Source organism: Scleropages formosus, chromosome 23, assembly GCF_900964775.1.
Source record: "Scleropages formosus chromosome 23, fSclFor1.1, whole genome shotgun sequence".
Taxonomy (NCBI): Eukaryota; Metazoa; Chordata; class Actinopteri; order Osteoglossiformes; family Osteoglossidae; genus Scleropages; species Scleropages formosus.
In genome coordinates, this window is record NC_041828.1 from 9,921,227 (window position 1) to 10,043,122 (window position 121,896).

The 121,896-nt window shown below is 46.8% G+C and overlaps 1 protein-coding gene across 6 annotated transcripts; it reads left to right on the forward strand.

Annotated features, from left to right (window-relative positions):
- The first annotated feature begins 4,320 nt into the window (after positions 1 to 4,320).
- Positions 4,321 to 120,876, forward strand: LOC108933319 (plectin-like). Of its 6 annotated transcripts, XM_029248179.1 has the most exons (35): positions 4,321 to 4,377; positions 8,395 to 8,590; positions 76,465 to 76,526; positions 83,924 to 83,938; positions 84,978 to 85,067; positions 86,649 to 86,726; positions 87,074 to 87,166; positions 90,876 to 91,042; positions 93,586 to 93,701; positions 93,852 to 93,958; positions 95,098 to 95,217; positions 95,629 to 95,724; positions 95,820 to 95,947; positions 98,094 to 98,187; positions 98,617 to 98,771; positions 98,939 to 99,260; positions 99,836 to 99,913; positions 100,029 to 100,190; positions 100,869 to 100,973; positions 101,067 to 101,162; positions 101,257 to 101,382; positions 101,519 to 101,671; positions 101,940 to 102,094; positions 102,187 to 102,313; positions 103,486 to 103,669; positions 104,023 to 104,043; positions 104,835 to 104,992; positions 106,032 to 106,210; positions 106,380 to 106,518; positions 107,334 to 107,690; positions 107,889 to 107,972; positions 108,289 to 108,393; positions 108,544 to 108,642; positions 110,663 to 114,016; positions 114,349 to 120,876. In XM_029248179.1, the coding sequence occupies exons 2-35, from the start codon at positions 8,401 to 8,403 to the stop codon at positions 120,667 to 120,669; spliced, it is 13,836 nt and encodes a 4,611-aa protein (XP_029104012.1). In that variant the 5' UTR covers positions 4,321 to 4,377; positions 8,395 to 8,400; the 3' UTR covers positions 120,670 to 120,876. The 6 variants fall into 6 exon arrangements, with proteins under 6 accessions (XP_029104012.1, XP_029104013.1, XP_029104014.1 ...); XM_029248180.1 differs by lacking the exon at positions 83,924 to 83,938; XM_029248182.1 differs by lacking the exons at positions 4,321 to 4,377; positions 8,395 to 8,590 and adding an exon at positions 66,018 to 66,439.
- The last annotated feature ends 1,020 nt before the right edge of the window (positions 120,877 to 121,896 follow it).

The window sequence follows — 121,896 nt, forward strand, 5'->3', positions numbered from 1 at the left end:
GGAGAAAAACACACGCTGAAGGACCCGCTTTGTCCGCCTGCTCTGGTCAGGAAACGGAGGCCCGTTTCCTCTCTGGAAAGAGTCACACGCACAATGATGGAGTGTGTGAGCGGGACTCCCGACGAGCACTTTACTGGTTTTCATTCACTGGCTGGCGGAGCTTTGCGCCCTTTGCTCCGTGATCTTCCGGCCCATGAATCCCTCTACTAGTCAGTCGCTCATGCAGTAGGTGTCTCCGCGAATCGATGGTGCGTGTGCCGTCTCAGCGGTGTGTGTCTACATTTATGCATTTTGCGGATGCTCACACTTTAAACCAAAGCTGTTGAGTGTCGGAGGGAAATGGGTCCGAGCGATGTGTTCGCAGAGGCTTCCTGAATACTGGAAAGGATCCAGCAGTTGTGAGGGACAGAGGGAGTATTTCCCACTATATTTGGGAGGGGGGACTTTTCCTATGAGCACACGCACTGACGTAAGAATCGCTGTAAATGTTCTTTTTCACTGATGCTCTCCCCGTGCTCCGGTTTCAGAAGAAAAAGAAGCCGAAGGAAAAGGGCAACGCTACGCCCGTCTCGTGTGATGCAACCACCCAAGTGGTGGCGCCCCCTACAGAAGGGGAGGCGTCAGCTGCTGTAAAGGCAAGGAACAGGAAACCACCGAAGACGGGCAGAGCATCCGAACCCGTGATCGCTGCACACAAACCCGAGGTAAGGCTGTTGTCCCACACCGGGCAGCGCGTGCAGAGCTCTGCCTGAAAACAGCACACAAATATTATTTCATATACTGTAATTTCAGAGGGAGTCACAGTGGTGCAGTGGGTTGACTGGGTCCTGCTCTCTGGTGGGTCTGGGGTTCGAGTCCTGCTTGAGGTACCTTGTGATGGACTGCCATCCCGTCCTGGGTGTGTCCCCTTCCCCCCAAGCCATGCGCCCTGTGTTGCCGGGTTAGGCTCCGGCTTCCTGCGACCCCACGTGGGACGAGCGGCTTCAGACAGTGTGTGTGTGTGTGCGCGTAATTTCAGATTACAAGGGTGTTCTTGAATGAATTTCCTTGCCTTCTGTTTTCTTTCTCAGATGGCTGAATTGAATTTTCCCCTTACTGATTCGTGACAGTTTGTCGGCGCTGAGCTATTACGGCGAGTGTGCGGTGCGTCCAGGTTGGCCGGGGCTCCTCATAATTAAAGATCTCTACGGGGGATGAAGAGACCGCTGCCAGATATGTGCTTAATGATGTGGGGAGACTGCGGCGTGTTTTTGTTTACTCCACATATGGGCAGTACTAGCGGACAGATATAGAGCTGTATGAAATCGGATCGGCGTGTTTGGCCTCCTCCGCGTACTTCTGCAAACATATCTTTATCCTCCATGCCAACGATAGCCCTGGAGTCCCACAAGCGCACGCCGCTTTGGTCTTCGATTCCTTTCGCTCGGTACAGCTAATCCCTCTCCCCACTTTTGCTTTCCCGCTTCGATTGCCTAATATAGGTTACTTCGGCGTCCCTCGGAGCCGGAGAAACATCGCTTTAAATTTCACGCCCCGGCGGCCGTCCTCTTTACCGTATCATACTGGGTTACCGTGTAATGGGTGGGGAAATGCAAATAATCGGAATATACTGTAATCTCATCGACGTTGTTTGAACGGACAGTTGACTTCTTAGAGGTGAAATACCAGGAAAGTTGGCGTTCATTACTGGAGACAATTGAAAATGTTCTGTGGGAAAATGTAGGTATGGTAACTAAAGGTGTGATGTTGTGCAGAAACTGTTTGTGTGAAGCTTGCGGGGGGTAACTGGGACTCCGCACCGCTTTTACTGGAAAGGCGTCGCATTTCCATGGGTCTCCAAGTTATTGCGGCCAACATTGTGCTGCTGGCGCCGGTGAACCCTGAGTGAATAGGCCAACTCCCCCCCCCCCCCATACCCATGCCCATGCCCCCCACTGCAGCCAAAGGAGACTAACAGAGCAGAACAACCCAGCAACAAAACAGACCCTGAGAGAGAGAGGTGTTACATAAGGAGTTTACGAGGCAAAAATCCCTCATCCACTGGAACTATGATGTCCAGAAGCCTCTTTAAAAAGCACCAACATATTGTGATGTAAATGCTCTGTGATTAAAACACGGAGTACAGTATTTCACGAGTGTAAATTGCATTGTTTTCTTAATGGGCTTGGACCGTTTCCATTCAGTTTGTTCTATTGTGGCCATTGTTTGACCCCCCCCCGGCTGCTGCAGCACTTCTGTTTGCCGTCCAATTTACCGTTCGGTGTACAGCGTTCTTGGCCTAATGCAGTTGCCATGGTTGCACCTCTCTGTTCACGGATGCACTGCTCTCCTCCTTTGGTTTATTACCTTGCTGTACGGAGTTCCATGACCAAGCTGAAGAGTAGAAAGTTCATGAAAAATAGATGTGTGTGTCAGGATGCTGTGTGTGTGTGGAGTTTCCTCACTGATGCTGGAAGTGACCAGTGGGGTAGAATGTATGTCCATCACTTCTATCACGCCTTTGACACGAATAGGATTGAGGACTTGCAGAAATTGCACTTCAGGGTGCGTATGTGTCACGCGTAGCACATTTAAATGGCGTGGCTCTGCTTCGACGGGCGAGCGGGCGCCACCTCTCGTCCTCCGCGTGACCCCTCTGCCAAGCGATGCTCCAACACCGGCATCACAAACCGAACGTACATGTTAATATAACAAAGGACTTAGACGTCAAGTCTTCCATCACCCTACCTCTTCCAAGGGAAGAATCAGTTTTACATTCGGTCGTGGCCCTGTTCGCGTGGCTTTTTGCCCAGGGGCCATGACACGAATAGAGGAAATCTTTTTCAGGGAAAAGAAAACGTCCAGGAAATGAAGACATCATATAGGGGGCTGGTCCCTCATCCATTGCAGGTGGATTTGTTAACCAATTTAATACACAAAAGCAGTTATGATTAAAACTTACACAGCACTCCATTTCTTTTCATGTGGGTTTACAGAACTTTATTATGATACAAAGACATTAAAAGTGTAAAAGCATGATATTTGGGTACACAGGTGAGTATGAAGTTACTGGTCCACTGCATGTCTCACTTTCCTAAAAGGAATAGGAAAAAAACTGAGGTTACGTCTTACATCTGGACCCGTGAATAGTTGTAACAAACAGTCTTCAAAGAGCTACATGTCAGTATATTGTTTAGCAAGACACAAATCATTTCTTTCCAACCCCCCGATTTTACCCATACCCCCCCGGGCGCTCAAACCTAAGCTCAGGTACAGCACTCAAGTCACAAACGTGATACTTCTGGCAACATGCAAATCCATTGTGCTTCACCATCCAGTACTTATGGCAGCTCCATAACACACACACACACACACACACACACACACAGTCGGCTATCACACAGCAAGGCATGCTGGGAGAGCAGCCATCGCCCCACATACCACCAGCTACTGTAACTACCGTAGGCTGCGTCTTTGACACATGGACCATGCTCCTCCCTCGCATCCCTCACGCTGCACACCTTTCCCAGGTGGAACTGCGCTCGGCTCTCTTCATTATCCACACGGGATATTTGCTGAGATACTGCTGTTCTGGAACTTGGCCAGCAGGTGGCACGGTGCTTGAAACCGCCTCCAGTTCCTAGTTTGAATCCTCACCTGCTGTAGCGCCCTTGATCAAGGCGTTTACCTTGAATTGATACAGGGAGAATTATCCCCATGTAAAAATCACTTGGTGTTCCATCCTAACACTATATATCACCTTAGATTGTTGCATCAGCCAAATATAAATAAGGTTGGAGAAATGCAACTTAATACATTTACTGTATTCATTTAGCTTTTCTCCAAAGCAACTGACAATGTTAAGGTCACCATTATTACATACTTACAAAGCCATTCAGCTGGGTAATTCTAGGGTAAGTACCTTGCTCAAGCCCTACTACGGACGGAGGTGGGGATCGATCCTGCAACCTTTTGGGCTCAAGGCAGGAGCTCTAAGCACTACACTACCAGCTGTCCCCCTATATAGTGATGATGATAAGGCGGTGCATCCATTATGCACATCCACACTATGTAGTACCCCAGTGTTTACTATGCTATTCAATCAATGTACTGTGTGGGCCGATAACGCACCGTAGACACGTGACCGAGCTTCACGCTGCCGGCCGGTGAGCGATGCGATGGAGACCCAGGGCTCTGCGCATCGGGCCGTCCGCCACAGCGCTCCCCCCCCTCCCCCGCAGGAGTGGCAGGCTGCGGTACGAACCCCCCCCCGCTACCCTACACCCCACCCGCCGGACCCGCGTGCCGCTGACGTGCCTCTCACTGGGGCTCACGGGCTCTGCCGCGCGCGCGTCTCTGCTCGGAGCAACGCTAATACGGGTGCGGGGCGTCACGCGGGTAAGTGCTCCGTGCGCGCGACCATCCATCCAGTGCAGGTTTCACACGGGAGGCTCGCGGCAGGTGTGTGACTCGCGCGAGCACAGCAGCAGGGAGGGGAGGTTCGGTCTCCATCGGCGCCGGCCGTCGTCACCGCACGGACTTTCGCACACCCGCGCGAACGCACTGCTGTGACTTCACCGGCGGGTAACGGTGTGTGTGTGTGTGTATCAGCGAGAAGCTGAGACTGAGAGAGGTGTTGAGCTCGCCGGTTGTCCACGCGCACGGTCGGTGTGCGAGTGCACGAGCCGGGCGTGTGAGACCCCGCAGTGCGGTGTGACGTGTGTGACTCACCGGGAAACGCGTTAAAACCGAAGGTGTTAATAACGATTGAAATCAAATGATGAGTCAGTGAAATCATCGTCGCCTTTTCCGACACGTCAACCGTATCCTCGCGCTGCAGCCGCAATAAGGTCACGTTCACGGTTCAGGTAGAGAAGTGGACCAGGACTCTGTGTGTGTGCGCGCGCGTCTGCTGCTCAGGACTCGGTTTTCATCTGCAGACCGACCTGCTGTGTGTGTGTGTGTGTGTGTCTTCAAGCTGTCTCTGTGCTTTGCGGTCGCGTGTGTGCGCGCGCGAGCGCGGAGAGGTGTTTTTACAACGATTGTCTCGCGCCTCAGCAGCTGTGTGTGTGTGTGTGTGTGTGTGTGTGTGTGTGTGTGTGTGTGTGTGGACGCAGTTCCGTACAGGAGGAGTGCGAATCAGTGCCAAGTCTGTGCGTCACCGCTCAGTCACCTCGCTTCACCTCACCTGCTGCGTGTGTTTCGTGTGACAAACCCTGGCTGGTCGCCTTTGCCTGGCCTGCCTGTGCTCTTCAACGCGGTACATATTAATCAGTGCTGTGCTGTACTATACTATACTATACTATAGTATAGCTACTGCTGCTCCTAATTTCCGCACATGATTTTACTCTTTTCTTCCCCGCACCGTGTTTCTGCCCAGCAGGTGAGTGACGGTCTGTGCCGGATACGTCACGTGTCGGCGCGCGGCTTCCTTTCGTAGCCGAGCGCTCGGAGAGGCAAGCCACCGTGCCATGCCCGTGGGCGAGGGTACGGGATGCGGCACGAGGTTCGAGGGACCGGGCAGCCGCAGGTCGAGCGGGTCCACGAGTCCGATGGTCTGACAGATGGTGACGCCGGGTTACGAATCGCCGCAGGCGGCGTCGTGCCTGGACGCCTGGGCCTGGGGTCCCGGCCAGAGGACGAGGGGTTACATTTATGAAAGAAATCAAGCCCTCACCCTCTTTGTTTTGTAGGAAGAAAAATATGTTGAATATCGAATCCTCAGGGTGTTCTTTTGCAAGACTCGTCTCTTACTTCAGAAGTGAAGTGGCGCATTTTGATTTTCCTGTTTATAATTTGACATTCATGATTCCGCAGTTTTAAGATCCCGTTTGCCGACGTACGTATTAATTTTGATAATTCACGGGAGGAATACTACGGCAAGGGCCTCCCGTGGGTCTCAAGCTGATAACTGTGTGGCTTTCAGTTACTTTCTCACACTTGTGTAACAGAACCAGGCCCACGGTCCTTCGCAACAGCCTTGTCCTGACGTGGTGTATGTTGCAATGCGAGAAATTACGAGGCACCCCCCCCTCCACTCCTCAGCTGCAGGGTACGGGGATTGAAATATTATCTTGGTGACAGTAGCGCGGCTATTTTTGTCCCGCTGCTCCGTTTTCACTGGGGTGAAACGGTGCTCGATTGCTCTGGGAAAGACAGATCTGCGGTTCTTTTGGGGTGCACCGGGGAGGTGCGGTTCTCTTGCGGTGCACCGGGAACCAACTCCTGCGGGCTGAGGCCGGGATCTGAGCTCACGTTGGCACCGCACTTTCCGGCTCTTCTTGAGCGGGTGACACGGACGTAGGACGCTTCTCTCCGGTTTGTCCCATACGGGTGTTTCCCACGTGGACTCGCTTTGAGCCGGTACTGCCTGTGCTAAACTCACCTTTAAGGGCATTTTGGCTCGCGCTCCTCCATATCGAACCCTGTCATACTTGGCTTGGAAGCCTCCAAACTCCGTAACTCCCGTGATTTGATGGTGTCAGTTCTAGAGCGCTGAGCAGCTGAGCCAGAGCAGGCTGCGGGGGATTCTGGGAGACGTGCGACTTTACGCAGTGACGTCTAAAGGCCGAAATGAAGGAAGAGCCAAAGTGTGCGTGCATACGTCAGTGCTGACGGCTTCCCTTTGTTCGCCTTAAGCGTCGCTTTAAACTCTCGCGGGTTGCTCGGCAACGCAGCTGTAATTGCGTTAAACTTGGTCACCGTTCCGATAACGAATAAAGATAATTTAGTATTAGAACCCATCCGTTCATCTGATGTTATCACTGAGAGAGCAGACACACCGTTATTGTGCTAGACATTCTCATCGCACTGTATTGTCTTAGAGGCACACAAATGCATTGTCTGAACCGCTTGTCCCATACGGGGTCGTGGGGAGCCGGAGCCTAACCCAGCAACTCGGGGCGTAAGGCCGGAGGGAGAGGGGACGCACCCAGGACGGGGCGCCAGTCCGTCGCAAGGCACCCCGAGCGGGACTCGAACCCCAGACCCACCGGAGAGTAGGACCCGGTCCAACCCACTGCACCACCACACCCCCCTGTCTTAGAGGCAACGTTTATTTATTTTTATTTTATTTTTATATCTATTTTACATCTGTCTTTCCGCTGCTTTTGTGTTCTGTAAATGTCCATGTGCTTTTTAAAAAGTATCTTCTCGGATCGTTACGCTGAGGATGATATAATTAGACATCCGCTTAATTTCTGGAGGAATTTCCCATCCAGCTTTGATGTGATATTACAATTAAATATAATCAACCAAAGTGCATTTTTTTCGAGAGAATATATTTAAACTGGTTTTTCAAACACCACCGTTATGAGGCTCGTGTAGATGGATTCACAAAACAAATTTGTGTTCTACTCAACAGCGTTTCCTACTGAACACTTTAAAAAATATTCATGAATACACAAGATTGTTATAAAGGCTAAATCTCTGCATTAATTTTAAAAATAGTTTAAATAACAGCGGCTTAATAATTGTTGGACACGATGTATTTATCTTTGTGACCTGAGAAATCTTTCATGTGATGAGTCCGAAGAAGAACGCATTTCGTTCTGCCTGGACGCAGTTTTCTGCAGTTTGAGACACTGAAGGATTTATGACCTTTCTTTGACCTTTAAATGTGTGTTTGCGTACAAATAAAAATGGGTATTGGAGCGGGAGCTTGCGTGAAACCCAAGGATCACCGAGGTGTCGAAAGAACACAGCCGTGCTCTATCTGCGCAGGTTCCTCGTGCTCTGCAGGGCTCTGTGGTTCCGGGCAATTTTAAGCGCAGCCCGCGAGGGCCCAGGTGCGTGGCGAACGCGTTCGCAGAGAGCCGTGTGGCGCGGCGTGGCGCGGCGTGGCGCTAATGAAAAGTCACACGGCTTGCTGTTTGGGGGGTGGGGGGTGCTTCGTCTCCCGTGTCTGTGTTGTCACGAAGCGTCGCCGTGGGCTTTGCAGCTCTGCGTTGCGGCTCAGGTGCGCGGATCGCGGCAAATGCGAAGTCGTCCCCGACCGCCTATTTTACCTCGGTCTGTGAAGCGCATCTGTCCTTCTGACGAGGATTTTAACTCCGCTCTACAGACTTCATCTGCAGTCGCGTTTATGCATTTCTCAGTTTTCTGCGGACCGACGGGCGTCTCCGATTAATCCTAAGCGCATCGTCGAAGAGCTTTGTAGAAAAACACGTGATTATCAAAGCATGCTTTGTCTACCCTGATGCCAGCGTTTGCTGGTACACATCACTCCAGTAACTGTCTCAGGTAGAGTGAGATTAAAAGAGCAAATGCATCGGTAATGGCAGCAGATTGTGTTGGACTTGATGGGCAGTGGGTCCCCCCCTCCTTCAAAATTTTCACATCCCGTGTTTGGCCCACCGTGGTCGAGCACTGGTACTCAACACTTTTATCTTCTGTTTTGTTTTTTTTTTTCTCCAGCAGACCATGGCGGAGCAGAAGGAGAGGAAGAAAGGAGGGCCGGGCCTGGGGGAGAGCCCCGTCGAGCGGGGCGGTCCACCGTGCCCCGGGGACACCCTGCCCTGGAACCTGGCCAAGCACCAGAGGGTCAAGCGCTCGAAGTCGGCCACGGGGGACGTGCTGGACCCGGCTGAGAGGGCGGTGGTCCGCATCGCAGGTGAGCCGAGCGGCGCTGGCGGACCGCGTGCGCAGTCGCTCGCGGTCGCGTGTTTGTCCGGGCTTTACCTAAGCCTCACGGTTCACGTTTCCGTCTGCTTCTGAAGGGGTAGAGATGGGTGGCAGTGGTCAGGTGGAAAGGACTCCAGCTTCAGGCACGGCTCTGATCTCGCATCTGCGCGCCGCTCGGGGCTCACGTTTGGACAGAAGCCTGCGATATGAGTAGTGACGTGACACCAAAGTCAAATCTGAGCTGCTCACTGTTGGTTCAGGCATCCACACACACACACACACACACTTTCAGAACCGCTTGTCCCATACAGGGTCGCGGGGAACCGGAGCCTAACCCGGCAACTCAGGGCGTAAGGCCGGAGGGGGAGGGGACACACCCAGGACGGGACGCCAGTCCGTCGCAGGGCACCCCAAGCGGGACTCAAACCCCAGACCCACCGGAGAGCAGGACTGCGATCCAACCCACTGCGCCACCGCACCCCCTGGTTCAGGCATCCATAACCCAATTATTGGCACGTGGGCGTACGTTCATCTGCGAATCGTTTGAGAAATTCGTATTTTATAGTTCAACATGGATTGATGAAGACTTGCCTCATCTTCTCAGCACATTGACTCATTTACATTGATTTATTTAGCAGATGCTTTTCTCCAAAGCGACTTCCAATGAACTCTATGTAGTGTTACCAGCCCACACACCTTATTCACCACGGTGACTTACACTACCAGATACACTACTTACACTGGGTCACTCATCCATACATCATTTAGCTGACACTTTTCTCCAAAGCTACTTACAATTATTTACCTATTTATACAGATGGGTAATTTTACTGGAGCATTTTAGGGTAAGTACCTTGCTGAAGGGTAATACAGCCATTGGTGGGAATTGAACCTGCGACCTTTGGAGCTGACCACTATGCGACCAGCTGCCTCGTAGAGTGTTTGAGACCCGTAGAGCAAGTTGTAAGTTACCGTAACTGTGCAACATGTATGATATACACGAGTGATAAAGGGTTCAGTAGTAACACGTACTGAAGTGTTTCCAGTTAAAGTGGAAACGCCGCAAAATGACTCTGTTTAACATCTCGCTGTCGTTTTTACCGGAAAGGTCACGTTTAACGAGAGGACTTAGCTCGGTTTCTTTGGAGGTTCCGTGAAAATCTCTCCTATAGCACGGGCTTGAGGATGTCGGGTGCGAGAGGCGTACGCCCTGCGACAATGGGATGGAACCGTCAGGATGGAGGCATACGGTCAAAAGTTTGAGCACGCTTGCTGATAACTGCGTTGTTTTCGCAAAGCAATCGGTCGAGAGCGCTGAGCTGTGATTAAGTTTCAGGTGACGGGTGTTCCCAGGGTCGTGAGACACTTGTCGGTCGCTCGGCTTTCGCTCTTCAGCGGAGCTCGTCTCATACGGGTGCTGCCCATGCGGACTCATCCTTTTCACCGGTTCTGTAGCGCTCGCTCTCTATGAACAGAGCGCCCCGGTAACACGCTTGCTGTCTTTGCAGCTCAAACAGTGTGTTCTCTGTCCCTGGTCCACTTTTCTCAGAGGGAAATCGGACATCGCCTTTGTTTCAGCCAACTGGAACGTGCCGAATATTTGGCAGCGTCCCTCAAGCTGTCCTGTTCCATGCGTCGGCCAACAAGCGGGACGCTGTGTTTCGATTTGTGTCGGTGGGATTCCCTCGGCCCGGCGGAAGGTGTTTCCCCGCAGCGGAGACAGTCGTCAGGATTAATGCTGGATATTTTCCTTGCAGTGTGTTGCTAATGTTTGAAGGTAATGGTAGGCAAATGCCAGCGATGAGATGGATGTGTAGTGCTGTCCTGAGTAGAACCTCGAAGTCTTTTGTGGGGCTTTCCTTAGCAGTCACAGCAGCGCTGCTCCGCTGTGTTATTTCGGCGTAATGTCCGCGCAACGGTGTCTCGTGTGTCAGATACTCGTTTTAACGACTACGATGTACTGCGCTCTATTCCCTTTGGAAGCTCGGAAGTCGCAGTAACGCTCGTGCTCCCAGCAGGGACAGCTAGTAGTGTAGTAGTTGGAGCTGCTGCCTTTGGACCCAAAGGTCACAGGTTCGAATCACACCCCCAAATGTAGTACTCTCGAGCAAGGTACTTACCTGAAATCGCTCCAGTAAAAATTACTCAGCTGCACAAATGGGTAAATAATTCTAAGTAGCTTAACATCGCAGGTCGCTTTGGAGAAAAGCGTCAGATAAATGAAGGAATGCGAATTAAGCTGCTCGATGGAAGCGGCTATTGCGCGTCTCCGGTTTTGGCATCAGGGGAAGGGAGAATAGTGATCGGTCACTGTTTGAGGTGGTGGCAGAATGGCAGAAAGTGCAGTGGAGTTGTGGGTGATGGTGTCAGCGTTCTCCGTACAGTCTGGGATCGAGGACTGCTGCTGTCACTCATTACAAGAGCCCCGTGAAGTTGGACCCCCTTCAAACATCAGAAATTGAGAAAATCTTACGTTCCATTAGCGCTACATTTATGCCGTTCGAACCTCGGTTCTATCCCTGTTACTTTTGGAGACAGTGGAGGTTGTTTACGCTGGAAGTGACGTCACCAGCCCCCCTACGGTGCCGCAGATGCTCGAATTCGGGCTCGTTCACTAGTGCCACGTTTGTGCTGACTTCTGCCATTCGAACCGTGGTTCCATCTCCTTTAGTTCTTAAACATTAAGGGATATATTACACGTGACATCGCTGCGGTATTTCAGGTATTACTGATTATGACACGTTATTTCTGGCGATATTCATAACACGTACATTATGATTCGCAGTCCGTTTCATACTGCTCTACTGCCTTTTACCTGTTCCGCTTTACTCACTGGTCCGTGTTGTGGTGGAACACGATGGAAAAACTGCTGCTGTTCGATGAACAGTATTGATTCACCCAGGTCGACACGACGAGTGGGGAAAAAACAACTGTTAACGTTCAGGGTCTTTTTTCTTTTTTTTTTTTTTAAATGAACAACATAACTCAAAACATATACAAATTTACCGCAATGTTTCCAGCGTGCCGTGTACGCCACACGTGCGGTGTTCTGTGCAACAATGTCGACTGGACAGAAAACACGGAGAAATAAATGAAGGCGTTAAGAGCTGCCTTTTGGTTCAAGGCTATGGAAACCACGGGCAGGGAAGTAATAATTTTCGGTTCACAACGCCGAGTTAAACTGTTCCTCCCAGCGTCTCCTCAACATCGGCCACTTAGTCACTCAGCTCGTTGGAACAATATGGCTAATAATGAGATGTTTAATCTGACTCCCTTTAGATACCGTAGCTGTTTGCATAACCGAGCGCCGATGTTGCGTTGCGCTCCATTTGTGTCACTATCGCTGTCCCGCAATGCGTGGGGTGTGTTGTTTAAACAGGTTAATGGCTGTGGAGCTCTTGTACGTGGCTGGTGTTTGAGCAGATGTGAAGCTGCATCACATTCCGGTGCCCTTAGGGTCAGGGGTGAGGATGCTGAAAGCGGCAGCCTTTTTCTGGCAGCATTTGTCTTCTGGTGAAACTGTTCCTCTGCTTACTCGTCGAAGGAGGTGTGTGAGCTCTGTTAGGGCTGCTGTGTGTGTGTGTGTGTGTGTGTGTGTGTGTGTGTGTGTGTGTGTGTGTGGGGTGGGGGGAAAAGCGGGAGGCCAAAGTGTGGTTGCGTTCACCATTCAACCCTTCTGCAAAGACTTGAGGACTCTGAGGTTGCAGACTGGCACCGTCACTAGTTAGTGTGTGTGTGTGTGTGTGTGTGTGTGTGTGTGTGTGTGTGTGTGTGTGTGTGTGTGTGGTGGCGGCGGGTGAAATAGTGTGTGCGTCAGCAAAATGCAGATGAGAGCGGAACGGATTTCTTTTCCTTCAAAGGGAGAGTTTGGGTACGGTCAGTAAAGGGCTGTGCAGACTACGTTCAGCTTAGCCCACCCTTGACGTAGACGTCTACTGCTCCGGAAAACGAGGGACACGTCTTGGTAGGAATAAAAGCCATTTAGATCCGAGGGAGTTCGGATGGGGCTCGGTGAAACCAGCAGCCTTGGGTGAAACAATACTGCGGTAATAGTCTGCAGTGACTGTAATTTTTGTTCTTATTCCTTTAGGTACTCAGTGATTTACCCATTCATACAGGTGGGCTATTTTTACTGTATCTATCAGGGTAATTACCTTGTTCGATGATACTTTAGCTAGAGGTGGCGTTTGAACCCAAGTCCTTTGATTGCAGGCCATCAGCACAGCCTTCCTGTGAGTAGGGGAACGTGGTCTTCCGTTTCCCACAAGTCTTCACCTGCTGTGACCCCACGGATTGGGAATCCCGGCACGAAGAAAGTACCGTTCTGTTTTTAGCGAAGGATCTAGAATATAGAATATTCTGTTTCAATAGGATAAAAATGCATATTTACTTGCAAAGCTGCAGTCAAAAGAGGGAATGGCTGCTCTGTGTGTTTGTGCTTAACGTGTAGTGGTGACCTCTGTTTTGGGCACAGATGTGCAATAGGAGAAGGGTGGCTCTCAGTGGGTGTCCTGCAGGAAACTCGGTGACCTTTGACTCAAGCTGTTACCACTGCCCTCTTTGCATGGGGGGGGGGGGTGCGTGCGCTGTAGACCCAAGGGTGTGTAATGGTTCCCGTCAAGAGGTGTGTGCGTGCGTTAATGACTCGCCTACGGGATGCCGAGACATGTGGAATGCCAGGCGTTTGACCTCTGAACACTGATAAGGGTAGTCGAGGCAGCGTGACCCCACAGGACACGACCCAGCATTCCATTGCAACCCTTCTGATTTATAGCGTTCTTGTAGGAAGGCTTCGGGGATCCCACGTTAGCACGCAGAGTCCAGTTGTTTCCATCACCTCTTTCTCCCACAGATGTCCCTGGGGATGCACCGGCTTTATTATCAGTTAGCCTTGCAGAACCTGGAGGAACAGAGACCTGGAACTGTTCGATGGCACACGTGTAGTGATGCATTAAACAGTTAAAATTGTGTAATGGTCACTCAGTATTTTATGAGTCCCAAATAGTGGTAACTGATGCTGGTCTTAGTGAAAGGGCCTGATTTTATTAATTTTTTTGATATAGGAGATAAAACAGATCCTGCTAAGTCTGTCAGTGTAAAATAAAAATTAATAAAGCCCTGCAGATGTAAACCTTTTCACTTCAGCTAGCTGACATTAAGATATCCAATTATTTGTTTCTTGTGTACTAATAGTCCCATTTTAGGGAGGCCAATAATTATCAGAGACCATAACATCAAGCTTCATGAATTACTCTGAGTGAAGCAAAGTATTATGAGGATATCGAACTGCAAAGCAGGCCGAGGGAAGCAGAATATCAATTCTGGCAACTGCAACTGCAGAAATGGCCGTTTCCAGCAATGGCATGTTTGGAAAGAAAGGTTTAAAAAAAAAAAAAACTGTACAGAAAGTTGAATGTGTGTGATGTGTGTCGATGGCCAGAGGTCAGTAAAACCCTGAGTGATGCTGCTGTCAAACTGCTGACCACAGCGCTTGCTTAATTCTCACGCATGCAGTACCTATGGCCCCCAGCAGGTGGCAGAGAGCCAAGAATACACACACACACACACACACACACACACACACACACACACACACACACAAAAAATGCGTACAACTGCTTGTCCCGAGCGGGGTTGCGGCGAACCGGAGCCTGACCCGGCAACGCAGCAGGGCGCAAGGCCGAAGGGGGAGAGGACCCACCCCGGACGGGACGCCGGTTCGCCGCAAGGCACCCCGAGCAGGTCTCGAACCCCAGACCCACCACAGAGCAGGCCCCGGCCAAACCCGCTGCGCCCCCGCCGGAACTTAACTCTTTATGGTCATTATTGTTTATTCATTTAACTGATGCTTTTCTCCAAAGCAACTTGCAACGTTAGGCTACTTACAATTATTTACCCTTTTATACAGCTGGGTAATTTTACTGGTGCAGTTTAGGGTAAGTGTCTTGCTTGAGGGTAATACAGCTGGAGGTGGGATTCGAACCTGCCACCTTTGGGTCGAAAGGCGGCCGATCTAACTGCTGTTTCATAATTCGTGATTGTTTATTCATTTGTCTTGCGCTTCTCTAAAGCTGCCGACATTTAATTACCTCTTCATGCAGCCAGGTTATTTTTACTGTCGCGTTTCGGAGTAAGTGTGTTTATCAACCCTGCAGCAGCAGGAGCGTGGATTTGAACCCACATCCTTTAATTATGAGGATACAGCTCAGTCCACTATGTTACCTGCTGCCCACATATTTTCATACATATTTCCCTATTTTATGAAAGTATACATTTCAAGGGATGCTTCTGCTGCAGCTTGTCTTCCAAAGTCTTTAGTTTTTGTAATGTCAAAATATTCAATAACTTTTATCCACACTTGTTTTGTTTTGAAAGCTGTGACCTTCTGATGAAGAGCGAAATGCCAGCACGGTGGTGTAATGTTTGCTGTTGAACTCCCTAACACATGCTGTGTAATTTTCCTCCTTTTTGTGGACGCACACGAGTGTTTCACCATTTTTTTTTTTTTTTTCCCCCCACACGGCTTATCAGTTAACATCATATTTATATGTTACTTTGATGGGAGGAGCAGGAGCCCCTGAATGGGGTGGTTTGGTGTTGACATGACAGGTCGGTTGGGGTATTTTGGGTAGCAGGAGGACGACATCTTGCGGAACGGCGTATGTGCGGTCCGGCGGGGTACCTGGGTGCCTCCGGCACGACGCGGCTGGACTTGAACCGGACTCGTCGGCCCATCCTTGAACCCCTGGCCACAGATAAATGCTCATCTGTTAGAAACGGCCTTCTTTTAAGAAAGTGACATAAACTTGTTTGCATGGCTGACCAATAAGTGTTGGGCCTAAAAACACATTTATCCCTTTTTTTTTTTTTTTTGTAATTCCTTTTCCAGCACATTAATGTTCCAAAATATTTCTTCTAAAAAGAGTTGTCTGAAATACTATGATTTATTCTCCCTAACAAAGATTATCTATAAATGCTCATTTTGACAAGCCATTCTTTATTATGAACTGGTATGAATCTACTGTAGTTCCTCCAAGATTCTGCAAGTACTGCGTTCTCATGAGTGACAGTACCGAATACTCGGTTCTGGCCGCAGGCCGCTGCGAGAGTTCATCTTCGCGAGCCTGTTGCTCAACACGTCGTCTGAAGATATTTTCAGCTCTTCGCAGATGTGAAAGAAGGAATTCTTTGGGGGATTTGCCTCGATTTTGTGTTCCCAGGTGAGGAATGCTGTCGGGGGGCCGGTCCGCAGCAGTGCGTTGCGAGTTTAGTGGCCGTGCAGACGGTAGGGGGTCTTTGTATGAGCGCACCTTCGTTCGGACAGTCGGTTGCAACATTTGAGCCCGTTTGCAGCCTGGAGCAACGCGTTGTTTAACGTGAGCGTAGGTCGTGCGTTACCCTGCCCGGCACCACCTTCTTCGCCCTGTCTTCGGGCCGCGAACGAAACCGAGGCGAAGGGCAGATCTTCTCACGGTCCGCGCTCGGCCGGATTACGTTCTTCCTGCTCCCGCAGGCGTGGAAGGGGTCTGGCAGGGAAGGAATGTGCTGTTAAGGGATGTCAGGGTTGTGTTTTGGCACAGACCCGGTGCTTAGCTGTTTCTCCAGCGCATGGAAACCAGTGTAGCCTGACTGAAGGGGGGGGGGGGTTTGTCACATATCCTGCATCTGCTTTTGCGTTCCTTTCCTCCGGGTACTTTGCGTTAAATACTCCAACATGCTGATCCTCAGCTCCATCACATATGTTTTGCTCCGAGAAAAGAGCGCTACCTTGGGAGGCCGGGTTGGGTTTGATTTTTCTCACTAAACAGCTTGCATTCCCCGGGTAGGCATGGTACATCCACGTGGCACTGTAAGGTGAAACGGTGAGATTCTGGGAATGGTCCCGAGCAGCGCTGTGCTGCAGCGTCCTGACGATGGATGAGCCTGATGGATTGGGACTGCTGACGTGGTTGAATTCGTTTGCCTGCAGAGTGCCTTTGTTCTTTTCAATTCACATATTTCCTGCAATTTATTTCTTAATTTGCTGCTTGAACGGAGGGGGGTGCGGTGGCGCAGCCGGTTTGCTCTCCGGTGGGTCTGGGGTTCGAGTCCCGCTTGGGGTGCCTTGCGACAGACTGGCCTCCCGTCCAGGGTGTGTCCCCTCCCCCTCCGGCCTTGTACCCACTGTTGCCGGGTTAGGCTCCGGTTCGCCGCGACCCCGCTCGGGACAAGCGGTTTCGGTCAACGTGTGTGTGTGTGTGTGTGTTTGAATGGATTTCCAAATTGAGGAGTCGGTCCTGCTTGCTTGTTTGTCCATCTGGACCACACATTAGTTCAGGCTCGGTTCCCAAGCAGCTCTTCAAAGCAGACAGCTTGAGTGTTTGTCCCCAGGAAGGTACAGCTGATAACATCAGTGTGTGTGTGTGTGTGTGTGTGTGTGTCAGGCCACGCTGCATGAAATCGGTGTGGCAGGAAAAGTGAGGGTGTGTGCAGCCCTCTCCCCCGGCACTCGATGCCGCGCCTGCGTCTTTAAGAGGCGGGACCAGCTCGCGTGCTGGTATTTCTGCGGCCAAGGAGGGGCGTGGTGATGCGCCGGATCGGAATCGGGCGCCTTTGGGGGGAGCACTCTGAGAGAGGGTGGCGAGAGGCACACACTGCCCTGCGGGACGGAGGCTGCTGCGCTCGGGGGCTAACGCTGATCTTACACGGAGGAGGGAAGAGGACGGAAAGCCGGGGTCCCATGGCTGCATACCGGCCCGAGGAGCAGGACTTTGTGCAGGCGTACGAGAACGTCAGGGAGAAGTATAAAGGTAAAGAGCACGCCACAAACGCGGCTCATGGTACCGATGATGCCTGGCAGACAAAGTGTTAACGAGTGGGCGGATGCCCCCCGGTGCTTTTAGACCCGGCTTACTGTGGTTACTCGGTGTGGTACCTCGCCGCTGACTGGCGCACACGTGATGTGCCACCGTGACACACGCTTTGCTATATTAACGTGCGCTCTCGGTTCTCGTAGGAACGCGACTGTGAACGCGCCGCGGCACCTGCGTAAAACCACGGTACGCGTGTGACCGCAACAAGGATTGGACCCGAGTAGATGTGGGCCAAGGGGTTCTGGATTTTTCTTTGGACTCCATGCCAATACCGATAAGTGTCATGCATTTACTGAGTCTGTCTGGCCACTTAGCCTCTCATTTGCATCCTTGTTCTCCCACTGTCCTAAAACAAAAGTCTGGGCCTTTTCACAATGGACTTTTATCATACGAACAGCATCACTCACCGTATCAGCATGGTACGGTAAAGTACACTTTTCTTATTGACCCTATTGTCCTGCTGTGTCAACTGCAGTACCGTCGTGTCGTTTTAAACCGCCGATGTTATTTAAAGCAAAGGCTTCATGCGCTCAGACCAGTGGTTTTATGCCATAAACTCGTAACTTTATTTTTCAGTTGCAGTTTTCTTCTACATGCATGTGCTCATGCATTAGACACCCTCCTTCACCTCCATGGAACCGGATTGGATGTGCGGATCCCCAGAGAGCGCTCACCAAGAGTTACACCACACCCTGCTACACGCCACGGGTCATGCGCTCAGAGTTTTCCCTGGAAGTCAACACACTTTTTATTACACTTGGCTTTTATTAATGCCCGTGAGGTTGTATTGGGAGGGGGGGGGGGGTTGTGTGTAAGTTTAACGTCCACACGGTTGGGTCAAATCGAGGAGGGCTGAAACGCGCACGACCAGTTTTTGCCGGAGTTCACGTTTTGGTTGCTGACGCTCTCCTACTCGGTCCTCTGAAGAAACTGGAGTGAGGGGAACTTCTAAAAATACTGGCCCAATTTGCAGGCCAGGCTGCAGGTTTGAGTCGAGCCATGGGTAGCGGAGAGGAACGAGGGCCAGCATTTCTCACCCGGTCTATGTTCTCGACTACAACGGGGCACTCGGACCTGCTGTTGGTGTGGCGGCACGGAGAGGGACGAGGGGCTCTTCTCGCTCGGGGCTCCAGCGGAAGAGATCTGCCAGCCACATGTGTAGATCCCACAGAGCGGTGGGTAGGCTGTTCTGAGGTGGGCGTGGCATGTGGTGCAGGGGGTGGAGCTTGTCCCCCCCATCAATTAGCATTAGTCACCCAGCATGCTCTTTAATTTGTCCCACCAAGGCTGATTGCTCTGCCCTGTGGTGTATTCCGCTGCCCTGGTCTCTGTGTTACGGTGGGCAGCAATATTGCAGTATTGCTCCGCTGAATGAATTATGAAGCTCATACTGTGCAGTGCTACCCTGCGATGGACTGGATCCCATCCTGGTTGTACCGCACCTCGGCCTTGTGCCCTGTGTGATTCTGGAAAGAGAAAGATGGATACCGCACAATGCAGGCGGTCATGCTGAGGCTGTTCACTGGGCAGCTGTCCGTTATGGCACGGTGGCGCAGCTGGTGCCTCTCACATCCTCCGCTGTGGGTTCAGATTTGCCTTTGAATCCGGCTCACTCCGTACACTGTTGCACGTTCTCCATATTAGGTGCTCTGGTTTCCTCTCACACTCCAAAGATGCATTTAAAGCGCATTGCTGTCTCTGGACTTTGTGTGTATGATAGAGTGAATGAATGGGTGTATGTGATTGCCCTGTGACGGACTGGCGACACCCCTTGCCTCCAAGGTAGACTCTGGACCACCACGAATCTGCATTGGACAAGCAGTTATTTATAATAATGGACGGCTGCTGTGATTGTGTAATTGTTCCATGATTTTTTTTTTTATTTCTTCCTTCCTGATTTTGAATGAAAATAATCCAGCTTTTCCGTGTGTTTTGTCTGCTTTTTATTTAAAAAAAAAAAAAAAATAATAAAAAAAGACAAAAAAACCATTTAGTAAAGATCTCCGTCTGAAAATTTCAGAACAAATATCAAAGACAACATGAATCGTCAGTGGCCGTTGTCTGGCCAGCGATCATTAAGTGCACACAAGATTCTGCACTTGTTTTACACCTCTCATATCCCGTCTGCTGGGAACTTAGATGATTTACTGGGTTAGCAGATGTGTTTGTATAAACACTTTATCTACGTGTTTTTATCACCACCCACTATATACAGTGCTCAAGCCATTCTGGGGCGGTACAGTGGTGCAGTTCCTGAGCTCTGGGTTAAAACATAGGTTTAAATCTAACTCGGTTTGTGTGCAGTTTTCGTGGTATCCGCATATTTGTGAGAGTTTCCTCCATGTGCTCTGGTTTCCTCCCACAGTCCGAAGACATGTTTCAGGGAGACTGGTGACTCTGAATTGCTTAGGCTGTGCTTGTATGTGAGTGAATGAGAGTGTATGTTTGGAGTGAGATGGACTTGTGTCCCATCCAGGATGTACTCCATCTCCAGGGAGGTTCCCTATGCTTCCGGGACACACGCTGTTCCACCATGACCCTGCGGTGGACGAGCAGTTACTGGTGATGGATGGATGCACGGATGAAGCTTTGCCGGTGAAGTTTTTATAACCAAGAGAATAACAGGACAGTCCCTGCCAGGTGCCCTAAACCTGTTATTCAGCAGGAAGTCTTCAACAACTTGCCTCTACTTTGGGAAGCCAGTGTATAGTTATACGAGTGCCTGCGTGCGTCTAGTCGGCGAGTCCGACTGCAGTTCGGCGCTTCCTTGGCGCCCATTGACTCACGGTGTGTCACTGGAGGACGTGACCGCTTGTAGCTGTGGTCGGGGACTGCCCAAAGACAGAGGAAGTATTAGAGCTTCTTCTTGAGATGATACCCATATAGTTATAGTGCCAGTGCACATAACTGCTTAAAATACCCAACGCAAATACTGTATAGTCTTGAGCTGTCAGTTATACTAAAGTTGCCCGAGACTTGACTGTCGGACCAAGCGTAATACACGTCTCATTTAATCTTCGTGTCGTATACGCGAATGCATTAAGCCCGAATCAATAATAGCATTTGTTAAGCTGAGATGGTCCTCACTTGTAGATATCAAATATCTGCTTGACATCTGCACGTCCTGTAGAGAATGAACAGATCTCAAGCGTTATTAACCATTATTTAGCTGATGACTTTGCTCAGACTCAAAGCGACTGATGTTAATTTCACATACTCGGCTGCAAACGGTTATTCTCCGTTTTATGTGGAGTTGGGTGATTTTTTGCTAACCCAACTCTGTGTGAATACTTTGACCAAGGGAGCTAAAATTGAAGTCAAAGCGATGACTTCAACTGCTACGCCACCTGCTGCTCGCCGTTTTTCCTGCGCCGGTAAACAAAGTTTCGTCAGCGCCGGATTGCACAGCTGTCTCCGCGGGCAGAGCCTCAACTGCAAAGACGAGCGCCGGCCTTCCGGAAATGTCAAGGTCCACTTGCCTGGTGAATCACTGCACTCTTTTGGTCCTGGTGACTGCTGCAGAAACCCTCCAGGCGTGCTCTCCCGCACTTCGGAGCCCTTCCTCTGGGCTCTGGTTTCGTGCAACTTAACCTTGCCCCTTTAAAATAGAAACTTGTTCAAAGTCTCACACACACACACACACACACACACGCGCGGTGGGTCAGTAAGATTGGCTTTGTGCTGAGCTTTACACCTCTACGCAGTGCAGATAGAGCGATGTGCTTGCGTAGACATGAAAGAAAAGTCATTAGCTGTGAAATGCCAGGGATTTACAATAATTACAATAGTCTACTTCTGAAAATCCAAATTATGCCGGAGCTTTTCCCACATTTAATATCTGTATTTCCTGAAAGGTATAATCTAAATTCTTATTAGACTGTGGATTCAGATCACAAAAAACGGCATATAATACGTATAAATCAGTGTAATTTCCAATATGTGTGTGTAGAATTTAATGTAAAAGTTTCTATGACTGGTCAGTGAATTGGTGTATAAATTTAAAGGGCTGAGTGTATAAATTGGTGTATAAATTTAAAGGGACATGTCAGTAATGGGTTATTGAAATACTCTAGTGGGCTTCACACGGATTTGCCATGAAAATTTGGAGCTGATGCCAAGTTCTCAGGGAGCACCGAGGAACAGTTTTGGAACAATATGTTTTTTTTTTTTTTTTGATGAAAAGTACAAGAGGAGTGACAATTTTGGCCCCGCATTTGATGTTGGAAATTTGATATTACCGTTGGCTCGGGCCTCGCGCTTTGACATGTACTGTGTTGTTGTGGGTGAAGAGCTGCACTTGAAAATCCATCAGAAAAATGTGCGTCTGACTTTAATATTAAACACAGCAGCACTATTATTGGCTTTGAACTTTCTTGAACTGTCTTAAAGAAACATAAGAAGACTTTTTTTTTTTTTTTTTTTTCACGGAATACCGTAGCGTTTCCAGGGAGGAGGGCGCGGACTCATGCGGTGAGCCTTTGAGAGCCGCTCCTAGGCGGAATACGAGCGCGCCGTACGTCCACTCGCCTGGGACAGATTATCCGCAGCATCTGGTGGATGCTAATTGGGGGAGGCGGTAGGGGCGAGGGGTGCAAGAACATTAAAGGGCCTCACAGATGTTATGGCGTTTTCCATCAAATGTCTTTGTGCTCACTGGACTTTAAAACCTGCTGTTTCGCTTTACTAGTCCTGTACTGTACTTCACCAGTGCGGGGTTTCGCCTCCGCCAAATGTTTCTCGGTAGCATCTGGGGATTGCTTCTTAAATATCTGTTTCAGGAGATCTGAGTGCCGCCGAGAGGAAGTTTGTTGACAGTCAAAAGATATTTTTGACTTATGAAGATTTAAGCTGCAGATGACCTACTTCCACTATGGGGAAAAATCACATCCCTAATACCAACAAACAGTTTACTTGGTCTCTCATGATAATCTGTGTGTGCTACTTCTGCTTATGATTAATAGCTAAGTGTGGGGAACAGCTGGTGGTGTAGTGGCTAGAGCTGCTGCCTTTGTACCCAAAGGTCGCAGGTTTGAATCCCATCTCTGGCTGTAGTACCCTTGAACAAGGTACTTAATTACTTCCAGTAAAATTACCCAGCTGTATGGATGGGTCAACAGTTGTAGGTATCTTAACACTGCAAGTTGCTTTGGAGAAAAGTGTCAGGTAAATGAATAAACGTGAATGGTTGCAGGCTGACATCTAGTAGAATGAAACTTAATTCACCTTGATAAAGTCCCGTGGAGTCAATGTGCTTGAAGGGACTGATTCCGAGCGGTGGTGAGGACGAGCAGCGCACTTTTCAGGAGAAGGAGGGAGTCGGGTTTTGTAGATGCTCTAGGTCACGTGGACTCTCGCACTCCATGGTCATTGTTGCATCGTTCGGGACTGTGATGTGCAAAGCTGTGAGTGAATGTTGCGAGATCTCAACTCTCCATGCTGCTACATCAACTCTCATAGCAGCGGGACTGCAGTGCTGCGTCATCCATCATCATGAGACCCGAGCTGGAAAGTCACTCCTTGTGCGCTGAATTGCTTTGCAGTTCCAGTTTTCCACAGCTGTTGGTGGGAGGTGATGAATACTTGGTAAAGATGGAAGGTACCGGAAAGTTCTGTGGACAGCAGGTAACATAATGGTCTGAGCTGTTGCCTTCCAGTTGAAGGACCCTGGTTTGAACCCCCAGTGGACACTACTGCACAATCGACATTGCCAGCGCTGATAGCACTGCATTGTGTCGAAAGTCCTCCCGAATGCGGGTCGTCTCTACCATCCTGGGAACGTCTTCTCGGCTGATTTCTTATTCAAGCAGTCGTCACCCGAGGCAGCCGTTAACATCTGGACCATTTATGTTGAACTTTTGCCGTTTTTCGCACAAAACTTTCCTCCTCTTCTCTCTCCGTTTTTATTATAATGGACCTAGAGATGCGTCAGACCTTCGACACTCTTCTCTCAACCCCGGTATGATGTATGGGCAAATCACTTGTTCCTGGGATACATACTAATATTTTGCAGCTCCGCTCATTGGGTCTATGAGGCCACTTCCAATAGACAAAGTTAGAGCTTCTTGATCAGAACTTGGAGTTTTTGTCCAAAGTTTGCCATTTTTGTTTTCCTTTCTTCATGGTTTATATTTTCAGTGTGATTGTGAGTAATGGGTTGATCTGAGACAGTCCAACTTCACCAAGGTGTGCATTGGTTTGCTTGTACACTTGCTAAGTATTAGTCTTTTTTTTTTTTTTTAAGTCAATGCCACTGGTGATAAATACAGCTGTGCAGCCTGTCCCTGCCTGTGCTGTAACCGTACCTGAGCAACGGAACTGCAGGTCGACAGCCGACACGCAGCCCTCCAGGCCCTCCTCAGGAAAAGGTCCCAGGATGTTCTTTGTTGTTTTGTCGATTGGGTTCAGTTGTATCCGGGTTCGTTGCATTTTATCGTATTTGTTCACGTTGTACTTAGCAGTACGAATATTGAAGCGGGACTCTGGGAATGGCCAACAGTGTGGCCTATTAGTACACGTACGTGTGTGTGTGTGTGTGTGTGTGTGTGTGTGTGTGTGTGTGTGTGTGTGGGGGGGGGGATGATGGGCTCCAGCAGGCCTCCCGGGATCTCCCGGTGCCACCTACTGCCTTCTTCACTGTTTATTCTCCCTCTGTCAGTGACGCACGCTGACCCTCCGCTGGACACCCAAACCCACTTTTCAGACAGTAAGCGGGTCAGTAAAGTCTCCGAAAGTTCGTTGTCGGGCCTCTGCCGAGGAAATGAACGCGGCCCCAGGGGCGAGGCGTTCGTTGCGGAAGCGGTGGGGGTACGTGTCGAGGCGCGCGAGAGCGGGAGGACAATGCGAGAAACTTGCTTTTGTCATACGAGATGGTGGCGTAGTGCTTGGATCTACTGTCTTTGGATGCAAAGGTTGCAGGTTCAAATCTCACCTCCAGCTGCAGTGCCCTTGAGCAAGGTACTTACCCTGAGTTGCTCCAGTAAAATTACCCTGCTGTGTAAATGGGTAAATAATACTAAGGAGCTTAATATCGTAAGTTGCTTTGGAGAAACGCGCCAGCTAAGTGACTAAATATAAATGAGATTCCCGTCCCTGAGACGGACGAGCGTTTTTCGTCCCGCCATCCCCGCTGACTAACCCGGACGGCAAAGCTGACGACGGCAATCCGGCAACCGGGGACGGGAACGCGCTCGGCGGAGCTTATACCCAGCAGTGACAGACGCGTGTGCTGTGCCACTCTGCCCGATTTAAATGAGCGTAAATGAGTGTCCAATTTAAACGTGCGCGAGTGTGAGTGAGAGAGAAATCCCCGAGAGCGAAGAGGGATTCCTAGTCATAAATAGACACTGTTGCTCAGTGCTGTTGCTTTTAGCGCTCAGTTCCTTTGTGTTATTTGAATTGCTTTCTGTTCTCTTTGAGACTGTTATTTTTAAACCAAATGCCTACACCTGAGGGGCACGGTGGTGCAGCGGGTTTGACCGGGTCCGCTCTCTGGTGGGTTTGGGGTTCGGGTCCCACTTGGGGTGCCTTGCGATGGACTGGCATCCCGTCCTGGGTGTCCACCCCCCCCCCCCCCAGCCTTATACTAGGCTCCGGCTCCCAGCGACCCCGTATGGGACAAGCGGTTTCAGATGGTGTGTGTGTGTGTGTGTGTGTGTGTGTGTGTGTGTGTGTGTGTGTGTGTGTGTGTGTGTGTGTGTGTGATGCCTACACCTGCTCATCTGTACCAGTGAAATGGAGATGAGATTAAAACCCAGTCCCAAAGGGCACCAGTTAATTTACACTCTGTTTTGTTGAGCAGTGTAACAGATTAAGGTAAACAACCCTAATTGTGTTGTTTGTGTGGAGGAGGCTGTGGAGAACCTCGCTATAAGTTACATGCCGCATTTTGGAGGCACGGAGAACGGTACTTCCGTGAACCTGGGTCTGGCGGTGCCAGGGCTGTCATAACAGGCCAGCGGGCGCACGCAGGGTGGAGGTCCGGATGAGGGCCATCACCTGAGGGCTGACAACCACACCCACCTGTCCCTGGGGGCCAAACCTGTGAGCAGATGAGCGACGCGGTCCTGGGGAGAGGGGCCTAATACTAATAAGTTTGACAAGCAATTTCATGAGCTCTTAGGGAGGTTAAACAGAAAAAAATACAATAAACTGACAGTAGGTCCCCCCCCCCGATTTCATTCTATTCTCCTCCAAAATTTAACGTCGCGGTGACTAGGATCGGTCATGCTGAACGTTGGCCTTATTTCCCAGGGACTAGCGATCTAATTCATTTAGACCTCGAGCTGGAAAGAATATGGTCTCCGAGTTTGTGTTTTATATTAAATAAGGAAATCGGAAATGTCCTTCCCCCTCATGGATGTGCTTGTGTACGCAGCCTTCCCAAAAGGGCAGTAAAAACAGCGAAGAGCTTCCCTTTGGTTCTCTACTTCACATTTTGAAGAACCAATGTGCTGACCACTTACCGGATGGGTGGTTCGATAATACCCCCCCCCCCCCGGTGGTGTCTGCCTCAACAAAGAAGCGATAATGCAAGCGAACATTCTCCGGGGTTTTGCTTGAAAAAGGAAAAAAAAAAAAAAAAAAAAGCAGAGCGAGAAGATGCTTTCACTGTTACTGCTTTGTTCTCCCACTATCTGATTGATACTCACCTCCAGAAGAAAAACAGGTGCTCCGATAAGCCACTCCACCACTCAAGCTTTCTTCTGGTCAGATCTGTTAAGGCCTCTTTTTATATCCTTTGCTTGTGTGATAGCATATGCGTTTAATAAGCTTAAGCCACCCCCGACCCAACCTCCTGTAGAAACCCCATTCAATGTGGAAACCCACCTTCCATTCCTCGTAAACGGTGCTGGTTGCAACCCCTAGCTCAAGCTGCAACTCTGGGTCTTTGGCACGTGTTACTAATAAATAATGTCAGCGTTTCCAGATTTTCTAGTATTTTTGTACCATCGCACAAGGAAGGTACAGTGCACCTCGTTTTGGAAACTGCCGCCTACAGTATAGACTTTATTCACTTATTATAGAGACTTCGTAACACACGTGGAGTAACACACCTCTTTATAAACAGAGATTTACGTGGAGTTCAGGATAGGAGTCTCTTACTAATATTACTCTTAATGCTACTCTTACTGGGGGGCACGGTGGCGTAGCAGCTTTGGCCAGGGCCTGCTCTCCGGTGGGTCTGGGGTTCGAGTCCCGCTTGGGGTGCCTTGCGATGGACTGGCGTCCCATCCTGGGTGTGTCCCCTCCCCCTCCGACCTTGCGCCCTGTGTTGCCGGGTTAGGGTCCGGCTCGCCGCAACCCCGCTTGGTACTAGCGTCCTCGGCCTGTGTGTGTATATGTGTGTATATGTGCGCGTGCGCGCTGCTCTAGTACTGTTCTCTTACTGCAAACTGCTTTAGTCAAGAAGTTCTCCTGGGGTATAGATCACTTTCCCAGTCAATCTGTAAAACTTTTATAGCACAGCTTCACGAGCATGTTGTGACAGCACTTTAAACTGACTGATGACGTTTAATTGAAGAAGAGGGGGCAGCAGGTGGCGCAGTGGTTACAGCAGTCTCTGTGAACCTGAATGACCCTGGTTTGAACGCTCACTCCTGCTGCAGCACCTCGAGTCACTGCGGTAATCATTCCCTAGCAGTGTAAAAGGGTAAAATACTGATCTATCATTGTAAGGCTCTTGCAGAAAGGCATCGGCTAAATGAATCAATAATAATAAAGGGGTCAAGTGTTGTATTTAAGTCCCAAGTCCAGTTGTTACACTGCTACGCACGCGTTTCTTTTAGTTCAGTGACAGCGTATTAATTAAATTTTCCTCCTGTCAGCAGACCCCACGTAAAAGTGTGCTTGTATTTCCGAGTCGTGTGTGTGTGTAGGTGGAATTGCAGACGGCCGTGCTGCGAGACGCTGGTCTCACGGAGGCAGGTGTAGAAACTGGAGGATGAGTGTGTGATGGATGGCTGTGGGTTCTGGAGGTCTGCTGTTCCGGATCGTCTCTGTCCGTTGAGGTCGATACGGATCTTCAGCGATCTGCATGTTGCAGGAAGGAGTTTCCCTTTTTTTTTTACACTGTTTTAATCCAAATAGTGGAGACCAGTGGTCCAAGGATGGTGGGATGATTTAGATCTACTCTAAATTTTGTGCTCCGTTTGAGAGCGACTTTGAAAGGAAGCTGATGAGACTTTTCCTTCCGTAAGGGGTAGAGAAGAACTGCACATACTGGGCCAACCCCTGTGCCTCACACTCTGCACGCAGTTGAAGTACCCTCCCCATACCCTTCTTCTCTGCCCCCAGGTAAGTAGGAGTGGGAGAGCTGGCAGGGGGCCGCAGTCACGCCGCCAAGGAGGATGCCCGTTCCTGCAGGGTCTCACGATGTCCCCCACCCACACATATTTGGATGAGATCAATATGACCCACCGGGATCTGGAAGGTGTTCTCCTGGTGACGAGCTCAACAGCTGCACATAGCATCATGCTGGACGCAGATACCTGTGCAGCGCTCCGCCCGCGACCCCTCCAACGTGGCTGGTTTCGCCGTGGAATTTACGGCTGTCGATGGGTGATCTCAAAACCTCGGCGTTGTCAAAACCTTCAGCCTAAGACCTCCTGTGGTTTAATTGCCGAGGAATGCGCTAAAAGGTTTACGGCCGCACAGTTGCGCAACGTAATCCAATTTCCAGTAACCAACTCCTTCATTAATCTGGGTTTAAGAAATCTCTGGCTGGCTTGTGCAGGGAGATGTTGTCCGGCATGTGGAACCGGACCTACCTGTTGTTCTGATCCAGTGCCCTTCGTCATGGAAAAACCAGACTCGTGCTTTATCTGAGTTCTCATTCTCTTGTATAACCCCACGAACCAAATATCCGAATTTGACCCTCTTGAAATAAGGGCCTATAGTAATACTGATGTACTGCAGATTACTGTTTGGATGGACATATGGGGTGCGTTGCCCTGTCGGGGTTCCAGAGAAACAGGCCTGCTCTGATTTTCCCCTTGTGGAAACGGACCCATGGGCCCCCCGCACGTCCTCCTTCCCGTCAGCAACGGGGGGAATGTGCCACGGGCAGCTTTCCTGTAAGCTGGCAGATTTGATGGGAGATTTGTGGCTCGGTGACCTCAGAGATGTGGAATGCCTGTCAGGGCTTTCAGGAATTGGACGGCTGCGGTTCGTGGCCTGGGCTCCTGATGGATACAACAAGACGTCCATCCAAACTGCGTGGCATGCTTTACCGTCCCCCGGAGCGGTGATTTATGGATATTCCCATGACAATATGATCATTCTTTAGCTGAGGCCCCATATTTGTAGCCCCGAGAAATTTCAAAGCCGTGTGCTTGAGGAATCACGTGAAAGGTTGTAGAATCATCAGTTGTGAAGCAGAAATACGATGGCTGACTGTAGGATTTTTTTTAAATATTTTTTTTTTTTTTTTTCTTTCTTTTTAGAGGTTTTGTTCTCCTGGATTAAACCGCACAAGATGTGGCCGCACCCTGACGATGCTTCCAACAAGAGAAGCGAAAACGTTGACGCGGTTTAATCCAGAAGAGCAAAACCTCCAGGCAGTTGACACCAACCGCTGAAGCCTACAGATTTAGATTTCCCCCCCCCGCCCTTCCTTTCTTCACTGGAAAAATGGCTGATTTAGGGATCTGGGGAAGTAAAAACCACTATGCATGTTTGCATCCATCAGTAGATATACTGTGTTTTGTCAAAGTTTCCTTTTTGTATTATATCTGTGCAATGTGGTCGCGTTCGTTTTTAATGAAATAATAGTATATATGAAAAAACAAAACATCGACGGCAGTTGAGAGGTCCAAGCCTCTATTTAAAAAAAAAAAATGTGTACGGAAGACATGCCTTCTTTGTTTTTCACTATTTATTAGCCCCTCGATCCCTCTCCCTCTTCCCCGCCGATCCTAAAAGCTCCACTGCTCCGGTGCCAGTTTTGACAAGGAGGCAGAATGGAAAAATCTGCATGTGAAAACACACGGGCCGGGAAAGAGCGCTCAATTCAGCTTGGTTTTGTGAGAACAGGCGAGCGGATAACAGCAAGGTTTTTATTTTTGAAACGCAGGCTGGAGCCAGTTTGGAAGAGTATCTTGTACAAGCCCACTTGAGGAAGACCTTCTCTTCATTTGTGCAACTTCTGAAATTAGTGTCAAGCTGGAGTCATTCCGTAAAATTGGGAAACTCGTCGCTTGGATTCCGCCGCACTTCTCGCTGTCAGTAGGCCGTCCTTGCAAAAAGTCGACGCGTATTTCGTAACGAAACGGTTGCCCAAAACACGGGTCCTTTGAAGTCAAGGTTTTGCTGCTTCGTGCCCTCGTGAACCATGTACACGCCCCATATCTCAGTGTGCACCGCCGTGCCATCAAATTATTCCAGAAGGGAGCGATGTCAGCACTACGAGTGTTGAGCAATACCGTATAACTTCTGTTTTGAAATAAACAGCCGGAGGACATGTTTCCAGTTTGAGAAATCAGTTGTAAGTCAGAAGGAGCTCAACTAGAACTGTCATCAGTCTTCAGTAACCGCTTGTCCTGACTAGGGTCTACAGTGCTCACGTTTAATGTTACATTTAAATTTATTAATTTAGCTGAAGCTTTTTTCCAAAGCTAATTAGAACTATTTGTATAGCTGAAAATTTTTACTGGAGCAATTTAAGGTTTGTTGCTCTAGGGTACTAGAGCTGGAGAGGGGAATCGAACCTATGACCTTCGGGTCTAAGGGCAGCTGTTCTAACCACTATGCTACGAACTGTTTTGATTAAATAACAAAGCTCGAATTGCACACAGACTAGCGGGCTGAGAAATATTTATTGAATTAAATGTTTTATTGTCTGGTTCTGTATGGTTTTTTTTCCCCAGTTTTATTTAAAGATGTGTAACTGACCGAGTTGTCTCAATATTTGTGAGAAAACCCATGTGATTTTAGTTTTAAATAACTGCTTGAGACGACGAAAGTTTCTTTTCAGTCCATTTGATTTGCACAAAACAACTTGCCCGAGTAATTTCAATGGCCACCCAGATTGATGTATTAGTTAATACACTTTAAAATAGGAAACGGACTCATTCATCCTTGTGGGTTCTTTTTGATCTCGGCATTAAGTTCTTTCCAACTCAGCACACGTGAAGTAACTTAATATTAATTTAGCTTATGCAGTGTCTATAATGCCATGTACTGATCCTCTTAAAGGGGGTGTGGTGGTACAGCAGGTTTGGCCTGTGCCTACTCTCTGGTGGGTCTGGGGGTTCGAGTCCCGCTTGGGGTGCCCTGTGACGGACTGGCGTCCCGTCCTGGGTGTGTCCCCTCCACCCCGTGCTGCTGGGTTAGGCTCCAGCTTGCCGCGACCCCGCTTGGTTCAAGCGGTTTCAGACAATGTGTGTATGTGTGTGATCCTGTTAAGGAGTGTCGTAAAAAACCGAATTGTTTGTACGGATGATTATCTGCATTTCCTCTATAGCCTCTGTCATGATTCAGAGGATCGCGCTCCATAATCTTAGATAATGTTGGTCTCTGCCTTGTCTTGTCATGTTGGTCTTTGTTTACATTTTAGAATTTAGAAAAATGGAGCCCACTGAAAAATTTCAGTCTTAAGTGTACGTGCCTCTGTGTAGGCATGTGGGAAGAAACCGTGTACTTGCACGTGGACAAATGGAAAAACATTTATGATGAGTTCATTTGTGATTATTGGGATTAGAACAAGCAGCTGGTATTATTGCATGTCAGTTTAAACCATTTTAATTTCATTCCAAAGTGACTTACAGTGTTACATTACTTACAGTGATTTACCAGTATATACAGCTGGGTAATTTTTACTGGACTAATTCAGAGTAAGTACCTTGATCAAGGGTACTATGGCAGACACTCGCACTGACATATTACATTTAAAGAGCTGAATTTTAATTTTGGTTGTTGAAGTTGTTGACACTATTCAGAAAATAAAAGCTACAGTAATAAAGTAGCGGATTTTAAGCCATTTATACCCTTTAACCCGCACGAAGGATCATTCTTCCAGTTGTGCCTGTCTATGGACTCCTTATAATTGTCCAAACAGATTTGTTCCTGACCAACCTGATTACGTTTATTCATTTAGCTGATGCTTTTCTCCAAAGTGACTTACAATGTTAAGTTACTTACAGTTATTTACCCATTTATACAGCCGTCTAATTTTACTGGCACAATTTAGGGTAGGAACCTTGCTCAAGGGTACTACAGCGGGAAAGGGGATTTGAACCTGCAACCTTTGGGTGTAAAGACATCTGTTCTAACCGCCACATTACCAGCTGCCTCCTAAAAGGTGAGTTTTAAAGAATAAAAGTTAGGAACCTTCTTCATTACCAGCTCTTTCACCATAAGGCTGTACTTGAGCTCCAGGCCCAGGTCGTTTCAAGATCTGCAGGAAGCTCGTGTTGGATTGACTGGGATGGCGGGGTATGCTGGGGAGCAGGGGGGGGACTCTGGACTTTTTTTGGCCCTTTCATTCTCTCAGTTCTGCATTCACAGCAAATGTAAAGCAGAGAGAGTTGGGGGGAGGGAGCGAGCCAGCGAGTGAGCGAGCGAGGTGGGTGGGTGGGTGGGGGGGGGCATTCGAACACAGCAGCCAACCAGCTGGCTATAGCACTGCGGAGCCCGTGAGCCGTAAACAGAGGGAGCGTTCTAGAGCTGATCATCACCCGCAGAAGCGGACGGAGGCGGTGGAGGAGACGGGATCCCGGCGGAGCATGGACACAGCGCGGTCCATACAGAATGAGATCACATCCCTCAAAGGTACCCTTCGGTTCACCTTCGGCTGCCGTCTCGCAGCTTCTTTTTCGTTTCTCAGGCTGCATCTTTTTAGGAGTCGTGCACTGCAGCGCGTCGGATGTGTCATGCCGGCTTGTGACAGGAAGTTCAGGCAAACGTCCGGGTGATCGCTGTACGGGAGGGGGGTACTGTATGAGTGCTGCAAGGAGGAGAAGCTTTCGTTTTGGTGTAACGTGTGCCAGAGAGGTGCCGTTGTGGGGGAGGAGGGCGGGGAGGAGTTGCAGATATCCATCAGCGTGGTGTCACGGCTGCGCCACTCCTCAGTGCCACCGCCGGCGATGGGGAAGCTACAGCATGCAGAGTGCTGCATCGCCGCGGCAACGTAAGCCCTGCCTCGCGCTCTTCCCCCTCGCCCTGCCCATGTGCTGCAGCAACCGCGCTCGTACTCTTTTTTTTTTTTTTTTTTTTTTTTTTTCTTCCCCCCGTGCTGAGGGATATCGCAGACTGGGTTGGATAACCTTGCGGAACGGCCTGACCCCCAGCTCGGTCATCGTTACTTAACGTGCTGCAGTGTCCCCAGAGGTGCCCTACCTCTCGCTCGGCACGCAGACGTGTCGGGGAAATGGCCTCATGCATTATTCAGGTGGCCACGTTATTTTGGAAGCTTCTTTCCTGTGAAAGAGTACATGCAGAACGGTAAATGATTAATTTATAAATGCGGCAGGCTTTTTGCACTTTTTCTACCTTTACATTTAGTCGTTTCTCTGCGAAGTCATCTGCTGCTCGGAGTAAAACATGCATTGAACAGCCCTACGTGGGTAGCTGCCTATAGAACTGAGAGTCAGATGATTACAGATGATATGATGCAAATATATGGAACGGTCAGGAGATGAGGGGTGAAGCGGGTCCGAAAAAAATCAGAGTGGTTGATATCCTTCTTGAATGCTGAATGGGATACAGCAGTTCTGAGGGACAGAGAAAGCATCTTCCATCACAAGAAATAAAAGAACTGAGGTCCTACAGACCTGCTCAATTTTAATTGTATTTTTTTTAGCATGTCTGAGGAACTCGGTAGTACTTTACTCTCTGGAAAATGTTTATTCTGGTTCATTCCGCACTCTCGTTTATTCATTTAGCTCGCGCTTTTCTCCAAAGTGTGAGCTTACAATGTTGGTCTACCTACAATGATTTACCCATTTATACATCTGGATACATCTGGGTAATTTTACTGGAGCAGTTTAGGTTAAGTGCCTTGCTCAAGGGTGCAAACCTGCAACCTTAGCATACAAAGGTAGCAGCTCCAACCGCTAAGCTTCCAGCCGCCGCATATCGGCGTCAATATGCACAAATTATCGGTGTGTGTGCAGAGAGCCAAGTGTCTCGTAAATATCAGTCCCGCAGTGCTTCCGATGTTCCCTATCAACATGTGCAGTAGTGCGGTCCGGTACTGCAGCCTTCCTGTACAAACGTTTAAAAAAAAAAAAGAAAAAAAGTACAACTTCAGTCGCTGAGTGGAAACAAACCTGTAAAATTCAGTTTAGGAAAAGGAGTAACTACAGGTGTTCCCCTTTGTGTGTGGAGATCTTGCGAGCCCTCCAACTCAAACCGTGCAGAATGCATCGTGATCGATACTAGAAAATGGATTTGTCAAATAACGTGACCTCCCGGCACTAATTGGTCGTGTATGAAAATAGGGGTGAAAGTTACCACCTGGGTGTGAGAGCTAATCCCAGGCACCATGCAGCCAGGGGCAGGTAATCTGCTGGTGGGTAGTGAACCTACATTGTCCCGATGGGCTGTTTCCCCACTGGTGGAGGGTTCAGATGGCAGTGCTCAGCCTGAAAAAGGAGAACAAGACCTCTATCTGCTTAAAGAAATTTTTTTTTTTGGCAATGATCTAGTAGCAAATAATGGAGCCATTCAGGATACGCGCGGCGTACGGACGTTACGGATGATCCCGAGCTCTCCCTGAACTGATGCTCGTCCCAGAACACGCAGCCAATGTTTTTATTCCCTTTTTTCGAATTAAATTTCTCTCTTCGAAGGACGGCTCGCTGCGTCTGCTTATGACGTCTATGAATGACGATTATGAACTTCTGAATTTAATGCGAAGATGATGGTGCTGCTGTTTACGGGAAAATAACCGCTTATTCCAGGTTTATTCTTGTGAGGCGGTGTGGGAACTTTAGCGTGATCCTTCCCGTGGCCCTGTGGTGGATGGCTCCTAAGAGTGGGGTTGTTTTCTCACGAAGAGTGCAGTCGCTGTAAACCAAGGGGAAGGTTCATAACCTGAGTGATATGGGGGAAAATACACAGCTGTGGGGCACACTTGTTTCGACAAGCAGTCAGGTGGAAAAAGAGGGCAATCGAGAAGTGCAGCGAGAGCTAAATCATCTCCTTCTGTGAATTTGTCGCTCTTCACTAGGAGTGTACCTCTTGATCCGAGAACTTTTTTTTTTTTTTTTTTTTGCTTTATTTGCACCTGCTTTTCCTGTCTGGCTGTAAAGCTGTGCTTCTCCTGTTCGGGTGCTCCCTGCAATGCGGCAGGGGGGACACCGTCTGTACAGTGGACACCTGCTATACGCAGTCCACTCAGGCTGCCTGTTCCATAGGGCCCAGGGAGGTGAACTTCGGGATACTGCACTCTGTGTAGTAAAACTATAAGTACGCCCAGAGAGAGGGTACTGCTTTTTCTGAGAAAAAATGTTCTTTGTTTTATCACATAGGTGAAAGTGAATTCAAACAGTTCCTAAGGCACCGGGTGGCGTAGTGGTTAGAGCATCAGCTTTCAGTCGGAAGGTTTCTCGGTTTCTCGAACCTTCCTCCTGTAGTACCCTTCCGTCGTCAAGCTGTAGGGGAGAGCTGCTACTGTAGTGGTTAGAGCTCCTTCCTTCAGACCCAACGGTTGCAGGTTCAGATCCCACTTCCAGCTGTAATGCTATTGAGCAAGCTACTTACCCTAAATTGCTCCAGTAAAAAATTACCCAGCTGTATGAATGGGTAAATAATTGTAGACACCCTAGCATTATAAGTTGCTTGGGAATAAAGCATCTGCTAAATGAATAAATGTAAGGAACTTACCCTGAATTGATACCGTAAGAATACCTTGCGGTGTAAATGGGTAAATCACTGTAAAGTCAATGAACTCGTATGGTAAGATGGCAAAGACGGTGGTGTCAGACAAATTGAGCTGTTCAACAGCTGCGTCAAACACGAACGCTACCAGCGGAAGCAGTTTGCCTGCTCCCGTCTGCTCTCCAGAAGATGTGGACAAACATCTGGCTTGTTGGAGCCAGAATGCTTCTGGAAAGTGCAGATGCTGCCAGGTAGGAGCGGTTAAAGGAAAGGGCTGATGTGCAAGTTTGTACCGTGTTACAGAGGAACCGCAAAAAAATGCTGGCAGCGCAGCCTAGAAATGTCCTCTGCCCCCATCCTCTTCTGCCTTAACACTGGCTTCCGCTCAAAAAGAACATTCGCGTGAACCCGATCGCGAACCCACTCGGTGCCGCTTGACGTTGTACTTTTGTCTAGATGAGGAGCATCTCCCAGGATGGCGGGGGCGGGGGCGGGGGGATGTTCCCGTGCTCTTTCTGCTCGGTCATCGACTTGGACCTGATCCTGATTTTCACAGAGCCTCTTTACCTCAGTGTAATCTTATGGTATGATGTCACTTCCTGCTCTTTTGATCAGTGACTTAAGAAGGACAAGGACCTGAGGTCAAGCAGGACAGTGGATGCTCACAGCAAGAGACCCCCCCCCCCCATAAAGACATATCGCTGTGCCAGAGACACAACAGCTGATTAATTCCTCCCCACGTTGCTTGTTTCCTGCACACTGACAGCTCTGTGAGAGTAACGCTGTGGTCATACGCTCTTCTCCGTTTTTCCTTTTTCCAGGAAAGGGTATTTAATCTTTTTCTTCGTTCCGCACGGAGCCAGTTTACGGTTTGTGAACCGGCTCCTCTTGCCAGGATGCTGGCAGGACCTCCTGCGGATTTGTCGGATACCTGCAGGTTGCTTGGCACCAGCGGCGAGCCAACCCCCTCCTCTGCTGACTGACGTCACCGCACGTGACCCGTAAGGTCCGAGGCCCGAGTTATTTTCACTCTTATTTCTATTCCTATTCTATTGCTGACTCTTTCGTCCGAGGTGACTTTCAGTGGTAGATAAACGAATTATCTGGGATCGTTCACCCTTTTATACAGCGGAGAAAATGCAACGCGCTCAATGACTCGGACAAGTGCGCAAAAGTCAATGCAGAGTCTCCGATTTACCTGAAAGAATGTTTTTGGCCTCGGGGGGGGCGGAGGCCACGCGGACAGAACATGCAAGCGCCGCACAGACTGCGCTGGATTTTTAAACCCCTGCCTTGTAGTTTTGAGGCACCAGCGCTACCTGCTGTGCCCACGTTCTTTTACTGGGGTTTCCCCATGAAAGTGTGTGGGCGGAGTGCACGGTGTCGGACAACTGAGCGTGATGCGGAACTGTGGAGTACATAGTGAAGTAAAAATATTAACGGTACCCCCCCCAATAAAATGTACCGTAGTGGCTAATTGTAGGAGTGTCTTTAGTGGCAGTGGAGTGGGCCACTGTGAGCATTTCCATGGAAACCGGAGGTGCTGGAATTCAAAGCCCGGAGTAGCTTGGACCAGTGTCCAGGCTGCCCTTTTCTTCTCGTTTACTGCAGAATCATTTGAGGTCTTGCACTGAGGGTGGTGAATAACAAACGGTCTATGAAAATACCAGACATTGCTGCTAAGCCATTATGCTATAATGAAAGACACTTGAATATGCTTTAAATATACATTTATTTAGATTGTAGCTCTGCTGGGTAGAGTTGGTGTCTAACAGATCGTGGGTTTGTGGCTTTGGACATGGGTTGGAATTGGATCAGTCTTTGTGGAGTTTGCGTGTTCTCACCATAGTCCATATTTGTGTGGGTTCCCTTCGGGTTCTCTGGTTTCCTCTCACCGTCCAAAGTCATTCTTTCGGTAGATTGTTGACTCTGAACAGACCTTAGCATGAGTGTGTGTGTGATGCTTTGTGATGGACTGGTGTCCTATTCAGGGTCTACTCTGCCTCATGGCCCTTGCTTCCAGGACAGGGTCTGAAATGCTACCACCCTGCAGTGGATAAGCTGTTATTGATCATGGATGGATGGATGGAAGGGTGGCTCCGAATATATTCTCTGCTGGTTTAGCATGATCACCAGAAGCTTGGCTTATGGTACTTAATGTGGTCAGTCTGCTGTGTTATTCAGGGTACTCCAGTGAGTCACTTCTTGGGGGGCAGTTTGGACACTGTTCTTCACCAGTGAAAGTGCACCAGTGGATTGCGTGCCGCCCCTGTGGGCGATGAAGACCCAGGGCTGCAGATTCACCGCACCACGGAGGCTATAGAAAGAGATACTGACGCAGCCCGCTGAAGCCACACCGGTCTCTCCCACTGTCGCTGCTGCTTCTCACGCTCAGCGAGGCCCCCCCAGAGGGCAGCATGGGCTTTGTTCCGTGCCCGTTTTCCCAGCATTCCCTCGTGAAAACACTGTATTGGTCACATGATGGGGATGGGTGTTGTACCCCCTAAGGTGTACATGCAGGTGATGGAGCCCCAGGATTTAGGAGTATGGTTCTGTAATCCTGGTGCGGTTTTTAATGCAAAACAGGAATTTTGCCAGATTTAAGAAGAAAAATCTGAAAGAAAGCACTGCTTGAGTTGTATTTGATTTGTAGAAACCATCTGAATGTTTTCAATGCACATAACCAAGAAGCAGATGGCGGAAACTGCGTGAATGAATAATCAGCCGTGGCATCAAAACAATTTTTACATGTCGGGCGTTTTTTCTGCTTAGGATTTTTTTTTTTTTCTCTCAATAAATAACTTAAAGAGGTTTTGTGATTTCATGAAAAGCTGAGAATACGCTGGTCTTTGTAACCACAAATAATTTGATACGTGGTTTTACAATGTTGATGACTTCCCCCCTTTTTAAGTATCCATGTAATATGTAATGAATCAGTATTATCATAAATGGTGTGTGTCTTTATATGCATTGCACGGTATACACTGTAAATACTGTAAGTGAACTGGATCATCCTGTTGCGGTGTGAAATCTGAGACTAACTCCACCTTCAATATCTGTACCTTACCAATAAATTAGGGTGATATTTTCAAAGGTAGTGTGCTGTACCACGGTTGTGTGTGTTTCCTGAGAATTGAGTTCAGCAGTTGGGATGAAAACACAGCTGCTGTTAAACGGGCGACGGTCTGTTTGGCTTCTGTCCTGTCCGTTACCCCGTCTTCAACTCGATGAAAGAGCACAGTGAAGCCGCCCGCTGCCTTGCGAGTTAAACTTTCCTCATCCGATTATCCGAGGAGTCCTTTCCCAGGAGTAATTGCTTGATGAATTGAGTCTCCCATCTTAAATTCCTTTCAGTTCAAGCATTTACACTTACATTTGGCTGAAGCTTCCCCCCCCCCAAGCTACTTAGAATAATTTATCTATCTGGGTAAAGCACCTTGTTTTTGAGCACATTAGAGGGGGATTCAATCCTGCAACCTGTGGCTCCGAAGGCGGTAGCTCTAACCGCTAGTCTACGAGCTGTCCGAACAAATGGGAGTTACAATACGCTCGCTGTAGGAGTGTATCAAGGAGTGAGAATTGAAGTTTAGTGCAGAGCAGGTTATTTCAAGGGGTTTTGGTTGTGGATCGTTTCACATCAGGGCTCATGATAGGGAAACTGTGCTTTTCTTTTTTTTCTGACCACCAGAAGATGGTGCTCTTACAAAAGCGATTTTAGGCCCCATTCTTCTTTCGTGATTATTGTAAATTAAGGACCGTTTTTCTTAGTAACTCTTTGTAATGTGACTTGGTTCATCTTCCGTTATTTTAACTTCTTTTGTTTGCCTTTGATAACCTGTTTAAAATTCATTTCCTGTGTTAAGTCTGAAATTTTCTGTACGAACTTTAGGATATTTATTTGGATGTTTAATTTCCTACAGGATTAATGTTCATCTGTGTGCACATTCAGATTTTTTTTGCTCTTTTTAAGATTCATTCGAATAGTTTACTGATTTTTTTACAGCGCTTTCCTTCGAGATTTACAGAGCTTTACCCTGAAGTTGGAGCAACTGAGTGAAAACGATAATGTGGAGAGATGTGATGCAATAAAATATAACACAAAATTGTCGTCTTCCCTTGTTTTTGTCCCTTCCAGGTAAGTCGCTGTTCCCGTCCCACTGTTTGGTGTCGTATGGGAGGTCCCTCGAGGGTCAGCCGTAGCGCACGAGGACCACGGAGAGGAACGGAACGTCATAGAGGAGCCTTGCCGGTTCACGTAAAAACGAGCCATTTTTCTGGTGCCTGTAAAATGAGGGAAATGAGCTGAAAGTGAGTTCTGTTGCTGTGCTGAGACACACACCCTGCCAGCCCCATGTGCTCACTGACGCACGCTGCCGCTCAATAACGGCCTTGCGCTCTCCGTTTATGATGGGACAGGCTCCTTATAAAGACGTGTCATTTTGTATGCTCTCAGAATCAGTGCAGTATCTTGTGAACTTTTTGTGTGGCAAACATATTTCTGGTGTGGCTTTTGGAATTGTTGGAATTCCACTCATAGGGGATAAAAGAAAAGAGACAAAAAAAGCATCTTAAGAATTCTGATCTTGTCTGCCTAATTGTATAAAACATCCCTTCTTACACATTTCTGCGCTGACTGAGAAATGCATGCCCACAGCATGGCTGGACTTGCCCTCCAGACTGAATCTGTCACTGTGGAATGTCCCTCTTCCTCCTGTCACGGTCGGTTTAGGCATCGGTTCAGCTTTCACCCTTTTCCTCTTAAGCCGAATCGCTCTTTCATGGAACAAAGCAGTTGTGTGGAGGCACTTCTGTCCTCATACTTTCATATAATGTTATATGTTCCAAAGGTGATAGACGCACTACTGCATAGCACATGAAACAATTTCAACCAGCTGCAGGATTTAAAAAAAAAAAAAAAAAAAAAAAACCATATATATGTATATACATGTTTGTATATATCGTAGCTTTGTCTTTGTGAGCACATTTAAGAATACTTACATTTTGAATGAACAATTTTAAGAATCCATACATTTTTATGAATCCTTTGTAGATTTGATCCGTGACCACTACGGAAAAGCAGTATATTTGGAACACAAAGCCATTTATGGCCACGCAATGAAGTTGCAAATGGTAAATGTAAACAGCCGAAGGTGGATACCGCAATTAACGTGGAGATTGCAGCAGGACCCAAATTGTGCATCGACTGTACTGTGTTTCTGTGTACTCCTTCAGTAAACGTTACAAAGGGTTCACCGGTTTGTTTTCGACTCATCTGACACACCGCTTCTGACCGAAGGTGTTCCCAGTTGAAGAAGAGTACGTCTTTGGGAAGGTCTGTATTATGAGCTGGACACCATTGCTGGGCTTTCTCCGTTCCCATGTACTGCAGCTGGATCACCAAAGTGCGTTGTGGGTGTGTTACACTTAGTGTGTGTCCTTCCACCTCTGTAAGTGAGGAAAGTCTTATACTTTGTTTGCACTGCTTTCAAACTGCTGTGAGAGCTGGAGCTGTTTTTGCAAAGGAATAAATTTTAGTTTTATTTTAGGTATCCCAGTCCTTTTTGGAGCAGCTCCAGGCAGGGCTTTGAGTCATTCAGAGTAGTTTCTGTTGGTCGTCAGATGATGGTCGGCCTCAAACTCGGGTAGCGTGCCGACGTGGTGAGATCTGTACGCCGCGTTTGCATCCACGACGGCTCTTGGTTCATAGTTGATCAAGTCTGGATCGTGTGAGGCGTGCAGCCCAGAACAAGGAAACAAACGGGCAAACAAAGACAGGCCAGACAAAACCCAACTTGGCACATTCTTCCCTATTCCTTTTTATAGGGTGGGTAACTTTTTTAAATTCTGCACTGGTTAGTCTGTGCCAGGTTTCATTTTCACTAACTTAATATACACCATTGCATGTTTCAGAAGTTTTTCAGGGTCCCTGCTGCTCAAAGGGACAGCAGAAGAGCAACACTGTGCTTTGAACACCTGGTACTGCAGAGTAAACGGAGGCTGGCATCGACCGAGAAATAGGCTTGGCCTTCCTGCGAATTCAGACCCTGCTGAGCTATTTAAAGCACAAATGGTTAAACGCACTTTAATAGCCCGATATCATCTCATTAGTTTGCTTGGTGATCATAACCATGTGGCCCTTTGAAGTGTAGACGGGAATGAAAGAGGGAGTGACATGTTCTCATCCAGCTTCTCTTCTTCTGCGGACCAGCCAAACCAAATTCCGCCTTACGCCTCATGGTCAAACAGGAGCTTTCTCATGGCCCACATGGCATGTGGAGTCAAGGGGGAATCGAGCGCCGCCCTTCAGCTTCAGATGCGACGGAAGGACATTTGCAACATTAAACAAGATTCCTTCCATCTTAATGTCATCAGTGTATATGATTTTTTTTTTTTTTATTTCCTTCCATGTTCCTCGTAAAGATACAGAAGTAATGTTAGGCATGGTGCTATTTTAAAGCTTCAGGGTTTTGAAACAATGAAATTATACTTTATGTCCAGATGAAGTTGGCTGGGGTTCTACAGGAAGCGTTTGGTGCATTGTGCTGCTGCTTGTTGTTCGGGTCTTGCAGGTTATTATGGTACCTCGGTACACTGGCAGGAAACGATCCTTTGAAAGTTTACTCTTGTGCAGTTGCTGGGGTAACGGCTGTGTTTTTAACCACTGGACGGGCCGGGCTTGTTAATCACGTTGCCGTGGCAACGCTGAATTCGTTGGGACCGCACCCTCCCCTCAGGTCTGATCTCTGAGTCACTTCCCATGCGTTCTCCAGTTGGCGTGCGTGGCGCCTGATGCTGCGGTTTTGGGTAATTCTATCGCAGGCTTTTCGGTCCTGTTTCGCTATTGCCTTCCTCCTTCCTCCCGTTTCTATGGAGAGGTTGCTGTTGCCTTGTTTTTGTAGTTTGTCTAATATCATAACCATACTGTAATCACATCTAAATGGGGGCATTTCCTGCCGTGAATCACTTGTGTGTGACTTGCCCACAGCGCTGCCGCAGCAGCAGTACAGCTTCCTCTTTGCCACGTGCTGATGGCACCAAGTCTGCTGATAACATCTTGCTCACATTTGCAATGCCAGGTTTACAATGATGTGCCTTCAACAGTTGCTGCAAGGATGTCAGGACATGTTCATGAACATCAGGTGACGCTTACAGTGGTTCTTTAAGTGGATCAGACTTAGGAAATATACCTGTGTGGTGCGGGTCATGAACAGCAGTCTGCAACAGGTCACGTTGTAGTAATTATAGCATCTGAGCGTGATGGATAGGCACTGGAATCCTGATGTCATAACACCCATCTTCTACTACAGTAATTACATTCCTTGGCATGATAAATTCAAGTTGCCCTCAGGGATATGGAGTAAATTCCTGCCGTAGCTTTCAGTCTTTAAGTTTGTGACTCATGAGGGTTACGATGGGAGTTGTGTCACCTGGCCGTGTGTTAGTGAACTATGAACCTGTGTCTTTGACCTTAAGAAGTTCAGGCTCTTGTTTGCTGGTCAGGCTTTGCGTCTCACTGTCATCTTGTGCATGTTGCCATTACTACGGCAATGCGCTCCATCAAAAGTGTAGCAATGTTGTTCGAAACATCTTGGAAAAACGTGTAGGCGGTTCTTTGTCCACAAAGCATAGATTTCGGCATAGATTAATTATGATGAAGCCATGAGAAAATCTGCATCTGCTCTTGGGTTTCTGTTTAACCATTGATATCCTCCACACAAATACCCTTGGGATAACAATGCAGCATACCTCGTTCATAGAAACCCCATTTTGATCTCCTGCGTGGAGCACTTACACCTTTTACGCAATAGAACAACACGTATGGAAGTGTGTGGTGATATTTGTCATTATGAGGAGATAGTTGGATCCCTTTGAATGTGTGTGAGGTTACCCAAGGTGCGCTATGTGTACTGGCAGTCTCTACTCTAGGTAGCTGCTCACGATCCTTTCAGAATGTGCTCCTCTCCCAGGAGCCACAACAGCAGTGTGTGATCAGTCTGAGTGGAGCTGAGGTGTAGAACCATTACATAAAGAGTGGAAACTGTAATGTTTGAGATCAACAGCTCACTTTTGTCATTCTGAGCCCAGCGGTGATGGGAGCTTCAGCTATGGGGCTGATCACTTTGGCCAGATGACATAACCACCTTGTTTGTAAACATTTTGGTCTGAGAGCAAACAAGATCATACAAACACAGTACGAGTCCAGTACGAAGCTGAGCAAATCCTGTGGTCTAGCCGATATGATGATATGACGTCAACTTAATGCAAGGACCATTAATGCATCGGTAGGTTTTAATTTGCGGTCTATGCACCAGTCATCCACAATTTAATATGCAGCATGTAAAGCTCAGAAAAATGCGTTTGCTTGTTGAGTTCTTGACTTTGTATTTTAGGTTAAGGACACGTTCAATGTCATTGTTTTGTGTCTGCAAAGTTGATGGTCCGGACATGAATACATCTGGCAGATAATACATGTACATCAATACCTTTAATGGGTGCTTGTAGGTCTGCCTGTTGAGGCCTGTTGTAATTCATTGAGACTCATACTTCTGGTGTTCAGTTACTCTGACGGGTGACACGTTGGACGTGGTTGTCGTTGTGTGGGTGCTGTAAACATGGTATTTCCATGATGTAGCAGAGTGTTTCTCATTGTCTTGGGGCAGGACAGGGGCCTCCGCAATGTCAAGGTTTTTCAGACCTACTTCATATTACATAAATCCCAGCCTGTCTAGGTCTGGGATTTACTAAAATTATACCCCAAATTCATTTTCCCACATGAACACCCAGGTCCTGTGTTAAAGCTAAATGTCCATTGCATGTCTGTATCTGTGTGTTCTTGCAGACTTACCATTTTTTGCATGTCTGTTGAAGGCTTTCATTTTTCTCTACTTCTTCATATAGTGTTTCAGTCCTCCTGTTTCCAGCTGCAATAATCCTAGGCTCTGTCTCACTTGGAAGCCAGTTGCATGTCGTAAATTAGACCACATAAACCTAGAGCGCAGCAGAAAGATGGACTCCGCAGTTGGCTGAGGAGAAGCATAAACAGCCCATTATTTGCAAGACGCTGTGAATGGGCTCCTTTCAGAGTGCAACAACAACTGGATTACTGATGTCTGGCACCTTTTTTGCACTCATCCCATTTTCTCCTGCTGTCTGTCTTACTCCATGGCAATGCATTTGGTATATACTTGAGTTGCTTTTGGTGGCTGACTAAGGTTGTTGAGTAGATGATGGCTTCTAGAGTGAAGACTACTGAATAGAGCCAATGAGAAGAGCTGTTAGATGTATGGTTGGCACTGCGAACTTCACATGAGTCAGTTGGAGCTGGCTTTTTTGGCAGGAAATCAAACGAGGCCGTGACCACCGGGGTCATGGCATGAGCAGCAGATGCCTCGCTCCCCGTGCAGAAAGCCAGACGTTCTCGTTCCCACAGTCCTCAAACCAGACCCCTTTCCCCGGTACTTTTGTGCACAGAATGGTGTGAACTTCCTGTGTTTGTATCCCGCATCATCTTCTTTCTGTAAATATATTAAATATGTCCCAGGGAGTCTTTAAATAAAAAAAATCCAGTCTTGATATTTGAACAGTGTAAGTATGGTTAAAGTGCTTCCAAGGGGTTTTAGTTTTCATAAGCTGTGGGGTGTTTGTTCCTTCCCATGACTTGTGGACTTACTCTCTGAAAAGTTAAAGGGAGGAGGAAACTATCTCGTGCACGTTCCCATATTTTCCAGTGTCCACTGATGTTCTTGAGCCAGCTGCACCGAGCAAGCTGCAGGGGGCAGTGTGAGTCGCCCTGTGGCACCCAGATTTTGCCCAGGCAGGGGTTCTGTACAACATGGTCCACTGTGCTGTGCACCAGATGCTTGAGGTGGTCAGTCACCATTTCCCCCCCCGCCCCCCAAACTTGAGTGTTTTATAAAATGTATATAGGAAAATTAAAAAAAAAAAAAAAAAAAAAAAACTCTTACCATTTCCTCTCCAGGTGTTACTTATTTATAGCCCATAGCCCTACAATGGGCAACATATGACTTCACGTTTCTTTCCATACTGGCCGACTCGGTCCATGACTCATGGAGTTCAGAACACCAGTCTGATTTTCCTTCTGCTTACAGGGTATAAATTGTTTTTTGGGTGTCCCATTTAAAGAATAAGAAAACTGATCACCATTGTAGTCTGTTTTAATCCAAGTGCGTATTTAGCTGTTTACCATGTTGTGTGAAATATGTAACATTTTCCGAGTGGTAAAAAGTTATTGCTGGACAGGACAATGAAAAAATGGACATAAAAAACTTTACCGACTTTAGATCATTATTATGTTGATTTAATTTGTGTTTATTTCTCATTTAAGATGGTAATAAAAAGAGCCTTCTTTTCTGTTTGTGTAATGGACGAGGGAGGGACATTTGGTAGGTAATGAGACATCTCTAGATTGTTTACACCTCCAGAGGTTTGCCGCCTTGCTGGTGTGGTCGGTACGAGCTGACTCCGAGGTGCTAATTTACACTGCAGTGTGCACTGATCCAACGAAAAAAGGCACATGGTGTATATTGCTGGTTCTTGCTCTCAGCCTTTTTCTTCTCCAACATGTTCAGGGTTCAGGCAATCCAGCACGGCCGGAAAGCTCACGTGTTGCCAGATCAGTTGTCCCTACAGACCCGATGCCCTGCCACGCCATCCAGATGGTCCCGTCATTATCGGCGTGCCCCTTATATGGTTTGACCTTTGTGACAGTGCCCTTCAATTTGCGCTTTTGAGCACAAGAACTCCTCGAAGGTGTGGTGTCGTTCCCATCGGTACTGGACACTCCCCCCTGGACACAAACTCCCATTTGGCACAGCACTGGAAAGAAATGAAAACCATTGCCCCACTTGGGAAAGCTGAACTTCTCCCCAAGGTGTAATCCCTCTCATGTGTTGCTACATATGCATTTCAGCCAAAGTTTGCACATCTGCTACAAATATAATTGTGAGTATTGTCATCATGGAATGATGCGTAAAACCCATATGAATGCTAATGTGAACTAAATCTGAACTAAATTGTTCTACTCAATAAATGTGGATAAACATGATCTTTTCATGAAGGTTACTCATATCAAGAGCATCAGCAGGCAGCAGGTAGTGTAGTTTTTAGAGCCTCGGCCTTTGCGTTCAGAGGTCGCAGATTCGAATCCCACCTCCTGTTGTAAAACCCTTCAGTGAGGCGCTCTCCTTAAAATGCTCCGGTAAAAATTAAGCAGCTGTGTAAATGAGTAAATTATGGTGAGTAGGTCGATGGTGTAAGTCGCTTTGGAGAAAAGCATCAGCTGAATGGATGAATGTAAGTGTCATGTGCTTTAAGACTGCAGAGCTCTTTTCAGTCACACACATAGATGACACATGTTGCATGGGGACTGTAGCAATCGCATTGCTGCAATAAATTGTTTAATTGTCATTAAAATGATGTAAGGGTTTGTTTTTTCCGTAACTATGGATTCTCTCTCGCATAACTCGATTGCCCCTAACATGATTTTCTCATAACTCCAGATTATCTCTATGTAACCAGGAGTCATGGCTCTTGTATGAGGATGTGGATCCTTTCAGGAGGGCAATAACGAGGGTGCCGCTTTTCCGCCTCGGTCCTCCACGGGCCCTGCGGACAGGTGCTGGAGATTAAGGCTCGGAGCGAAAGGGGAGCCTGTTTTCGTCAGCCTTTACGCTGGGGGGACAACTGGGATCCGTTGCTGAGCCATCAGAACTGCTTCTTCTGGCAGCGCATCTGTGCTCCTCCAGCAAGGCCTTGGAGATATCAAGATATTTATGGAATGCATGCTGACATTTGGAGCCCAATTGTGGGGTCTTAAGGACGTGTTTGTAGGCGTTTCATTTTAATGAGTATTCCCCTTGAAATCGCTGGGAAAGAGTTGTTTCAAAGGCTACAAGAGACGTTCCAGCACGAGGCCTTTACAGTGCATTGAAAGTCCACAACCGGATGTTTTTTCCCCGTTTTGTCGATTACAAGTTGAATGTACAGAGAAAAGAAAATAGTTGTTACCCCATTACCACTAGCAACGGGAGGAGGAGAACAAATTCATCACACTTGTACTTAAAATACAGCGCGTTGTACGGGCAGCCGTGCGCCCCACGGCCAGTGACCCGGACCACCTGCACCTGGAAAAATCATAACCTCCCCTGTCTGCAAAAATGTAGACTTCTTTCCAGATAGCACTCTCGGGTTACTTGGTGCATCTGCATAAAAAACTCAGTGTCTCATATAGTTAACTCATGGAAGTGTGATAGTGAAGTTATGGTATGTGAGCATGTTCTCCCTACGTTCACGTGAGTTTCCTCCCACTGTCCAGAGATGTGTTTCGGGTTAACTATCGATTCTAAGTTGCCTTAACCGTGTGAATGTGTAAGTGTGTGTGTGTTACATTGCTCCGCTGTCTAAATATTTGAATGATTGTAAGGAGCTTATTGCATTGTATCTAGTGGTACAAGTCACCTTGGACCAAGATATCAGCTAAATATTGGTTCAAGATATAAAACTGTGAGTAACTGTAACTGGGTTTATATTATGTAAATATCTCAGACTGCTTTTCTTCAGATCATTTCCCATCTGGACTGCATGTTCTTGGTGCTTTCGCCGAATAAAGAGAAAAACTTCAGGGTTTTTGGACTGAAATGGGACTTACGGTACGAGTTAAAACCTCGAGTCCCTCGGATGCTTGTGGAGCACATCATCGCGGCGCTGCTGCTGTCTGATCTTCCAGCCTGTGTGTCCAGGGGGTGATGGACCACTGCACATTGTAAACACCTCTTTCTGCTCCCGGTATGTGGCTAATCTTACGGGCCACAGTTCCCGGTTCTCTGCATACTTTGGAGTTGGCTGCCAGCCGGCGTCCCGGAATAAGGCCTAACAAACCCGTCTCGATCGCAGTCCAGAACGAAGCGCTGATTGGAGGGGCTGCGGTGAGCACACGGAGCCACTCTGATAATTGATATACACAGCCTTTGTTCATAATCGGTGCATAAATTGTTGTATCTGGCTGGGTCTGCTGCCAGAGTTTTGATGCCAGTTCCTCATAATGAGTGGGAAAGTTAACCGGCTGCTCTCCAGTCGGGAGCCTACGGCCAAAGGTTCGGTTTCCTCCTGGATGGGGGCGACGGAGTTGCTGAGACGGTGTGTGTGTGAGAGAGAGAGAGAGAGAGAGATTCTCCATGTGATTTCTTCAAGCCAGCTTGAACTTCCACAAGATAACGCCATAACTTCAGGTGGTTTCCTTTTGTTCGGAAAAGCAGACATTAGGGGAAAAAAAAGTGGTGCTAATGCGAAAAGTACCGATGCTTTACGCCGCACTTTAAAGTCACATGTGAATCATACTTGTGCTTGCTATTTTTGCTCTGTAGCTCTTGCCTCAGGTAGGAATTTTGCTTAAGTGATGTTTTTGGGAAGTAACAACAAGAGCTCCAAGCACTTTGGAAACATTCCCAGTGTTATACACACCACTCCTTTCACATTACTCAGTCTGAACTGGTCTCAGCAGGAGAACACACTATTTTTTGTGTGTGCGTGTGTGCAGTGGGTTTGGCATGTGCTTGCTCTCCGGTGGGTCTGGGGTTCGAGTCCCGCTTGGGGTGCCTTGCGACGGACTGGCGTCCCATCCTGGGTGTGTCCCCTCCCCCTCCGGCCTTATGCCCTGAGTTGCCGGGTTAGGCTCCGGTTTGCCGCAACCCCGTATGGGACAAGTGGTTTCAGACTCTGTGTGTGAGATTAGATTTCAATAGGGTAACAACTTTTTACTGCATGGCATTTTGTATGTTCAGCCCTGTGGATCAGTATTATTTTACCTGCTATTATAAGCCATGGATTTTCCCTTTTCACATAACACACTATGTACTTAAATAGTTTTGCTTACAGTGCCTTGCATTTTATGCTAGCTGTACATGTCATTTTCAACCCACTGCCATCTTTAAACATCATAATTAGATTTAACGTTTTGATGAATATGCCAAACGTGCAACTAATAACTAAATTGTGAACTGAGGAGTTTGTCAGGGACCTAGACATTTACACCATGGTAATAGTAAGTGAAGGGTGTTTATATTATAATAATTTCCTGCTTTGGAGTTGCGTTTACGTTCCCTTGACTTAAAAGAATATGATAAATAAATACCCAACCTGATAATTTATTCTAGAGAAATCAGAATTTCAGTTGTTTATATTTTCACCTTTATTTTCACATTTTATTTTTGGTGTAATTATATAATTTAAGCATTGCTTATAACTTATGTAAGTTGCTTAGTGTATAAATCTAACATTGTAAGCTGCTTTGGAGAAAGACATCAACTCAATAATATTAATTATGGTTTTATTGCAGTAGCAAAATAAATAAATAGATAATAAACGAGAAGTATCAGGTCTTTGGCAGACCGAGCTGCTCCACACTCTCCGAGGGACAAAGACAGGGGTGTTATTTCTGGAACAGAGGAGATGGGAGGGGGTTGGAGATAGCGGGAGCCTATATATGTCACTACGTGAGAAGTACAGGAACAGGGCTGGATCTCTGGAAAGGCCAGCAGACAGCAGTTGGACCGGACTCCACGCGTGAAGATTGCCTCCTGTTGCATTGTTTCCCTTGTGAGACCAGCCCACTTTTGCCCCTTTAAGTGAGAATCAGTGAGTCTCACTGCAGTCATCCAGTGCACTGACTCCGCGTGCTCTGACTGTGTAGAGGTGTGATGGCCGTGTTCTTTCTGCTTCTCTCTCTCTCTCTCTCTCTCTCTCTCTCGCTCGCTGTCTAGCACGTGCCGACGTGCTCATTCATTTACCCTGCTACTCCCCCTTCCTCTTGTAGGGTTTTATTTTTTTGTCAGGCTATTTCTCCCTTGGCTGGTGGAACTGCAGGAGCTCTGTGCAGTGCTCTAGCTCACACGCTATCATCTTTTCAGTTGTTACCTGCTATGTTTCAAACTTTTCTTTTAGTTTCAAATGCTAATTATTGTTAGAGTCCGAGCGCAAAGGAGAGTTTATCTTTGTCGACTTTAGGGTACGCGATTGCTGGTCCAGTCTCTGGGCTTTGCCGACGTAGGGTCTTTCAGCAGTTGGTTCTCTCGTTTAGCTTTAATATTCGCCAGGTTGTGAAGCATTGCAAGGACAATGGTTGCTGGAATGGTCATGCCTCTTGAGGAGCTTAGGATGATTTATGAGCTGCTGTTTCGAGATGGCGTCCTGGTGGCCAAGAAGGATAAGCGCCCCCAAAGCAAACATCCTGAGATAAAGGGGGTCACCAACCTTCAGGTGATGAGGGCCATGGGCTCCTTGAAATCCAGAGGCTACGTGAGGGAGACCTTTGCCTGGAGACATTTCTACTGGTACCTCACCAACGCGGGAATCGTGTACCTACGCGATTACCTTCGACTACCCCCGGAGATTGTCCCATCGTCCTTGCAGAGGATTCGTCGACCGGCTTCCACATTGGATGTCACACGCAGAGTGGCACAAGTGCAAGTTCTGGAAGGCATGACATCTTATGCTCCTAAGTCAGTCGGAAGGGGACATGGCAAAAACCAGGAGTTGGTCATGGACCGACAGGCCTACCGCCATAGAAGGATGGAAGCAGCAGGGGAAGAACTGCAAGCTGAAAGCACTCTGAAGGCTAGAGGTCCTCTGACATCTGCTAATCTGTTTACATTTAAATCATCAAGGGGAATGTTTGCCCAGGAGCAGCCTTTCCAGAAAAGTGGACAGGGGAGTTTTCAAGAAGTGAAGGTCACTGGGAAAAGGACATCACCTAAGGTTCATACAGCTTCTGAGCCCTTCGCTGATAGTGAAAATGCCAGTCACAGCTCAGCCCTAATTTCAGAAGAGAAGACCGTTACTGAAATCCATAAAAGGGGCCACAAAGTGGACGTGGAAGCCTTTCAGATACGAGAAAACATTTTATTGCAAGAAAAAGAAGAGTGTAAACCAGCCATTGTGAAACCACTACACACTGTGGTGCAACTAGATCCTCCAGTTACAATCTCAGTCAAACAGGTTCCTGTGATGACTGAGAGGTCTGTTTTCTGTCATGTTATGGAAGGAAAGCCTGATGCTGAAGCTGTTGCCCAGGAGACCATGAAAGCTTCATCAGAAGTCTACCTTGTTGAACCAGATGTGGAAACATCATTTAAGAATAAAAATGCTTCCAAAAATGGAGGGGAAGCCATACTTAAAGGATTTGAAAAAGAGAAGGTACCTACAACAACATCACCATTGTCTGCATCAGCTGCAGACTCCAGTGTACTAGTTGAGAAGAAGGTCATCCAGGTAGCAGTTGTTTCAGCTAAAGGAAATATAGAAGCAAAAGTAACACCCCCAATACTGACAGTGCTGTCCATGGAAATGGAGAAGATAAGAGAAAAGACCAATGTAAGTGTGACCGAGGAAGATTATAAAGAACTAATTGCACCTGCATATGATCAAGGAGAAGCAGCTGCAGGTACAAAGGAGGTTGATGGTGAAAAGTTGGTGGAGGCTTCTGAACAGGCAGAGATCGTGACAACTTCAGAAAAACAATCACTGACACCAGTGGTTGGAATGAATCTGAAGGCATTCAAATCAGTTATCAAGGTGTCAACAGACCCTGAGGCTATTAGCCAAGTGGAGCAAGAACTTACAAGGGACATAAATGAAATGTGCACCTCAACTGAAATGATGAATGAGACTAAAATAGTATACACTGAAGCTAAATTGACTGAGAAATCTTCTGAACCATCTTCTACACCATCTTCTGCAGATGTTAAGGTACAAAAGTCAAATATGACAGAGGTGGCAGAGCATGAGGTTCCCACAAATGTGTGGCCAGTTCTTGAAAAGCCTTGTGCAGCTACTGTAAAGAAAGTGACAAATGTGACTTCTGTGCCGGTCTTACGAAGGTTTGATGTGGACCAGGAAATGGCACCTTCAGAAGCCTTAGTAGGTCCAACAGGAGTGTGGATTGCAGAGATGCCAGAGAAAGAACAAGAAGAGGTTCATGAAGAACAGTCTCCACCTGAAGCTTCTGAAGGACCTTCAAAAACCATCCTGTGGCTTCGATCTGAAAAACAACAGGAGGTCACTCGCAGTTTGGAGGAGCTTCTGGTCACAGATGCGTCAACATTCAGAAATACTATGGGGGCAGAAGAAACAATTGTTGTCAAATATATCAGTGCATCAAGAGCAATGCTAAAATCTTGTGAGAAGGTGCCGAAGCATCATCCTTTTGGAGCTACAATGGAAGACTCTCGAGACACTGTCCGTCAGGACTCCAGTATTGAGGAGGCTTGGTTTTCTAAAACAGAGGAACATGAGGAGGAGGCTGTGGAAGGACCTTGGCCAGACTTTAAAGAAGGTTTGAACTCATTCCAATTTCACTTCTCTCTCCCTATTCTGCATTCGTGATGTCAGTGCTTTTGTTGGGTCTCTCTGGCAGGCTTCGGTTAGGTTGCGGTAATGCGTCATTTCGTTCTTGTTAATCTGCATTTCACAATTCAGTACTAATAGTTTGGTATGGTAAGTATGTGTCTAATGCCTGAGTGCTCATCTTGTCTACTCTGCATGTTGCCTCAACTGATCTACTTTGTCTGAAACACCCTGAGCTCTTTCCAAATATTTAGCCAAAAATGCTTGATAATTTAGCTTTTGTACTCACTTCAGATTTTCTTTTAATAATATTTTCATTAATAATTACAGCAGCATTTATTACCCTTATTAATTTAATAATAATTATTATTATTATTATTTTTCTGTTCCTTTTCTCCAAAACAACTTAGTCTGAGGTTTGTGCACTAAGCTACTTAGTGATTTCCCATTTATACAACACTTTATACTGTGTCAATACAAAGTACCTTACTCAAGGGTCCTACACTAGAGGGTGTGATTTGAATCTGAGTCTTTCAATGCAAGCTGATTCGCGAAGTTTGTAAAACATATTTTGCATAAGTTCAGTCGAACCGTCCTTGTAATGCTGCATGTTGTTTTATTTGCAATCCTTGATAGAAGACATGGGATGCTCTGGGAGGCCATGTAGTCCTGCTCCCTTTGCATTACAGAAGCTATGCTCAAATATGGAGTGGAGTAATTCATATTCCCAGTCTCAGGCTCCCTGACCCTGCCAGCAATGACTCAAGCCTGCAGTAATGTACATACGTGGCAAATATTTACGGAGGCGCGTTTCTCTCTGGCATTTCTCCTCTTTTGTTAGCGGCGAGTGCGAAGAGGCCGAGGTGCGCGTGAGGAAATGAATGAGTCCACTGTCTTGGTCTTTCTCAGGATTTTGTGCTGTGAGCTAGAAGTCTTGTGCTTGACTCTGTTCCTGTACGTTGTCAGATTATAGTAATTTCACGGTTTAACCCTTTCTGGGTCTCATACTACACCTTTCTCTTGAAAGTAGTTATAATTTCAGTTATATCAACTCTCTCTCTCTCTCACACACACACACACACACACACACACACACACACACAGAGTCTGAAACTGCTTGTCCCAAGTGGGGTCGCAGCGAACCAGTGCCTAACCTGGCAACACAGGGCATAGGGCTGGAGGGGGAGGGGGAGGGGGAGGGGACACACCCAGGATGGGATGCCAGTCTGTCGGAAGGCACCTGAAGCAGGGCTCAATCCCCAGATTCACCAGAGCGCGGGTCCCGGCTGAACCCGCTGCGCCACCGCACACCCCCCCCATATCGACTCAGTTAAATTCATATTGAAGAATGTATTTATTCTAAGAAAGTATTATGATAATGTATGTACATTGACAATGTATTCCCCTCTCACTTGAATAATAGCAAAGATTTTAGAGTGCATTTCTCAGATATTAAATGGCTGCTATTTTTGGACTGAATTATAACATGAGTAACAAAGATAGGGAACATCAGCTGAATACATACACAGAGCAACATGACGATGTCAACCACTTTATCAGTATACTGTATATTGTAACCAGTTATGCAAGTGATCCCTTGTCTAGGACAGAGGTGCAGAACAGCAGGGCTATGATGCAAATCTAAGGTTGTCATGTCAGGGAAAAGAGCTAAACTCATGAGATTGTGGTTCTTTTTAAAGTACAAATGCAAAAGGTAGAAAAATATACACACACACCCACACATTTTCAGAACCACTTGTCCCATACGGGGTCACGGGGGAACCGGAGCCCACCCGGCAACACAGGGCATAAGGCCGGAGGGGAGGGGACACACCCAGGACAGGACGCCAGTCCGTCGCAAGGCACCCCAAGCGGGACTCGAACCCCAGACCCACCGCAGAGCAGGACCCGGTCCAACCCACTGCGCCACCGCACCCCCAGGTGGAAAAATAGTCCACCAAAAACCCAACATGCGATAATCTGTTGTCCACTTGCTCGCCCTATTACTCCTCCTTGTCATCCCAGCTGCTGTAAATATTTTTACCAATGGACATTTACTTGGAGGGAACTGGTCTGCATGAATTTGGAGAAGTGGCACCGGACTGGTGTTTACTAAACTGTCTGCCAAGTCCTGCCCATCCCAGAGCCGTAGTTGTGCCGCTAACCAGCTCTCATGTCTCCGACACTTTTGTTGTACAATAAAACTGTCCACTCTCAAAAACTGCTCTCTCACTTCTCTAGCAGTTTGAGGCAAATATTTAGCGAGTCTTTTTTCCTCTTATCTTCTTGTCCCCATAATCAGATTTTTTTTTTCCAGAAACAACGTCTGTGGTTAACTGCTGAAGTAACAGATACGTTTCTTTTTTTGCAGCCTTGGTTAATGATACTGCAGTGTCACTTGTGTTACCCAAAAATAATTCTGTATCGGCCCTAAGAAACACGAGCCTACTGAGGCTGACAGTTTTCTGTAGAAGCACCCAGCTGAGAATGATGAAAAATAAATGCATTCATAAATACTTTTATTATAAAGAGATACCGCTTTGAACCACTAATTTGTGTGTCATCCATCCACAGCTGCTCTTTGCACGGTGCCAAATGTGGGGCACTCACTGCTGCCACCTGCTGAATAATGTGCTGCAAATATTCAGGTCTTTAAAATTATCATTAAAAAAAGTATTTGAGAGCAATGTACCTTTCCTGAAATCGCTGCGGTAGAATTATTCAGCTGCATAAATGGGTAAATAAGTGTAAGTTGCTTTGAAGAAAGGTGTCAGATAATTGTAAATAAATATGTTCGTCAGCTTTGGGGTGGGCAGCACGGTGGCACAGTGAGTAGTGCTGCTGTCTCACAGCTCCTGGGTGGTGTGAGAGAACATGGGTTTGATCCCCGCTCAGTCTGTGTGGAGTTTGCATGTTCTCCGTGTGTGTGTGTGTGTGTGTGTGTGTGTGTGTGTGTGTGGGTTTCCTCTTGGTGCTCTGGTTTCCTCCCACAGTCCAAAGACATGCTGTTCAGGTTCCCCCATAGTGTGTGAGTGTCCCAGAGAAAGTGTGCTCCACTGATGTATGGATGGGTGACCCAGTGTAAGTAGCGTATCTAGCAGTGTAAGTCACCGTGGTGAATAAGGTGTGTGGGCTGGTAATGCTACATAGAGTTCAGTTGCTGGTGGAAAAATGTTATTTGGTTAGTGTTTCATTAGCACAGGTGTTGCACTGTTACCCAGTGGATCAGTTTTTCATATATAATTTTTACAGGTATGTATAAGCTAGAACAGAATATAGAACTAATACATACAGTATATACAGTACATATATATTTTTCTGCCAGTTATAATTAACTTGTCACGGGGCGCGGTGGCGCAGTGGGTTGGACCGGGTCCTGCTCTCCAGTGGGTCTGGGGTTCGAGTCCCGCTTGGGGTGCCTTGCGGTGGACTGGCCTCCCATCCTGGGTGTGTCCCCTCCCCCTCCGGCCTTACGCCCTGTGTTTCTGGGTAGGCTCCGGTTCCCCGCGACCCCGTATGGGACAAGCGGTTCTGAAAGTGTGTGTGTGTGTGTGTGTGTGTGTGATTAACTTGTTACTGTGCATTTAGAAACACAAACTGGCAATCAGTCTAGTTTTAATTTTATTCTCATATCTATATGTTCATTGGTTTAGAATGCGCGTACGCACACACACAAGGACCAGGCATACACAATTTTTCCTTAAAAAACTGTAACCGGAGCCCTATAAATGATGACATGTGGCTCTTATTAAGGAATGGTTTTACTTTAAAATTTAACTAGAATGTACCCACTGTTTATCCATTTGCATACGTGGAAATGACTAAGCTGAGTGGGAGAGTCTGAGCTGAATCAACTTCCACATTAATATTTTCCTTCCTTTCCCCCAGGAATAAGAGAAGTCTGGTCATATGTACAGTATATGCTCAGCGGAAAGCATTTGATCCACATGTTCTCCGTGTGAACCTAATTTATGACAGAGGACACAAGAAAACAACAGCACTGAATAAAGTTCCCAGCTGTTAATTACACAGTGAGAGTGCTAGATTTTTATAGTAGACATTAAGAGTCTGCTTAAAACTGTTATGGATACTGGTGGTAGATCTTTCATGGAAGATTTGATTCATCAGGTCCAAGGTAGGAGCTTTACATCTCACATAAAATATACATGGATTTGATGATCATACAGAAAATTGTATGCTGCACATATACATGTTGCCACATGATGGAAATCACATGCATAACAGCAATAATGGGTTAATTATGTTTATGATGTTACATTTGAATGGACTGCAGTGAAAGTGAAATTTTTTTCCACTGTGATCTTAATTTATTAGAAATGTCATACTTTCAGTGAATAATGAATGCTTTTTACTGTGCTGATTTGTAAGAACATTTATGCTTTAGTGTCTTTCAGTTCGCAAAATTGTCACACAGTTTTGCATGTTACCTTTTATTTGGTGGCCTCTGCCTGGGACAGCTATTGTGAGCAGAGTTCCCATTTACATAAATGACACACAGTATTTTTAACTTTCTCATTTTTTCCTTACCCAATGAATAATAAACAGCACAAAATTTAAAAAAAGTAAAGTACAGTAGAACTGACTTTCTAAAATAACTTAATATTTTGCTGAAGCATGCCAGCTGCAGCAATGTGTTTCGTTTGTAATTTTTACAAGCTCGCTGTAAAGCAAATGCTTTTCCTTCTGTATATCTGCACCACATTGAATTTGGAGGGCCAAAAAAGTTTAAGGTTGGAAAACAAAGGTGTGTATTATGAGGACTAGAAATAGGATCTTTAAAGCCTGTTGTAAATCTTGCTTCAACAGCTGAGCATGAAACAGGAGACTGGAGCTGTTTGTGTCCTCCAGGCTCCGACAGCTAAAACATCTGAAGGGCAAACTGAAAAATTGCGATGGGCCCAAGGACTGAGCCCTGCAAGGGTCTTACCGGTGTGTGTATCTGTGTGTGTTTCTCACTTGAAAGGTTGTGTAAGAGTATCACAGAGTTGCATGATTAAGGCAAGTGTTTTTTTTTTCTGGAATGCTTCTTCTCCCCCCCCCCCCCGAGTCTGCATTGTCTCGGAGCAGATAGGTAGGATGCCAGTAATAACTTGATCGTATTCATGATTCCTTGCAATGAGGAAGAGTTGGCATGTGCTGAGGTTTCTGCTTTCAAGCATACTGATGAATGAATGAGTTGCCACACTAAAACGGCTGTCCGGAACAGTTCACCGTTTGTTCAGAGCTCTTGGTACCGTTTTGAACCAAGTTGCCTTATTTCCTGCAGACGTGCAGTAATGCCTTCATTTACTTAAACCAATGAGCGGTGTTTTCGATGTTGCTTTACATTTTTAATAAGTCAAAGAGAGTTCGGATGGAAGAAATAAACGGTGAATTTTAGAAAAACTACGAGCCCTTAAATATTACATTACATTTATTCATTTAGTTGATGCTTTTCTCCAAAGCGACTTAGTGTTACTCTGCTTAGCATAATTTACCCGTTTGTACAGCTGAATAATTTTACTGGAGCAATTTTTGGGTTAGTTCCTTGCTCAAGGGCGCTACAGCTGGAGGTGGGATTCGAACCTGCAGCGACTCTAACCGCTACGCTACCCGCTGCCCCTATTCTTAGCAATATTAGCCATCAGTTTAACATGTGGAGATGGTTGAAGTGGTCAAAGTCAGATGGTGATGCATATTTAACCGTGCAGTGTTGTGCAAAATGCCTGTCTATCCCAAACTTCAAAATTGGAGGCCTTTATACACGGATTTTGCAGAAACAGAGGGAGCTTTGTAAAAGAGGCTCGCAGCTCCGGCCCCTCTTTCCGAACTGGCCTTTTTTATTTGCCGAAAATAAATGCGACCACTCGTGTTTAGATGGTCTAGCTGGCCCACGGGATTCTTAAGAGCCATGTCAGAAACCGCCGCTGGAGATACAGTATTTCCACTGTGGGGAAAAGCGCTCGATTTTTACGCTCCGAGTCGCTGTTCTTTTTCTTTTTTTTTTTTTTCAAGTTTCCTCTTATTTTTTTCTTGTTTTTTTCCTCTTCCTCCCTACACCCTTCTGGTTCTAATCAGCGTACGGTGTCCTTATTTGAGCTGAGCAGCATTAACCGTGTCAGTGATTTGATTGAAGGGACACTCACTGTGCCATGGAGCTCTGCTGTTGCTTGTGCTTTGGCGAGTCTCACGGTAGGTCACCGATCGCTTCCTTGTGGCACGCGGGCACTGGGGGGCAGCCGGTCAGGGGCCGTGTTGAAATACCGCCGGTTTCTGAAGGAACCTGGTCTCGGGGGTGGTCCCCAGGCATCATTTACGAAGGAAGGCCGGTTCCCCCCCGGTGGTCGAACCCGTCTCTCCCGAAGGGGAGGGAGAATGAAGGCCGCGGTTCGTTTGACTTTACTCTGCAGCAATTACAGTGCTCAAATAACAGGACGATGCATCGTACAAAAAAACTGCATGTCATGGTTTTTGGCAAACTTTCAGTTAATGATTCCAGACACATCTTGATGCTTCAGAGACTTTATTGCATTTGTGGATAAAGGGCAAAAAGTACAGTACGTGTCAACCTCAGTACGTATTTGTCTAAATGATGCTTTGTTTTTGACATGTTAAAAAGACTGGTGTCCAGCTGCTGTAGGTTTACTGCACTGATCTCATCTGATCTGAACAGTGGTTGTCCACCCAGAAAAGGCACAGTATGCATGAGATGATACTCAATGCGTCGCCCTTCTTGTAACACCGTGAGCACCCTTCTCTGTGTCTTCGTATTTACTTTACGCTAATGTCTAGTTGATAATTATAGTTGTACCCACCATTATTCCGCCGTCATTTTCTTTTTGGGCAGCATGGTGGGGCAGCAGGTAGCGCCGGAGCCTCACGGCTCCTGGACTGTGGGTTTGGGCGTGGATTTGAAGCCGGCTGTCTGTGGAATTGTACGTCTTCCCAGTGTTCATTTCCTCTGGGTGCTCTGGTTTCCTCCCACAGTCCAAAGACAAGTATTTCAGGTGGATGAATGACTCAAAACTGTGTGTGTGTGTGTGTGTGTGTGTGTGATTGCTCTGTTTTATAAATGAGTTTATTGCAGTGTATCTAGCACTGTAAGTCTCCTTGGAGAAAGGTGTATTTATAGGAGTAATACATGAAGTTCATGCTGTAAGTAGTAGTAAAAAAAAAAAAAAAAAAAACCAGTATACTATGCCAGCTGTATTCCCACCCCCGTTAATGTGTCTTGAGCAACACTCAATTTCAGGGCCTTATCTACTTTTTTTGTGCTTGCTGCATGACAGTATGAGGAAGTATTTTATATGTAATTGCATATTCACAGAGATGTTACATGTAAAAAGAAGCAGATCCATATTAGTACTGTGTACTGTAACCTGTGTGTGTGTGGCGAATATAATTTAGGAGCTTTTGCCTGTTCTGTTTGTTTACTGTTTGCATGGTGACATTAGGTGCTGCGGTATCAAAGGTTGTCCCTTGAGTAGTTTTCTCAAATAAAGCACACCGGTGTGTGCGTGTGTGAGTACATAAAGCCAGCAAACACGGAGTGTATTGTCACGTGCAATGCAGAGTGCTAAGGTCAGTACAAGGCTGTCATAGAGAGCTGTGTGCTTTATTTCTTCCAGATGGAGGCTTTTTAAAAAAAAAATAAATAAAAAAGGGGGGGGTGGGACCCGTTGAGGCGCAGAAGAGGCTGTGTGAGCTGCAGTAGGACTGCGATCATCTCCCAAAGTGCAAGTCGGAGGAGAGGAGAGTGTGCTTAAAGATGTCCAAAGAAATGCAGTGAGGAGAAGGTATAGAGACAGATGAGTGCTGTGGGGGGGCTGGGAGGGGTATGTGCCAAGCGGCAGAATTTATAGAGAGCACAGAAGGCAACATCCGGTCTCGTGAAAAAATGTGTTCGGTGTCAAAAGAGTCCTGTCTGGAAGCTCGTCTGTGGAAAGCCTTAGTAATAAGGTACTACGGTAACGTATTACAGTAACAGTATAATCTCGCTGCAGGGATGGGTCACTGCATTGCATACGCGATGCAGCAAAGTGCCTCGTGCATTATTAATGTTGCTCACGTAAGCTGAAGGCTGGAGGGCACGCTGGCGTGCACGGTGCGAGGACGTACCGGGGTCCGAGCGCGGCGGAGACGAGGAGCCGAGCGAGGAGCGCGGGGAAGTTGGGAAACGAAAGAAGGAAGGCAGGGCGGGCGGCAGCAGCGCTTCGGGAGGAGGGACGGAAGGAGGGAGGGAACTCGGCGCGGCTCTCTTGCGAGTGAATCAGCAGGGCGGGGGGAGGACGACGCACTCGACACCGCCTGCTGCCGACCCTTGTTCTCGTAGCGACGGGAAGGTTTGTCCTCCTTTATCGAAGGCCCTGAGCAGCACCACACCCCCGTGACCCCATCCCCCCGCGCCCCGCCCCACCTCCCACCTGTTATCGGTGTGTGGCCGGCACGTCCCGCCGCCGCCGCCGCTCAGTCCCGATGCCTGCGACTCCCTTAGGAAACGTGTTCCCCACCTTGGTGGTTCTGGGACACATTGTCACGCTGGTGGCTGTGTGGCGCTGGAGGAGACGCAGGAGCCGGATCTGCGAAGGTAAGGAGGCTCCATTTCCCGTGGTGAAATGTTTGCGTGGACAGCAGCACTTACCTTAGAGGCTCCGCTGGCACTGGAGTGTAGAGCAGTGTAGTCTCTCTCTCTCTCTCTCTCTCTCTCGTTCTCTCTCTCTCTCCCTCCCCCCTTCACTGGAGTCCCTGCTTCACCTCTCTTTCCCTCCCTCCCTCTCTCTCTCTCTCTCTCTCTCTCTCTCCCCCTCTCTCTCTTTCCGGTGCAGACCCATGTGGTCTTAACTCTTGCCATGCTGGTTTAAATAGACTGACCCGATGATCTCCTGCAAACATCACGTTCCTGCTCTTAGCTTCTCGCCATGTGGGGTGGAAGCCTTCGGTAAACACTGCGGATATGAGAAGGACCTGCGTTCTGGACTCTCCTGGGCGCAGCACTTTACTTTTTTCCATAACTGTGTTGCGAGCACTGCTGCAAATTTTTGCCGACAGCTTATTGTGCCCCTTGTGTATGTGGATTAGGTGGATTTTTTTTTTGCCGCTTTAGCGGAAATATGTGATTATAGAAATGAACAGTTGAGACATGGTGATTAGATTTATTATCAGCAGGGAACAGTAGATGTTTTTCTTGGACGGGTTATTCAGCGATGGAGGTGACCTTCTCCACAGCTACACTGTTTTACTCCCCCTGTGCCGTGCGTTGCCGAATCCGCGTGTCCCTTACTGCTTACAGTAAGTGTGGGCTGGCGTGCGAAGGTCCTGCCCAAGTGGTGTCTCGCGAATCTTTGCCAACTTTTTAGGTTGCGGCTGACATGTCAGGTGGTGCAGACATTCGCATTCTGACCAGACAGGAAGGAAGGGTTCTCTTTTACCTCTTTCAAGTTCTGCCTGTCGGTAATCCAGACACGCAACTCTGCCTTTAGGTGCGATGCAAAGGAAGGCGGTGAGAACAATAACAGGACCTGAAATACGAATAACAAAACACATTTAAAGCAGTGCTATTAGGAAATAGCTCTAGTCATCCTTCTTCAGGAACTGAATCTAACCCACGTCTGCTGACGATTACCATGTTTCCTCGGAGGGCGGTATATGTGTTATGGTAACTAGAGTAAAAAAAGATCAATATGTAAAAACCATTATTAGACATGAAAGTGGAAGAGCAGGTGAACAGGTTTGGAAAGTACCACGTGTACCAGTCGGTTACTCGGAGAGCTGCTCTTTGAACTGATGTTTACTGTTGCTCTAGGGTACCACACCCAGCGGGTGGTTCTCTCCATGGTAATGGGACCTCTATTGAACAAAAGTGCGAAGTGGGCTCATTCGACTGGTAAATGTACCGACCAGCCCTGTAGCGCAGAATAAGGCCGAGGGTGTGTGAGCCTTTCTGTAATTTAGCTCCACTTTATTTCTTTTGCCCCCGCAGTGTTAATTTTAAAAACAAGAAAAAATGATGCGTGACATGCACGGTCCTCCGCACGTTTATTTAGTGTCTCGAGGCAGCTCCAGCGGTGGTGATCGCGCGTGCCTGTGTGTTAGCGATGGAGAGAAATGTTTAGGGTTAGTGATGGTTTCGTGAGCGCTGGCGGATTAACGTGGAGATCCCAAAGCTCTTAGATCACGCCGACCGCTGCATTCAGTACACAAAGTACAGAGCAGATGGACGCGGGAGGAGGGAGGGGGACTCTGTCCCATGTGGACCATAACAGTATTGTCATTTCAAAAACAAAAAGTTCTCCCAAACACTCGCTCGTGCTGTAAGGCACTAAAGCCATAATACGAACACACGTTTACGTGGAAAAATGCATACGTTTATCACTCGTCCACGTAAATATAGAGTTAAGCTGTAGGTTGTTTATTGTTCAGTGAAACAGGTTTCTGAAATATATACGGCATCAGAGTAAATTTAGTGTTTAGCCGGTGCCTGGGAAACCCGTTTAAAGACACGTTCCGCGGGGCCGTATGGGTCCGGATCGTTATTTTCTCTCGGAAAACAGGCGTCTTACATGCCTCGGTTGTGAGCAGTTTATTCTTTGACGAGGCCTTTGGGTGGAGGTCCCACAATACTGTCTCGTTTTATGGTGTTTCTAGGCAACGGAAGTTGTTTACGCAGAGGAGCTGACCTCTCCGAAATCTCAGTTACGTATAGAACACTGGAAACCAGATATACAGTATAAAATATGTCCTTTTGCTAATTATTATACTTTGAATGACTTATTTTAGCCTTAAGATGGACTGCTGGTGCTTGCTTGCTGTTCCTCTTGTATTTTAGGGTGCGTTATTTATGTTCCATGGGTAGACCATGAGAAGCGGAACGTTTGCTCGGCATGTCTGCTATCGCATTGCGGGTTCCGGTTACTGGAAGTCCTGAATGGTATGCAGAAGATCCGGTGCCGTCCTGAGTAGAGCTCACGCTCCGTGGGTCGAAGATCTGCTCCGTGCATCAGTGCCATTATGGAAAGCGGCTCGTTCTGTTCGGAGAACGCTGCCCGAAAACCACCGAGCCTTACATGGTTTACAAATACTGGATGGAGTACAGCGAATTTTACTGTGGAGTACAGTTTAAACTGCACATGGTTTAGGATGTGTTTTAGCAAATGAAAGTAGATCTAGCACTAATAACACATCCAAACCACATTGGTCTCTGTGAAGGATTACCACTGGTGCTCTAGATACTTGAGGAACCAGTACATGGGTGTGGTTGATGGACGAAGGTACGGCCCTGGAACGAGCGAAACGCCTTTAAATACCTTGCGCGTTCTCAGTCCTGGGCTGGAGGCCAGTTGTGTGGCACCACATGTCTCCAGAAAAACAGGCTGGGTTTCCTCTGCGAGTTGCCGGTCACCAGTCTCCTAAAATCTCTTTCCCTCCGGTTCGTGACTCAACTTTTCTGCCAAGCTGCCGCCTTCTTTTATTCTCATTCCAGAGTATGCATGTAATTATTTATCTGTGCGAGTTTTCGGAAAATCTCAAAACACGGCTTGGTACGCACAGTTAAATTATACTGTGCTTCGCTGTGAGTTACTCTGACCCCCCCCACACAGCTGTATCAGTTGTATTGGCTGCTATTGAAGTCTGCTGAATGAGGAAAGTAAAGACAAGTTAGTTAGTTCTTGACTTCATCCATTATTTCCAGTGCCTTGGATAAACGAGAAAATTGCACAATTTGCAAAGTATACGGTGAATACTTTAAATTCTTTAATAAAACATATATTTTATATTAATTCATGTACCCCTCCCTGCCGTGTTCTTGTTGCAGTAGAGCTTGCAGTGTTTTGGCTTGGTAATTTTAACGTAATCGTACATATTCTAAAACCAGTTACTAAAGCGCCGAGAACGTTCATGCTTTTTCCGAGCAGCTGCGCGTGGGATTCGTGCAGATATTTCCTGTGTGTTCGGAATATATGAAACTGGACCTTTGAGCTTGACACAAAGACCATGCAAGCAAAGCAATGTCCTGTAAACCTCCTGCTACAAGTGGTCCATCCAAGAAATGGGAAGGAGACAACTAACTCATTTATATTTACTAATTTAGCAGATGGTTTTCTCCACTTAGTTATTTACCCATTTATTCAGCTGGGTAGTATTAATGGATCAATTCGGGGTAAGTACCATGCTCAGGCTATAACAGCTGGAGGAGAGACTTGAACCTGCAACCTTTGGGTCCAAAGGCAGTAGTTTTAACAACTGTGCTAGGAGCTGTTCATTTAGCAGTTTTTTTTTTTTTTTCTCCGAAGTGACTTAAATGTGCAGAAAAAATAGAACGCGTGCATCGCCTCGAGAAAGAGACGCTTGGATACACAGACACGTAGTACAGCCAATTTTGACACATGATTGCACCATATGATATGAACGAGTGCACATGATACACGAGTGGCTACATAAACTTAGGGTTACCCACTATTCACCAATTTCTCATCTTTTGTCATCAGTTCAATCGTAGTGTCATTTTTTGCCCTGACAAAGTTTTATGCAGATACTAGTAGTAAGTTAGAGCTCGTGTGATGAAGGTCCATGACGTCGTCATGATCCGTTCCTAGTGGAAAGTAACAAAATAACTGCACACGTTAAGAATCACGCGTCTGCATCTAAACCTAAGTCTCCCTTCCCGCTGAGTTACGTACACATGGTGATTGTTACATTGTATCTTCTATGGGACGTACGTCGCTTTGAAGCGTCTGCTGAACGTAAACGGGTACCCGGTAATGCCCGGCCAGCTGGACTTCGTTAGGGCGGTGATCCGAGCGAGTTCGCGGCGGCACTTCTGAGTCTGCGCTTCCCGCCGCGTCTCGTGCGCTTCGCACGCACGCGCGCGCTGCCGAGATAAAAGTGAAGTTCGGCTCGAGTCTGCCTTCTGAAACGTATATCTGCTAACTTTTAAGGAGCGCACCTCTGAATAGTCAGCAGATGACACGTAAACACGCCGAACATTGCCATTGGGCAGTTAACACAGGAACTTGGACATGATGGTATGTTACAAATCCAAATGAACCAGTGAAAGTACCGAAAAAAAGAGAAACTGATTCGTTTCATATTCTCCTTCCTTCACATATTTGTGGCCCGTTTTTAATGCACGTCGTCATGACTGCGCGCGACTGTCATCAGAGCTCGTAGCTGTGAATGAGTGGAAAGAAAACGCGCATCATGAGTCACGAGCAACGGATTTTAATGGGCCAGGTGACGTGGTTTTAATAATGATTGAGGGTATTGATATTAATTGTGTGTTGTGAGAAACGCCCCTCTGCGCGCGCGCGTGTGTGTGTGTGTGTGCGCGCGCGCGCGCAGTGTCACGGATGATGAATGCGGTGTGTGCGTGTGATGAGTAGTAGACAGACACACACGCTGAGACCTCGCCCGCTCCGAGGAGTCGCGTTTCAGCGGCGCGCAAACCGCACGCTCGCGCTGACACGCGAAGGACGGCGCGCGCTCAAAGGACGGGCATTCAAATGAAGAAAGCGTCGCCCCATCGCAATCGGATCCCTTTCCGCTTTTCCCTCGCTTCCCTCGCAGTAATAACGAACAGATTGTGAGGGGAAAGCGCAGAGAGAGACGGAGATCCGCGCTGCGGGACCCCGCGCGACTGCTCCGCTATTCACGCGCGCCCCCGACGATCGCGATGGCCTCCCACGGCAGCACCCCGCCGCTGTCCTGGTACGGCGCGTGTCCGCCGGAGCTCGTGTTCGACAGGGCTAACTATCTCAATGAGATGAGCTGCGGGGAGAGGAGCGCGCTCCTGCTCGGGAGAATGTGCTGCGCAGGTGAGCCGCGAGTGCGCGCGCCCCGAGGGGAGGGGTTCAGTGCGAAGGGGGCGTCGCTGCGCTCAGTGCTTTAACCATTTTCTTACCATACACGAGTTAGTCGAGCGCTTGCTAAAGTGGCGCTTCCATTCAATGCATTATTCACATCTATGGATATTTGTGATTTTTTTTTCTTTTATTTATTTAAGGAAAAAGATGACACATCACTGATCTGTAGCAGTTTTTAAATCCAGCAGCATCTAGCTGATGTCTTTATTCCAAAGTGACTTATAAGTTATAGTGTTACACAGTAAACTTTGCAGTGATTTACTCATCTCTACAGCAGGGTATTTTTACTGTAAGAGCTTAAGGTACAGGCCTTAATCGGGGGTATCGCTGCATATGCAGGTTTCAAACCCAGAACCTTCAGATTATAATGCAACAGCCCTAACAACTACTACGTGTTACCCATATGCAGAAAACTATATGAGTATAAGGAAGAAAAAATAAGAATACAACAATGTACAAAGTATAAAATGCTGTAAAACCTCTTTTTAGAACAGTTGCAGCCCCCCGTTGTGTTTCTTCTTGCAGTGTGTGCTGTGTGTGAGTGGGTTCTTCTTAATGGCTTTGGGTTTTCCCTTCCAGATGTTCTGCCTTTAGATGGCATCTCAGCAAGTGTGTAGAAGCTTTGAGATAAGACCTCCCTCGCTGATGTTGTGAAATTCTCAGTTTTACAAAGTGTTTTTCTTTGGAAAGGAAATTCTCATGGTAACATTACAGGAATTCAGCCCATCTGTGTGAAAAGAAAGTACTGGAGGCAGAATCATTTCTTATCTACAAGTTGTAATAAACATTCCTATCCTCAGCTGAAGTAATACAAATGATTGCAAATCACCGCTTAGTTACATTTTCCTGCAAAATGTGCATTAGTGGCGATGCTTTAACTATTAAAATACATAATATATAAGAAAAGTTAAACTGTAGCCCGGACATGAGAAAGTATGAAGGGCCTCACTTTCAGCATCTCTTGATTTGTACCAGATGTTCGTTTCCTTCAGCCAGTTTAACTTCAAGACGAGAGCAGAACAGAGTTAACGTGGTAATAATGAGGATTCCGAGTCCTGTGTGAGTCACCATCTAATGGAGCCGCTCATTTTTCACAGAAAAAAAAAATAGTAAAAAGAAAATTGGCGGTTGTTACCCCATGCAGTTGGTCCACTGTGTTCCAGTGGCTCCTACCCAAACCACAAGCCTAAAAATACAGACACATACTGGTTTGATGGGTCTCCCTCCAGCTTCTGCTTCTGTGTGTTTGGGTCTGTTGCCATGGAAACCCCTCTCATATTTCAGTGTTCCCCACACTTTCACGCTACTGAACGGCAAGCCCAACTTTTCTGTATGACTAACTCAGTTTTTTTTTTTCTTTTTCAAATAGAACGTGAGGTATATTATTATAAATTCATAAGTGGTCAGATTCCAGTTAAAGCTACTTGGTATAACTTGCTTGCTAGTTTGTGGTATGTGGCTGTAGTTGTGTGCTTGCAGTGTCATGTTTTCACCAGCAGGTGGAGATAGTTTATTAATCTATTTTAGTGAGTGTTTCCCCCCCAGTCGCCTTGAACTGCACTGATAAAGTGAAAAGAAAATGCCATCTGACTGTATTGCTCTGAATCCAGGTGGCTCTTAAAATAGTGCTGAGATCATATTTACGTGGATATTGTCCATACGTTGTGTTTTATACTGAATAATGCGTACAGTGAAATTGCGCTCACTTGGGAAAGCACCCACGTTTCTCATTAGAATTAGAATTTCGCTAGAATGATCTACAGCCAGGTTTTCCAGCACACGCACCCCAACGTACTCTAGGGTTCCTTGTGCAGCCGGGTTCCTCCATCCTCCACTGTCTGAGAGGAGCGTGTCTGTGTCTGGGACTGGCATGCAAAGAGCACACGCCCTGTTTTTCCCTTCAGGCTGTTAAAATGAAACTGCTTGTAATCCATCTTTTTTTTTTTTTTCTTTGTTTTGTTAAAAGGTGCCCCGCGCCAATAGTTATTCCAGCTCCTCCGTGGGACAGTGGCACTGCAGATAGTCATGCAAATACACACTGGACAATAAGCAAATGGGGTAGTGTTCACACTCCAGGCAAGGCGGCACCCAAAGTCACGTGTTCTTCGTGTTGACCGGTACTAGAGTGAGGTCTGAAGAGGCAGCACTATGTTCCAGAACCTCAGTAGACAACATACGTGGCTGCAGCTCAGCGGTAACATTAAGTGCTCCAGCAGGATGTCGGGACAACGGTCGCTCGCATTCACTCACTCGCTTATTTTCGCCCGTCCTGCTCAGGGTCATGGCGGTGTAGAGCTCATCTGGGGGTCCCTGTGCGCAAGAGGGGGGGCACAGCATGCATGGGACGAAAGTTTCTACGGAAGAACAGCGGACAGTAGCGCTTTACACAAAGCTCATCTAGCTATACACCTATCAAGATGCGTCTCCGTGAGATACGTTGCGTGGACGTCCCTCTGTTGTAAACATGCCAAAGTCAAATAACTGATGATGTTTGAGGGAAAAGAGTAGAGACAGAGCGAAGGATCAGGAAGGAGATGTGTCTCACTGTTTTACATTTATTTATTTAGCGGACTCTTTTCTCCAAAGTGACTTCCAACGAACTCTACGTAGTGTTATCAGCCCAGATACCTTATTCACCGCGGTGACTTACACTGCTAGATACACTACTTACACCGGGTCACACTCATCCATACATCAGTGGAACACACTCGCTCTGTCACTCACACATGATGGGTGAACCTGAACAGCACGTCTTTGAAATGTGGGAGGAAACCAGAGCACCCGGAGTAAACTCACGCAGACACGGGGAGAACATGCAAACTCCACGCAGACTGAGCAGAAGTCGAACCCACATCCTCTCGCACCACCCAGGCGCTGTGAGACAGCAGCGCTACTCGCTGTGCCACCATGCCGCCCCCGTCTTACATGAGAAGAAATAAAATTTCCTTGAAACCGGTTCCTGATGAGCACAGGAACACACCGTAGGGCCCCTCTGCAGGTAACACTGAGCGTCCCGCAGCGTGGACAGCAGATCCGAGCCTTGTCCTCATGCAGCGTCCTGCTGACCTGTGGAAAAGGAAAGCAGAGGAACTGACTGTGGTTTAGAGGAACGGGGACGCTACTCCAAGCGGGTGTAAGTAGCGCTGATGCAACCGACTGATTTTTCATGTAATGCTATATTACAGGCTAGGGTAACATTCCATGGAAAATGAACAGTTTTAATGCTGTATCAAAAATGATATTTTAATGAATTGGCAGAATTAAAAAAGGAATAGCTTGACAGGTATGGTTAGACGAGCATTTGTGGTTGCTTTTCCCTGTGAGAAATGGTTGAAACCCACGATTGCCTCCAATACTGTATGAACATCGTAGCTGAAGTTACTCTAAGAGTTCAGTGGTCTGGGATGAGCAAAACGCGACGTGTTAAGTGCTTCTCCAAGCTGACTGAGGGTGCGATGTGCTCCGCCGCGCTGCGCTTCACGCCGCTCCTGGAGACGGTGGACATAGCGGGCAATCGCGGGGACCGTGGCCCGAGGACGGGCATGACTCAGGCACAGAAACGTCCTCACGTGCGGGGTGGCGCTACAGGAAAGGGAGCGTGCGAGCGTGCGATCGTGACCCCGGGGGGCCGCTGGGCTGCTCTGAAGGTGGAGGCCCAACTCATGAGCAACTTTCTTATGAGGCGCAGCTTTAAAATGTTTCGTAAGAGCAGAAGTTACCAGCAGTAAGTACACGTGCACTTGGCTGGTGGCGGAGGGGTTAGTTCTGCTGACTTTGGACCCAAAGGTCGTAGGGTCGCTTCCCACCTCTGTCTGTAGGACCCTTCAGTAGGGTGCTTACCTAAAATTGCCCAGCTGTACAAATGAGTCAATAACTAGCCTAAGATTATAAGACAGTCGGTGAAAAGCATAAGACTGTAGCTTTTGATATTGTGCAATTGTTTAAATAACGGTGGCGTTTTAGAAGTTTATAACAATAAGGCGAGCAGTCAAAAGATTTGTCAGATGCCGATAAGTGACAGTATTGTGTTTACTAACTAAGCAGCGCGTTGGCACTTTTTGGGTTTCTGCTGGGATTGTCCGTGTGCCCTTTGGGACAGTCTGGATTTATTTTCCCCTTTCTCATATTGAAAGCTGCAGTCTGCCATTCTGGAAAGTTCCTTCCAGTGCTGCATGAATGCGCTGATCCCAATAGCGTGAAGTGGCGAAAGAGACAGAGCCTTGATGTTCCTCTCTGTGTGTGTGTGTGTGTGTTTGCTCAAGAGCCCTGTGTGGCGCAGCACAGTGCTTTTCTTTGTATTGCAGAAAATACATAAATGATCATAAGTCTGCTGAGCAGCTCCATTGTAACGTAGGTAGTAACGGTTATGCAAATGATAAGAGAAGTGCACACAGTGTGTTTTCCCTTTTTGGTTTTTAATTGTTATTTTGGCAGTTCCTTAAGTTTTGCACCAGCCGGATGTGTGGAAACCCGTCTGAAATGCTTCGGAATGGGCAAAAGTACGGTTTGCTGAGCCTCGGTAGCAGTGGGAACCTCAACAAATTGACCGGCCCAAGCCACAGAGTGAAGAATTTTTTCATATCCCCTATCAGCCCATTCAAGGGGGGCGCAGTGGGTTGGACCGGGTCCTGCTCTCCGGTGGGGTGCCTTGCGACGGACTGGCGTCCCGTCCTGGTGTGTCCCCTCCCCCTCCGGCCTTACGCCCTGTGTTGCCGGGTTAGGCTCCGGTTCCCCGCGACCCCGTATGGGACAAGCGGTTCAGACACTGTGCATCAGCCCATTCTGATGAAAGAATGCCTTCATCAGGCACATATAACCATTTAACAACATTTTCTTCTTTCAGCCATTTGGACGTTTCCAGGAAACACCCATGTGGTGAAAATGTGAGGCGTGTTTCATTATAGCGCTGGCAGCGTGACTCACGCGATGTGAGTGGTCCTCATTAAGATCACCTTCGTGTCTGTCGAGTGGAGGAAGTAACACTGCAGCACTCCTAAAATGAGAGCATTAGAGCTGAGTTAGATCTGAATTAATGTCATACGTGCTGTTAGCTCAGTAAGTCCCCTACATCCTCAAACACGCTGCCCCAAAGCTAGACATCAGCTTTCTCATATCCTCTTTAATACTTTCGGCAATGTGGTAAATGCGGTGGGGCTGGGCACGCTCTTACCGCAGCTCAGTTCTCTGTTCCCCACCATGGATGCCCTTAACTCACGCTGGAATAAGACATAAAAAAGTGGCCACGGCTGGTGCGGATTGTGGATGGAAAAAAAAAAAAAAAAAAAACACGGTGAACTGCAGCAAGAGTGCCAACCTTGGCTAGAAATCGGGCTTTTCATTTTCTTTTTCTTTTAAATGATTAAATTTTGTTTTACGGACTGGAATTTATTCCAAGTGCAGCCCACCGCAGAGCCCCAGTGTCTGGGGGAGAACAGAGAGCTCCTTTGATGGGAGATTTCCTGAGATTGTGCCATATGGCGGAATAGGTGATGACAAATTTCCTCCAGTCCCTGCAGCACCCCCGTGTTTCCGTGATCGTGGAGACCTTCTCCTTAACTTGGGGGTCTGGGTATAGGATGGTACATTTCCACAAGTACCGTTGGAAACATTGAGACTTTGGCTATATTTAGAATCCGTATATCTGTCCATCAGCAATTCCTGCTGGTCCAGTGCAGGGTCCCACCGGTCTGGAGTCGAGTCTATCCTCGAAACGCGGAACGTGACGCAGGATGCGAAATGTCTAGCACATATAATTGAATAATGACATAAAGAGAAAGACTCATAAAGTATTGGCCGTCTTTGCGGCCTGGTACCCGCGGGACCTGCTTTGGCTTCCTCCTTTAGGTTCCTGCTTCGTGTTATATCGGGCTTCGGTGTTGTGTCTTTGCAACATGAGGTACGTTACGTTACTTCGTTTAACAGACACTTTTCTCCAAAGCGACTTCCAATGAACTCCCCGTAGTGTTATCAGCCCACGCCTTATTCACGAAAGGTGATTTACACTGCTAGATACACTACGTACAATGAAGTGCTCATCCATGCATCGGTGGAACACACTTTGTATTAGTCACGCTATGGGAGGAAACCCACACAGACATGAGTGGGGATGAAACCCACATCCTCTCGCACCGCCCGGGTGCTGTGAGACAGCAGTGCTACTCACTGTGCCACCGTGCTGCACGTTACTCCGTTTTGCTCAAAAGTTCGCATTCTGTCGAACAAGTTCGGTTGGAACGAGCGGCGTTTATGGAAACGAAGGCTCACGGGACCAATTACGTCCGCTCAGGCTTAAGGGTCTCTGTGGGACCTTGTTGTGACGTTGCGATCTTCTCTGTCCTGCTCTCTTCTGCTTCCTGAAATTTTAAACGCACGTCTTTGGCGGTTCGGCGGCCGCCAGGGCCTGGAGCCGGACGCCTCGCCGGGATGCTCTCCAGCGCGGAGCTCGCCCGGACCGGGGGTGGGAGGCCCGAATGGTAGCTTTCAGGCATCGCTTAGCGAGAGGAGGGTGAAAAAACGTCGGGCGAGTTAGAGAGAGCGAGAAGCACGGAAGGAAGAGAGGGAGGCAGAAGGAGAGCCGGAGAGCAGGCGAGGGAGAGAGGGAGAGAAATTATAGGTTAAGCAAGAAGAGGAACGCCGTGCTGGACACACCCACGCGACTGCATGGTCCTGCGTCGCTTGCAGAGATCGGCGCGAAGCGGCTGAGCTGAAAGCCCCGAGAGGCGCGGAGCACTTTACCCCGGTCTGCTGCTGCACAGTTAAGACACAGTGAGACCAGTAGAGAGAATGTCTTCGCAGCCACGCTACTGGAGCTCTCGGGCAAACAACCCGGGGAAAGAGGGAGCCCCTTCGGACGAGGGGTACTACCAGAGGATGCTGAAGGCCACCGATGAGAGGAAAGGTACCGGTACATCCCGCTCGTGCTCGAACAGCTTGAACCGACAGGAAGAGGCGTCGCGTCTGAAATCGGGGATAATTTCAGCAAAGGAAACACGAGTTTAAAAACGATCAGAGTTACGCCAACGAATTGTTTTTTCGCGGTTTGGTTGCTCGCAGGTAACTCCGAGTACTTGCGCGGTGAGGGTTTCCTTATACGCGTTTAGAGCAGCGTGTGGCGTAATGCTCGGAGCCGCTGCTTCGCAATCAAAGGTCCTGGGTTCGAGTCCTGCTCCTGCACTTGAGCAAGGTACTTACCCTGAACTGATACGGTAAAAATGACCCTGCTGCACAAATGCACAAATTGCTCGGCATAGTAACCTGACAAAGTCACGTGCTAAATAAATCAATGTAAATGTAGTGTAAGTCAGTGTGAGAAGACCACATGCGTTTGCACAGAAGGTTCATTGAGTGCCCTGTTCAGATTTAGAGGGCTGCTCCCTGTAGCTCTGAGCTCTTTCGCTCTTTGCCATTGGCTCCGGGTGCGGCGAAGGAGACGAGAGCGGCCGGCGGAAAAACCCGAGCTCCTCGCAGCTCTCGTCCCGAAGCTCTTTTCAGAACTGCACTGCTCTCCTGTCGCATGAACGCGGCCCGTCGAGTCAGCGAATTATCACTTGAATCAGGCTTTTTTCATACATCCTGAAACAATTTCCGCTTTGTGTTTATCATTGGAAGTGTAAGAATTGTCGTGCAAGTATTGAGTTAAGTGTTTCCTCTCTAGATGTAAGAAGTAATGTGTTTGGGGTGAATCATGGTCCGGAAGAAGGAAACCAGAGGGCAGGAGATGGGGAGCAGTGTTTTGTAGACAGTACGTCAAAAGAAATGCTGGGCTGAAGCTGAAGGACACCTACTGAAATCCAGCGTGGAGGGGGCATTTGTCGTGGTGTCGGGGGGGAGGGGGGAGGCTCAGGCTTTTGCCAACTTTTTACAGACTCCCCCCCCCCCTAAAATTCTTCTGTCACTCCTTGTTTTTCACAGACTCCCAATTCTGGGTGTCTGTCCTAAGCGAAGCTTTACAGCTGTTTCAAGGAAAAACCTCTACTCGGGGCATCAGGTTTATGCGGCAAGAAGTCCCCGTCGTGGCGTTTCGAATGAGGACCCCACGCGGAGCACAGAATCGGGGGGCAGGGCCCCCCCTGAGAGCACCATCACCGTCGCAGCGAAGAGACAGAGATACTAGATCTCCACGAGCAAACCCTGGCACGCTTCCGAAAGATCCCGAGAGGCTCCTGCTGACACGAGCCGAAGACTGTTTTTCGTAACGTCCTCCCATAACCCTAAGGAGTCCTGTCTGATTAATGGCTCGTGTGCTGCCATCGTTTTGATCCCTGGGTGTGACCGGAACGGCCTCGTCTGCCGATTCTCTCCGTTTGCGGACATTCTGTTGTTATGCGCCGCTTTCATTATTAGCGGCGACTGTGATAAAGTGATGTTGGAACGCAGAGCAGCCTCCTTTCCAGTTTTTGCTCTTTAGGAAAAGTCCTTTGCATAAGAAAAATATGATTTTGAAACTTTCCATTTTAGTGAAAAACGAGCTTAAGGGGATGGTTGAACGATAGAGGAAAAAACTGAACAGGAATTTTTTTTTTTTTAATGGAAAATGCACAGTAAATCTGGGACCTTGAAATGCGGCTCCAGTGATGTTTGCCGTGGTATTAATCACCTGGGTGTTACTTGGTGTACACAGACATCATCCCTCATCTCATAATGGCTTTGTCTGTTGCGGGGCAGCCCCGACGCTCATTCCTGGCGCAAAGAACTGGATCTCATACGGCGATGTGCATCGTGTCAGGCCGATGCTGACGCACCCTCCGCTCTTCTGATCTTTTAATACAATAGGAGGCTTTTTCCACCTGATGTCGAACGGCGAAAACAAAAGGCACGATGCAGCTTGTTATGGGTACCGGTATATTCGTTTCTCGGAAGATCCGCTGTGATCCCGGAGGCCCAACACCTGCAAGACTGTACAGTAACCTAATAGCAATTGACATACACCTGAAACATGAGACAGGTGGCTGCCTGAATACATAATGGCAGCGGTTAAGGAACAATATGGACAATAGCAGGTTCTGCAGCCCATGAGGGATCCTGGCGGTTGTCCAGTCTTTCTCAAAATACTCTATTCTTTTCGTTTTGTCATGTAGTCCCACTGATGTTTGGGATTTTCGGTATTTTTAATTCACTTAGTTGAAATTTGCCACTTTAAAATGGTTGTGATTACAAACAGGAAAGAACGGAGACACGGTGCCGATCTCCAGCTGTCTGGCTAGTGGTGTCCGTTTAGGGAGGCTGCAGCAATGCCGCTGAACCACGTTCGCATTTTGGGCCTCCTGGGTGGGGTCCAGAGGGGGGACGCGGCGGCGCAGTGGGTTGGACCGGGTCCTGCTCTCCGGTGGGTCTTGGGTTCGAGTCTCGCATGGGGTGCCTTGCGACGGACTGGCGTCCCGTCCTGGGCGTGTCCCCTCCCCCTCCGGCCTTCTGCCCTGTGCTGCCGGGTTAGGCTCTGGCTCCCTGCGACCCCGCATGGGACAAGCGGTTCAGAAAGTGTGTGTGTGTGTGTGTGTGTGTGTGTAGGTGGGGTCCAGTATGCCTCAGGCCCTTTACTATGCATGCTTCAGTTTTTTTTTTTTTTTTTTTTTTAAAACCTGTGACCCACCCCCCTCCTCTGACCCCCGAGGGTGAGCGGTTCATACGTGCATTGCCGGGACTACAGCGTTAGTTTTTGGGAAATTTGCTCTGGACGCAGAGTCGACAGTGTTAAAAATGCAAAGGGTATTTTTACTCTCCTTGAGTTTTTGGTTCCAAATTCACAACCTTCTTAAGTGGTCACAAGATTTATAACGCCTGGAAGGGTTGAGAGCGGTTCCTGAGGATTTCGGAGTACTCTTTGTGTGCGCTGCGCTGCAGTCAGTTTCAGCCATCATCCGTTTGGACCGGGGTTGACTTTGCTTCGTTAAACTTCATTGCTTCGCGATGTCACTTTGTTGAAGAAAATTTGTACCTGATTTCTTTGCTCAGTGTTTTTCTCCTCGTGTCTCCCGCAGATGAAAGGGACAGAGTGCAGAAGAAGACCTTCACGAAATGGGTCAACAAACACTTGATGAAGGTACAGTAAGACCGCGTACCTCATACACACAACTGAAGACATAACTCCAAGCAGCAGTGACAACACAGGGACCCCCTCCTACATAACACCATTTGACCTTGACATCCGCCGGCAAACGCTTACTTTTGTTGGATTTCCACATTATACAAAAGGCCACAAATAATTTCAGCAGGACGCACGAGGTATCGAGCGTCCTGTCGTCACCCGTGAGCTCATCTTGCTGCTCGCAGCAGCATCTTACATCCGAGATCTCGGGCTGTAGATGTGGAAATGAGTTTGGAAAATTAGAGATTATACACACTCATGTAAGCCTGTTTACAGATGAAACATAGTCTTGTGTTGTGGTCACAGTGGCCTGAGAGATGACCTTTCAAAGTTATTGAGAAAGAGCGTAGTAGAAACAAAAGACATCATATGAAAAATAATCTCAAAGAGAAGACCTTGTGAGGTGTGGTGACATTTCAGTATCTCAGTAGCAGTCTGTTTCTGTATTAAAAAAACACTCCTTCATATTATTTTGAGCCTTAAACTAATTTTACATTTACATTTATTCATTTAGCTGACGCTTTTCCCCAAAGCGACCCGCAGTGTTAAGGTTACAATTATTTACTCGTTTACGCAGCCGGGTAATTAAATTATTTCAAATGCGCATTTCCATTCGTTCATTTAGCAGACGCTTTTCTCCATAATGATGTATATTTCCGAGGGCAGTGCAAAAAGTGCATCGCTTCAACAGAAGGAAATTAATTTTATTCATTTATGATCCTACTCCTGCCTGCATCCCATTCATATACAGGTGACTCGAACTGTGCACGTGAGAAATTGTCATAATAATAAAATCACCCTGTAACTGACATTACACAGCTGCGTCGTTATCACATCAGCACGTTTAATGCCCGACTATAAATCTGCCCCCGTGCGAATGTTGTGAGCCGTAGCGTCTCTTTCGGAATTCGCTGGATTAGCTCGTCTTCTCACGAACCTCACCGCTCTGACAGATTTATGCCTCATTTCTTTACCACGTGAAATTTCACACTGTACGTCTTGCTGTTGACTAAAATGTAATATGTGACTGGGTTGTGATCTTTAAATCAAAAAAAAAGCGTAAGGCTTAGTGGAATCAAAAATGTAAATGTTCTCTCGTCCTGGATCTCGCTCAAATAAAGCAAATTAATAAAATCTGCAGAGGTTGGCCACCGGTCTCTGACGGTGGTTGTGCGAGGGAGCACTTTTAATTTACGGTGTTTTTACCGGGGTCACTGGCTGCTGTACGCTGTGATGGGAATGGCCTGCGAGCGTTGGACTCGGAAGCCTCCCTCAGTGTCAGTTTGAATCTCTGGATATTTGCGCGGTGACTCATAACTTTAATTAGTCCGTAGCCACATGTGGTACAGCTCTGCTGATGTTTACTCTCTCCCTCTTGGCAAAACCTCATTGGGATGTTGAGAAACAGCTCTGTTTGACTATAGGCACTTCTTTATAGGCCTTATGTGGTGCATATTTCACTCAGAGTTTCTATTGTATTTAATCCAACTTTTAACGTTTTGGTTGAAAAAACATTGCGAACGGAATATTTTTTTGCTATTTTCCGCAGCCTTTGGTCCTCTTGCAGAGTCACCGAACCCTCGGTCTGTGGGCCGTGGCATATGTGAACTGGTGTTCTACACTAAATATTAGCGTAGCTAATTTCACCCCAAGAAATTGAATATTGAACCTGTTTTCTTTTTTAACATCTGTCCATTTAGCTGACAGCTTTCTCCAATGGGACTTAACAATGTTAAGATACCTGAAGGTGATTTTTACTGGAGCAACTTAGGATAAGTACCTTGCTTAGGGGTGCTACAGCACAAAGCGAGATTTGAATCTGCAACTTTCAGATTGGAAAGCAACAGTTCTACCCACTACGCTATCAGCTGCCTCTTTTTAAATCCAGGCATCTGCCAGTGTTTTACAAAAACCACCTTTGGCGTTTCATATCGGTTATCCGCTTTCTTCAGTACGATTCCACGTGCACCGGAGCCATATCTTACCTGCCCAGCGACCTGCAGGAAGGGCAGGTGAGCATCTCCTGCCCCACACCCTAATGCAGCAATATTTCCCCAAATATTTCAGCCTCATCTCTTCTCGTAGTGGTACGGAGCACGTTTGCATCCTCCGCTCCGCTCACCCCGACAAGGTGACTAACACGTCCAATAGCACGTGTAGTATTTAAGTCCATAGCCATATGAACATACCTTCATTAAAACCTTGGAAGTAAATGTATCCGTTTAAACTTTTATAATGTCTGCAAATGCTTATTAGTCACATCATTCAGAGAGACTCTTCCTCATTGTGGACCACATTGTCGAGCGAAAATTAAATTCATCCAACTGATACACATCACGTACTAGGAATTTCCTTCTTTGACCCCACCGGAATGCATGTGTGATGTTAATTGCATAGACATAACCAGGAATTTTGGGATGTACACCACCTCGCTTTGTGTAGAATCACTGAAATGTTGCTCTTCTCTCATAAGCACGGAAGCGAGTGTTATGCTTAAAATCTCCATCGTAAATTGTGTGTACAAAGAGATGACGCATGCTTTATTTCCAGGTATTCCAACCCCTTAGGGAGCGGTGTGTGAAACCCCTGTCCCGATGGCAGTGTTGTCAAGACAACAGAGGACACTAATAAAGTAAACTTTCAGAGGCTTATTGATGCTGACTTGTTGCATCCACTGATGCTAAAGCGTCATGGGCAAAGTTAATTTGATTTAAGAATTCTAGGTACTTTAGAATTTCTATATCTGTTGGGGAAAATTGGTCACGCTGAAAAAAAATGACATTGGTGTAGTAACGCGTCAGTGTCCGGGCTTTTCTGGAAACGCGGCGCGTTGATAACGAGTCCTAGCTAAAGCGTTCACCCGAACGCGTTTGTTCGTCCCTTTCGGAAACGGTCCACCTTAGCGAGTGCCGTTGTCCGCGCTGCGTTCCCGGGCCTCATCTCGAAGAAGAGAAAAGATGCCGTGTGATACCGGAAGATCGGCTTGAAGTCGAGCAACAAGCCGTTTGCGTGCAAGAGAAAGCGCATCCTTACGGCTCCCGCACGGAGCGCATTAAGAGCTGCTCTTCGCCCCAGCTCTTAGTGGACAACGGCAGGAGTCCGTTGTGTGCTGGTAAGGGAGGTACGGGCCCGTGCTCCCAGTCGGGTGTCTGAAATACTCTGTCCGTGCAGCTATCCGTCTCTGTCCCTTATGGCCTCGCGTACACCGCCCCGTTCCTCGCTAGCCTCCACGCGAGCGGATGAATGGGCCGAATGCGTCACCCTCGCCGTCCCGAGGCAGGCCCGGGTCCAACGGGACGGGAAGCGGGAAGCAAAGTAAACAGCCGGCGGGCCGCCAAATTCTGGCCCCGGTAAGCCCGGTTCTGAAATAAACACATGTTGGTGAGATTATTTTTAACTGCCAAATCCGTCTGCAGGTTTTCCAGTCTTGCACGGCTTTTATTCGCTCTCTGTTGTTCTCGTGCGTTTCCCGAGTGGCGGCCGCGCCCCCACGCAGCGCAGAAGTCCCGTTCGCCGGAGTATTAAAGTGCATTCGGTGGTTAGTCTACAGAACTCTGCCCCAGTACGTAATATAAGACTCACATGCTATAGTTAGTTGTGAGCATGAAAGCAAGGCACGGACATCTGGATTCATTTTGCTTGCCTTAAGCGCCGCATCTGGTTCTGGGCCCAGCTCCAGGGGCCGAACGGACGGTAGCGCATCTGGCCCGCAGACGCCGTGGTGAGGCTCGGGTTCCGGAGCAGAGAGGGGAAAGGTGGCCGAATTCTAGGTGAACAGCATCTTTGTAGAGAGCCATCAAGTCAATGTTAGGACGAGTTAAGCAGTAATGCGTCCCGTGTTTTAAGGCATCGCTAGGATCGAAGGATCGTGCGGTCGGCCACGGCTTTCCGTTAGGATTGCTTCAGTAAGCTCCTCCTCGTTTTCCGTGTTCTTCTGCGACTCCGTCGAGCCGTGAAATATTAATGAGCTGTACAAAATGTATCGCTGTCAGACTCGATGGCGCGTGTGTTTTTGCGGGGATCGAGCGCTCGTGAGATGTTCCGACGCTGTGCCCCTCTCCTTCCGCTGGCCCGCTGTGTTCGAAAGGCAGTTTCAACGTTTGTGGTTTGCACAGACGAGCGAAGGGCAGGGGCTCCGGGTGCGTCACCTTGGGTGGCGTGTCGGTGCGTTATAGGGGAGATCACTGCTCCTTCCCTGGCTTGCGATGACTCAGTTGTAGTCTCACCTGTGTGCCATGTCTCTAGATCTAATTGCCATATCTGTAGAAAGCACTTGTGTGTAAATGCAGAAAGCCTTAGCAATCCGTGAAATAATCTGCTTGTAAAGCTGAATTCTTCCCCTTTCATGTCATCTCTCAATTTAAAAAGTCACCTGCATCCCCTGTTCTCATTAAATTTTCCTCTTTTTTTAAAAAAATTTAAATTCTGTCATTTTCATGGCATTTCTCTGCCCTTGTTGTAGATGCTTTTCGATTTTTTTTTTTTTTTTTTTTTTTTTTTTTTTGCAGCTGAAAAGGTGTTTTGAGACTCCAAGTTGGGCTGTGATTCATTGTCCTAAGTGGTGAAACATTAGGACTTTGAGCTTTTAGTTAACATTTTTTAGTGGGAATTGTCAAAAAAACAGAATGACAGTAATATTAATAAATTATAAAAAAAAAAAAAAAATTATTTGGTTATGTGCTTTTTTATTGCTATAGTCATAAGATGCCACGTAGGTTACATTGTTCCAGACTCGTGATGGGGGTACAGTTGTAATGATATTTTAGTTTGCTATTAGTATTCTAATTAATAATTGTGAGAGAGATTGTGCCCACAGTAGTGCATGGTTTACCTGTTGATAATGTTGATAAAAATATCCTTTGCTACCAAAATGAGGCTCTTTTGACCGAGCTCAAGTTGACAATTGCTCGTCCGATTTTAAAGGCCCCCGTTGCGCTTCCAGGTCACTTTCATGGAACAACACGTTTCCAAGGAACGTGTGAGCGCAGCACTGACCCTGCTGTAGCACAGACTTACCAAACGCACTTGGAAAATAAATATTTTCAGTTCAGAGAACTTACTGCATACGTTGTGTTTGCCTTTTTACTTGGACGAGTTAATTCCTGTGATTCAGTTTGTGCTGCTGCTGATACCACTTAGATATGAAATAATTGAATGCAAAAAGAAATGTAAACTTTGATATTTGCCCAATTCCTAATACAAATAAGGGGTTTATATTAGAACTGGAATTTCTGGCTTCGGCGGGAGAAAGAGTTTACCCGTCTTAACCGAAGATAGGGAGGGAAAGCCCTCGAGGTGAGCGGTTATACCTTGGGAATGAGACGCCGAAGTGCTGGATGGGGAATCCCGATTCCTCATTTCCTTCTCATTCTTCTTTTGTTTGCTGTTTATTCCATCCACATCACTATTTTCTAATATTTTGACTGTTGCCGTGGGCTTGGCCGGAGTCTGGGGTTCGAGTCCCGCTTGGGGTGCCTTGCGGTGGACTAGCGTTCCGTCCTGGGTGCGTCCCTTCCTCTCTCGGCCCTGCGCCCTGCATTGCCGGGTTAGGCTCCAGTTTGCTGCGACCCCGCTCGGGTCGAGCGGTTGCGGACGTTGCGTGTGTGAGTGTTAATATTCTGTACTGCAAGTTCCTGCGAAAACCACTATCAGGCTGTGCGTCTGACACTTGAGAAGCGCATCGGAGAATGCAGGGTGACTCCCGGCCTACGGCTCTCGGAGATCTACCTCTGAGAACTTCTCCACCAGCCTTATCTTCGTTTATCTTGCACACGTCCATCGAGGCGTGCGGAACACGGTATTTGCACGGTGCAGGGATTCCTTCAGTCGAAAGAAGGCTGCGCATGGCTGTCATTTAGAATTGATTCCAAGTCTTTGTAGAGGACTGTACCTCTTTGTGTGGAAATCCCTCTCATGTGGCTCCAGCAGGCTTGCGGGGCGGTCACTCAGCCGCCCCAAGGCTGTTTGGCTCGTCTTGCGCACCAGCTTTCTGCGTTGTCTCGGGCACTGCGGCCCAGATGTGAAAGACATCTCTCTGCTCTGAAGGTATTTCAGCAGGCACTCTGAAAACAAGCGCTACGTGCCTTGGTTATTAGTTCGTTCGGCATCTATTTTAATAATAAAACGAGTAAGCATTTCAGAGTCTCGAAACCTAAATTAACCGAAATATTTAAAGGGCGACATCGTGGTGCAGCAGGTAGCAGTGTGTGGAGATTGCGTTTTCCCCACGTCCGGATCGGTTTTTTCCAGCTGCTCTGGTTTTCTCTCATCGTCCAAAGAGGTCTTTCACGTGGATTGTTGGACTCTAGATTTCCCTGTGTGTGAGCCTGCAACGGGTCAATGGTCTGGTATCCCAGCCATTGTGTACCCTGCCTCACACCCTATGCTTCTGGGATAGGCGCTGCACCACCGTGACCCTGCCTTGGACAAGTGGTTATTAGTAGCGTCTGAGTGAACGAATGATATATATTTATTTTTAAAAAAAAAAAAAAATGTATAGATGATTAGTTAATTTACATATGTGTTTAACTGTCGCAGGATGTAATTGGGACACGTACAGCATATATAATTATTGAAGTCCTTGAATTTTTTGTGGGACATGCAGTGGCACAACTCAGTGTGTCAGAATCTGTGCGGCAACAGCGATACCCTGTGGCTGATCTGCCGTCACACCTGAACCACCTGGTAGTTACGGCGAGGTCTTCATTGACTCGCTGCTGTTCATAGACAGCAAGGAGCGCAGGCGCGTGCGCGCGCAAGGTGAAGGTTCGGCCGTAGACGGCGACGGCACTGCGGCGTCGGGATTCTTGTACCGTCTCTATTTTTGAAATGTAGTATTAATTGATATAAATTGATTTATTCACTCCCCCCTCACTCACTCAGCTCATTGTTTTTCGGCACTGCTACGCCAGGGGAGTCCTGGAGCTTCAACGAGAAAGCTTCAGATCGCAAGTCCTTATCCGCAGCATTTCCGTGCAGCCCGTAGCGTAGCGCTTAGAGCCGCCTCCCCCGGAGAGGCCGAATCCCACCTCCTCTTGCAGTACCCTTTAGTAAGGTACCTACCAATACGTTACTATAGTGAAAAAATTACCCAGCTGTATGAATAGGTAAAATATTGTAAAGCACCTAAACATTGTAAGCTGCTTTGGGGAAAAGTGTCATCTAAATGAATAAATGTTAGCGCACTGTAGGTATGAGAGAGAATTTATTTTAATTCCACCTCCAGTATAGGTTTGCTTATTGTTTTCTCATCCTTTTTCTCAACATTTTCTTTCTCTCCTTTTCTCCTTGCGTGTGCCCCTGCCTGCTGCCTACCCTTTTCCCATTCTGTCCTTCCTTTCTCCTTCCTCCAGCACTGGAGAGCTAAGGTAGGTGGCGAGCGGACGAGTCTGTACAGAGCGCGGAACAGCTCGCATTCCCGCGTGCATGCCTTCCCCTTTCGGCAAGCCCTCCGCATGGGCACCCGAGGGCCCTAATCTTTCTCCTCCAAATGCTTCTCCGTCCCCTGCTAATTACTTGTATCATTATTAACCAAACACTGCACTGCCTTTGCCTCTTTTGCTAGACATTCACTCACGGTACGTCTGTTCATTCAATTTACAAGACGGCTTAAAAACAGGTTTTCGAAGTAATCTTTTCGTTTTCCGGTTTAAAAAAAACACTAGAAACCTTCTGTGAACATGAAAGCGATGCTGTCGAAAGTTTGCGGAACACGAGATGCTCACGAAGTGCCGTGCGAGCCCAGTAAAAGCACGCTGCATTGTCAGTGATTTGTGGTGGATTCTGCTGGTACGGCCTTATCGCGGATTGCTTCTGCAACACTTATCCTATGGTGACTTCTAGAAACGTCCAAGAAAACACAACTTTAATGACATTTTCCCGTGTGAATATTATGAGGAAGAAGATGCGTTGGCCCCCAAGTTGTAAGTCTTCATTTGGACGTCGATCCCTCGAACATGTGCCGTCACGTGTGGCCCTGTGAAGGTCCGTGAAAGGGCCTGTGCCTCCCCGCTCCAGTTCACGGGCACCGCACGTCCTGAGTCTGAAACGCCAAGAAAAAACACTGATTTCTAGTTCTTTTTTAATTATTTTGTTTTTTTTTTTTCATTTTTACTGCGGAGTGGAATTCGGAAGATGTCCAAAATGGTTTCCTGCAGCGCTGTGCATATTGTGCATGTAGAGCTTTAAAGAACATATGGCCTTGAGAATTACTCGCACTCACTCGCTTTCTTTAGCCGGTTTACGATGAAGACCGAATAGTTCTAATTTATCTGATTAGTGAACGTACAGAATTTAATTTTTTTGGGGTATGCATTGTGTTCGTTCACCAGAATTATGCAAACTGAAACAGGTAGGCTTCTCCTTTCCCACTGAACACCCTGGGATGTTGTCTCTCACCTGTCACAGGCCCAGCGCCATGTGAGCGACCTGTACGAAGACCTGAGGGATGGACACAACCTCATCTCCCTGCTGGAGGTGCTCTCAGGGGAAACGCTGGTGAGTCCCTCCGTGACCATCCTCTGCCACCAACCCAACCCCCCCCCACCCCGGAACACAACTTTAACCTTTAACGCTGGCAAGCGCTGGCCCGTTCGAGCAATCCTCAAGAGCACATAACAACTCTTAAGGCATCAGGCCCATAGTGTTAAATTGTTACAGTATGATGAAAGTTATTGCTCACAGATAAATCCGTTTAATGCCCCGATGATGGATTTGTGGTTTCTCGCAGCTGTACCGTAGAGTACCTGACCTTGTCTATTCTAATTCCCGGATTTCTACAGCTTTTACACATATACCTCACTTTCGCTTCACTCTGCATACACCTGTTTGACTCCTTATTCTCCCTGTGTGCCCGCCTTTTTGCTGACCTTTGCCCTTTCGCCTTTGCCTCCCATCGCACTGCTCTTACTGGGGTAGCCGAGGGAGCGTGACGCTGTCAGGAACTTGCGGTTGGTGAGTGGGTCTGAAACTTGAGCTCTTTGGCGTGGCATGGTTGGCTCTCGGTAACCGAGCTGTTGTCCCATTGCCATTCGTCACCATTGCCGTCTTTTAAGATGCTGAAGAACGCACACGCACACACACACACACACATTGTCTGAAACCGCTTGTCCCGAGCGGGGTCGCGGCGAGCCGGAGCCTAACCCGGCAACACAGGGCGCGAGGCTGGAGGGGGAGGGGACGCACCCAGGACGGGACGCCAGTCCGTCGCAAGGCACCCCAAGCAGAACTCGAACCCAAAGAACCAAAATTGCAATAAAACATTTTGTTCAAAGCAACAGTGACTAGCCAACTTTGGTAGTTCTTCACTGAACACGCCGGTAAAGAATGGTGTAAGCTATGGAAAACGGTCGCATTCATTCTGAATCTGTTTTCAAATGCTCTTTAAAGCCATGCATGCTAATCCAGAACCTGTGCAAGGTTTTGCTGATGTCCTCTGGATTGGGAAACCCTTACTTGCTTACATATCATTTCAGTTAAAGAAGTAAGACCTTCCATGTTCACCATCTTCTTCTTTGTCTCTGCTCTTTCCACGTGAATCACTTCACTTTATCTTTCTTCCCAGTTGAACTGTCCTTTCTTTCCATCACTAAAGGCTTCCACACCATTGCTCACTTGGCTTCACCAAAGCCAAGGTCATGACGTTACTGACAGCAAGGCAATGACTACACTTCCCGAAAACCATGTATTTGGCTGAGCCGATGCATGTGCAGCGTCACGTATGAAAAGTTCAACGAGCTGTGTTCACTGTCTCTTTGACTGGGGGATACAAGAGCAAGACCTTACTTTTATCAGTCTCTCTACTCTCCTTGTTCACTGGAGAGAATAGGATGCATCACTGAGGTGCTGGCCACTCAGTTCAATCAAAGCTTAGACTAAATTCCTCTTACCGATGACACTTTGAAGTTTTATTTACACGATGAGCTCTTTGGTTTACTCCAGCTCCTCATTTATGGTCCACACCATCCCCTACGCATCATGTGCTCTGCAGTCCTAAGCTTTCCAAGATCTTCTGAGAGTTCCTTGGAACACCTCCATACCCCACACTGATCCCAGTTTTCTCATCTTCTCTGTGCACAGCCCCGGGAGAAAGGCCGCATGCGCTTCCACAAACTGCAGAATGTTCAGATTGCGCTGGACTTCCTTAAACACCGACAGGTACGTGTAGTCAGCAACGCAAGAATAAACTCACAAAACTGTCATTCTGGTTGTAGATCGATCTATCTGTCTGTGTCTGTCCGCTTGATTTTTCTGATGCCGTGAGATGTTTTGTACTGTATGCTGCTGACCCAAATGATTTCTAAATGTCCAGGTTAGCGATAATGTAATTCAGAAAGAAAAGTTAAAATAAGACACGGGTAAATTATGCGTTGACTTTGTGCGTGTGGGTTTGTTTCTCATACGAATGTGTGAAAGGGGTTCTGTGTGTTTGTACGGTTTTGAAAGTACTGGACTCTTGTTTGTCACCTTGTCACGTGTCAGAATGCATCTTTGGTTGCCCACAGGTCAAGCTGGTGAACATCAGGAACGATGACATCGCTGATGGCAACCCGAAACTCACCCTCGGGCTCATATGGACCATAATCCTTCACTTCCAGGTACCCCGCTGTCAAGAAGCAAAATTAACAAGCTAAAATTTAAATGAAAAATAATGCTAGATAAAGATTTCTGGCGTCATAATGTTAGAAATACACACACACACATTTTCTGAACCGCTTGTCCCATACTGGGTTGCGGGGAGCCGGAGCCTACCCGGCAACACAGGGCATAAGGGACACACCCAGGACGGGACGCCAGTCCGTCGCAAGGCACCCCAAGCGGGACTCGAACCCCACACCCACTGGAGAGCAGGACCCGGTTCAACCCACTGCGCCACCGCACCCCCTATGTTAGGAACAAATAAACTGAAATGAAAGGTGGGGATTTAACTGTAGAAATGTACATTTTTCCATAAGTATAGCTTTGTGATGTGGAACTGACTGAAGCTACTGCACAAATAACACTGACAATTTACGCAGAAAAAAATTAATTGAACTTTGCCTTTACAGCATCAGAACTGGTTGGTGCCGTTGCCTGATTTCGGCGTTCCTGTCGGGTCTAGTGACATCGGTTGTATAGTTTTTAATTACTGGAGTAAGCATTTAAAAAATTGCCATATGAAGGGTAGGGGGCAAATATTGCCGTTTGCCTTGCATCCACCATGGAAGTTAGGTCCCTAAAATAGTTACTCATTGTAAAGTGTATGGGTTTTTCCCCATTTCTGATTTAATTATTAGATTTGGGAATGTATTTTTCTCGTGACGATTAAAACTCATCTCAGTCATTAATTTTGCGTTTTCAGCTATGGAAAAGGGGAACTTTAGCCAAGATTCATGGTGTGTTAATGGTTGGGTTGAGGATGCTGGGTGCTGCCCTGCCCAGAGTCTGAGTCACAGTTTCCTGACATCCGTTCGCAGAAGCAGGCGGGAGGGTGTGGCGCGGCCGTGACTCACAGGCCCGAACGCCAACCGGCCGTGCACCGCGACAGGCGCCGTGGCCCTTGCTATTTTGGTCCCCAACAGTTTGTCACACCAGATCCTCTTGATTATAAACCTCTTCCTTTTTGCCTCCTCAGAAATTTTGACTGCTCTCAGGCCCTCTGTTCGTAATACTTCTTAAATACAGCAAAAGGGCTGAAATAGTTGCGGAAATACTTAAATGGTAGCGTAGCGGTTAAAGCTGTTCCTTTTGGACCCAAAGGTTGCAGGTTCGAATCCCGTCTCCAGCTGTAGCACTTTTGAGCACGGTACTTACCCTAAATTGCTCCAGTAAAATTGCCCAGCTGTGTAAATGGGTGAATACTTGTAAGTAGATTAACAGTGTGAGTTGCTTTGGAGAAAAGTGTCAGCTAAATAAATATATGTAAGCATGTATTTCAGTAGGTGTAAAACTTACTCAGTTTCAGAGCAATAATCCGTCAATTTTTTGGTACTTCTCTGCACACTAAAAAGGTGCTCTAGGACTTGGCAACCTGCACTAAATTGTCTAGTGACTGATCGAGTTAGGTATTCGGTATTAAAATTTAAAAACAGCGAGGTTATACCACTCTGCGAACTCGTTTCCATGAGTGCCCTTTACTGGTAGGTGGTTTTATTGTAGGTAGTGTTTGAGTTGCAGTGTGGATAGGACCAGTTTGAGCTGCATACTGACCCTGCCAGTTCGTATTGATTTAATGAAAATAGATAGTTGGGCATGTCATCGCACGGTGTCGAGGTAATTACTTTGTTTTCAGTTCTGTGTGGATCAGCAGGCATGCAAAAGGAGCAGTAGGGAAGGGCACCGGATAGCGGAAAGAAAGAAGCTGTATCCTCTGTGTTTGTTTGTGCACACGCACTAAATCAGTGCATTTAGAGTTGCACTTATGATGCCTTTTTCACAAGAGTATCTAATGAATAAATTTTTTAAACGCTAAAATCGTCTTTGCCATGTATGACAACGGACTCTGTGGTGTCTTTTGGGGAACTTTGTGGAGTTTGCATGATCTCTCTTTGTTTCAGTGCTCTGGTTTCCTCCCACAGTCCAAAGAAATGTCTTTCAGGTGAAGTGGGAATTCTAAATTGCCCGTAGAGTATGCGTGAAAGAATGCGTGTGTGTTTGATTGGATGGACACAGGGATCCTTCACTTAACTAACTCATGGAGCATGGTACTTATTGATGGATGAGTAAATCACTGTAAATATCTTGGTGTACAAAACATACTGTTGTAGGATGTCTTTGAGAAAGCTGTCGGCAGTACCGCAGCATCTTTGGTGATCATCCTGCAGCTCGGCAGAAGAAAGAGACATTCCTGCAGTGCTTTGCGGGCTGATGCTGGGAAACGGTTAAAGCAGTGGGCACTTTGTTTTGAAGGGGAAAAAAAAGAGGAAAACTGGCATTTTGTTGCTTTTTCCTAAAGATGGAGTTCTGCCCTAGGGGGATTCATGAGTCACCGCTTGTGCACACACTGCTCCTGGTATTCGGCTTTGTGGGAAAACGGAGGAGGGTGCGGGGTGGTGCTGCCCTGCCCTCTTTCCTTGTGCCACCCTGGCAGACAGATGAAAAAAAAAAAGCGATACTACGGTACGGCCACAAAGTGGGAGCTCGCAGTCACATTGTCCAGCGCCAGAAGGAAATGCTGGCGATGAGTCACTGGACACCTCTGCACACATAATCAAAAACAGCCCGTGGCATAAAGTGACATTTGTTCTCATGAATGAGTAGATTGAGCCCCTTCTTTGTCTTGTGACCAGACGCCGCTGGAGCAGTTGTGCCCGTACCCCACCGTAGACGTTTCGCAGCAGCTCCTCTGCTTAATGCCAGCGCTAATGTGAGCCGAAATCAGACGTGGCATGAAACAAAGTTGTTTAAGAGCTCAGAATAAAGCCTCATGCTCGCATGCTTTCTGTGGGAAGATAATAACACTGCTGACTGATTTTCATTAAGCTGCCGGCAATAGCCGCTCATTGGATTACTTCCTGGCAGTTGTTGCAAGGAAAAAAAATTGCTCGCTCTGCGCAGACTGTACGTCTCCCGTGTTTTTTCTTTTTTTTTTTTTTGTACAGCCAGCCCATTCTTACAAGTGAAGTGTGCCTTCAGAAAAGCTCTAAACGACATTATGTGAAGTCGCCTACATTAGTAGCGAAAGCCTCCTAGGCGTGTTCTGCATGTTTCATGGCACCCCTCAAAGGGGTTATTGTTGGCTCCATCTGCTCACTTTCTTTTTCTGGTTTGGTATTGATGCTGAAAAATATGATGCATCACAGACACGATGAAAACATTGCCGTCGTGCACACCAGAGTACTCAACTGAACCCCTTCTGTCCAGTGTGGCTGTGCAATGGAATACAGACCACCCCCTATTGGACTCTGTTTTAAATTATCGCCGGGTTGAATTTACAAAGTATTACGCTCTTTCATTTTTCCTGTTGAATATTCGCTCTTAAGGGGGGTGCGGTGGCGCAGTGGGTTGGACCACGGTCCTGCTGTCCGGTGGGTCTGGGGTTCGAGTCCCGCTTGGGGTGCCTTGCGACGGACTGGCGTCCCGTCCTGGGTGTGTCTCCTCCCCCTCCGGCCTTACGCCCTGTGTTGCCGGGTAGGCTCCGGTTCCCCGTGACCCCGTAAGGGACAAGCGGTTCAGAAAATGTGTGTGTGTGTGTGTATTCGCTCTTAAAGCTGTGCAATTTCAGTCTAGTGAAATGTTTGACAGTCCCGCTTATCACTTCTTTCTCTTCTTCATCAGACCCCTGAACTTGACCCCTGTCCGCGACCTGTGCCTTGTCTCGTATCTCAGATTTCAGACATCCAGGTGAACGGCCAGTCGGACGACATGACGGCCAAGGAGAAGCTGCTCCTCTGGGCCCAGCGCATGGTGGAGGGCTACCAGGGCTTGCGCTGCGACAACTTCACTACGAGCTGGAGGGATGGCAAGCTCTTCAATGCCGTCATTCACAAGCACAGGTGGGCTGCAGGCTGTAGTGCGCAGTATCCGTGTCTCTCCGTTCTGGGTTTTGAACGTGTGGATGTGCCGCCTCGTCCTCCATGCTTCTCTCTGTATCCCTCCTGATGTACCTGCAGATTCACTAGAGTTGGAATTTGTTAGCAGCTGGAATTACTACAGTGTATGGTTACATCACACTCGGGTATCTGTTATGCTTCTCATGAAAGTTCTAGAATCATAAGAGGATAAATACTTCAAACACCGATGTCAAGCCATGGCAGTCTGCACACATATTCCACTAAAACCAACGCAAAGCTGCAATTTCATACCCCACTATTACTTGCATGTGTCTACCGAAATGAGTGATTTCTACCTTTTCCCCTAATAGCACTTGTAAAGCATGGCAATAATATAGGGGTTGCATTTATTACTTTGCAAATGGGAGCTAGAATGTGAAAGGCCACTACTAGTGTGTCAGCTCTACGGCAGACCTGCCAAAGCATGTAGGCATTTAGTATAAATCAGCGCCGATGATATGCATCTAATGATGTTACTACAGCTGTGGGACAAAAGGCATGCAGGATTTGTCAGTCTAGCACAAGTTTACTAGGTAGTAAAATAAGAGTAAATGAAGCAGTCGTGAAAACGCTGCACACTGCAACAAGTTTTATGCATGGGAGAAACTCCGAAAAGCATTTATCAGTTTGCCTTGCCCGAAAACATGAAAAATTTCTCCCTGGCTGGCATGCTGATGCTGGGCGTGGCGGCGCTGGAAAGGAATTTTGCAGCTTTGTGCTACAGGAACGCCCTGCTACCTGAGCATTCCCCTCCAACGCTTAAATCTGCTTCCAAGGAACACCCACTAAACACCTAGTTTTAAAAGTAGAGGACTCCAGGGTAGCAACTGCACACGCAGACCTGGTCGTTAAATGCTGAAAGGAAAAAACATATTTATACATTTATTTTATGACCATTTTGGTTAAGTAGCCTAGCTCAGGTCTTACAGTTACGGAGCTCAAGGTGCAGAAACGAAAAGCTGAAGACGGTATGGATCAAATACCCTGAGACGTCTGCAGGCGACTGCTTTGCGATGATGAACGCGAGAGCTCGGATTGCCCAGAGGACTCGGGAACACTGATGCCAGAAGATGGGAGTGTCCTTCTGAGACCCTGGACACTTGGAGTGAAAAGGTGGCTTATGTCAGATGGACCGTTTCTCGAGGAACGAACGGATAAGAAGATAGGCGAACAAAGGGACGGGGCGTCGCTCCTGGGGTGCCGATCTCCTGCGCGGGTCCGAACCAGCGAACGCCACCATGCTCAGCTTGAAGAGGAAGCTGAAGCCGAGGAGGAGCCGAAGCACTTCGGGCTCGCTCGGCGACCTGGAGGACCGCGTGGTGATGCTCTGCGAGGACATCCCCTCGGAGGCCTCCGTGGACTCAGGCTGGGAATCGCAGAGCCCCGGCGCCTGCTCCAGCAGGGGCTCCCAGAGCACGGAGCAGGAATTTGGCTTGGAGCACGTGGTCTTACGCGAGGCCCCGAGGAGCCCGAGGAGCTTCTGCACCCTGCGCGTCCGAGAGCTGTACGTGTCTTCCTCATGGCGCAGAGAGCACGATTAATGAAGGAAAGCACACGCGTCTCGTCTTTCTAATCGCCCCTCATCTTTCGAGTCATAGGATTCCCCTTCCGAAACGCAGTGAATGCTGTCTTTGTTTTGTTTTTTCTTGCTTATTTTTTTGTTCACGCTCTAATATTTCGAAGCGCAGTCAGGAAAACGGTGTCTTTTGTCGCTGTGTGCTCTGAGCTTGTCTTTGCATGCACGTTAATTGCTTCAACCCTCAGTCACTTGGCAGCGGACTCCACAGCTTGTTTGCTGTGTTTTATTCAGCTGCAGGGAATGCATTTTTGTACTCGGCAGCCTCTCCTAGCGCCAGCCCTGTGTCACGTTCCCTCCATCGCTGCTTTTCAGAAATGTCTGCCGTCTTCAGACAGCCTTTGGCCCCGAACGGCAGGTGTGCGTGCAGATTCATGGAGGAGAGATGCGATTCCGTCCACCTCTCTTAGCTGCCGTGCTCAAACCGACCCCACCAGTGAGCTCAGGGCATAGCTGGGAGCAGTCATCATGGGTGGAAAAACGTACACGTTTTCATTCGCTCGATTAGCAGACGTTTGTCCTCCATTGTGAGTGAACAAAGTACATCTCGCTAAGTGATGGAGCGATAGAGGCACAGATGCGCAATTCTAAATGTGCAGTTAGTCTAATACCAACCAATTTTTCCAGAATAAATTACACAAGAGTATAACTGACAGGTAGGAGAATCTACTTTTTTTAAAAAAAAAAACCACATAACACAGGTTGTCAGCATGTACAGACACACATTGGTGTCAATTCCCAGAGTTTGTATCAGGGAAAATTTTGCAATATTTCATAAAAGGTATATCCAATCGGCCCTTCCCCTTACTTACCCCGCCTCTTGGAATGGTGAAATTGTCTCCCCTTTACATTACTCTGTCAAAAGTGGCCTGTGGCAGGCCCCGTTTCTAACCCCCCGTGTGTTTTTCAGACCTGGACTCATTGACATGAACAAGGTGTACCGGCAGACCAATGTGGAGAACCTGGAGCAGGCCTTCAGTGTGGCAGAGAGAGACCTGGGGGTCACGCGGCTGCTGGACCCCGAGGGTAAGGGACCTGACGTGCCAGCGTGCTGGCATGACAGCACTCGATATCCGGGCAAATAGCACACAGTGAGCTGGTCGCTGCTGTACGTGGACAATCCACGAGGATCCCTGTTCATCAAGAAGCCGATGAGTCCGCCGTCTGTGTCCTTAGATGTGGATGTGCCGCATCCCGATGAGAAGTCGATCATCACCTATGTGTCGTCCCTCTATGACGTGATGCCCAGGGTGCCCGACATCCAGGATGGCGTCAAAGCCAACGTGAGTCTCGTCTCAAACTGTCATTTAGGTTGCCGTTGGGAGGAGCCACAGTGCTCTGGGGTGTTTCCACATGCTGCAAGGCTGAGACTCTTCACCATCCCACCGTCACGTTTCAGATCTGTTACGCTGTCGAATAACAAATCAGTGCTTGCTCTAAGCACCACATTCAGCTAATGCTGGTTTTAATTAATTAGATATTTTTTTAGAGCCCATAAGTCTATAATAGCTGTTTGTTAAGGGCACTCTGAAGACTTCAGAGACAAGTGGCGTCAGCTAGCCATGCTGTCCTCAAGTGGCAATTTAATACAATGCAGATTCTCTTGACTGTGGTCTTTCCACGCTGGAGTTTCTCAGAAACATTTTCTTGTGAGAATTGTTTCAAGAAATAACCATATGTCCTCTTGAGTAATTTAAATGAAATTGTCTCTGGGTACAGTAATTCCTGAGGGACGGTAATATTATAGACTCCATCCCAGAACTGCAGAACTCCGGTAATTTAGGGACTTTTACAGCTGTTTCTAGTTTTCTGCAGTGTCTTTTTATAGGCACATTGCAGAGTCTCTGAGTTTGTCATTTTTGTGCTGGGGAAAAACACAGTGAGTGTAAAATACACAAGGAAATGCTTCACAGTACTTTAAATAAAATTATACCCATAAATATTACATTTAATTCATCATTATTACACTCTGGGAGCAGCAGGTGGAATCAAGGAATACAGGTTCAAATATTAACATACCTTGAATTAATGCATTAAAAATTAACCACTTGTATTAAGGGGCAAGTAATTGTAAGTAGCTTAGTGTACAAGTTAATAGTATGAGTCACCTTGGAGAAAAGTGTCAGCTAAACCAATACAATAATCCTAAAAATTAATGTCCGATGCTTGTGTACTGAGTGTTAACCCTTGAAGGCCTTGTCTAAATCCATTAAAAACTAAATGTGTTTGGCATGAGAATTCAATTTTCATTTTTTCTAGAAATATATTTTTTAAAAATCACAGCGTCAGTAATCGCAGTATTCACTAATTTGGTAATGAATTTGCTCAGAGTTTTGTTCAGTTTCTCCGCTACGGTGTTTACGCTCAAGCTCAACGCTGCCCGAGGTGTGCTGTTAACCTGTGGCCCCCGTGGCATCTGTAGGAGTTGGAGCTGCGTTGGCAGGAGTACTACGAGCTGGTTACCCTGCTGCTCCAGTGGATGCGCCACTACGTCGCCGTTTACAACGAAAGGAAGTTTCCCACCAACTACGAAGAGATCGAGGTGAGTCCTTGTCCGTTAGCCAGCTGTGACTCACAGGTGACTGATGTTGCATTCTGCTGATCTTGGTAGATCGGTTGTCGCAGTTACAACATTATGCACAAGTGGCAATTTTATTAATATAAGCATCTCCTGTTCTTTAACCTGACAATGTTCATGTGTTGCTGGTATGAGTCTGAGTGTCTCATTTAATCTGATTAATAGTGTTTCCATGGCCTGACAAAGAAATCCTTTTCAGTCTGCTTGTGTTGGCATAAAATTGCATTTTTTTTTTTTTTTTAAATATTTATTGGTAAGTGCACTTTTTAATGAATTTGTCTCCTAGGAGCAAAGCCCTTTGACTGACTATTGAACATTTGGGCGAGTCGGTTTTATTTGGTACAAATTTTTCCAAGCACTGTACTCCTCTTCCAGGTTCTTTGGCGCCAGTTCTTGAAGTTCAAAGAGACTGAACTCCCAGCAAAGGAGGCTGACAAGAATCGCTCCAAACACATCTACAAGTCCTTCGAGGTGAGCGTCCCACCCAGGCGTTTCTGCCCCTGGGACCAGGCTGTGGAGAGGATACTCGAATGACTGGGGGTGTTGTTCGGTGTCCCCTTCTGCAGGGGGCAGTCCAGGCAGGCCAGGTCAAGGTGCCCCCGGGATACCACCCCCTAGATGTGGAGAAGGAATGGGGCCTCCTGCATGTAGCCATCTTGGAGAGAGAGCGGCTACTCAGGGCTGAGTTTGAGAGGTGAGCGTGCGGGGCACACTACTGCGGCACCTGACACGTGTTCGCTTGCAGCCGTGGTACTTTGCAACTTGTTGATTCACAAAAAAGGAACAGAGAAAGATAATAAGACCAATAATACCAAACCAACCAGCCAATGGCAACAACCGCTTGTCCCGAGTGGGGTCGTGGCGAGCCGGAGCCTCTCCCAGAAACACAGGGCGCAAGGCTGAAGGGGGTGGGGATACACCCTGGACAGAACGCCAGTCCATCGCTGGACACCCCAAGCGGGACTCGAACTCCGGACTTGCCATGCAGCGGGCACCAGCAAAACCTGCTGTGCCACCACATTCCCCATAATTCCAAACCTCCTGTAGAAAGTCAGAATGTGCATGTTTGTACATCTTATATACACTATATCCTTTACAGCTGACCATCCATTTCCTGTCATTATCATGAACTTGTTAGTGTAACCATTTCTCCAAAGTGACTTACAATATTGGCTTTGTATGGCAAGCTAATTGCAGGGCTTTACCTATATATATAGTTGCGCTATTTCTTTAGTTTATTAGTTTAGGGGAAGTACCTTGATCAAGGGTACTAGAGCTGAAGCTTGGATTCGAACCCTGGTTGATAGATAGGAAGGCAATGACTGTAAGGACTCCAGAACCCAAGGCCCCATTAGTTACACTGTATTGCACACGAGGCTGTGAAGCTCTTGCTGGTAATGCACCGTGCGGTGATGGTAGCAGTAGGGTCCCATGTCTAAAGGAGAGGTCATCACATGCTCTCTCCGTTGCCAAAGCAAACAGGGCGTTTCCATGTTTTGAGGACATGCCGTGAAAAGAAATTAAAAACACCGTCAAACTGCAACACCCCACATAGAGTCCAAAGAGTCACCAATGTGCAATAAAAGCCTCAGAGAGATTGTTGAATTATGGTCACAGGGCGGGGAAATACGGGATAGGAAATGTAGGGAATTGTGGGGTTCTGTCCCAGGAGGCTCGTTGCTCACCGTGTGTTAGGGAAGGTAATTGGCCTCAGTTATTTCAGTAAATAGACATATGTAGAAATTTGGAAAGCATAAAATGAGAGGCCAGCGGATCTGGGAAAGGACCCTGAGAAAATCCAAGAATAATATTGATAAGCTGATAAGGAAAATAATAGGGCAGCGGTAAGAACTGCTCCTGGTTGGCTGATTGGCTCTCACTTCAACATAAACTGACAAGTTTTTTTCTCTTTCAAAAAGGTGTCCCACTGATTTTTTTTTTTTTCCCCCCCTCCTTGATTACCCTGCAGCACACAGTTCACTTAGATTTTTTTTTTTAAATGGATAATAAAAACTGACAAAATGGGAGGAAAAAAGGGCCCTGTGTGAGAAAGTACTGCTTCTGCAAGGCCTTGAAAGACTGAATATAATCATTTGTGCTCTAACTGTTATTAAAGTATATTTCACTCATCACAAGAACCAGGGTGTGGCTCTTAGCAGGGCTGACCCTTGTCACAAGATCACTGCGAGGCTGGTACTTATTGAACGGCCGTCGGCTCCGAACTCATGCAGCGCTGTCGGTTTAGCCGCTAGACAACGAAGGCTTCCCGAAAACCGTCTCCACGTACGCTGTCGTTTGCCGGCAGCGCCCGAGCGCGCTCCTCGGTCATGTCTCTCTTACACGTCAGCCACAGTTTAGAGTACTTGCTTCGGCAGCGTGGGCAGTGAGTGTTTAACTGCGTTTTGTACATACTCCTTGTGTTGCCTCAGTGTTTCTTAGCCTGCTTACCTTTATAGCTCTGAAAGACTCTTTATTTCCATATTTTGCTTGCAGTTTTTTTCATGTTGCTTGGCTATATTCTTATTCTTCCGTAAAAAAGCAGTCAGCAAGCTCAACAAAAATCCACATAATGTGAAAACGAGTACCTTTATGAACCGTGACCTGTAACCCACGGTGTCTGGATATTGTTGGCCTTATGTAAGGTAGCTTCAGAAGGCAAAGCAGTTATAATAAAATATTATTGTCCCGTGTTCATTTTTTTTTTTGCCCCCAAGCATTTACAGGTTTATTGTATTATATTGTTATTCAATTACTGAAGCAGTGGAGCAGACGTCCTGTTTTCAGGATGCTGTGATGTCCATTGTGTAAGGCGTGCTGTGTGTGTCCCGGGTTCCGCTCAGGCTCGAGCGCCTGCAGAGGATCGTCAGCAAGGTCCAGATGGAGTCTGGGGTGTGTGAGGAGCAGCTGAACCAGGTGGAGACCCTGCTGCAGGCGGTGAGTTATGCGGGAGACCGGTGGCAGGAAGCTTAACTATTAACAAAGTAAATCGTAGTTTTACTTTGCCACAAGGAGCATAGCTCAGCCTCATGCTGCTCACTGGAGTCCCTGATGATTATATAGAAGACGGCAGCTCAGGGGTAATGAGCTCCTTTTCATGAGTGATCAACCTCACTGTTGCCCAATAAATATGAGTGGCAGAAAAAAAAAATTCTCTAACAACTATCAGTGTAAAATTATCTGACTTTCCGAATGTATAACTTAAGCCTCTGTGCAGTCCATCTATCAGGATGTGATTGATTAGTGTGTGTGTGTGTGTGTGTGTGTGTGTGTGTGTATCCCATGTATGTATGCATGTATGTGTGTATATATACCACGTCACCATGGCAACATTTGAAACCGTCTGCCGGCTCTTCTGCTCTCCAGGACATCCGACTGCTGAATGCAGGTAAACCAGCCCAGCACACGTCTGAGGTGGAGAAAGACCTGGAAAAGGCGGAAGGGATGATCCGACTGCTTTTTAATGACGTGCAGTTACTGAAGGACGGGCGCCACCTGCAGGCTGAGCAAATGTATCGGAGGTGAGACCGGCGGCAGCTCGCGGGCCTTCGACAGAGACAGATTAGGCATTTGCTGAGCATAATATTGGGAAGGAAAGCTATATTTAATCACGTTGTTCTGCCCTCTCTGGCTATCTGATTTTTAATTTTAATGCCTTCTGAAAATTGGTCTTCCTGTCTGTCTCCAGGGTCTACCGTCTGCATGAGCGGCTTGTTAACCTGCGTAGCGAGTACAACCTGCGTTTGAAGTCGGGCGTGACCGCCACTCAGATCCCCATAGTCCAAACTTTCCAGCAGTCCACTGCCAGGGCGAGGCCCGACCTGGACGATGTGACGCTGCGCTATATCCAAGAGCTGCTGGCCTGGGTGGAGGAGAACCAGCGGCGTGTGGATGGGGCCGAGTGGGGCTCCGATCTGCCCTCTGTGGAGTCCCAGCTGGGCAGCCACCGCGGTCTACACCAGTCCATTGAGGACTTCCGCTCCAAGATTGACCGGGCTCGTGCTGATGAGGTAACATTTAGGGACTTGTTGAAGGCAAGAATTTAGTTTGCTTCCCTCATACAGTTTTACCACTACGTCATAATCAGTTAAAGATTAATAACACGGACATCCCTCAAATTTTTGTTACCTGTTGTTTTTTATTAACTTTTTATCTTTTTTATAGTTTTTCAGCAATCTTTAAATGTATGCCAAAACTAAAAAAACTTAAAACAGTAAAAGGACTGAAAAAAAATACATTGTCTTCGCAAGCCCCTATTCACTGCCAAAGGTTGACCGATTTATCTCATAAAAATGTGCAACATGTATCATCCTATTATTCATCACCGATGAAAACCAAACACAAGGTGTAAACACTGTGGAAGTGAGGTGAACTGAGGCAGTCCTACACACCTCTCCTGCCTGGGTGTGTGTTTTACTGACTGGCTGCAGAAACAGAAAATGTTTCTTTTACTGAAAATTGGTAACTTGACTATTTATAAGAAGAACTAGGGTATTCAAGGTTTTTTTTTTTCCCTGTAGACAGGAATAGATGTTTGTCAAGTGTGCCCTGACTGTAGAGTATTTTGTTCTCTTCTCTTGTTCAGAGCCAGCTCTCCCCAGCGAGCAAGGCTGCTTACAGGGAGCACCTTGGCAAGTTGGAACTGCAGTACAACAAGCTGATGGTAAGTGCCAGCCTTTAACCGTGTGCCTTGCCAAGGGTCCTGTTTATTTAAACCAGGAGTTCTTTGGATGGGAAACACAATGTGAATATCATTGTTACGACCTCTTCCGTTTCAGAATTCCTCCAAGGCCCGTCTTCGAAACTTGGACCAGCTGCTGGCCTTTGTCAGCGCTGCCACAAAGGAGCTCATGTGGCTGAACGAGAAGGAGGAGGAAGAAGTGAACTACGACTGGAGCGAGCGCAACACCAACATGACTGCCAAGAAGGATAACTACTCGGTATGGCTTGTGCCCCCTAAAGTAAGAAAAAGGATCCAGTGCATATGAGTGAAAAGTGTGAGTACAGGTGGGCAACCCGGGCAGCAACACCTGTACGGGACAAACCGGACAGGGGAGTGAAAGCAAAGCAACTCACAGCGTGACCTACTGTACGTCTCTGGGAAGTGCTGCAGGAGACCTGGGCAGACCTGGGCAGACATGGCAGCTCCGTTCCTGGTCAAACATGTTAACAAATGCTGAATCTCAACAAAAAATAGTTTCCAGCTGGTGTGCTTGCGGGGCGCGCGATGGCGCAGCGGGCTTGGCCGGGTCCTGCTCTCTGGCAGGTCTGGGGTTCGAGTCCCGCTTGGGGTCCCTTGCGATGGGCTGGTGTCCCGTCCTGGGTGCGTCCCCTCCCCCTCCTGCCTTGCGCCGTGCGTTGCCAGGTTAGGCTCCGGTTTGCCGCGACCCCGCTCGGGACAAGCGGTTTCAGAAAGTGTGTGTGTGGTGTGCTTGCACTTTTGACTGGGTTGGTGTATGGACTTGTGTTATAAGAAATATGCAATATATTTTGTTTTGGCGGTTAGCAACATTCAGACATGTGACAATGATTACTATATTGTGTGTGGAATTTTTTTGCAAGCCATGTTTCTAAAGGTATATGTACAAAATATTGAAACGTTGCTCTGTTCTGGTCAGGGCCTGATGCGAGAGCTGGAGCTGCGGGAGAAGAAGGTGAACAGCGTCCAGGCCACTGGGGACAAGCTTCTGAAGGAGGGCCACCCGGGGAGGAAGACCATAGAGGTGAGGGGACAGGCTACCCTAGACAGCATTGGTAAGGAGGTGATATTCACATCAAGTCATCGCCACTCATCTCCTTCTGCGGTCTTCCTTCAGGCGTTCGTCGCAGCCCTACAGACCCAGTGGAGCTGGATTCTCCAGCTGTGCTGCTGCATTGAAGCCCATCTGAAGGAGAACACGGCCTACTTCCAGGTGAGCGTGCGGGTGGGGGCAGTCAGGAATTCCACACGTCCATGAAGACCCCGAGGTGTTGGCCTCTCAACGTGACTCCTTGCCTGCCACGCAGTTCTTCTCAGATGTGAAGGAGGCAGATGAGAAAATGAAGAAGATGTCAGAAAGCATGAGGAAGAAGTACACCTGTGACCGCTCCATCACCGTCACACGGTTGGAGGACTTGCTGCAGGACTCTGAGGTACATTGCGTGCCTTGTGGACTATGATCAGCACTTGGTATCGAATTCAGACACGTGGGATGAAGTGGTTCTCAGACGTCTCTGGAAGGGGCTTGTCTCCTTATCGGTTTTCACTTTTGATCTTCTACATCATCAGGAAGAAAAGGAGCAGCTCAACGAGTTCAAGACCCTTGTGGCAGGACTGAAAAACCGAGCAAAGACCATCATCCAGCTGAAGCCACGCAACCCTGCCACACCAGTCAAAGGCCAACTGCCCATCCAGGCTGTGTGCGACTTCAAACAGATGGAGGTGAGCGCACACCAGTTACAATTCCTGAATGCAAATGACTTTCATCGATATATTAATGCTTATTAATGTTTATCAAACTGGAGAAACTCGCTTCCTTAATGTTTGTAAAAGTATATATGAACACATAAATCACATACATTTTTATGTACGTTATTGGCATTGTTGGAGGATTTGGTGGCCGAGCAGGTCGACATTCAGCTCTTGGCACGTCAGCTTGGATGTGGGTGGATATTGGTTCAAATCTGGATCTGTCTTTGCTCCCTGTCAGATCACGGTTCACAGGGGTGACGAATGTGTGCTGAAGGACAACTCGCAGCCCTACAAGTGGAAGGTGCACAACAGCTCTGGAGATGAGGCCTTTGTGCCGTCCATTTGTTTCTTCATCCCCCCAACAAACGCCGAGGCTGTGGACGGTGTTTCTGGGTGAGCGTCTACCACGGTGTCCAACCACATAGTTTGTGCTAATGCAGCTGTAGCCCAGGTGCCTGGTTAACCCTCAATGTACCGTCTGCCAGCCTTGGCTCCTCTGTGCAGAAGCTCATGGTCCTTTGGCAGCGGCTGCATATCGACATGAAGAGCCTGCTCTCCTGGCAGTACCTGATGAGGGACATCCAGCAGATCCACTCCTGGAATATGATCATGGTGAGATGTCAGCAGAGCTATAGGACTGAGACCTGGGGTGTGGCGGTTGGATATTTGTTTAATTTTACTGTGCTATCTTCAGTTTTCTAAAATTGTTATGCTGAAAAAATATAGCCGTGGGTTATTTGAAGGGAAAAGTTGCTGGAAACACTTATCTTGGCATTTCAGGTCAGCAGGTGGCGTAGTGGTGTTAGCTATTGATTTTCACTTCAAATCCCACCTCCTCCTGTAGTACCCTTGAGCAAGGTTCTTACTCTGAACTGACAGTAAAAATTACCCAGCTGTATAAATGGGTAAAGAACTTGCTTTAGAGAAAGGCATCAGCAAAATGAATAAAAATATCAAATCCATAACAAATTTACAGCCTTTCATAACATATTCTGTTACTATGTGTATTTCCATGTAATGCAACAGCCTGTTGGTCCCCTCCAAATTATGCATAGTGTTTGGCTCACTTTGCCCCTCTAAATCAACGTTATCTGCACTAACTGCTAAAGTCAAATCCTCTACAAGGTCTTAGAGGTGGAGCTGGTGTGCGCTAAATTCAGGTACTTTTGTTAAGACCCGCGTCAGACGATACCAATGTCATCGTTATCCGAGCAGTTTCTGAGTCTCGCACCCCATTCTTCGCACCTGTAATGCGATTCATTTCTGCTGCGAAGACCACACTGTGGTGAAGTCCTCTGTGTAACACGTTGTATTAACGGTACAAGGATGTAGTTATGCCATCAGTGTGGCGTGAATTAGTCCAGAATTTCCTGCAAATAAGAAAATCATCGTTTACATTAATTTTCACATTTGTTTTTAGAAACGAGCTTGAAAATACTTTTTAATCTGATTACTTATTGTCGGGCTTTTTAAAATTGAATTTAAAATTAAATTACATTAAGTGTTTAACAAGCTGGGCTAAAGCAGACGTGCTTTTAAGGTGAAAACAGTGTAGCCATGTACTGTGGTGTGGTATGCTTTTTTAATATAATTGAAAAGGGTCCTTGAATCACGACAGCAAGGAGTAAGGTGATGGAATGCGCTGCTCCACAAAGAGATAATGCTCCATCCGAAGGGCTGACAATTAGATTGCTCCTATTTAAGCGATGTCCTTCAAGAGGGGACGGCCAGTGGAATCCGCATGTGACACCCCCCCCACCCCTCCCATCCCATGTCTTGCTCAGTTCAAGGCCCTGAAAGTGGAGGAGTACAAGCAGGTCCTGCGCAACCTGGAGCTGCACTACCAGGACTTCCTGCGGGACAGCCAGGACTCGCAGCTGTTCGGGGCTGACGACCGCATGCAGGTGGAGAGCAGCTACAAGAAGGCCTCGCACCACTACGACACCCTGCTGCGCTCCGTGGAGAAAGGTGGGCGCGAGCAGCCGCGTGCATCCGGTCGGCAGCATCGCTTTTCAAGAAATCGATCAAGACCCTCGTTGTTCGGAAATTACTTTAAGGTTTTGGAGGGTGATTTGAACCATTTTATATTTGGCTCTACACCCCAGTTCATTTTGTGGTGCGTGCTGTTATTATTATTCATGCTTTTTATTCAAGAGAAGTCATTAGTGTTATACAAATACAGAAATACCAGGCATTGTAGGTTAACCAGAATTATTCTCACATGCTTTCCCCTGTTGAATGTATTGTGCTTTCGAGTATCCAGTGTGCAGCTTTGGCTTCCGTAGGTACAAGTGTGTATAACGGGTCCTTTTATATTTCAGTGTATCTGGTCAGACTCCAGGGTGAGTTTTCTGCTGCCGGGGTCAGGTTGAGCCGTGGCCGAACGTTCTGGAAATGTGACGGGTTAATCGAATCAGTCACGACAGCTTCACTCGTTGTTTTGGTGTAGAATACTAGCAGAATGTGTATAGAGTGTGTTTATCCAAGTGCATGGTTTGCTTTGTGTTGCGCTTTGGCTGAACTACATTTACACATACTGTACCTCTGTATATACTGTATGTGTATATGTGTGTGTATATATATATATATTATAATACTATATATAAAACATTTCTAATTGAGCATAAATCATTGATTGAGCTTTTGTGACTTTATAACTCAACTCAGTATTTTAAGATCTTAACCTTAGCATTGAAGCTTGCCGCAGAAGTAGTTCATAAGATTTTCTGTGTGAAGTATCTGTGCAAATGGTTATTGTCATATTTGTCAGGTGCTATTAAAGCACTGGAGTATCACTTATGACACTGAAGTAGTGTAGGCTCTTGTTCTGTGCCTGCCTCCACACAATTTCAGATTATTATTATTATTATTATTATTATTATTATTACTATTATTTAGGTGATGCCTTTGCCCGTGGATATGTTTATACAAGCCAAAGCAGAGCAGTACTTACAAGGCTATGAGATAAATACCTAATATAGCCCAGTGTGAAACTGTGTGACAATTAACATAATCAGTCAAGCACAGAAATAAACAGTCGTTTAACAATTCAGTGCATATTTCATATATTACTCATTACACGCTTGTTGAGCTGTGAAAGATGACCCGTTCTGACCAGCACCTCTCGGTCCAGGGGAACAAGATGAGTCTGTGTGCCGGAGCTACATCAGCCGGCTGAAGGACCTGCGGCTACAGCTGGAGGGTTGTGAGGCTCGTACCGTGAGCCGAATCCGGCAGCCTGTGGACAGGGAGCCGCTGAGGGACTGTGCCCAGCGCACCTCCGAGCAGAAGGTACAGCGCACGTGGCTCTGTCCACCTCTTAAAGGAAGACCGACACATTCTGTAGGTTTAAGTTTGGCTACTTCGGGGCTGTGTTCTTCTGTGTTCATTCATCTTATGAATTTAATAATGGTGCTCGTACCAAGCTGCTTGAAATGATTAATGATCGTGGGTAAAATGCTATATTTGCTGAACATAGGTTACTAATTGTATCATTTAAATGAATGAAACACAAATAAGAATGGAAACTGAACGTGGATGGCCAACCGCCGAGCTGAATGCATCAGGTCTTTATCAAACTCTAGTAGAGGAGGGGACACGAATAAAGGGAGTGATGTAGCCGGGCTGCTCCACAGAGAAGACAGAGAGGAGCTAGAACAAAGCAAAACGAGAAGCGGAACACGATGCTGGGAGCTGCCGACTGGCACTGCCAGCAGAAGGAGGGGGGGGACAGCACGTGGACAGGAGGAGAGAGCGCACGTGTGAGTTGCGGGCAGCCGGAGTGAGGGTTGGGCTCGACCAATCACTCTGTCCCACGCTGCCGATAAAAGCGGAGGCAGGAAGCGCAGACCAGCCCAGTGCCTGTCTGGGTGTAACCAGCTTGGCTGCGCAGCTTTCCGGAAGGTGCCGAGCTGCGTCTCTCAAGGCCAGGTCCTCATGGAGCTAGGGGAAGGGTTCTTGGAGTCGCTGCTCGCCCCAGTCCTCCGCCTCATGCAGTCCCTGCTGGCTGTGTGCCTGCTCACGCTGCTCTCCCTGCTCTTCCACTTTGACCTGCTGGAGGCCTTTTGCCCCACAGGGGTCCTCAGACGAGCGGGACCTTCTCACGGGGATCAGCGCCATGTCAGGCCTTGGGTACTTTCTGCTGTTGTTCGCTCTCACACGGTTGGAATGGACTTAATTAGTGAGCCGAGTCCAGTTCATATTTTGTATCATAATCGCTGTTAATTCCTAACTATTTCCAGCTCTGCCTGTGAAGTTAGCAAAGCAGGAAGGGTTTGTTTCATATGGAAAAACTGCGACTAACTGTTGTTGCTTCTTTTTCTGCCAACAGAAAGTTCAAAGTGAGCTGGAAGACATCAAGAAGAACCTGGAAAAGATGGCGGAGAAGACCGAGGCGGTCCTGGCATCCTCGACGCAGTCCAGCTCGGCTCCCATCCTCCGCTCGGAGTTGGACGTTACCCTGAAGAAGATGGACCACGTCTACAGCCTGTCCTCGGTGTATCTGGACAAGTGAGCTCCGCCACTCTTGCTTCGCGGTCTGTCTCTGCCAGCAGATCTGTCCACGTGGAAAATTGTTTAGCCTCCTAGGCTATGGTGCTGCAGAAGGGAAATGTTGTTAAGCACAGATGAGATGTCAGTCTGATTTTGTATTCCTGAACTCCTTTTCCTCGCTCGACAGGCTGAAGACTATCGACATGGTGATTCGCAACACGCAGGGGGCAGAGGAGGCCCTGAAGAAGTTTGAGGACTGCCTGCGGGAGGTCAACAAGGTGCCCAACAGCGCTGAGGAGGTGGAGGCCTACAGTACCGAACTCCAGGTACAAACGGTGCTCTTTACCATCAGTGACACATAGCTGTTCTTTTTCAGGTGCTAGTCTCTCAGTTCACACATCCAACAATTGGTAGCTCTGGTGCTTCGCAGCACCTGAGCTGTGCTGTTGGGCGTCGGTTCTGTTCCCACTCAGCCTTTGTGGGGTTTATAGGTTTTCCCCGTGTTGTTGTGGGTTTCCTCCTAATGCTCTGGTTTCCTTACAATCCAAAGATGTGTTTCAAACGAATTGGTGACTCTGAACTACCTGGTGTGTGTGTGTGTGTGTGTGTGTGTGTGTGTGTGTGTTGCGTTGTTCTGTTCTGTGGATGGGTGAAACTCTGCAAGGAGTTTAATGTACTGTATTTAGTATTCCAAGGTGTTACCTAACTGTAGTTAATAATCACTGCACATCTCTTTGGAGAAACTCTTCAGCTAAATGAGTAAATGTAACATTCAGTATGATACCTTAGTAAGATGCAAATCTGTAAGTATACTCCCAGATTCAAGCTACATTTATTCATTTAGCTGACGCTTTCTTCCAGAGTGACTTACAACATTAATTTACCTACAATTACTTCCCCATTCATACATTTTACTGGAGCAATTTAGGGTAAGTATCTTGCTCAAAGATAATGCAGCTGGAGATGGGAATCAAACCTGCGACCTTTGGGTCCAAAGACAGCAGTTCTAGCCACTACACTACCAGCTGTCCTAAAAGAAATGGCTAAAAGTGTTACACTGAAGTGTTTAATGTAGGTGATATATATGTATTGTTGTGTGAACCCTTTACTTACCTCTCTATCTGCGTGCTTGCGCGAGAAGAAAATGCGTGGCGAGGCAGAGGCCCAGCAGCCGCTGTTCAGCCACCTGGAAGACGAGCTGCGCAAGGCGACAGCGGTCAACGAGCGCATGTCACGCGTGCACAGCGAGCGCGACCCCGAGCTTGACCGCCACAGGCAGCTCGCCGGCAGTCTGCGGGAACGCTGGCAGGCCGTCTTCACCCAGATCGACCTTCGCCGGCACGAGCTGGAGCAGCTGGGACGCGCGCTGCGCTCCTACCGCCAGACCTACGATGGCCTCATCCGCTGGATCGCCGACGCCAGGCGGCGACAGGAGAAGATCCAGGCCGTGCCCATAGGGGACAGCAAGACCCTGAGGGAACAGCTGGAGCAGGAGAAGGTATGAAAGCTGGACACATCCACTGCATGTCACTCAGCTGTGTGCTTTACATATTGCTTTTAAGCTCTTGTCACAAAAAGCAACAGCTTAACGTTTTAAGTCGTTGCTTGTTGAAGAACAGCATCAGATATATGAATAAATCAGTCGGTCTTTTCCGCTCTAAGTATGTCCTGTTCCAATCCATTCCTCCTGAAACAGAAACTCTTGGAAGAAATTGAGAAAAAGGAAGGAAAAGTGGATGAGTGTCAGAAATATGCAAAGGCTTACATTGACGCCATTAAGGTAATCGAGCAATTTCACATTAACTATAGATTTTACGTAGTCTCTGATTTAATGCCTGCAAGCTCATGCTTCTGTTTTTTGCTTCCAGAATTAACTCTACATACGATACCTTTTTGCCATTATTTATATTTATTTTTCAGTCTATTTAGATGTAACCCTTACATTGTGTCACTATGCATATTTCAGTATCTTTTTTATATCGTCAGTTTTGAGCAGTAGAAACTCCGCAGATGGTGTTTATTGGAGAAAATAGTTAACTTCGCTTGACTTCATTTGATGTGAATAGCAGACCCAAAACATGTGTTCTTGTCTTTAGGATTATGAGCTTCAGCTTGTAACATACAAAGCCCTAGCTGAGCCCTTAGCTTCTCCCATGAAGAAAACCAAAATGGAATCGGCCGCCGACAACATCATCCAGGAGGTCTGTCTCCAAGTTCGGGGAGGGGGAATCAGCGTTTTAATGTCTCATTTCAAAGCTTCATGCTTCTTAGTATGGCAAGTAGTCTGGGTGCTGTCAACATTTAGCAAAGGTGTGAAAAAAGTGCATTTTTTTCTTTCCTCACTTTCTCAGTACGTTACACTGAGGACTCGCTACAGTGAGCTGATGACTTTGACCAGTCAATATATCAAATTCATTAATGATACACAGCGCCGCCTGGAGGAGGAAGAGGTAATATGACGCGACCTGCAACAAGCAGCGCAGTACTAACACTCTTAACCGCACTCAAATACAGTCTAATGTATGAAATATGGATATATATGTATATGTGTATAGACAGAGTATGTTAAATTAGAAACAAGAGCCAGCCTTAATGATGCCAGTAAGTATAATTAAGTGAAGTAACATTGTAGGAATACTGCATAATGATATAGGAAGCAAAAGATGTCATTTGGGTACTTTTGTCATAGATTTTGAATTACCAAACTTCTGGCAGCAACTTATTATATGACTATTTAAAGGAAAATGGTAAACTGTACATAGGAAATAACAATTGTGCCATTGCTTGGGATGGAGTTGACAAATTCTGTTGTGACTCTAATCCTATAGTACATTGAGATTTAGCAGTTGACAACTGAGAACCGAAGCAATGCTAATAATTAGTGCTGCTCCACACCTCATTTTTCAGTGCCGTTTGTCTGTCATCCACTGCACAATGTAGTGTAAAGACATGAAAACGCTTTATTTTTCAGCGGGCGCTGCTCAGTTGCACAAAGTACAGAATTTGCTCAGACTGAAGCAGACTCTCTCTGGTTAAGATATTCTGTCAATCCAAACTATATTTTTGTAAACGATTAGAAAATTTGTATCATGTTCTTTCCTCATAAACACCATTACATGATAAATGAATGGTGTTGTCTGTGTATTCTCATTACTTTGTTGATAATTCATATTGTTCACCTTGTTTTATGTACACTGAAAACAACATATAATTTTTCCAGATCTTTTATTTCATTCTGGTTCAAACTGAGCGTGCTTCAGACTGACTGTCATGTCTTTCAGACATTTTTTTCTTGTTGACACAATTTTATTTTCCCCGTTCTTTCCTAACCCTTTTTTTTTCTGTTTGCTTTCCTAAACTGCTTGCCAGTGCTTTGTTATGGTGAATGTTTATCTTTTTGGGCGCTGAAGAGGTAAATTATTCATAAAGCAGCGAAAGTACAAGTCTGCCTCCCCCATTCTTCATCACCAGGCTTGAATCCCTGCATTAAGTCTTAAACTTCTGCCATTCTATCACAAGACACAGCAACCATGCTTACAGTAATGTTTCTTTGGACACTCTTATGTAAAAAATATTTCTGTAATTTTTGAATTTTACAGCCTTAATTTCCTATCATTATACTTAACATTCATACTGAAATACACAAAAGGTGTGCCAGACCAAATTGACATAGTAGCCTGAATCCAAATAACTGAATTATAATTGAAAACGAGTTATCCCCACATAAATGCATCCAGATTTTGCTGCTGTGTTAATACAATGCCTGGGATTGTGAAGCCAGTTCTTGTTCACCCTCATGCTTTTTCTTTGCTGCATCACTAAGCTGTGTCTTCTAAGGCAAAGGATTGGGGATTGGCTATGCAGTTGCTCTCCTGGCTGTCTTGCTTAGTAATTTTTTGAAGGATATAATGCTTCCCTTATTTTTCTAGACCTCTAGACCTTTACTTTTTCCATCTTGAAATGCTTAGAAATTTATATTCTTGCTTATCAAATATCCCTTGTCATCCTCTTAGATTTCCTTTGCACTTTCCCTCTTTTTATTTAACTCAGAGTAAGGAGAGTTTATGTAGAGTACAGTTAAGGTTGCAAAATAAAATTTTAGCAAAACGGTAGAATTCCTTAAAAGACACTAAAAGGAAAATATCATTTTGACATTCTAGATCAAAATGTGTTGTGTAATGTGTTGTGAAACAAGTGATGTCTTGTTCTGTCACCCATACATTAACTGTTGTAACATAACATCCTCGCTAATATTCCATGTATTACAAAAGTGTGCTCTGTATTACAATATTGCAATATATACTGGCTTTTAACACTTTTCCTTAGTTACAAAATGTCAAAATGTTGACATCTCCATGTAGCTACATGTGTTTTTATTACATGTAGCTATAATTTCATTGTACTAATTAACTAACCTACAGTGCTTAATTTTGATGTTGTTTTCTTTGCTGTTTGCTTCAACTAATACAGAAAGCTACCGAGAAACTTAAAGAGGAAGAGAGGAAAAAAATTGCCGACATGCAAGCCGAGTTAGAGAAACAGAGGCAGTTAGCCGAGGCACACGCGAAAGCCATCGCTAAAGCAGAAAAAGAGGCTGAGGAGCTGAAGCTCAGGATGAAGGAGGAGGTCAGCAAGCGTGAGATTGTGGCTGTGGATGCGGAGAAGCAGAAACAAAACATCCAGCAAGAGCTTCATGAGCTTAAAAACCTTTCAGAGCAACAGATTAAGTCCAAGAGTCAGCAAGTGGAGGAAGTCCTGCAGAGTCGTACCAAAGTGGAAGAGGAGATTCATATAATCAGGATCCAGCTAGAGACAACAATGAAGCAGAAGTCCACAGCTGAAGCTGAGCTAAAGGAGCTGAGAGGGCGAGCCGCAGAAGCTGAACGCCTGAGGAAAGCCGTCCAGGAAGAGGCCGAGAAGCTGCGCAAGCAGGTGAATGAGGAGTCCCAGAAGAAGCGCAGTGCAGAGGAAGAACTGAAGCGTAAAACTGAAGCAGAGAAGCAGGCTGCCCAACAGAAGCAAAAGGCCCTAGAGGACCTGGAGAAGTTTAAGCTACAAGCTGAGGAGGCCGAGAGACGGATGAAACAAGCTGAAGTAGAAAAAGACAGGCAAATCCAAGTCGCTCATGAGGTGGCACAAAAAAGTACAGCTGCTGAACTGCAGTCCAAACGTGTGTCATATGCAGAGAAGACTACACAGTTGGAGGAGTCTCTGAAGCAGCAGCACACCACCGTGAAGCAGCTCCAAGAAGAAGCAGAGCGCCTCAAGAAACAACAGGCAGAAGCAGACAAAAGTAGAGAGGATGCCGAAAAGGAGCTGGAAAAGTGGAGACAGAAAGCAAATGAAGCACTTCGCCTGAGACTCCAAGCTGAGGAGGAGGCGCTCAAGAAGACCCGAGCTCAGGAAGAAGCAGAGAGGCAAAAAGAGGAAGCTGAGCGAGAGGCAAAAAAGAGGGCTAAAGCTGAGGAGACTGCCCTGAAGCAGAAGGAGATGGCAGAGAAAGAGCTGGAGAAACAAAGGAAAATGGCAGAAGACACAGCCCAGCAGAAGCTTTCTGCAGAGCAGGAACTAATCCGTCTGAGGGCTGACTTTGAACATGCACAGCAGCAGAGGAGTCTATTGGATGCAGAGCTCAACCGTTTAAAAAATGACGTTAATGCTGCTGTTCAACAGAAAAAACAGCTGGAAGATGAGTTGGCAAAAGTGAGGAGTGAAATGGACGTCCTTCTCCAGCACAAGACAAAAGCAGAGCAAGACACCATGTCTAACACTGAAAAGAGCAAGCAACTTCTCGAAGCTGAGGTAGCAAAGATGAAGACACTTGCAGATGAAGCAGCAAAGTTGCGATCGATTGCGGAGGAAGCAAAGAAACAGCGGCAAATTGCCGAAGAGGAAGCAGCTTGCCAAAGGGCAGAAGCTGAGAGAATCCTCAAGGAGAAGCTGGCAGCCATTAATGAGGCAACTAGGTTGAAAACTGAAGCACAGATTGCTCTCAAGGAGAAGGAGGCAGAAAATGAGAGGCTGAGAAGACAAGCAGAAGATGAAGCATATCAGAGGAAGGTGCTTGAAGACCAAGCCGCACAACACAAGAAAGACATTGAAGACAAAATCACTCAACTGAAGAAAACATCAGACTCTGAACTGGAAAGACAGAGGAAAATTGTGGAAGAAACTCTGAGACAGAGGACTGTCATTGAAGAGGAGATTCGCATCCTAAAACTGAACTTTGAGAAAGCATCAGCTGACAAGAAGGGCCTTGAGCTGGAACTGACCACATTGAAAACCACTGCAGAAGAGAGTTTGCACAGCAAAGTTCAGGCGGAAGAAGAGGCAGAAAAACTGCGCAAGCTGGCACTGGAGGAGGAAAGTAGGAGGAAGGAAGCTGAGGAAAAAGTGAAAAATATAGCCGCTGCTGAGGAAGAGGTTGCCAGTCAGCGAAAGGCTGCACAGAAGGAAGTTGAACGCCTTAAGAAAAAAGCCACTGAGGCTAACAAACAGAAGGAGGATGCTGACAAGGAAGCGGAGAAACAAATCCTTCTCGCCAAAGAAGCAGCACAAAAGTGCCTTGCAGCAGAGCAGAAAGTACAACATGTCCTTGTCCAGCAGAAGGAGGACAAACTTATGCAGGACAAGCTGCAGGAAGAGTTTGAGAAGGCAAAGAAACTTGCTGAAGAAGCAGAAAAGGCAAAAGAGAAGGCAGAAAAAGAGGCTGCTCTCCTTCGTCAACAAGCAGAAGATGCTGAGCGACAGAAGCAGGCTGCCGAAAAGGAGGCTGCCAAGCAAGCCAAAGCTCAGGAAGATGCTGAAAGACTAAGAAAGGAGGCAGAACTTGAGGCCTCCAAGCGAGCAGAGGCCGAGGCAGCTGCTTTGCAACAGAAGCAACAAGCTGATGCTGAAATGGCAAAACAGAAAAAACTTGCTGAGAAAACACTTAAGCAGAAGTCTCAAGTTGAGAAGGAATTGTCCAAGGTAAAATTACAGCTGGAAGAGACAGATAAGCAGAAAGGTGTTCTCGATGATGAGCTGAAGCGTCTCAAGGATGAGGTCAGCGATGCAGTCAAGCAGAAAGCCCAGGTAGAAGATGAGCTCTTTAAAGTCAAGGTCCAGATGGAAGAGCTGATCAAACTTAAGCTCCAAATTGAAGAAGAGAACAAGAGATTGATCAAGAAGGACAAAGACAGTAGTCAGAAGCTTTTGGAAGAGGAAGCTGAGAAAATGAAAAAGCTGGCAGAAGATGCTGCCCGACTCAGTGTAGAAGCTCAGGAGGCTGCTCGGATGAGGCAGATTGCGGAATCTGACCTGGCTCAGCAGAGGATCCTTGCTGAGAAAACCCTCAAGGAGAAAATGCAAGTAATACAAGAGGCAACTAAATTGAAAGAAGAGGCAGAGGAGCTTCAGAAACAGAAGGACTTGGCTCAAGAGCAAGCTCAGAAGTTGCTCCAGGACAAGCAGCAGATGGAGAGGCGCTTAGAAGAGGAGATGGAAGGTTTTCAGAAGTCCTTAGAGGTAGAGCGCTTGAGGCAACAGGAGATTACAGCTGAAGCAGAGAAACTGAAGCTCAGAGTTTCTCAGCTCAGTGATGCCCAGTCTAAAGCTGAAGAGGAAGCCCAGAAATTTAAGGAACAGGCAAACAGCATCAGTGCTCGTCTTCTTGAAACAGAGAAAGCAACAGCTGAAAAATTCACAGCGATGGAGCAGTTAGAAGCTCAGAGGTTACACAGCAATAAAGAAGCAGATGAGTTACGGAAAGCTATTGCGAATCTTGAAAATGAAAAGGAGAAACTCAAAAAGGAGGCAGCAGAACTGCAAAATAAGTCTAAAGAGGTACTATGCAATTCAACTTCTCACTAATATAGTTATTTGCTTTTTAATTAACACTTTTTTTAAGAATAACCTTGCTTATGAGATTCACATTTATCTGTTCATAGTAATTAGAGTGGTAATGTCAGATGACTGACAGTTTACAAATGAATGTTTTCAAAATTTGATAAGGTTAAAACATGCATTCTTGTTCCATAAGCAAGCTGTATTTTATTTAAATTTGAATTAAATTTTTAATGAACATAACCCAAACAAAACTTGAGTGTAATTGCTATAATGTAGTAGTAATATTGTGACATACTTTGTGCAAATATTTTGTTCTCTTTTCATAATAGATGGCCACTGCTCAAGAGGAACAAATTAAACAAGAAAAGAATGTCCTTCAGCAGGTCTTCTTAACAGAAAAAGAAATGCTTCTGAAAAAAGAAAAGCTTATTGAGGAAGAGAAAAATAAACTGGAGAAACAGTATGATGAAGAGGCTAAGAAGGCTAAAGCTCTTAAAGATGAACAAGAACGTTTAAGGAAGCAAATGGAGGAGGAGAAGAAACAACTGCAGGCTGCTATGGATGCTGCTCTGAAGAAGCAAAAGGAGGCAGAGGAGAAGATGTGTAGTAAGCAGAAGGAGATGCAAGAACTTGAAAAGAAGAAACTTGAGCAGGAGAAACTGCTGGCTGAGGAGAACAAAAAGCTGCGTGACAAGCTGGAGCAGCTCCAAGTCCCTCAAAAATCAGCAGCATCACATACCAGAGAGATTGAGATTCAGACTGACGTGGTTCCTGAGGATGAACTAATTGCAATGACAATGGTGGAAACCACAAAGTCTGTCTTTAATGGTTCTGGGTCTGTACCTGAGAGCGCAAAGAGAAATGAAGAATCACCCCTAGCATTTGATGGCATTCGTGAGAAAGTCCCAGCACGAAGGCTGCATGAAATTGGCCTGTTGACCAAAAAAGAGTTTGACAAGTTGAAGAAAGGAAAAGCAACAGTGCAAGACCTTAGTAAGTCTGAGAAACTGAAGACATGTCTGAAAGGGAAAGACAGCATTGGTGGAGTCTTAATTCAGCCTGATCAAAAAATGAGCGTTTACGAGGCTATGAAAGAGAAAAAGATTGCACCTGGCACTGCCATGGTGCTTCTGGAAGCTCAGGCTGCCTGTGGCTTCATCGTAGACCCTATTAAAAACAGGAAACTTTCTGTTGATGAAGCTGTAAGGGAGGGCCTAGTTGGTCCTGAACTGCACAATAAATTGCTTTCAGCAGAAAGGGCAGTCACAGGATACAAAGATCCTTACACAGGTAGCAAAGTATCACTCTTTGAAGCAATGAAAAAAGGATTAATTGGACATGATCAAGCTGTTCGATTGCTTGAAGCTCAGATTGCCACTGGTGGAATCATAGATCCAGTGAACAGTCACAGAGTTTCTGCTGAGATGGCCTACAAGCAAGGGCAATTTGATGCAGAGATGAACAAAATTCTGTCAGATCCTACTGATGACACAAAAGGGTTCTTTGATCCAAACACTCAGGAAAACCTGACATATTCACAGCTGATTCAAAGATGCAGCAAAGATCCTGAAACTGGGTTACTTCTCCTGCCTATTACAGAGAAGGCAGCACAAAGTGAAAGAACATACACAGATGAAGAAACTCGGGATGTGTTCAGCAAAGCTACAGTTTCTGTTCCATTTGGAAGATTCAAGGGGAAAACTGTCACAATCTGGGAAATCATCAACTCTGAGTACTTCACAGAGGAGCAAAGAAGGGATCTAATTCGACAGTACAAGACAGGAAAAATCACAGTGGAGAAAATCATTAAAATTGTTATTACTGTAGTGGAGGACAAAGAGAAAAAGCCTGAAATTGCTTTTAATGGTCTTAGGACTCTTGTCCCAGCCACAGAGCTCCTGGACACAAAGATTATTAACAAAGACATATACAACAAGTTGAACAATGGCACAATGTCTGTTAAACAGGTATCTGATATTGAGAATGTTAAGGATGCTTTGAAAGGTAAAAACAGTATAGCTGGAGTAATTGTTGAGTCAACAAATGAGAAAATTCCTTTCTATCAAGCCATGAAAAAAGGCTTACTGAAAGCAGAACCTGCATTAAATCTTCTAGAAGCTCAAGCTGGATCTGGGTTTATGATTGACCCAGTCACAAATCAGAAGTTCACTGTTGATGAGGCTGTCAAATCAGGTCTTGTGGGTCCTGAGTTGCATGAAAAGCTCCTGTCTGCTGAAAGAGCAGTTACTGGATACAAAGATCCCTACACAGGAAGGACTGTTTCCTTGTTTGAAGCTATGAAAAAGGACCTGATAAACAAAGACCAGGGCATTCGTCTCCTTGAGGCTCAGTTAGCCACTGGGGGAATCATTGACCCAGTAAAGAGTTATCACATCCCACATGATGTGGCCTACAGACGGGGCTATTTTGATGATGAAATGAACAAATTCTTGAGCGCTCCAACTGATCACACCAAAGTTTTTTATGATCCTAATAACCAGGAGCATGTGTCATACTTAGAACTCCAGAACAGATGCATTACTGATAAACAGACTGGTCTGCAACTGCTGCCACTTTCAGACGAAGCCATCAAGTCAAAAGAGGAGCGTACATATTCTGATATGGAGACTGAAGAGGTTCTGAATCAGGCAACAGTGGAGTTGCACTCGGGGCCGTTCAAAGGAAGAAAAGTAACTATCTGGGAGATCATAAACTCAGAATACATAACAGAGGAGCAAAGAATTGACCTGATCAGACAGTACAGAACTGGTAAAGTTACTATTGAAAAGATCATTAAGATCGTTATTACTATTATCGAGGAAAAAGAGAGCAAGAAACAAGCAGAGCCTACATTTGAAGGACTTAGAGCTCCTGTCTCTGCCATCTCACTACTTGAGTCTAAAATCATTGACAAAGATACCTTTGATCTGCTGCAGACAGGTAAAAAGACACTGAAAGAAATCAGTGAGAGTGACTCAGTGAAGAAGTACTTGAAGGGGGAAGACAGCATTGCAGGCATATATGTTGAGCCAACAAAAGAAAAGATCAGCATTTACCAAGCCATTAAGAAAAACCTGCTAAGACAAAGCACAGGCCTTGCACTGCTGGAAGCTCAGGCAGCAACTGGTTTCATCCTTGATCCAGCTAATAACCTGCGACTGACTGTTGATGATGCTGTTAAGTCTGGTGTTGTTGGTCCTGAGCTACATGAAAAGCTTTTATCTGCTGAAAAAGCAGTGACTGGTTATCGAGACCCTTACACAGGTAACAAAATCTCCCTATACCAAGCAATGCAGAAAGATCTTGTTCTGAAAGAGCATGCCATTCCACTCTTAGAGGCTCAGATGGCCACTGGAGGTATCATTGACCCTGTAAAAAGCCATCGATTGCCCTCTGGTGTTGCCTGTCAACGTGGATATATAAGCAAAAAGATGGCCAGCACCCTGTCTGATTCCAAAGCATTTGCTGATCCCAACACAAATGAGACTTTGACCTACAAACAATTGAAAGAAAGGTCCATGAGAGATCCTGAAACAGGCATGTGCTTCTTATCTCTTTCAAAGAGTGAGGCTCCTGATACAGTGGAAGAGACCTACCAGTGCAGTGAAGAACAAGCCCAGAAAGATTTAGCAAGTACTGAAATTGACATACCTCATGGAGTCCTTGCTGGAAAGTCCATGTCTCTTTGGGAAGTAATGAATTCAGATTTGGTTTCCATGGAGGACAGAAAAAAGCTCCTTGAAGAATACCGCTCAGGAAGAATTACAAGGGAACGGATGATGATAATCATCATTGAAATCATTGAGCAAAGAGAAATTGTCAAGAGTGAACATGCTATATCATGTGATGTCATTAGGAAACGAGTTACTATTGAAGAGCTCTACAGTGCCCGCATAATTGATCTAGAAACATACAACCAGCTCAAACAGGGGAAGAAGGCTATTCGTGAGATCATGGAGATGGAGACTGTGAAGCGGTACTTGTTTGGCACAGGAAGTATTGCTGGTGTGCAATCTGATTTCACTAAGATCAGCATTTATCAGGCTATGAAGAGAGGTTTAATGAAGCCAGATATTGCAATCAGCCTTTTGGAGGCCCAGGCTGCAACTGGATTTATCATTGATCCTGTTAAAGATCAAATGCTAACAGTAGATGAGGCTGTCCGTAAGGGTGTTGTCGGTCCAGAGTTACATGATAAACTTCTTTCAGCTGAGCGAGCCGTCACTGGCTATAGGGATCCTTACAGTGGGAAAAAAATTTCTCTCTTCCAAGCTATGAAAAAAGACCTCATCCCAGAGGATTATGCTCTGAGGCTTCTGGAGGCACAGTCTGCTACTGGTGGTTTTATGGACCCTGAGTACAATTTTCACCTCCCAACTGATATTGCCATGCAGCGTGGATACATCAACAAAGAGACAAATGAAAGGATTTCTGATCCAAATAGCGACATCAAAGAATACATTGACCCACTCACAGATGAACCTGTGTCTTATGCTCAGCTGCTTATGAGATGCAAAGTTGACAGAGACGGTGGTTTTTACCTGTTGTCTTTGGCAGACAGAAGGCTCATGTTCAAAGGTCTAAGAAAGCAAATTACTTTGGATGAACTATTACGTTCTCAGGTTATAGACCAGGAGACTGCCAATCAGCTCAATGAAGGTCTTGTCACTGTAGAAGAAGTCAGCAAACGACTTCAGAAGTACCTTGAAGGTACAAGCTGTATTGCTGGTGTGTTTGTAGAGTCCAGCAAAGAGCGCCTGTCAATCTACCAAGCCATGAAAAAGAACATGATCAGACCAGGGACTGCTTTCGAACTCCTTGAGGCTCAGGCTGCCACAGGGTATGTAACTGATCCAATAAAGAATCAGAAGCTTACAGTAAATGATGCTGTTAAATCAGGAATTGTGGGCCCTGAGTTCAAAGATAAGCTTCTGTCTGCTGAGCGTGCTGTAACGGGCTACAGAGATCCCTATTCTGGGAAAACTATGTCTCTATTCCAAGCTATGAAAAAGAATCTTATTTTGAAAGATCATGGGATTCGCCTGTTGGAAGCCCAGATTGCCACTGGTGGAATTATTGATCCAGAGGAAAGTCACCGCTTGCCTGTAGAAGTAGCTTACAAGCGTGGTCTTTTTGACGAAGAAATGAATAGCATTCTTACTGACCCATCTGATGACACCAAAGGTTTCTTTGACCCAAACACTGAGGAGAATCTGACCTATCTTCAGCTGATGGAAAGATGCATTATTGACCCAGAAACTGGACTTGCACTTTTGCTTCTGAAGGAGAAGAAGCGGGAGAGGAAAACGTCCTCCAAGTCCTCTGTTCGCAAACGCAGAGTAGTCATAGTGGATCCAGAGACGGGCAAAGAAATGTCTGTTTATGAAGCGTACAGCAAAGGGCTTATTGATCATCAAACATATAATGAGCTAGCAGAGCAGGAATGTGAATGGGAAGAAATCACCATCTCATCCTCTGATGGAGTTGTGAAATCCATGATCATTGACCGTAGGTCTGGACGACAGTATGACATTGATGATGCCATCTCACGAGGACTCATTGACAAGTCGGCACTTGATCAATATCGGGCTGGCACTTTATCCATCACAGAATTTGCTGACATGTTGTCTGGGAACATGAGTGGCTCCCGTTCCCGGTCCTCATCTTTTGGGTCCACTTCATCATACCCAATGAGCCCTGCCTCTTCCATTAGAACTCCTGCAACTACTTGGAATGACCCAACAGAAGAAACAGGCCCCATTGCCGGAATCTTGGATACAGACACTTTGGAAAAGGTATCTGTTACTGAAGCCATGCATCGAAATCTTGTTGACAACATAACTGGTCAAAGACTGCTGGAAGCCCAGGCCTGTACAGGTGGCATCATTGACCCCAGCACTGGGGAGAAGTTCTCAGTTGCTGATGCTGTGAACAAAGGACTTGTGGATAAAATAATGGTTGACCGCATAAATCTTGCCCAGAAAGCCTTCAATGGATTTGAAGATCCCAGAACGAAATCAAAGATGTCTGCTGCTCAAGCTTTGAAAAAGGGCTGGCTTTACTATGAAGCTGGTCAGCGCTTCCTGGAGGTGCAGTACCTTACTGGTGGATTGATTGAACCAGATGTGGCTGGCAGAGTCTCACTGGATGATGCTATCAAGAAAGGTACCCTTGATCCACGCACTGCGCAGAAACTAAGAGATGTAAGCGCTTACTCCAAGTACCTGACCTGTCCCAAAACAAAGCTAAAAATATCCTACAAAGATGCAATGGAAAGAAGCATGATTGAGGAAGGCTCTGGTTTGCGTCTGCTGGAGGCCTCTTCACAGTCAAGCAAAGGATTGTACAGCCCCTACAGTATCAGTGGTTCAGGGTCAGCTTCCGGATCCCGCTCTGGATCCAGGACTGGCTCCAGGTCAGGCTCCAGACGGGGCAGTTTTGATGCAACGGGTTCTGGATTTTCCATGAACTTCTCTTCCCCTTACAGCTCTGCTAGCTATGGCCGGCGATATGATGCTGGACCACACAGTGGCATAAACCTGAATGAGTTAACAAAAATTCCTCTGTTACTTGCAAACAGCTGGACCTGCAGTTCTGAAGAACAAGGAACACTAATCCCAGTATTACCACATTACTTATCAGTTGCATAATTTTTTTTAATTAACATATTTATTCTGCTCTGCATATGGTTCAATTTGATCATCGCAGTTCTGTTTAAATCTCATATTATTTCCGGCTTTAAATCCATACACAACATATACTTTATGTAGGTCAACTATTCAGTGTTGAAGCATACCTGTCTTGCCTTATTTTTTTATACTGTGGAATAAATTAAAATAACAATTTATATAATTGCATCCATAATATAAATGTATTTAGTTAATCAACTACCTTGATATATATATTTTTTCCTCATTTCATATTGCAGTTGATATAACATTTAAGCACTGGCTAGCACTATTATACCGTTTTATTGTAGTAAACCATTTGAAATGTGTTCTTTTGAAAGATGTTTTCAGCTTTTTTCTAAATTTTTGTCTGAGTTCTAGTGCAAAAAAAGGTAAATGTAGGTGAAATCTTCTAGATTCAAAATGTTATGTATATGGCTTTACATTTCTGTGTATGTGTATATGTGTCACATCATTTGTTTTATTAAGTTATCTAGCTAAGTTCAGAAAAAATATCTTGCTGTCTGCAGAGCAGAATAGGAAAATATCTGAATTGAGCTTAACACTGTAGGAAAATGCGACAAGATGCAACCTTTAGCAACTTTTTACATATGCCGCACTGCCAAGGGTATTCTGCCAAAAAAGTTTTACTGATCTTCGCCCAGTGTCAATTGGATTTATACCCCCTTAAATTTCTACAAAGTTAGAAAAATGCATATCTACTTACTGTACTTCTTGAAAGAGCTCAACTTTCCAGTGATGCCAGAAGCATTCTTCAGAAGCTGAGAAACAGCTCATGGAAGAAAACAGAAACAACTCAAGGAGCAAATTGACAGAAAGGTCACAGTCACTATTCTCAAGCTCACCGTACACACGTCAAGCCTCATGGATGATACCACAAGAGCCATGACTTTGCTGAAGACTTTCTCAATGGGCCTAAATCATTGTTCAAGTGAGTCACCAGGGGTCTGTGGGGACATTATCACTGGAACAACCAAAGTCTTGTTAGCTGTTAATAACTTAGTTGGCCATATGAAGCCATAAATAACTGATCAATAAGGACATGCGCTACTCAGATGGAGGTTATTAATCCCTTATACACTGTTTCAGGTTGTGTGCCACTGCTAGGGGCAAATAAACAGTGGCTATTGTGAGAAGTGAAAACTCTTTGTTGGTAACTATGCATGTAAATGATAACTCACAATTCAA

What these genes read in the sequence shown, in the direction of transcription:
- LOC108933319 (XM_029248179.1), top strand. Translation starts at nt 8,401, where the DNA reads ATGGCGGAGCAGAAGGAGAGGAAGAAAGGAGGGCCGGGCCTGGGGGAG. An exon ending in CCAAGAAGGATAACTACTCG is followed by an intron (nt 100,191 to 100,868) that starts GTATGGCTTGTG and finishes TGTTCTGGTCAG; the next exon opens with GGCCTGATGCGAGAGCTGGA. An exon ending in TCCTCGGTGTATCTGGACAA is followed by an intron (nt 106,211 to 106,379) that starts GTGAGCTCCGCC and finishes CTCGCTCGACAG; the next exon opens with GCTGAAGACTATCGACATGG.